General features: G+C 45.8%; 1 protein-coding gene across 2 annotated transcripts; it reads left to right on the forward strand.

The window, feature by feature from the left end:
- Positions 1-2,260: 2,260 nt before the first annotated feature.
- LOC141152884 (transmembrane protein 151B) lies at positions 2,261-95,937 on the forward strand. 2 transcript variants are annotated; one of them, XM_073637532.1, is made up of 2 exons: positions 2,261-2,368; positions 93,042-95,937. In XM_073637532.1, the coding sequence occupies exon 2, from the start codon at positions 93,075-93,077 to the stop codon at positions 94,473-94,475; it is 1,401 nt and encodes a 466-aa protein (XP_073493633.1). In that variant the 5' UTR covers positions 2,261-2,368; positions 93,042-93,074; the 3' UTR covers positions 94,476-95,937. The 2 variants fall into 2 exon arrangements, with proteins under 2 accessions (XP_073493633.1, XP_073493632.1); XM_073637531.1 differs by lacking the exon at positions 2,261-2,368 and adding an exon at positions 2,396-3,054.
- Positions 95,938-144,179: the final 48,242 nt, after the last annotated feature.

A 144,179-nucleotide genomic window follows, 5' to 3' on the forward strand; every position in this document is an offset into this window, starting at 1 on the left:
TTTATGAACGTTATACCAACTTCACAATGCCCATTTGTATATAAAGTTATTCAACTTTCACCATTGTCTCAGAATTGGTCCGATTGATCAATTAAGATGAATGTCCAGGATGACATTCAAAAAGGGGGGAAGAGTGTGACATGCAGAAGTAGTGCTGTTGCAGAGTGTGACATGCAGAAGTAGTGCTGTAGCTTTAAAAGCATTCAGCAGCTATTAGAAGTAACACAAGCACATGAGACAGGAAGTGTTGTGCTCCAGAAGAATCCAGCAACTAGAGGGGTTAACACAGTCACAGGAGAAGGGGAGTGTTTAAGCAGAGCCCCAGGGGGGATTGTGGGGAAGTTGTTTACTGTCTGGCTGGAGCCGAAGAGAAAGGTGGTGTGTGTGTTCTGTATCTCACAGAAACGCCCCTGCAAGTGAAAAAGATTCAAGTCAGGAGTGAAGCTAAGCACAAGTCAGGTAGTGTTCCTGAACTAGCAGTGCAGAGTATTGTCAGGCAGAAAGATAAGGACTGGAAGAAATGGTGTCACAGGGATTATCTCCCTCAGCAAACCCTCCCCCCTCCTCCATCTCACAGTGCTGTAAAGAATGCTGTGTTCATTAATGTGCCTTTGCATTAGAACTGTGCTGTCCTGTACTACTGGGAAAACTGTGAACTGCTGTGCTGCTAAGGAAACTGTACTGTTTGGTCATAAGACTTAACTTGCACTGGCTGTGCAGCTTCTTATTAAATGCTACTGTTCTACCGTTTATGATGACTCTTGTCAAGTGTGTCTGGTCAGCAAGTGAAACAACCTACATGTCTGTGCCTGAGGGTTAATACCCCTGTGTGCCTGAAAGGAGCTGCAGCACATGGTCTATGGTCGCCCTGAGTAATGGTTCCCCAAGGATTCCAAAGAATTCATGTAAACTGTCTCGCCCCTATCTGAACCTAGCGGTGTGCGTGTAACAACAGTCTTTTTGAAACATTTTAATAGTCTAATTAGCTTTATCACTGCTGCATGTTTTTTTTTCTTCTTCCATGTAGTGATAATATTCACCTGGTGTTTTCAAAGGACTTCATCTGAGAGCACCAGAGATCCTGATTCCAGAGATGTATCACTTAGTTTACTGGGTGCAGCAGTTGTGACACTATCAGAGTTCTTAGATGTGGCAGAGCTAAGAATACTGCCCCCACACCACAGTTCTTTATGTAAATTGTTTATTGACAGTGAGCTGCTTATCAGGGGAGGAGGCATGGTCAGACCAGAGCTCACAAACTGTAATCCAGGCAATGATAATCTCCTGGTGATAAAATATTTGTTGTTTTTAAACAACAGTATACAGCCTAATAAGTGATGCATCCCTGAAATCTATGTCTCAGCCCCTATATCATGCTGCCATCAGATTACACAACAAAAACCTGCTTACAGGTTCCCTTTTAATCATGTTTGTAATAAGACAAAACTGGATTACAGTATCATCAATAAACTTTAACATAAGCTATTTCCCAATACTGTAAATATTGTGGGCAACTGCAAAAATAAGATAATGTTATTTTTAAATAACTCTCTTCAGCAGTTATCCAATTGGAGAAAATTACTATTATATAGGGTACTTACTTACAATTTATTAAGTTATATGAACAATATTCGTGCAGGTGAACCTACACCTGTAAATGTATGCCAGGGTAACATATAACATTTATACAAGCGCAGAAGGGCCACTTATCGCCTGCATCTGTTTTTAATAAATCCCTATAGTGTAAACATTACAGATAGGTTTCGATAACCTTGTAAATGGACCAAATTCTAATATTCTCCCCTGTGGAGAGCATCTCCTGGAGTCTATAATTATATGCACTGACTTTGTATCCCCAATAGATCTGTACCAAGGTTTGTTCTTCATCTCACCTTCAAAGCCTGCCACCTCTCCTGATGTCACTTTATGATCTCTAATTATGCCCTTGCTTGATTTTTAACACTATAGAGAGGTTTTCCTATCCTCCCTCCTTCCCCATTATCTCCACTGATATTACATGAAACCTCTCTCCCAGGCTATGACCTGCTGCTAGGAAGCACAACCCATCAGCGCCAGCCCTTAATTCCCACCTGCAAATCCCAACAGGGTTTTCTCATTGCTGGTTTATTATGAGAGCCAGAAATAGAACTACTGTCTATATAATATAGGAATAATTGGTCAGGACTAATGCAGACTAGGAAAGTTTCAGCTTCCATCACCATAGAGAATGGAGAGGGGGGGTGGGGGAAGAACATCCTCTGAAAGAATAATAATGGGTGATTTGGAAGAACCAACAGAACTGGGCTCCTATTAATGTGCTTGGCAGGAGTCCATAGACCTCACAGTGCAGCAAAAAGGGGATGAGCAAGTAAGTGTATGAAGTCCCTGAGGGTGTAGGGTGTTTTTTTTCTTAAGCAGGTAAACACCAAATGCCTATGGCAGGCAGTGGATGGAGTGTGGCTCTGCATGTGTGCAGCTGATACCTCCTGCTCTTTGATTTATTGCTGGGAAGGAAAGGGGGGTGTGCACACAACTGAGACATCAGAGGCAGAAAAAGAAAGCTTGACTCTGTGCTGTCAGATCTCCACTGGTCTGCTGCATTTACTTTTTTTCCTGCAGTGCACAGCAGGGTGCCAGCTACTTTGTCCAAAGTGCCATTTCTGGTTTTGCAGATAAGGTTACCCTTTATGGAGGGGCTGCAATGTGGGGGTCTAGTATTTAGCCCTCCTCTTGTCTACATGGGTGAATAAAGGAGGGGAGAGAATGTATGAATCCTGCTTCATGCATGGGACTGAAGCACTGTGGTAGAGATGGTGGGGTGCAGTCTGCAGCATTGGCTGAGTGCTCACTACTACAAGTGATGCTGGCTGCTGCTTCTTCTTCTTCTTCTTCTCCTGGGCAACAGGATTTCCTTACACTGCATCAGGGTGACCTGGAGAAATAGAATGGCAAAGGATGTCTACTGAAGTAGAAAGTGAAGCAGCTGCTGAAACCCCAGCAGATACCCCAGGTGAAAATACTATAACTACACCAGAGGTGGATGTTAGAGAGGAGGTGAGCAATGAAGGTCATTTATACTATTTCTAGAACATAATGATTCACTGTCATACCTTACACTTGCGAAACATAAAAAAACAACAACACTTCATACTCTGATACTATGTATTTATGTGTTTACAAATACACAATGTATCATTATTATTGATCTATATGGTGCATTCATCTTAACTGTTGTCAGAATAGAATGTATTTTTAACTTGGATTTTAATTATTAACATTGTTACTAATTCAGTCATTTGGAAAACTGGGCAAAAAAAAATAAAATAAAAAATTGTCAATGACATTAATATTTCATCTCCAGCAGTGTATGGATTGCATTATTGGTAGTAAGGCACTCAGGCTGCAGTGCTAAGCATCCTTCTTGTTACTGCTGTGCACACACTGCCCCACTGATGAGAGATGAGAAGCACCAATGTGCTGCTGTGAGATAAGGCAGACATCCAGGGAATACTACAGACAGCACATAAAACACAGGGGCTACCAGCACACAATCTGAAGGACATGTTCAATGCAGAGCCTTGCAGGTCCTATTATTTTTCCTGCAGGCTTCCCGCCCCTATGTGCCAAACACAATACACTGGGGGGGGAAGCTTATGCTAAGTTCAATGACAGCAATACTTATCTTTTTGTCAATGCTGCATTGAACGCTTTGCAGGCATGAGGATAAAAGAAAAAAAAAACACCGCAGTTCTTCTTCCCTTCAGTTGTGTTTATCACCTATTGTCAGCGAGTTAAAATGCAAAAAAAAAATACAGAAAATTGCCTTAACCTTATAAATATTTGTAGGTAATACCGGTCTAGAATGCGTAACGTGAACATTTTAAGCACGGGAGACTTTGATTTGTAAAAAAAAACAAAAAACAAACCACACGTGAGCGAATATTTAACTGTCACAAAAAATTTATGTAAAGTAAAAAGTTAGTCTGGGTTATATGATGCGTAGGTTATTTTGGCTGCAAACTGTATACAGGTAATTATGATCATGATGATGCAAGCCTCATCTATTTGCATGATGCATACAGCAGATATACTAGGTTTAGAGGAAGCATCACTGCTCCAAGACTTCGTCATGTCACCTAGATTTTGTCATTAATAGTAGTTGATACATTGTTTCTTGCATTAATAAAAGGAATAAATATTGGAACTTATAAAACTAATGCATAGCATACCATGGAGTTAAATATCAGCAGTACATTACTAACAATATAAATCAGGAATTTACCTAATAATGGGTTCCACAATTAAAAAAGTATGCGCCAAAAAGGGTCATATGGAAATAGTTGACATAGAGCAACCCTTTAAATAAAAAAAATAATATTTTTAGTATTTCATGGTGGGGACTATGACAACCTTGATAGAGGATTTCCTATAAGACAAGTTTTGCATATGTACGTGACGTGTCACCAATGGAAATTCATCTACTGGATGGGGCTTCTCAATTGGGAACCCTTTTCTAGAGGACAAGTAGTCCCCCACATATGGTTTTTGGGTAAATGCTGAAACAGGCAAGCACTAAGAGTAATTGTGCCAACACCACTAAGAGTAACTGTGCCAACACCACTAAGAGTAACTGTGCCAACACCACTAAGAGTAACTGTGCCAACACCACTAATACAAGCTGTCAGAACCCCACTGTTTTTGGTAATTTATGGCATATAAAATTGATATATGTCAGAAATGTTTTTCACGGTGAACACAAAAGAATAATAAGCAGATAGGATCTAGAAGTAGAAAAGACGAAGCATAGTGATTACATTTAATTCAGCAATGAATCATATTTTCCGCTTAGTTTACCAAATAATTATTATGACATGTTAGGGCATCAACAACAGAGACTGAAAGGCGACTGGAATGTAAAAGTCAAAGCAACTCTTATATTTATATTTCATTGTCTCAACTGTCAAACAAAAGGAAGAATGTTTTTCAAACGAGCTGTAAACTTGAAGATCTGCAAACATCGTTCACACACGGGCATAGCTACAGGCGGGGGTAGAGAGCAGTGTCACTTGAACATGATGGTACATAGGACACCAATATTATAAATTATACATGGAAACTAGGGGATCTGTCACACATTTTGCAAGCTTACAACTTTTTCATTATTATGTTTTCAGAGATTCTGAGAACTAGAAACATGTAATACAAAATAGTGAACGTGGGCACAGATATTTTTCATTGAGGACTACTAAACTCTCTGCTACCAGTATAGTTATTCTTAGAGGGAATCTGTAAGCAGTCTTTTTGCTATGTAATCTGGGAGCAGCATGGAAGGGTACAGAGAGATCCTGATTCCAGCGATGTGTCACTTACTAGGCTGTGTGTTGCTGTTTCAATAAAATCAGTGTTTTATCAGCAGGAGATTATCACTACAGGATTAGGTGTCTCGTGTCTACTGGTCCAACCACGTTCCCATCACTGATTGGCAGTTTTCTGTCAATATACAGTGTACATAGCTGCCAATCAGTGGTGACAGCGGGGTTATACACAGCTCAGCATTCAGAGAACTGCTTGATCTGCAGCAGAGAAAGCTGTGATTGTATCAAAATAACATGTATACCAAAAAGTGGCACATCCCTGGAATCAGGGTCTCTGCCCCTACATCGTGCTGCACTCAGATTACATAGCAAAAAAACCTGCTGACTGATTGCCTTAAATTGCATGACTTAAATATAAAATTTAGGCAGGATGTTTTCTTTGGTTGAAGCAGAATATTATATTAAAATCATATCATATCATATTCAGATCTTATAAGTGTGTTGTCTCTAATCCTCATCTCTTAAAGGGATTGTCCCATAAATAATATTTAACACCCTGAATGATTCAGTGGTTCATGCGGTCTCTTAAAGGGAATCTGGTAGCAGTTTTTTGCTATTTAATATGAAAGCAACATAATCTAGATCAATAGCCTGATTTCAAGGATGTGTCACTTATTAGGCTGTGTGCTGTAGTTTCAATACAATCAGTGTTTTATAAGCAGGAGATTATCACTGCCTGACTAGGTCTCATATGAAGGTCAGGCAGGCTAATCTGTCTAACCCCGCCCCCACCACTGGTGGGCAGCTTTCTAACAATGTACACAGGAATCTACCAATCAGATGTGTGGGTGGGGTTATACCGGGCTCAGCATTCTGAGCACTGCTACATCTACAGCAAAGAAAATAGGGATTCTATCAAAACTGCACCAAACAGTCCAGTAAGTGACACTTTAGGAATGCATCAACAACAAAACGGTGCAATAATAAAAACATGAAGCTCACAGCATTTCCATGTATATCCTTTTATATCCAGCTGTCTATGCTACATGTAGGCTATGTTCATATGCGTTATAGCTTTCTTTAGGATCTTCAGCCGCAGAAGCGCTATTTAATTACCATAGGTAAAATGATGGATACACTGATGGAAATTCTACTGACCCATGTATGGGGACCATCTGGTGCCATTGGCTCTCCTATACTATTGTTGTTTTTATTATTCTGCTCCTATGACAGAGCAGAAATACCATCATGTCTGCAAGACTGAAGATCTGTCCTTGGTGCTGAACTGCTAATTGTTTTAGGCTCATTTTTCTACTTCTACACTGTCAGGATTAGGCAAAAATGTGAAGTATTACAATGATTCACTGTTTAGAAAATGTTAGAAATATTTCAGAAATGTTAATTTCCAAATGAGACCTGAGATGTATTCACAGATTTTATTATAACAATGGCCATATCCATTCACTGATAATACTATTAGCTTTTTGTTTTTTTCCTTTTAAGTGATAAATTAACGAGATTCTCAGAAGTGCTTATGTAATTCATACATTTAAAGGGAATCTGTTAGTAGAATCAACCCTCCTAAGCTGTGTATATGGGCATGCAGGTCATAGCAAGTTGAATAAAATGATACCCTGATATCTGCGATCTGATGTCTTATTCCAGAGAAATCCTTGTTTTTCTTAATATATAAATGAGCTGTTAAGATCTATGGGCTGGACATAGATCTCCCTGAGAATCTGCCTCCAGAGATCATTTTAAATTAAAGGAGGCGTTATTGGTGTGAGACATGTAGATCAGTAGACTGTCAGTCATTACATGTCTCACATTGGTAACACCCTCTTTTATTTAAAATAAGCTCTGGAAGCAGATTCTCAGGGAGATCTATGTCCGACCAATAGGTTTTAAGAGCTCATTTACATATTTCCGAGAAATCCACTGTTAGGCAGCGGAGTTTCCGCCAGTGAATTTAGTAAGACAGTGACCCAGGCAAGTAAAGTAAAACGTCCTTTATTGTCAAAATACTGCACACATGAAATTGGTCACCTCCAGATCACAGTCGGGAATACCTAAATAAAGTCCAGTGCCGCTGGCACTTCCACCCCCGTAAGGTTCTGGGGTGCTATCGTGGTTGCCCACATCACTGACTCTGGTCTGTGTTAGCTTCACATAGCCAGGCATACATCCACAGAGCCTTCAGCTCTGCTACATGTGAAATCCAACACAAAACTGACACACCCAAATCTTAACTGCAGGCACAAATGAAATCCGTGGCCATGGGCCACTTGTAAGACCCGGACTGGAGGGAGAGATCCATCCCACTACCATCCTACAGATCGCTTCAAAAATAAAAGCCAATACAGGTTTTCCTAAACTTGGTCACATAACTTGACCCAGTCTACACTTACTTTTATCCTGCAAGGTAACCACAGTCGTGGCTGTAATTACAATGCACTCCAGCAGTTCAGTATGCTTCTAAGCACATTCTGGTGGATACATAATGGCCCTCACATATGATTCCCCTCGCTGTCTCACAAATACCCCCCTTACCTCTGTTCAAACTTGTGAGGTTGAACACCTGTCACCGTACAGGGTACCCACGACAGGGCATCCGCATTCCCTTTTGACTTCTCAGCTTGATTTTCCACTGAGAAACGAAAATTTTGCAAGGACTGAAACCATTGGTGACCCGAGCATTCCTCTCCTTAGCACTTCTCATTCAGACCAGGGGTGAGTGGTCTGTCACCAGCCGGAATCGTCGCTCCGGTAAATAATAGAGTAAGGACTCCCAAGGTCCACTTAATGCCTGCGTACTGTGTGTGTGCACATGTCTGCATACCATATGTGTGTGCATCTCTGCGTACCGTCTGTGTGTGCATGGCTGCGCACTGTGTGTGTGTGCATGGCTGCGCACTGTGTGTGTGTGCATGGCTGCGCACCGTGTGTGTGTGTGCAGTTTGCGCACCGTGTGTGTGTGTGCAGTTTGCGCACCGTGTGTGTGTGTGCATGTTTGCGCACCGTGTGTGTGTGTGCATGGTTGCGCACCGTGTGTGTGTGCATGTCTGCGCACCGTGTGTGTTTGCATGTCTGCGCATCATGTGTGTGCGCATGTCTGCGTACCGTGTGTGTGTGCATGTCTGTGTAAAATTTTGTGATGCACCTGTGGGTTCAAGGTGCTCACCACAAATCTAAATAAATTCCTTGAGAGGTCTAGTTTCCAAAATTGGGTCACTTGTGGGGAAGTGTGGGTTTTCCACTGTTTAGGCACATCAGGGGCTCTCCAAACGCGATATGACACCTGCAGACCATTCCATCAAAGTCTACTTTCCAAAATGTCACTCCTTCTTTTCTGAGCCCTGCCGTGCACCCAAACAATAGTTTTCCCACACATATGGGGTATCTCCATGCTCAGGAGAAATTGCACAACCATTTTTGGGGTCCATTTTCTCTTGTTACCTCTTTGAAAATGAAAAAAATTGGGGCTAAAAAACATTTTTTGTGGAAAAAATTAGATTTTTTTATTTTCATAGCTTCTGTGAAGCACCTGGTGGTTCAAGGTGCTCACCTCACATCTAGATAACTTCCATGAGGGGTCTAGTTTACAAAATAATGTCACTTGTGGGGGGTTTCCACTGTTTAGACCCATCAGGGGCTCTCCAAACACGACATGGTGTCCGCTAATTATTCAAGCAAATTTTACATTCAAAAAGTCAAATGGCGCTCCTTCCCTTCCAAGCTCTGCAGTGGTTTTCCTCCACATATGGGGTATCGTCTTACTCAGGAGAAATTGCACAACAAATGGTATGGCGCAATTTCTCCTGTTACCCTTATGAAAATGCAAAATTTGGGGCTGAAAAACATTTTTGAGGGAAAAAATTGAAAATTTTATTTTTACGGCTCCAGGTTATAAACTTCTGTGAAGCACCTGGGAGTTCAAGGTGCTCACCACACATCTAGATAAGTTCCCTGAGGGGTCTAGTTTAAAAATGGAGTCACTTATGGGAGTTTCCACTGTTTAGGCACATCAGGGTCTCTCCGAACGCGCCATGGCATCTCCTATTTACTTTCAAAAAGTGAAATGACATGCCTTTCATTCCGAGTCATGCCGTGCGCCCAAACAGTGTTTTTCCCCCCATATGGGGTATCGGCATGCTCAGTAGAAATTGCACAACAAATTTTGCTCTATAACGCTTTTATGAGGGGTGAGCTCCAGTTCCCATGTCTCTTTGGCTATGTCCAGCAGTTCCTGGGATGTCTACCATATAATATTTTGAACGGAGAGAATCCCGTGGAAGACTGCGGCACCTTTCGGATGGTGAACATTAGATACAGCAACAATATGTCCTTGTCCTTCCTTCTTTAGCTACCACTTTTTTAACATAGATTTTAATTAAATCTTTCTACTAGACCATCGGTCTGTGGATGGTAGATTGACGTGCGCAACTGTTTGATCTTAAGCAGTTTATAAAATTCTTTAGTGACCTTGGACATAAAAGGAGTCCCTTGATGCCTAAGGATCTCCTTTCATAGCCCTAGGCAGCAGAACATGGCAAACAGTTCCCGGGGAATAAGTTTTGCCAAGGTATGACGAAGGGGAATCTCTTCCGGGTAATGAGTCGCATAATTCACTACGACCAATATGTGTTGGTGGCCCCGGGCTGATTTCACTATTGGCCCTACCAGATCCATAGCAATCTGCTCAAAAGGTACCTCTATAACAGGCAGAAGAACCAGTGGACTACGGATGTTTGCTATGGGCGCAGTCAGCTGACACTATGGACATGACTCACAAAACCTCTGAACCTCGGCATAAACCCCAGGCCAAAAGAACTGCTGCAGAATGCGCTCTTGAGTTTTTTAGCTCCCAGATGACCTCCCAGCACATGTTTATGGTCCATCTCAAGCACCTCCCGGCGGTACGATTGGGGCACTACCAGCTGATCTATTATTTTGTCGCGGATTTTGTCAACCCAGTATAACAATTCCTGGTTAACTGCCATACAAGAAAACCGCCTCTGCACTAGGTTGCTGTGCCAACCCATTTATCATGACCCGCTCCCGTGCCTGGGCTAGTGTGGTATCCTGGAGCTGAGCTGTCCCAAAAGAACCCCGGGATACTTCCAGCTGATGTGGTCTCCTCGACCTCTCCTGCCAAGACCTCTCGGGGAAACCTATAGGAATTACACTCTTTCCCTATGATTGTGACCCCTTTGGCAGGTATCCTTGACTCAGGATTTTCAGGTTTAGTGCCCTGATATACTGTACCTTTACCTTGGGATGCTTAGTTTTACTCTCCCATAGGGACCATAACAGGGGCATGTCTCTTCCCAAAACAGTCGAGTATGGAAGGGTCTTTACGACTCCCACTGTATGTTTAATCTCCCCACATAGGGTGGAAAAGGTAACCTCCGCTGTCGGATACTCCTGGAGGTCCCCATGTATACAAATGACTCCAATTTTCCAACCATTGGGGTTTTCCCTGGCAACCAATGACCCATTGGAAAGTGTCACTAGGCTTCCTGAATCCAAAAGAACCTCCATCTGGTACCCTTTGGCGTGCACCTGGCACAAATGGGGTTCACTTTGTGTGGCATCTGCATCCACGGTGCAGACAGTCTGGGCATACATAGATACCCATCGAGTAAATCTGCAGTCCATGGGCTCAGTAGTCAGAGGGCAGCCACATGTCCTGGCCCTTGGCACCACCATTACCTGTTAGTGGTGGCACCTCTGGTCCGCAAGATCTGTTTAGGGGATACTGGGCTCCTCCTCTCAGTTATGGCACGGTTCAGACTAACTCCAGCAGAGGGTAGTATTCCTTTCCCAGGCTCCTGGGTTTGTAGGGCCCGACATGATACTCGCAGTGGGGCAGCGTCCTGTACAAAGTCCTGCGGGGGCCACATAATGCGCGATCAGGCTAACCACCTGATCTAGGTTGCCCTGATCCCTTTGTTCCATCCAGTGCTGTATGGCTACTAGCAGAGTTCGCACCAACCAGTTGACTACTATGATATCTACCATCTGGCCTGGACTCAAGTTCTCAGGCTGGAGCCATTTTTTTCCTAACTGCAACAAGTCAAACATCTGAGACATAGCGGGGTAGGTCTCCACAAAGGACCACTGGTACACACGTTGTGCCTATACATGCGTATTAACCGCCAGTCGGGCAAGGAACTCACCTTTTGAGTTTCCATTAGTTCTGCACATCCTCCAGACTCAGGTCAAAGTATGACTTCTGGGATTATCCCATCAGGAACGGGGCCAACACTTCAGCCCACTGGGAAATTGCCAAGCTCTCCCGCTATGCTGTGCATTCAAACACGGTGAGGAAAGCTTCCATGTCGTCCTCGGGACTCATCTTCCTCTTGCTGACCTGACTTTGTCCCGGGCCTCAGGACAAACTGGGGTCGGCGGTGGGGGCATCTCTCGCAGGGCCGCAATCTGTTGCAGAAGCAGGTTGTTCGTCTGTTGCTGCAGGTATAGCTGTTGCTGCTGTTGGTGCTGCTCCTGCTGTTGCCGCTGAAACTGCAGCCGCTGCTGCTGGGTGAGGACCAACTGCTTTAGCAGTTCCTCCATATTGTCCACCTGTAATTTTGCAGGATTGATTACCAACATGCAGTTTTCTTCGGGGTATGTCTCAATTCACACTGCCCTCACTATTCATCTATGTTAGGCAGCAACGTTTCAGCCAGTGAATTTAGTGAGACAGTGACCCAGGCAAGTTAAGTAAAACGTCCTTTGTTGTTCAAATACTGCACACATGAAATTGCTCACCTCCGGATTGCAGCTGGGAATTCGTAAATAAAGTCCAGTGCCGCTGGCACTTTGCACCCCTATAAGGTTCTGGGGTGCTATTGAGGTTGCCCACGTCACTGGCTCTGGTCTGTGTTAGCTTCACCCAGCCAGGCATACGTCCACAATGCCTTCAGCTCTGCTACATGTAAAATCCAAACACCAAACTGACACACAAATGTTAACTGCAGGTTTAAATTAAAACTGTGGCTATGGGCCACTTGTAAGACTCAGACTGGAGGGAGAGATCTGTCCCACTACCATCCCACAGATCTCTCCAAAAATATAAGCCCAATACCGGTTTTCCTAAACTGAATTGGTCAATTAACTTGACCAAGTCCACACTTACTTTTATTCTGCATGGTAACCACAGCCGTGGCTGTAATCACAATGCACCCCAGTCAGAGGCGTAGCTAGGGTATTAGTTCAGGGGTGGGCGAAACTTCTGAGAGGGCCCTTAACCAGGTAACCCAGATTACAACTATAGCGGCGCACCCAGATAGTAGATGTAGGAGAACCTCAGCAGATGACCGCTCTGTTACTAAAAATAATCTCTATACAAAGACCAGCACTGCTATTACCCCCATATGGTGACCATATATTGATAGATACCAGTCCTGCAGAACATATAAGAGATCACAGCACAGTTATATATAGTGACTTACAGGTGACGTTCTTTCTGATTAAATTGTTCACTTTTCCCGTCATTTTCCATCTGGCCCAGACCGACACGACAACGTCTCCATCCAGGATTCAGAGTCTCAGGTCTGCAGACATCACAACAAAGACACATTTGACTCCTTACATTTCAGGCACCGTCCCCATCTATTCCCAACCTACACAAATCCCTCATCCTGCTGATACAGCAACAGCGGCTCAGTATTGGGGTATGTGTCCCTATTACTGCACCTGCTGTGTCGTACTGTGTGCCCTCTAGATGATAAAACATACCTCTAGAATATAATAATGCCGTACAAGTGTCCTAGAAAACAGTGCCCATATTTTGCCCCCTAGAAAGTAATAATGCCCTCTGTGTGCCCCTTTAACAGTCATAATAACCTGAGTTCCCCTATAACGATAAGTGCCCACTTAAAATTTAATAATGTCCTGAGTCTCCCCCTATGTACAGCTCACCTCTACACAGTATGATCCTCTCTTATACACAGTATAATGTCCCCTCACTGTATAGCAGGGTTCCCCAACTCCAGTCCTCAACAGCCACCAACAGGCCATGTTTTCAGGATTTCCTTAGTATTGCCCAGGTGATAATTCCATCACCTGCACAGGCAATAATTCCATCACCTGTGTAATAGTAAGGAAATCCTGAAAACATGACCTGTTGGTGGGTCTTGAGGATTGGAGTTGGGAAACCCTGCTGTATAGTACTCCCCACACAGTATACTGACCCCTTAGTAGCCTCCAAACTGATGTCTCCAACACTGTATGATGGCCCCCACACTATACAAAGACCCCACATTATCTCCCACACTGTATGACCCTAACTGTAATCCCCACACTTTATAAATAGCCTTCATATAGTATAATGCACTAGATAGGCCTCTATATAGTATAATGCACTCCCCATAGGCAGAGTCTGTAGTATAATGCATCCCCATAGGCAGAGTCTGTAGTATAATGCATCCCCATAGGCAGAGTCTGTAGTATAATGCACTCCCATTGGCAGAGTCTGTAGTATAATTGTAACGGGTCTGGGAGGCGGAACCTCTGAGCTACTATACAAGGGGGCGGTCCTTGTAAGGGAGCGGGTGGCAATCAGGGATGACGGGCAGGCAGTCACAGCAGGTGACCGGGACAGTCTCTAAGTGGACGGGCTGGAGGTCACGGCAAGTGACCGGGGCAGTCTCTGGAAGAACGGGCAGGAGGTCACGGCAAGTGACCGGGGCAGTCTCTGGAAGAACGGGCAGGGAGTTACGGCAAGTGACCGGGGCAGTCTCTGGATGAACGGGCAGGGAGTTACGGCAAGTGACCGGGGCAGTCTCTGGGTAAAGGGTAGGTACGACCTGTGATGGCAGAGCCTCCGGGTAGGCTAGCAGGCAGATGGTAGATGTGTGCTCCCAGGTGAGCAAGCGAGAGTCTCTGGAATGGTAGGTGGTCACAGCACGTGACGGCGAAGCCTCCAGGTAGGCTAGCAGGCAGGTAACAGGTGGGCGCTCCCAGGTGAGCGGGCAGGAGTCTCTGGAAAGGCAGATGGTCACAGCACGTGACGGCGGAGCCTCCAGGTAGGCTAGCAGGCAGGTAACAGGTGTGCGCTCCCAGGTGAGCGGGCAGGAGTCTCTGAAAAGACAGATGGTCACAGCACGTGACGGCGGAGCCTCCAGGTAGGCTAGCAGGCAGGTAACAGGTGTGCGCTCCCAGGTGAGCGGGCAAGCTGGTCCATAGACAGACTGACAGGAGTTGGAAGGCAGACCGTCGGACCTCAGGCTAGCAGGCAGGTGACTGGATATCAGGCATGACAAAGGCAGCAAGCTGGCAGGAATCTGGCAGGTAACTGGCAGGGGGACCTGAGGGCTGAAGCACAGGTGAGACACAGGTGCAAACAACATTGCTCGGGCACCTCCATTTTGGAGGAGGTGCCCTTTATATGGGAGGTCCTCCGGCAATTGGCCGGGGACTCCTTAGGACGGCGCGCGCGGTCCCTTTAAGAGAGGGGGAGCGCGCGCGCGCGCGCCCTAAGCACACTGCCGGGGAAGGAGCGCGCGCCGGAAGCAGCGGGGAGAGCAGCGCTGGAGGACGCCGCGCCAGGAGCGGGGAGGTGAGAGGGACGGCGTCTCTGCCTAGAACGGGGCAGAGACGCCGATGCTACAGTACCCCCCCCTTTAGGCCCCCTCTTTTTTAGGCCAGAAAGAAATTTTTCAAGGAGAAGCGGGGCGTTGATGTTCTCCCTGGGTTCCCAAGTTCTCTCCTCAGGACCAAACCCCTTCCAATCTACCAGAAAAAAGGTTTTTCCTCTTACCCTCTTGGAGGCCAGAATACTCTCTACCTCAAAGATGTCATCAGCGGAAACCGGAGCAGGAGGGGCACCTGGATTTTTGGAAAAAGAGTTAAAGACAACGGGTTTGAGGAGAGATACGTGGAAGGAGTTGGGGATCCGTAGGGTGGCCGGGAGTTTTAATTTGTAGGCCACAGGGTTAATTTGCCTGAGGACTTCGAAGGGGCCGATGAATCGAGGACCCAACTTGTAGGAGGGTATTTTGAGCCGCACATGTTTGGATGAGAGCCAAACCTTGTCTCCCGGACGGCATTGGGGCGGATCCAGACGTCTCTTATCAGCATATCTCTTCATCCGCTCAGAGGAGAGAAGAAGAGCGGACCTGGTGCTCTCCCAAATAGTAGAAAATTCGCTGACAAGAGACTCCACAGCAGGGTTGTCTACAGAAACGGAGACAGGAAGTGGAATCCGGGGATGTTGGCCACCAACTATAAAGAACGGGGTTTTGGAAGAGGACTCGCTCTCATGGTTGTTATAAGAGAACTCGGCCCACGGTAGAAGATCCACCCAGTCCGAGTGGTGAGCATCCACGAAGTGCCGGAGGTAGCTGGACAAGATCTGATTGATCCGCTCCACTTGACCATTGGACTGAGGGTGGTAAGCGGAGGAGAAATCCAGGGTAATGTCCAGCAGCTTACAAGTGGCTCTCCAGAAACGAGAGGTGAACTGAACCCCACGATCCGACACGATGTGGAGGGGCAGACCATGGAGACGGAAGATGTGGCGGATAAAGTCTTTAGCCAACTCGGGTGCAGACGGAAGACCAGGCAGGGGAATGAAGTGGGCCATCTTAGAAAAACGGTCAGCGACAACCCAAATGACGGTACAACCGGCAGAAACTGGAAGGTCGGTGATAAAGTCCATAGCGATGTGTTGCCAAGGAGCAGCAGGTACGGGAAGGGGCAGGAGATGGCCGGCAGGTAGATGTCGGGGAACTTTGTTACGAGCACAGGATGAACAGGCCGCGACGAAGTCTACCACGTCCTTACGTAGGGTAGGCCACCAGTAATGCCGGGCAATAAGTTGAAAGGTCTTTTTTTGGCCAGCATGGCCAGCTAGTTTAGAAGAATGTCCCCAGCGAAGAACCCTCTCCCGATCTGGCACAGCTATGAACGTCTTACCGGGTGGAAGACGAGTTAGATCCAAGGGAGCCACATTCATCACCTTGGAGGAGTCGATGATGTGCGTAGGTTCCTCCTCTTGATCGGAGGACAGGAAAGACCGAGACAAGGCATCAGCTTTGACGTTCTTGTCCGCCGGACGGAAATGAAGAGTGAAGTCGAAGCGGGCAAAAAACAACGACCACCGGGCCTGGCGAGGATTGAGCCTCTGGGCATTTTGGAGATATGCCAGGTTTTTGTGATCCGTGTAGATAATTACCGGGTAGAGAGCCCCTTCAAGCAGATAGCGCCACTCTCCTAGTGCCAATTTGATGGCTAGCAATTCCCGGTCTCCAATGGAGTAGTTGCGCTCCGACGAGGAGAAGATTTTGGAGAAGAAGCCGCACGTTACCATTCTCCCGGTAGAAGACTTCTGGGTGAGCACCGCTCCGGCTCCGGAGGAGGAAGCATCAACCTCCAGGTAGAATTGTTTATTACAGTCCGGACGGTGCAGGACGGGAGCAGAGGCGAAGGCTTTCTTTAGGGAAAGGAAGGCCTCCTCGGCTTCAGGCGACCATATCCTGGGGTTAGCCCCCTTACGGGTAAGTGCAGATTTGGGAGCAGTCCGAGACGAGAAGTGTGGGATGAAAAGACGATAATAATTAGCGAAGCCCAGGAATCGCTGTATCGCCTTCAAACCTTCAGGACGAGGCCATTTTAGAACGGAAGAGAGCTTCTCGGGATCCATTTGCAGACCTGTTTGGGAGATGACATAGCCCAAGAACGGAAGGGAGGTCTGATCGAAGAGGCACTTCTCGTATTTGGCGTAAAGGTGGTTCTGCCGAAGCCTAAGCAGGACCTGACGAACATCCCTCCGGTGTGTGGGGAGATCCGGAGAGAAGACCAAGATATCGTCCAGGTATACCACTACGCAGGAGTACAGGAGGTCACGGAAGATGTCATTGACTAGTTCCTGAAAGACCGCGGGAGCATTACAGAGACTGAAGGGCATCACAAGGTACTCGTAGTGACCGTCCCGGGTATTGAATGCCGTCTTCCACTCGTCTCCTTGACGGATACGGACCAGATTATACGCTCCTCGAAGATCCAGCTTGGAGAAGATCCTGGCGCCCTTGAGCCGGTCAAACAATTCGGAGATGAGTGGCAGGGGATATTTGTTTTTTACCGTAATGAGATTGAGTCCTCTGTAGTCAATACAGGGACGTAGCGAGCCGTCTTTCTTTTTGACAAAGAAGAATCCGGCTCCAGCCGGGGAGGTAGATTTTCGGATAAATCCCCTAGCCAGATTCTCTTCAATGTACTCAGACATGGCTCGGGTCTCGGCTGCAGATAACGGGTAGATACGCCCACGGGGAGGAGTGGTGCCAGGTACCAGGTCGATCGGGCAATCGTATGGCCTATGGGGCGGCAACGTCTCAGCTTCCTTCTTACCGAAGACGTCCGCATAGGGCCAGTAGGGAGCCGGGAGACCAGGTAAATTAGCTGGAGTAGGCTGAGGGCGAAGTGGACGGACCGGAACCAGGCAGGTCCTATGGCAGTCAGGACCCCATCGGAGTACTTCACCGGACCGCCAGTTCAATACGGGTTCATGTGTCTGGAGCCAAGGTAGACCTAGCAACAAGGAGTGAGAAAGTCCGGACAGCACATGGAATGAGATCTCCTCAGAGTGCAGCATTCCCACCTGTAGGGTTATAGGTTCGGTGACGAGCAGGATGGTCTCCGAGAGAAGTCTTCCATCCACGGAAGCAACTGACAATGGCTCCGCCAGGGACTTGGTGGGAATATGGTATCTCTCTACCAGAGACTGGGCGATGAGGTTTCCAGCAGCTCCAGAATCCAGATGGGCGAGTTCGAAGAGACGGTTTTCTCCCCAAGCAATAGAGACCGGTAAGGTCAGAGACGGAGAGGACTTACTTTTGTCTAGGACGACCTCTCCGAGTGGTCCTAGACACTGGCGTTTCCCGGCTTTTCCGGGCAGGAACGGATGAAGTGCTTCTTACTGCCACAATAGAAACAGCTTCCCTCGGCTCGGCGAGATTCTTGGCGAGAACCGACCATCTTGGTCTGGTCGACCTGCATAGGCTCAGGAGAGACGGAGGGAGTGACGGGTTGCTGAAAAGTAGGAGCTAGGCGTGGGAACCTCCTCTCACGGGTGACCTCTTTGGCACGCTCCTGGAACCGCAGGTCAATCCGGGTGGCAAGAGCTATCAGGTCATCGAGGGTGGTAGGAATGTCCCGACCGGCAAGTTCATCTTTAATACGGCCGGACAGACCCTCCCAGAAGACTGAAACCAGAGCGTCATTATCCCAGGCCAGCTCCGAGGCAAGGGTACGGAACCGTATGGCATATTGGCCCACGGTGAGGCTTCCCTGACGGAGGCGTAGCACTGACGATGCGGATGAGGTCTTCCGTCCGGGTTCGTCGAAGACTTTCCGGAAGGCCGTGAGAAAGGCAGGCAAGTTGGACACCAGGGGGTCTCCTCTCTCCCATAGAGGATTTAGCCAGGCCAGAGCCTCTCCGGTGAGATGGGACATGATGAAGGCAATTTTGGCCCGGTCGGAGTTAAACTGGTGGGACAGGAGTTCAAAGTGCAGGGTGCACTGATTTATGAAGCCCCGAGCCTGAGCGGAGTCGCCTCCGAAGCGAGGAGGTGCAGAAAGCCGGGGTCCGGGGTAGGATACCATAGTGTTGGTGGACAGCGGAGCTGTTGGATTGCGAATCATGGCGCTGGCGGAGGTTGCTGGCGGAGCAGTCAGAGTGTCCAGGCGAGAATTGACATTCCGCAGGTGACCCAGGATGGACTCCTGTTGGGACCTCTGGCGGGACAGTTCATGACACAGGTCCGAGAGCGAGGGAGCTTGGGTGCCACCGGGTTCCATGGCCCGAGCAAACTGTAACGGGTCTGGGAGGCGGAACCTTTGAGCTACTATACAAGGGGGCGGTCCTTGTAAGGGAGCGGGTGGCAATCAGGGATGACGGGCAGGCAGTCACAGCAGGTGACCGGGACAGTCTCTGAGTGGACGGGCTGGAGGTCACGGCAAGTGACCGGGGCAGTCTCTGGAAGAACGGGCAGGAGGTCACGGCAAGTGACCGGGGCAGTCTCTGGAAGAACGGGCAGGGAGTTACGGCAAGTGACCGGGGCAGTCTCTGGATGAACGGGCAGGGAGTTACGGCAAGTGACCGGGGCAGTCTCTGGGTAAAGGGTAGGTACGACCTGTGATGGCAGAGCCTCCGGGTAGGCTAGCAGGCAGATGGTAGATGTGTGCTCCCAGGTGAGCAAGCGAGAGTCTCTGGAATGGTAGGTGGTCACAGCACGTGACGGCGAAGCCTCCAGGTAGGCTAGCAGGCAGGTAACAGGTGGGCGCTCCCAGGTGAGCGGGCAGGAGTCTCTGGAAAGGCAGATGGTCACAGCACGTGACGGCGGAGCCTCCAGGTAGGCTAGCAGGCAGGTAACAGGTGTGCGCTCCCAGGTGAGCGGGCAAGCTGGTCCATAGACAGACTGACAGGAGTTGGAAGGCAGACCGTCGGACCTCAGGCTAGCAGGCAGGTGACTGGATATCAGGCAGGACAAAGGCAGCAAGCTGGCAGGAATCTGGCAGGTAACTGGCAGGGGGACCTGAGGGCTGAAGCACAGGTGAGACACAGGTGCAAACAACATTGCTCGGGCACCTCCATTTTGGAGGAGGTGCCCTTTATATGGGAGGTCCTCCGGCAATTGGCCGGGGACTCCTTAGGACGGCGCGCGCGGTCCCTTTAAGAGAGGGGGAGCGCGCGCGCGCGCGCCCTAAGCACACTGCCGGGGAAGGAGCGCGCGCCGGAAGCAGCGGGGAGAGCAGCGCTGGAGGACGCCGCGCCAGGAGCGGGGAGGTGAGAGGGACGGCGTCTCTGCCTAGAACGGGGCAGAGATGCCGATGCTACAATAATGCACTCCCATTGGCAGAGTCTGTAGTATAATGCACTCCCATAGGCAGAGTCTGTAGTATAATGCACTCCCATAGGCAGAGTCTGTAGTATAATGCACTCCCATAGGCAGAGTCTGTAGTATAATGCACTCCCATAGGCAGAGTCTGTAGTATAATGCACTCCCATAGGCAGAGTCTGTAGTATAATGCACTCCCATAGGCAGAGTCTGTAGTATAATGCACTCCCATAGGCAGAGTCTATAGTATAATGCCCCCCCATAGGCAGAGTCTGTAGTATAATGGAGACCAAACCTCATTGTTGCGCACACCGGAGGTCACTGGAGCGGAAGTCACAGTGACTCCCCGGCGCCTGCGCACTAGAGCAGAGCAGTAAAATAGCGCAGGGAGAAAAAAAAAGTGCCATAAGCTATAGGCGCATTGCGCATGCGCAGGCTGTGCAGCCCTAGACTGCACATCACAGGTCCCTGTGACGTGCAGGGGAAGGGGGGGGGGGGGTTAAATTAAGCAGATAGGCGGGCATTTCTTGGCGTCCCCTGGTCGCCAAGCCTAGGAAAAAGGATTTTATACAAAGAAATTTCTCTACAATCAGACCGCTAATATGGGACATACAGGTAAGTATAGATTTACATTTCTATCACCTGTATGCCCATATTAGAGGTCTGATAACTCCCAGGGGGTTATAGATTCCCTTTAATTGTTGACCCAGCTTGAAAAATCTGACAACTATCAAATTTTATATTTTTATACATATTTTTAATTAATACCAAATTAGCAGACATGTCATACCACCAGCTTCAAAAATGTTTAGAATTTTAGATCAGGTGGAGATTTTATACTAATATGAAGGCTCTAAAAGTCTTTTTAGAAATCATTGTATATTGGAAGGGTTCGCTTCCTGTTGTACTTTGTTTTGATTTATTTTTCTTTGCAGTCAGTGAATAGAAATTTTCATTGTATATTTTCACCAGCTGAACAATTTAACTCTAACTGTTTAATTACAATACCCTTTTTGTTTCTTTTTCTTTTTTTTCATAGTTTTCCACATTTTGGAAAGCAACAGTAATACATTGTGTAATTGTCTCCTACTCTGTCTATGACTAGTGATGTATCTGTAGAGGGTGCAGCTGATGCAGTAGTGCCCAGAACATTGTAGAGGGTGCAGCTGATGCAGTAATGCCCAGAACATTGTAGAGGGTGCAGCTGATGCAGTAGTGCCCAAAACCTTGTAGAGGGTGCAGCTGATGCAGTAGTGCCCAGAACCTTGTAGAGGGTGCAGCTGATGCAGTAGTGCCCAGAACCTTGTAGAGGGTGCAGCTGATGCAGTAGTGCCCAGAACCTTGTAGAGGGTGCAGCTGATGCAGTAGTGCCCAGAACCTTGTAGAGGGTGCAGCTGATGCAGTAGTGCCCAGAACCTTGTAGAGGGTGCAGCTGATGCAGTAGTGCCCAGAACCTTGTAGAGGGTGCAGCTGATGCAGTAGTGCCCAGAACCTTGTAGAGGGTGCAGCTGATGCAGTAGTGTCCAGAACCTTGTAGAGGGTGCAGCTGATGCAGTAGTGCCCAGAACCTTGTAGAGGGTGCAGCTGATGCAGTAGTGCCCAGAACCTTGTAGAGGGTGCTGCTGATGCAGTAGTGCCCAGAACCTTGTACTAAGAGGTACAAATGCTCTTCAATAAATGTGACAGTTTAAAGGTAAACTGTTACCTCCAGAATGCTATTTTCCTGCAGATATAGTGGCAATCTGCACGTAAATAGTGTTTAAATCACTAAGCATAACTAGAAGCATGGTTTCAGGGAGGAAATTACGTTTTATTCTCTCTGGAGCCACTCGCTCCCGGTCATTGGGACGGTGCAGGGAGCAGTTACAGTCCCCTCTCACTACACAGTAAGCATGGCTGTAATCACTCCGCATCCCATTGATTGACAGCTTGCTCTGCAGTGTGTATGACGCGCCCCTGGGCCTGTGTCGCGCTGCGTTGCGCACGCGGGAGCTTACCCGGAGCCGGATCTGTTTAGGGTTGTAGTCTCGTGGCGGTGACCCGGTCCGTGCCCAGGGAGTCAAACTGGACGGCAGTCTGTTAGCGGTAGAAAATGGTTGATGACTACGCCACCCGTTGAATGCAGCCAGGGGGCTGCTGCTGCAGGGCAGACCGCTGAGGCCGGTGGAAGGATGGTGCAGCGTGATAGTATAACCCCCAACGGGAGGGGTATGGCCTCAGGGCAGCCGACGTGGATGATGAGGGTAGCAGGAACCACTCAGAGACGGTATGGTAGCGTTCAGGGTCTTTACTGGTAACAACGATAGACCCTCCCGGAGTACTTGCTAGCGAACGGGGCCTGGTCAGTCCTTGAGCAGATGGGATCTCCCCTGGCCAGGCGTAGTTGTAGGCCTCCCAAGCTGACTGTACTCTTCTGGCTACCTTGCTAGAAGCTGATGTAAGTAGCCCACGTCCCTGAGTGTACCGTGTGGTGCTCACCCGTATGGCCGGTGACTCGGGGCCTTCGGGCTTCTGGGCCAGGGGACCTGAAATCCCCTGCCTGACGGATTCTGCTGCTGGGTAGAAGTTAGTCCCCACAGCCTCGGACTCCGGGTCCGGTAAAGAATCTTCTTAGTCAGGGCGAGCTCTTTAGCTGCCAGCCCCTGACTCCTTGTGACTCTGCTGCTTCCTATGCTGCTCTTGTCTCTACTCTTCCTGGACTCACTAACTCTGCCTCAGCCCCGGGTTTATACAGGGGAAGTTCTTCCCCTCCCAAGGCTGGGCAGGAGGTGTGGCATGCACAGGATCCCTGACCAAAGGACCTCCCACCTGCTCTCAGACGTAATATCTCTATCACTGTGACAACCAGACCCCTGGGGTGTCACACTCCCCCCTAGTGAAATTTAGTACTCCGGGACTAAACACTTTTTAGAAAAATATAACAAGGTATATCAAAGAACAATAAAATACAATAAGGAAACACAATAAGATGGTCACGGATGTCCGCAACCGGGTGCAGTCTTTGAAGAAAAGCAAAGGTGTCCATTTCACCAACACAGGGAGACGTAACCAGGTAGGGGTCTGTCCTACCCCGAGTCCTTAACAGTCTCTAGTCCATCCTGGGTTACGCTCCAACTATATACAAAGGATTCCCGGCAAATCCACCGAAGACTCCTAAAAACAACTAGAAACACAAAATTACACACAAGCAACAATAAACAGGTAAACATTGTAAAACAACTTAAACATTTAGATCCTCCAACGTGCGGGTGTCAAAGGTGTCCTTCAGCCGGGTTAGTATCCCTGCGACAGTCTTCCTCCCAGGTGGCCAGGATTTTACTTCCCTTTTGGCTGCCCCAGTTAGTTGGGCCACCAGGATGCTCACTTTTTGCTCTTCTGTGAGGGGGTACACCTGGAAGAGGCTATCCAGCTTTTCTCTAAAGTCATGCAGGGTATGTGACTCCCCTGAGTACTGGGGTAGCCAAGCTGCTCCCGGGATATAGGGCATGGTGAAGGGCATAACTGCAACAGCGGTAGCGCTGGCGGGGGTTGAGGCAGTGGAGCTCTCCTCCGTATCCGACATCTTCCTCCCCCCTAGTGGACCGTGGCCTACCTTGCGATGATCCTGTTCCGTAGGCCGCGGCTCCGCAGTGGATCGTCAGGGTTGAGGACCTTCCGTCGCGCTCCTGTGACGTCGGCGTCTGCTGGGCTCCTTCCAGGACCTTACGCAACGTCCGGACGTGAGGCGGGGCTTCAGTTCTCGCGCGCTTTCGGAGTCCACGCCCCTCTTCTTCCCGCGCGGCGTCCTCAAGATGGCGTCCAATGGCGGGAAAACTCCACGGATGGCGGGAAGAAGGCTGAAGATGGCGCCGGATGGCGGGAAACTTCACCGATGGCGGGAAGAAGGCTGAAGATGGCGCCGGATGGCGGGAATCTTCACCGATGGCGGGAATCTTCACCACTGGTAAGTTTGAACAGTCTTTGCTTTTCAGGCACGCAGTACCCGGTGGTTGCGGGCACGTGATCCTGCCGACTACGCCAAAGTTGACGCGCCCCTGGGCCTGTGTCGCGCTGCGTTGCGCACGCGGGAGCTTACCCGGAGCCGGATCTGTTTAGGGTTGTAGTCTCGTGGCGGTGACCCGGTCCGTGCCCAGGGAGTCAAACTGGACGGCAGTCTGTTAGCGGTAGAAAATGGTTGATGACTACGCCACCCGTTGAATGCAGCCAGGGGGCTGCTGCTGCAGGGCAGACCGCTGAGGCCGGTGGAAGGATGGTGCAGCGTGATAGTATAACCCCCAACGGGAGGGGTATGGCCTCAGGGCAGCCGACGTGGATGATGAGGGTAGCAGGAACCACTCAGAGACGGTATGGTAGCGTTCAGGGTCTTTACTGGTAACAACGATAGACCCTCCCGGAGTACTTGCTAGCGAACGGGGCCTGGTCAGTCCTTGAGCAGATGGGATCTCCCCTGGCCAGGCGTAGTTGTAGGCCTCCCAAGCTGACTGTACTCTTCTGGCTACCTTGCTAGAAGCTGATGTAAGTAGCCCACGTCCCTGAGTGTACCGTGTGGTGCTCACCCGTATGGCCGGTGACTCGGGGCCTTCGGGCTTCTGGGCCAGGGGACCTGAAATCCCCTGCCTGACGGATTCTGCTGCTGGGTAGAAGTTAGTCCCCACAGCCTCGGACTCCGGGTCCGGTAAAGAATCTTCTTAGTCAGGGCGAGCTCTTTAGCTGCCAGCCCCTGACTCCTTGTGACTCTGCTGCTTCCTATGCTGCTCTTGTCTCTACTCTTCCTGGACTCACTAACTCTGCCTCAGCCCCGGGTTTATACAGGGGAAGTTCTTCCCCTCCCAAGGCTGGGCAGGAGGTGTGGCATGCACAGGATCCCTGACCAAAGGACCTCCCACCTGCTCTCAGACGTAATATCTCTATCACTGTGACAACCAGACCCCTGGGGTGTCACATGTATATGCAGTGTGTGAAGCTGTCAATCAAACTGTAGAGGATTGATTACAGCTCTGTCAATGTGTATTGAGCGGTCACTGTAACTGTTCCCTGAACCACACTGATGACTTGAAGCAAGCAGCTGCACGGAGGATATAACTTCATTTTCTCTCTGTAGCTGCTGTTCCAGTAAACCAGCTAGCATGATTTTAATGTAATTTACGTATGGATTATCACTATTTCTGCAGGTAAATAGCGTTTTTGCAGATTACAGGTTCCCTTTAAATTTCTGTCACAGAAATTGCGTCAGGAATCGGACGTTTCAAGTTATTCCCCTGACGCGCCCCTGGGCCTGTGTCGCGCTGCGTTGCGCACGCGGGAGCTTACCCGGAGCCGGATCTTTTGAGGGTTGTAGTCTCGTGGCGGTGATCCGGTCCGTGCCCAGGGAGTCAGACTAAGTGGCGCTGTATCAGCGGTAGATGTTGGACGACTACGCCACCCGTTGAGTACAGCTAAGGAGCTGCTGCTGCAGGGCAGACCGCTGAGGCCGGTGGTAGGATTGTGCAGCGTGATAGTATAACCCCCAACGGGAGGGGTATGGCCTCAGGGCAGCCGACGTGGATGATGGGGGTAGCAGGAACCACTCAGAGACGGTACGGTGTAGTTCAGGGTCTTTACTGGTGACAACGATAGACCCTCCCGGAGTACTGGCTAGCGATTGGGGCCTGGTCAGTCCTTGAGCAGATGGGATCTCCCCTGGCCAGGCGGAGTTGTAGGCCTCCCAAACTAACTGTACTCTTCTGGCTACCTTGCTAGAGGCGGGTATAAGTAGCCCACGTCCCTGAGTGTACCGTGTGGTGCTCACCCGTATGGCCGGTGACTCGGGGCCTTCTAGTAGCTTCCGCTCCACGACGGCGGTGCTGGTCCCATGCGTGTGACCGTGCCTTCGGGTTTCTTGGCCAGAGGACCTGGAATCCCCTGCCTGACGGATTCTGCTGCTGGGTAGGAGTTAGTCCCCACAGCCTCGGACTCCGGGTCTGGTAAGAAATCTTCTCAGTCAGGGCGAGCTCTGCAGCTGCCAGCCCCTGACTCCTTGTAACACTGCTCCCACAGAGCTCCTGTTGTTTCTTCCCATAGCTGCTTCTCTTCTCTGTCTCTACTTCTGGCATGGCCCAGGAGCTGGGCCCAGCCGGAGCCACAGCTCCCTGTCAGCCCTCCTGGCTGAACTCTCCCTCTGAACTTCCTAACCCTGCCTCAGCCCCAGGTTTATATAGGGGAAGTTCTTCCCCTCCCAGGACTGGGCAGGAGGTGTGGCATGCATAGGATTCCTGACCAAGAGACCTCCCACCTGCTCTCAGACATAACATTGCTGTTACTGTGGAAACCAGACCCCTGGGGTGCCACATTCCCCCCTAGTGAAATTTAGTACTCCGGGACTAAACATATTTTTAGAAAAACATAACAAGGTATAAACAATAATAATACAATAAGAAAAACATATAAAGATGTTCACGGCGTGTCCGCAACCGGGTGCAGTTTTTGAAGAAAAGCAAGGTGTCCATTTCACCAAAACAGGGAGACGTAACCAGGTAGGGGTCTGTCCTGCCCCGAGTCCTTAACAGTCTTTAGTCCATTCCTGGGTTACGCTCCAACCATGTACAAAGGATTCCCGGTAAATCCACCAAAGACTCCCATAAATTACTAGAAACACATAATTATTTACAGGATATGGCCGCTCTCAGTCCTTGGCCAGTGGGGATAAGGAATGGCTGCTCACAGTCCTCAGCCTGGTTTAAGATAGGGGCACATGGGGAACAATTCACTAATCCCAACGGGGACCATATTTTAATTAGCAGCAGTCCTTGTACCCTTACGGGTAACTATTTACAGCTCTTTATTCAAGCTACTTCCCTTCAGTAGCTATGTCCTCTTTGTGCTCCCTCCTGAGGGTAGTCCTCAGACCCGTCCGGGTCCTCTTGGCTTTCCTCGTATTGGTAGTACTGCAGCTCCTCCTCGGTTAGCTGGGTTAGTATCTCTGCGACAGTCCTCCTCCCAGGTGGCCAGGACTTTACCCCCCTTTGGGCTGCCCCGGTTAATTGGGCCACCAGGATGCTCACTTTTTGCTCTTCTGTGAGGGGGTACACCTGGAAGAGGCTATCCAGCTTTTCACTAAAGTCATTCAGGGTATGTGACTCCCCTGAGTACTGGGGTAGCCAGGCTGCCCCCGGGATATAGGGCATGGTGAAAGGCATGACCGCAACAGCGGTGGCGCTGGCGGGGGTTGAAGCGGTGAAGCTCTCCTCCGTATCCGACATCCTTCTCCCCCCTAGTGGACCGTGGCCTACCTTGCGATGATCCTCTTCCGTAGGCCGCGGCTCCGCAGTGGATCGTCAGGGTCGAGGACCTTCCGTCGCGCTCCTGTGACGTCGGCGTCTGCTGGGCTCCTTCCAGGACCTTACGCAACGTCCGGACGTGAGGCGGGGCTTCAGTTCTCGCGCGCCTTCGGAGTCCACGCCCCTCTTCTTCCCGCACGGCGTCCTCAAGATGGCATCCAATGGCGGGAAAACTCCACGTATGGCGGGAAGAAGGCTGAAGATGGCGCCGGATAGCGGGAAAACTCCACCGATGGCGGGAAGGAAGCGGAAGATGGCGCCGGATGGCGGGAATCTTCACCACAGGTAAGTTTGAACAGTCTTTTTCAGGCACGCAGTACCCGGTGGTTGCGGGCACGAAATCCTGCCGACTACGCCAAAAGTTGACGCGCCCCTGGGCCTGTGTCGCGCTGCGTTGCGCACGCGGGAGCTTACCCGGAGCCGGATCTTTTGAGGGTTGTAGTCTCGTGGCGGTGATCCGGTCCGTGCCCAGGGAGTCAGACTAAGTGGCGCTGTATCAGCGGTAGATGTTGGACGACTACGCCACCCGTTGAGTACAGCTAAGGAGCTGCTGCTGCAGGGCAGACCGCTGAGGCCGGTGGTAGGATTGTGCAGCGTGATAGTATAACCCCCAACGGGAGGGGTATGGCCTCAGGGCAGCCGACGTGGATGATGGGGGTAGCAGGAACCACTCAGAGACGGTACGGTGTAGTTCAGGGTCTTTACTGGTGACAACGATAGACCCTCCCGGAGTACTGGCTAGCGATTGGGGCCTGGTCAGTCCTTGAGCAGATGGGATCTCCCCTGGCCAGGCGGAGTTGTAGGCCTCCCAAACTAACTGTACTCTTCTGGCTACCTTGCTAGAGGCGGGTATAAGTAGTGTGGGGGTCGTGATGACATTCCACTCGTCCTCCAGTCACTCCAAATTCAAACTATGAGCATGGGTCAACCATTCAAAGAATGAGTCAGACAACAAGCTGGTTCAAGCTCAGAGCATGCTCAGAAGGCTACTACAGACAACGTCCTCAGCAATGTTCTGAATTTATTTTTTACATGCACAAATCTAAATACACTACATAATGGGGAGGGGATAGGGGTTGTCCGGGGCGGGGTAAGCCATGAAAGTCCAGTGTCTGGCCACTCCTGATTGGTCCACATCTCCTTATCTCAGTCTCTGGGCAGATATTGCAGCCGTCAGCTTATAATCTTGTTTCGTTTCTCTGAAATAAGTCTTGGCAACGCTGGAAATATCTTAGTTTAAATTTCGATTTGAGCACTACGTAGCAAGGAAAGCTTATTGTTATATGACACAAAATGGTGGTTAGTACATTAGCAAAAAAACGTATAAAAATTACAAAAGTATAAAAGTTACAAATATATATATTCTCTTTTACCCCGACATTCCCCCCTAAACACTAAGCTTTCCTTTGCTTTGGGGCCTTTGAGACTGTCCATGTGTGGGGAGAGGGGAGGTGGATTTCTTCACCCAATCATCTTAGAAGCTGCCCCCTTATGGGACGCCCCCAGACAATCGAGCCCTATCCTGGATGACACATGGAGTTCTCCCAACTGATCCTAAACTGAATCTTTCAATTGAACTTTGTTATGGGGGGGGTCTGGTTAGACTTGTTCAAAGAAGTGTATTTCTCCATATTTTCTCTTGATTCAGAAAGGTCCCGGAGGTTGGGACAGCATTGGTTATAGCTTTCATGTATAAGGGGACTATGCAGCACAGGACTACCAGGCCCAATACTAGTAGACCTCCCATTACTAGACAAACTTGTTGGAAGAATCCCTTGAGCCCTCCCAACCAACTTGAGAAAAAGGAGGTATCTACCCCTGTGTGGTAGCTGTCCACTCTGGGACAGACAGTAAGCATATGGAAAGGATATAGAAGAAGGTAGTCATCTTTTATAGACTCGTTCTGTCTCTCTTGCAGTGGGAGGCGTGAATCCAGGTGCTCCTGCCCTCAAGCTTCAGAGCCGTCGGGGTAGTGAGAAGCACAGTGTACGGTCCCTCGAACCGCGGCTGGAGGCAGTCTTTCCGGACAAACTTCTTCACATACACTAGATCGCCTGGGATGAAATCATGTACTGCATCACCTGTAGATTCTGGGAGAGAAGCAGATACTGGAGAGCGGGTGTTAGTCAATTCTCTAGACAAGGCAATCACAAATTTTACCACTCTATCATGTGTTTCAGACAACTCTTGGGGCCTAATCTCTCCTATCTTGGGTGGGGTCCCAAACAAAATTCTATAGGGAGTCAGCCCATGTTTGGCCTGAAAAATGTGTATGATGTGATGCAATACTATGGGGAGTGGGTCGGGCCAGGGGAGGGGATGATCTTAGGTCATTTTCAAGAGCTGGGTCTTGAGTGTGGAATTCATCCTTTCCACTTTGCCTGAACTGGCAGGATGGTATGGAGTGTGGAGGCCCAAATCTGTTCCCAACATGTTCCAGAGTTCTTCGTAGATATTTGCTGTGAAAGCTGGTTCTTGATCCGATTCTATGACTTGGGGAACTCCAAATCTGCAGGCAATTTCGGTGATCAGTTTCTTGGCTGTGACTTTAGCAGTCATGTTGACAACCGGGTAGGCCTCGGGCCAGGCTGAGAACATATCCACGGCTACCAAAACGTACTCCTATTTTCTTGCTTTAGACATTTGGATATGGTCGACTTGTATTCTCTGCCAAGGGTAGTCTGGTTTAGCCAGGTGTTGGAGAGGGACCCGTGCCGTACACGTTGGGTTGCAGGTAGCGCAGACAGAGCAGGATTTTGAGTACGCAGTCACAGTGGAAGAGATTCCGGGTACAAAGTACAGTTTCTTGATCCATGCCAAGGCTTGACTCTTTCCTCTGTGTGTAGGCCCGTGAGCCCATGCTGCCACAGCTGAGTACATACGTCTAGGCAAGCAAGGCTTCCCATCCACTTGGTAAAAAGTCGAGTTGACCTTTGAATCTTTGCGACCTGCCAGCACGGCTCCTGCCGCTTTCCATTGCTTGACTTCTTCAGTGGGGGGTCTTCCTTTGTTCCTCACACAATTTTTCTTTAGGCATCCTGACCCCCCTGGATTCCACTCGTGTCTCCGCTGGACTTGTATGGTCTTCCGCCGGCTGTTTTTTTGGCTCTTGCTCTAGTGAGCGCCACAGCTACGGTTTGCAGGGTTTCTCCCATCTCTTCTTCCTTTTCCTGCCACTTTGATGACACATTCTCCACTGCTGCAGTCTTGGCTGCTTGGTCAGCTAGGTGGTTGCCCCTGGCTTCCCTGGAATCTAGTCTTCCATGAGCCTTGACCTTGATAACAGCAACCTGAATGGATAGTTCCAGGGCCTTCATTAGGGCCTTAATCCATGAGACATGTTTCACTGGTGTACCTGCAGCTGTGATGAATCCTCTAGACTTCCACAAGAGTCCAGAATCATTGCAAATTCCATATCCATACCTGGAATCGGTATATATATATATATTCGCCTTTGTTCCTGCTGCCAGGTGGCAGGCCTCTGTGAGAGCCATAAGTTCAGCTTCTTGTGCAGACATGTATGGTGGTAGAGCTTCAGCCTTCAGAACTGTTAGGTCTGTTGTGACAGCATATCCCGTGTGGAACTTTCCTTGAGGGTCTGCGAAACGGGATCCATCAGTCCATAGGTGCAAGGCAGGGTCTGCGAGCGGATGTGCCACCATATTCTCTGGAGCAGAAGTCTCTTCCTGCAAAATTTTTATACAATCATGAGGTTCCACCAATGGACCTTCACCCTCTTCACCTTCCCCCCTAGAAGGTGGAGGCAAAGTGGCAGGATTGATAGTCAGACATCTGGTCAGCTGACTTGTCAAGGAGGATGTGAGCAGCGTGGAACGCCTTAAGGCACGGGGGGGGCAGTTCGGGCGACAGGGTCCAGGCGGGCTGAGTAGTAGCCCAAAGGCCGATACTTATGATCATAGCGTTGTGCTAGAACTCCAGAGGCATGACCTTCTGATTCCGAGACAAAAAGGTGAAATGGCTGAGTATAGTCTGGTAAGCCCAAGGCCGGGGCAAAAACAACAGCCTGTTTAAGGCGGTCAAAATATAGTCTGTGTTGATGAGAAACACGTGGATCTTCAGCATGAAGCCAAACTGAGCCTTCATCCTTGAGACAGTCGTACAGAGGTTGCATGAGCTTTGAGGCATCAGGGATCCATTGCCTGCAGTAAGTGATGAGGCCCTGGAAAGTCTGCATAGTGGAATAGGTGGTTGGGAAGGTGGTATCCATGATGGCTTGTTTTCTTTCTTCAGTCAGATGTCTAGCACCTTGTGATATACAATGTCCGAGGAAAATGACCTTGGGCAGACACCATTGGACTTTGCCTTTCGAGACTTTACAGTTAGCTGAGTGAAGAAACCAGAGAAGGGATGCTGACATCTCTGGCAAATTTTCTTCAGTGCCACAGAGTAAAGGATCATTCACATACTGTAGAAAGGTGACCTGAGGGTTCTCTTGAACCCATGGCTCCAGAATAGACTTCATAGAATGAGTGAATTGGTTAGAAGAGTTCTGGGCTCCTTGTGGAGTCCTGGTTCATGTAAACTGTGCTCCTTGAAAGGTGAAGGCAAAAAGAAACCACGAATCTTCATGTAAGGGTATACTGAAGAAGGCGTTGGCCAGATCTAACACCGTAAACAAGGTGGCCGTTGGAGGCACCTGAGACAAGAGGGTGTTTGGGTTAGGTACCACTGGAGTTTCTAAAATGGTAGCTGCATTGACGGCTCTGAGATCCTGAACCAACTGGTATCTTGGAGACTCTCCCGGAACGGTTTTCTCTTTTACAGGAAAGAGGGGTGTATTGCATGGAGATACACATCTGACAAGGACTCCTGATTCCAGGAGGGAAGCGATTTGGGTACCCAAGCTTTGTTCTTGTGCAGCCTTGAGGGGGTATTGTGGCAACCGTGGATACTTGTGTCCAGGCTTGAGGTGTACTCGGACCGGGGGAACCTGCAGGAGGCCGACGTCCTCTGGCCCACTGGACCACAGAGAGTGAGGTTGTATGGTCATCATCATGAGAGGGAAGGCTTTAAGAACACAGCGGTCTTCAGTCCCTTGTTCGGAATGAGGGTCCCGCAAAAGAAGCTCCATACCATGGTTTCCGAAGGTAATTGTTGCCTTCATCCGCTCTAAGAGATCGGCTCCCAACAGATTGACAGGGCAAGTTTCAGAGACCAAGAATCTTGTGAGCACTCCGGTGAACGGTCCTGCAGACACAGGGACTGTGAGTGGAGAGGAAATATGTTGGCCTTCCACCCCAACACAGGTGAGGGTATCTGGTGATAGGGATACAGAAGGAGGGAGCTGTGCAGAGGAAATGACAGATGTGGCCGCCCCAGTGTCCACCTGTAACTCCAGTGGTTGATGGTCCACCTGTAAAGTGACAGTCTCTGAGGATGTGGTCAAGGCTACCACACTCCCAACATAACATTCGTCCTTCAGAATCACGAGGTTGTCTTCTGTTTCTAGATGATCCCTTGTCATCTCTTCTGTCTTGTTTTCTATATGTGGGAGGAGTATCATCACCTGTGCCTTTAACCATTACCCACTTGATTCCATGTTGGTTGCCAGGGGGTGGGTAGCTTTCTTGAGCTTGATATACCATGGCAGGAGCGGCTTTCTTCTTTGGCTTAGTATCCTTTTCCATTTTTAGCATGGCTTTTTGGAAAGCTTTGACAATGTTTACTGCGTCATTAAAAGAAGAAGAACGAATCTCGGGCCGTACTCTCAGGACTTCATCACTGAGAGCGTCTTGTAGGCCATCTACTAGGGCCTGAACCAACAGGGCGGCCTGCGTCTTGACGTGAGAACTGTATCCAAGATCCTCAAAATGCATGCTGAGTCTTGCAGCATATCTTTCCACTGATTCATCAGGGTCTTGTTGAACATTTTGTACAGACCCAGCTTGATCTGACAAGCGATTCTGAGCCCAGGCTTTTAACTGTTTCATGTATTCTAGGCCGGATTCATAAGTACTAAGGGATCCTGCTTTTGTGGAATCCATGGCCTTTTGAAAGCTCTCCGTTTTCGGCTAAGTGAGCCTGGCATTCTGCAGCCAGAGTAGAACCAGCAGCAAGGGAAATTTTGCGAGCCAATCCTCCAGCATGGCTCATACAGGTGTTTGCAGGGTTGACTATGGCCCCCACCCGATGTGTAAGGATATCACCATAGCCTATTGACAGAGTGACAGGGCGTCCTGATGGGTCTACTAGATTACGGGAGCGGCAGGGGTCCTAAACTTCTGAAAGACTGGGGGGTGGTGGTGCTCTTTCAGCAGTTGCTTGGAGCAAGGGCCGGAGTACGGGTAATGGATGTGGGGTGAAGGATGCCATAGGAGACGTATGGGGTAAAGGGTGGGGGCTGGAGTATCTTGAGCCCATCCCTCATCTGGCACCGTATCGTCTTGAGTAACAGTATGTTGGCGGAGGGAGAGCAGTCTGGCCTGAAATTCTGGGGAGTTGAGGAGGATATCCCCAGGGTTGTGGGTGACTCCCATAGGAAACAGGGGAAGCGTCTCAGCATCGTGGACTGGAGCAGAGGGTGTCACATTAGTTTCAGATGGGTGCTCTGGGACTGCGGGCTTTTCCACCTGTGCTGATGGCTGATAATATGCACCGGACGGATCTAGTAGTGGATATAGGCCGGATTGGGGCTTTCCGGGCCTCCCACAACAAGTAAGAGGTGTAGCAAGATGGCCGTGGGAGGGAGGAGTTGGAGTGGAAATGGGATAGTTCTTGGAGGCAGGAAAAGGTGTAGTAAGATGGCCGTTGGAGGGAGGAGGGGGGAGTGGGGGTGGGATTGTTCTTGGGGGCAGGCTGGGCATCGTGCCATGGGCGGCCCCCCCCCCACAGACACAGCAGAACTTCGGGTTCTGCTGTCAGCACATACGACACATCCATCCTTCCGATGATTTAGCGTCGGCGCCATTATAGGGTGGTGGCTGAGGGCTCGGTGTAGTGACAGGCATCAACGGGGTTACGGCCAATTTAGGGTCACATAACAAATCACATTCTGCAGCTTTCATGTATCCGAGCAAAGGCTCGGCATTCTCTGTTCCCCCCTGCACCATCTACTCTAAGATGTGCTTGCAGAAATCCTCACCCAACTTTCCCAACTTCTGTGTAACACATTCTTTCTAAACTGAAGACTAAAGCCTGCCTGTACTGGATAAGCTTATCATATTCTACAAATTCCTAACATTCTTCTTGCCTTCTTGCCTTCCCGTAACTCCACTAATTGGCTTAACTCCCACAGCAGCATTCCACAACTTACGAGATCTTTCAAATTTGAATATACTCAACATTTTCTTATAGAATGCAATGATCTGTCGCGACTCAGATCACTGGTGCAGTCCACAGGTCGCCATTCCTCAGTGTAGAGCACACCTCAATACACTGATGAGATAGAGAGACACCTCAATCTAACTCCTTTCCTAGCCTTGAATGGCGACTTTACAGTGCGACTCACCACGGCACCCTGACTACAGGTCACCACCCGTCAGTGTAGAGACACCTCGATACACTGATGAGATAGAGAGACACCTCAATCTATCTCCTTTCCTACCACGGTACCACCCGACAGTGTAGAGACACCTCGATACACTGTTTAGATAGAGAGACACCTCAATCTATCTGCTTTCCTACCACGGTACCACCCGACAGTGTAGAGACACCTCAATACACTGTTTCCTAACCTTGACTTTACAGCAGTCTCTGTGTTAGACGAAGAGCACACCTCAATTCGTCACAGATTCTTTCTCCCTTACACTACAATTCAGGAATGCTTTGTAACCTTGACTATCAGTTACGGGAGGCAGCTATCTAAGAAAAGTACAGTGACCGGGGGAGGAGGAGGTGGTGTGCACACGAGCACGCGCAGGCATGCGACGTCACTCGTTTTAACACTTGCTGGTTCAGGACGTGGTGCGGGACGCCCAAGGTCTCACCACTCGACCGGTCACCCACCCAGATCCAACCTGACAACCCAACAGGAACCGCTGCGGCTGACACACAGGCAAGTGAGACATATATATATATCTCAACTTACCGTGTTCGATGGAGGTTGATCAGGCCTCAAATTCAGCCACCGCGGTCACCACCAGGGAAATCAGCAATATGGGTCCGGGAGGGCGGCGTACCGCTAGCCACACCGCACGTTGAGCGCCATTTGTGGGGGTCGTGATGACATTCCACTCGTCCTCCAGTCACTCCAAATTCAAACTATGAGCATGGGTCAACCATTCAAAGAATGAGTCAGACAACAAGCTGGTTCAAGCTCAGAGCATGCTCAGAAGGCTACTACAGACAACGTCCTCAGCAATGTTCTGAATTTATTTTTTACATGCACAAATCTAAATACACTACATAATGGGGAGGGGATAGGGGTTGTCCGGGGCGGGGTAAGCCATGAAAGTCCAGTGTCTGGCCACTCCTGATTAGTCCACATCTCCTTATCTCAGTCTCTGGGCAGATATTGCAGCCGTCAGCTTATAATCTTGTTTCGTTTCTCTGAAATAAGTCTTGGCAACGCTGGAAATATCTTAGTTTAAATTTCGATTTGAGCACTACGTAGCAAGGAAAGCTTATTGTTATATGACACAAAATGGTGGTTAGTACATTAGCAAAAAAACGTATAAAAATTACAAAAGTATAAAAGTTACAAATATATATATTCTCTTTTACCCCGACAGTAGCCCACGTCCCTGAGTGTACCGTGTGGTGCTCACCCGTATGGCCGGTGACTCGGGGCCTTCTAGTAGCTTCCGCTCCACGACGGCGGTGCTGGTCCCATGCGTGTAACCGTGCCTTCGGGTTTCTTGGCCAGAGGACCTGGAATCCCCTGCCTGACGGATTCTGCTGCTGGGTAGGAGTTAGTCCCCACAGCTTCGGACTCCGGGTCCGGTAAGAAATCTTCTCAGTCAGGGCGAGCTCTGCAGCTGCCAGCCCCTGACTCCTTGTAACACTGCTCCCACAGAGCTCCTGTTGTTTCTTCCCATAGCTGCTTCTCTTCTCTGTCTCTACTTCTGGCATGGCCCAGGAGCTGGGTCCAGCCGGAGCCACAGCTCCCTGTCAGCCCTCCTGGCTGAACTCTCCCTCTGAACTTCCTAACCCTGCCTCAGCCCCAGGTTTATATAGGGGAAGTTCTTCCCCTCCCAGGACTGGGCAGGAGGTGTGGCATGCATAGGATTCCTGACCAAGAGACCTCCCACCTGCTCTCAGACATAACATTGCTGTTACTGTGGAAACCAGACCCCTGGGGTGCCACACCCCTACCCGGGGTAATCCTAAAACCGTATGTTCATTCATAAACACATACACACCTTTGCTATATTATAGTTTGACAGAATCAGCAAAAAAAAAAAATTAATTGCAAAAAATTTGTAAACCATAGAGGCAATTCCAAATCAATAAAATGTATTAGTTTAACTCTGCAGAGTAATACTTGGTATGGAACCAACCACTACATCTTACTATCAGATGAAAATCGATGATAGGGTTTTAGTGTAAGGAGAGACGGCTGACCTGTATCCTCTATTGTTGGAGGTTGTGGTGACGTGCAGGATTCTCCGTCTTGTAGAAGCAATTCTACAATCTACACAGTACTCCGCTCAGCAAAGTATGAGCTTGTAGATGAAGAGGTCAATGAACTTTTTTTCATTTCTTCATTACCAGAGGAGGCTGACCATCTCACTCACCTATCGATTGAGGCCAAGCGCTCATTTGCTATTGATTACCTTGCAGAATATTATTTATCACAATATACAGATGCTTCTCACAAAATTAGAATATCATCAAAAAGTTAATTTATTTCAGTTCTTCAATACAAAAAGTGAAACTCATATATTATATAGAGTCATTACAAACAGAATGATCTATTTCAAGTGTTTATTTCTGTTAATGTTGATGATTATGGCTTACAGCCAATGAAAACACAAAAGTCATTATCTCAGTAAATTAGAATACTTTATAACAACAGCTTGAAAAATGTTTTTAAAATCGGAAATGTTGGCCTACTGAAATCTACAATCATGGCCAAAAGTATTGAGAATGAGACAAATAGTAATTTTTCCAAAGTTTACTGCTTCATTTTTTGTAATGGCAATTTGCATATACTCCTGAATGTCAAAGAGTGATCAGCTTAACAGCAATTACTGTACTTTCAAAGTCAATATTTGCCCAGAAAATGAACTTTAACCCCCAAAACACAGTTCAACATCATTGCAGTCCTGCCTTAAAAGGAGCAGCTAACATCGTTTTAGTGATTGATCCATTAACACAGGTGTGGGTGTTGATGAGGACAGGGCTGGCGATCAATCAGTCATGATTAAGTAAGAATGACATCACTGGACACTTTAAAAGGAGGCTGGTTCTTGGTATCATTGTTTCTCTTCAGTTAACCATGGTTATCTCTAAAGAAACACGTGCAGCCATCATTGCACTGCACAAAAATGGCCTAACAGGGAAGAGTATCGCAGCTACAAAGATTGCACCTCAGTCAACAATCTGTCGCATCATCAAGAACTTCAAGGAGAGAGCTTCCATTGTTGTCAAAAAGGCTCCAGGGCGCCCAAGAAAGACCAGCAAGCGCCAGGACCGTATCTTAAAACTGTTTCAGCTGCGGGATCGGACTACCAGCAGTGCCGAGCTTGCTCAGGAATGGCAGCAGGCTGGTGTGAGTGCTTCTGCACGCACTGTGAGGCAGAGACTCTTTGAGCAAGGGCTGGTTTCAAGGAGGGCAGCAAAGAAGCCACTTCTCTCCAGAAAAAACATCAGGGACCGACTGATATTCTGCAAAAGGTACAGGGAGTGGACTGCTGAGGACTGGGGCAAAGTCATTTTCTCTGATGAATCCCCTTTTCGATTGTTTGGGACATCTGGAAAACAGCTTATTCGGAGAAGAAGAGGTGAGCGCTACCACCAGTCTTGTCTCATGCCAACTGTAAATCATCCTGAAAACATTCATGTGTGGGGTTGCTTCTCAGCCAAGGGAATCGGCTCACTCACAGTCTTGCCTAAAAACACAGCCATGAATAAAGAATGGTACCAGAATGTCCTCCAAGAGCAACTTCTCCCAACCGTCCAAGAGCAGTTTGGCGCCCAACAATGCCTTTTCCAGCATGATGGAGCACCTTGCCATAAAGCAAAGGTGATAACTAAATGGCTCATGGAACAAAACATAGAGATTTTGGGTCCATGGCCTGGAAACTCCGCAGATCTTAATCCCATTGAGAACTTGTGGTCAATCATCAAGAGACGGGAGGACAAACAAAAACCAACAAATTCTGGCAAAATGCAAGCATTGATTATGCAAGAATGGACTGCTATCAGTCAGGATTTGGTCCAAAAGTTGATTGAGAGCATGCCAGGGAGAATTACAGAGGTCTTGAAGAAGAAGGGGCAACACTGCAAATATTGACTTGCTGCATTAACTCATTCTAACTGTCAATATAACCTATTGGTACTCATAATATGATTGCAATTATATTTCTGTATGTGATATAAACATCAGACAAACACTAATAAAAACCAGAGGCCAGCAGATCATGTGAAAATATAATTTTGGTGTCATTCTCAAAACTTTTGGCCATGACTGTTTGTTCAGTAAATGCCCTCAATACTTGGTCGGGCTCCTTGTGCATCAATTACTGCATCAATGCGGCGTGGCATGGAGGTGATTAGCCTGTGGCACTGCTGAGGTGTTATGGAAGCCCAGGTTGCTTTGATAGCAGCCTTCAGCTTGTCTGCATTGTTGGGTCTGGTGTCTCTCGTCTTCATCTTGACAATACCCCATAGATTCTCTATAATAGATTCTCTATGGGGTTAAGGTCAGGCGAGTTTGCTGCCAATCAAGCACAGTGATAGTGTTGTTTGTAAACCAGGTATTGGTACTTTTGGCCGTGTGGACAGGGGCCAAGTCCTGCTGGAGAATGACATTTCCATCTCCAAAAAGCTTGTCGGCAGAGGGAAGCATGAAGCGCTCTAAAATTTCCTGGTAGACGGCTGCGCTGACTTTGGTCTTGATAAAACACAGTGGACCTACACCAGCAGATGACATGGCCCCCCAAACCATCACTGATTGTGGAAACTTCACACTAGACCTCCAGCAGCTTGGATTGTGGCCTCTCCACTCTTCCTCCAGACTCTGGGACCTTGATTTCCAAATGAAATGCCAAATTTACTTCCATCTGGCTCAGGTAAGACGCTTCTGGCGTTGTCTATAGGTCATGAGTGGTTTGAAACAAGGAATGTGACACTTGTAGCCCATGTCCTGGATACGTCTGTGTGTGGTGGCTCTTGAAGCAATGACTCCAGCAGCAGTCCACTCTGTGAATCTCAACCAAATGTTTGAATGGCCTTTTCTTAACAATCCTTTCATGGCTGCGGTTATCCCGGTTGCTTGTGCACCTTTTCCTACCACACTTTTTCCTTCCACTCAACTTTCCATTAATATGCTTGGATACAGCACTCTGAACAGCCAGCTTCTTTAGCAATGACCTTTTTTGGCTTACCTTGTGGAGTGTGTCAATGACTGCTTTCTGGACATCTGTCAAGTCAGCAGTCTTCCCCATGATTGTGGAGCCTACTGAAACAGACTAAGGGACCTTTTTAAACGCATCGGAAGCCTTTGCAGGTGTTTTTTGTTAATTATTCTAATTTACTGAGATAACGACTTTTGTGTTTTCATTGGCTGTAATCCATAATCATCAACATTAATAGAAATAAACACTGGAAATAGATCACTCTGTTTGTAATGACTCTATATAATATATGAGTTTCACTTTTTGTATAAATTTTGATGATATTCTAATTTTGTGAGAAGAACCGGTAGATATTACCAGGCATCACCGATTATACTCTGTGTATAGCAGCTTCTGTAATATCGTGCAATGCAAAAAGAAATATACTGTACGTCTTAAGCTTTCTTCACACACTTGCATGAGATGCCTTATTAATATATATAATGTATGGCTTGCACCCTCTATAGGTCAAGTCGCAGCTACAGTCAGTCTCAGGTGTATCTGAACTGATAACACAATTTTTTGACTTAATATAAAATGTATGATGCATTTTTTCAGCAGTTTGCTACTCTGCATGTTCTGTCTCTTATGATCAGTTGTCCCTGAGCTTGTGGGTGGAAATAGAGCTCTGACCTCTCCCATATGCTGCATATACAGATAAGAGGAGATTCTTCTCCCCTTTCTCTTTGTTGCTCAGCCTTAGAAGTAGCAAAAGCAAGGAGGATGTTGTAAAGGAGCACTGAGCAGTGTAGCTCTGACTCCAGCACTAGATGAAGTACAACACCTAGAAAAAAAAGCATCTTCTCTGTTTCGGTGTCTTTCCCCCTTTATGAGTAGCACGCCCTTGGAAATACCAAAAGCAAGGAGGGCATTATAAAGCAGCACTAAGCAGTCTAGCTGTGATTCCAGCACTAGGTGAAGTACAACTCTTATTGAAAAGCATCAGCTCTGTTTCGGTATCTCTCTACTTTTAGTCTCTCTTTGCTACTCCCTCATCCTTCCCCTTTCTGGGATACCAACACTAACATGATCTTTCACCCAGCTGAAAGTCTGTCTTAGGCTATTGACGCGCCCCCTGGGCCATGGGGTACTCGGCAGCCGGGCCTCTGGTTGCTGGGGGGATATCACGGTAGCTGGCCCGGTCCGTGACCCAGGGCGGTCAGTAAAAAGGGGGATAAATTTATAGGGGATTTGGAAAGTTCGTGACGCCACCTGTGGAATGCGGCTAAGGGGAGACACCGCTGCGGAGCAGTCCTCTGGAGTTGGTGATACGGCAGCAGGGATGGTGTGGCTCTCCACAGGTAGAGCTAGCTCCAGGGCAGCGTGGGGTGTAATGGATGGTGGTGCAGGGGAGAGACAGCAGGACAGTCCCAGAGGAAAGACGGACACTCACACGGGGGTAAACTTCAGTACCTTTACTGGTGATGTTGCAGGCACGGTCCAAGGTATTCCAGGCGAAGGGCGCACTTTTGGACTCTCCCCAGTGAGCGGGTATAGGGCCTCCTGATCCGTGGCTTTCCTCCCTGAGCTTCTGACCTGCCTGGAGCTAGGCCTAGCTTGGTGACTGTCTCTCTTTGCACCTGCTGACCTGGTGGTAGGGACTTCTCTTTGGAGATCAGTCTCCCTGGACGCTGGGGCCTCCGTGACTCCTAGCCCTGGTACTGCAATCAGCATTTGGTGAACCTGGGACCTGTAGTCCTCCAGGGGTTCCGGTGGTTCCTACTGGGTGTAAAGAGTCCCTGTAGGCGCGGACCCGGTGTCCGGTGTATATCTCGGGGTGAGCCTGGTATGCTCCTCTGCCCCCTCGCTACTTCTTCCTTCTCCTCTCGCCTTCGGCCACACTCAGGGCCCTCACTAGGCCTTCACACGTGCTGTAGGCCTTGGCTCGCCTAAGCACAGCAGCCAGCTTGCTGCCTCTTCGCTGCTCTCTGACCGTCAGCACGCTCTCTGCTCAACTCTGAGCTGTGTTCCTCTCAGTGTCTCAGTGGGAACTGCCTGCCTAACTCAACCCTCCAGTGTCTATATATGTCCCTAACAAGGCTCCCTCTGCTGGTCTGAAGTGGTAGGGTGGAGGTGTGTGAATGTGTGAGGGCCTCTTTTGGAGAAGTCCATCCATGCACCCTTCTGGGATCTGTGGCACCAGTGCGCAGCATGGCACCACACTATGTTCACACATGTTGGGTTTTTCAGCATTTTTTGCTGCAGATTTTTATGCAAATTTTCATCCGCATTTTGCAGTACCAGCAAAGTCTATGAGAAACCAGAATACTCTGTCCACTCATCATGGTTTTTTTTGTTGCGTATTTTGTGCCTTGGTTGGGTTTTTGGAAAATAGAGCATGTCACTTCTTTCACCTTTTTTTTCAGCCATAGGAAGTAATGGGTGATGAAAAAAACGCTGAAAAAAACGCATCAAAAAACGTATCAGCGTTTTTTCAGCATTATTGATGGCATAATAAAATGGGGTTCTATTTTTTTCACAGAACTTTATGTACATGCATAAATAGAGACAGAAGGACAGTTAAAAAAATGCTGAAAAAATGAACAAAAACCGCATAAAAAAACGCAGCAAAACCTGCTTTTTTTTACGCAGCTGATTTCCTGCCAGAGATAAGTTTTTCTGCATATTTGTGACGTAAAAAACCCCAACATGTGTGAACATAGCCTTGGGAGACACAGGGGAGGAGAAGTTGCTCCTAAATTGGGAAAGTGACAGTTTTTTCCAGGCAGATATTTTACAATGATTCTTTTATTCATTCTTGTATTCATTTGTAATATTGAATTATGTCAATTTTGTTGAAGGGACAGCAATGTCAATGCCAATTCTAAAGCTATTTTTTATCGCCTATAACATTGCCACTTATGGCTAACATTAATTCCTAGACAACCCCATCAAGTAATTGTTTAATGTGCCCTTTCCCCCTCCTGAACCATAAAACCTCTTTTGGTTCACATACCAATGTAATTTGTTCAGGACTGACTCTGATTCCCATACTCTGTAACTTGCCATCCACTTCTCCTTTTCAGTGGGTGTTTTCTTTTCTTCAGCATTCTGCCAGTACTTTAGATACTGGAACATCCTTTCCCTCACTTTACAGTCAACATTATGCATATAATTGTGCAACGGCTTGCCAGCTGTGAAGGAAAACTGACCTGTTATGCCGGTAGCAGTTTAATAGCTAGGAGAGCAGGAGCAAAGAGACAAAGCGAATGGGAAAACAGGTGACCCAGCGCTAATTGTTTGGAATTAAACTGACTTTTTTCTTTTTTACTATTCTTGTTAAAAACACATGGCAAGCAAAAAAGAGACTAATTATTTGGGAAGATGTTCCTCTCTCCTTCTTGTTTTCATTGGCACATGCTTGCGGGGCTCTGCCAATGAAAGCCGAGAAGGAGATAGTAAAATCTTCTACAGCATGCGCTCCACACTGGGCTGTAACGTGTGGTGGAGCACTGCCCACAGCCCCGTCAATCAGGGGGAATGGCTGTGTGAGACTGGGTCACGCCTCAATGATGCAACCTCAACTTCCAGAGTCCGGAAATTTGACGTGACATCACCGGATATCAGCGGCGGCTGCAGCCAGAGGTCACTTGATCGGCACTGAGCAAGCAGAGATAGCGCCACTCACAGGCAAATATGAAAAAAGAATGTATTTGAAAAAATACTTATTTCAGTGGTTTAAATCGATATGCACAATCAAGATTGTAGTGGCCCACCTCTTTAAGAACAAGCAATGGCAGCAAATTAAGACAGAAGGAAGATGTCCATTGACCGGGGATTTGGAGTGATTTCTTTTCTGAGGGGGTGGTGTGGAGTTTAAGACAACATACTTTTTAAATAAAGTGGTTTCCTTCTTTCCTATGAAATTAGATCATATTCTCTAAAAGTACAATAACCATTTAAAATATATGATGAAAACCATACGAATGGCAATTCCTTATTTAAATATTATCATAAACATTCCGGTAACTTGCGAAGGATTTTTTCTTAGAATCTTCAGGTCTGTCAGAAGACACAAACTACAGGCCATTATGAAACAATCAGTGTCTCCTCACAAATAATTGCACAGACAGAATTTGAAACTGCTAAATTCTGTACACCTACTGCTAAATGACTGATTTGGTGAAAACATTAAGGCAGATTACTGGGGTACCATACAAACAGTGCATCAGTCGCTCCTCCAGAGCAGTATGCCAAATTTATCAACACAGGCACAAGCCTGTTTTTTTTTTGCAAAAAAACTGTTGAAAATATATAGGGCAGATTTATCAATCATATCAAGTACTATACTATTATATTAAATTATTTTAATCAGACAACCCCTTTATCACCTTTACATTGGATAGGTTATTACTCACTGGTCTGTGATGGTCCCACTAATGGAAACCGCACTGATTGGCAGAACATAGCACTTTTATCCCTATTATACCATTGCTCCATTCATTCCCAATGGTTCTGCCGATTACTGTGCTCAACTTTTTCCGACAGCCCCATAGAGGATGAATAGCATGGCGGTCTGGTATCCTACCTGCCACTCCATTTTCTAACCAGGATAAAGGTTCCTAGTCGGGAATCAAAATTCCCTTATCTGCCAACTAGCAGGGGACCCAATGGTTGGACTCCCACCAATCTGTACGTCCTGGAGATAAGTGATAACTTGTTTTAACTGGCCAAGTCAGTTTAAGTAATTCCTAAACAGCTGAAAACATATTGCTTCAAGGGCTGGTGCAAGATCGGCCAAAATTGGTCTACCTTTTCATCACTACTGAGACCAGTAATTGACTGCAGAGGTTACATGTTACCTCTGCAGTAGCAGTGGTAAGGCTCCACTGGAGTAACAGAGGCTTCAACCTGTAACTACTGCTTTTTCTGTTGTCTTACAGTATTAGCCACCTTAGTCCAAATCTTGATGTCAAACAACCCTTTTAATAACATAAACCCTTATCCACAGGTAGCCCGGGGATAATCTGACCATTGCAGATCCCACGTCTGGAATCCCCAGTTACTATCACCGGAGGAAGCTCAAACTGGCTATTATGTTGATAGTGTAATGTTACACGCCAGCCTTCCAAATGAATGGACGGCCATGCCAGTATACGAAGGCAGGACCTACTCTTTCATGATTCCCCATTTTGGCTCATCTCACATAGAGGTTCCCTCTTGATCATGTCTACATGGAGTCTTTATGACACATCCCTTTCACTTTAAATCATATGTCCATATAGGATACATTGTTGCCTCTATTTATAGAGATTTTTTTTCCATCTGACAACATGGCTGCCCACGCTCTGATTTATAAATGTGCATATGAATTGAATACATCTATTTTACTGTCTATTTAGGGAAATAAGAGGATCCTTAAATTAGCTCTCTGTTACTCTTCAATGTGTGTCATTATGATGAGCAGGAACATTATTCTACAAGGTATTGCTTGCCTCTTATTATATATGATATTATAGCAGAATAAACTGGTGTAAACTGCGAGTAATTCTGCTCCTGGCTGATATAATTGCTGTGAGAATTACACGATATCATACCATTTAGTGCGCCATTCACACGGTCTTTAGTGATGTTTCACATAAATGAAGGGGAAAAAGGTCAGTGTGCAAATAATGGATTCTCCTGCTATTGTCAGCCACCTATAAATGACATCAGACTTTCCCAAGGTTTAGATTATAATACATTTATCAAGTAATAAGGATGACAATCTTATTGAAATGCAGAATTTTCTAAATTGTAGTGCAAGACCTTTTCTTCTTTTTTTGTGAACATGGACCTCGTAAAGGTGTTCTTCTTAAAGGGAATCTATTAGCAGTTGTTTTTTTTCTATGTAATCTGAAAGCAGCATGATGTAGGGGCAGAGACCCTGATTCCAGTGATGTATCACTTACTAGGCTATGTGCTGCTGTTTCAATCAAATCCAGTGTTTTTTTAGCAGGAGATTATCACTACATGACTAGGTGTCTCGTGCCTCCTGGTCCAACCACGCCCCCCCACCACCACTGATTGTCAGCTTTATGCCTATGCACTGTGTACATACAAAGCGGCCAATCAGTGGTGTGGTTATACACAGCTCAGCATTCAGAGAACTGCTAGATCTGCACAGAGAAATCAGGGACTGTATCAAAATAACAGCATGCAGACCAGCAAGTGACATATCCCTGGAATCAGGGTCTCTGCCCCTACATCACTCTCACATTACAAAAGCCTGCTGATAGATTCCCTTTAAAGGCTGTATTCCCCTTTGAAACAAAAATATACTCCCATCTCAGAGTGGCACCATGTGTCATATGAAGGCTGCGACCTATCAGTGGCCGCAGCTTTCCCACTTCCCTCAGATCAATTCCAGGAAGTGTGAATGCTGCAGTCAATCAGCAACCGCTGATAGGATGCAGCGCTCACATGACACAACAATATCATGACAGACACAGTGCCAACAATGCTGGAATGGTGCTGGTCCGGGAGGTGAGTATACATTTTCTTTTATTTTAGCACTTAAATTACCACTGTCATGCCTCGGGATTCGATCCGGTGGTCCTGAGGTCTTCTGTCGCTGAGCCACAGAAGGTTCTGTCACTGTCCAGGTGCTGATTACCTTTTGTTTTTGTGCATTCTTTTCGAGCATCAGATGCCTTTCATTTGTTATCTAGCTTGTCCTATCACACTGCAGGTGCTACTATTTAAAGCTACCCCCAGCTGGTCTTCTCTGCTGGTGATAGTCTTTAGTGGATTCTGTTCAGCGTTCTAGTCCTACTTCTGAGTATCTAGGCCAGTCAGATAAGTGTACTACTAGGGTTTCTTTCTTACACTGCACTCTCCGTCGATTCCTTAGGAGGTACTTGATACACTCGATGGCCTTTCAGGGAGCCAGGTCTGAGTTGTCTTCTGTAGTTTTACCTTTAGGATTTATCCAGGTCGTGCTGCCTGTAGCCACTTGGGCCTGCGTTGCTGGATACTATAGTCTGTACAGGAACCAGGTGGGGTTTGTGCAGTTTTTCTTAGATCCTTTATCCACTGTGCATAACCACCCCTCCAACGTTTTTTTTTTTAATAGTTTACCACTGGAGTGGCGTCACTAATCTAAGATCCCTGCCCCTAGTATTATATATACCAGCCGCTGTCTTGATGTGTTATCAGCACCGCTCCGGCCGGTCTTCTTTTGGTTGTGACCTACCGGATCGCTCCAGTGTTTGTTGGGTGATCCTTAAGTCACAACACAATGTAAGTCTATGAGAGCCAGAAGAGACCAGAACAAGGCTCTCATAGACTTACATTGGGAGTTTGTGACCGTTACCGTGACTTCCGGTCTATCACCTCTATGCTGATGACACACAGATCTACCTCTCTGGACCTGATATCACCTCCTTTCTAACCAGAATCCCACAATGTCTGTCCGCTATTTCATCTTTCTTCTCTTCTTGATTCTTAAAACTTAATATGGATAAAAGTGAATTCATCATCTTTACACCATCTCGCTCAACCCCCCCATCTGACCTATCTATCAAAGTCAATGGCTGCCCACTCTCCCCAGTCCCGCAAGCTCGCTCCCTCGGGGTAACCCTTGACTCTAAACTCTCCTTCATACCTCATATTCAAGCCCTTTCCACTTCCTGCTGACTCCAACTAAAAAAAATATCTCCCGGATGCACATTCCTCAACCACGAATCAGCAAAAACACTAGTGCATGCCCTCATCATCTCCCGCCTCGACTACTGCAACCTCCTACTCTGTGGCCTACCTTCTACCACTTTCGCACTCCTCCAATCTATCCTAAACTCTGCTGCCCGACTAATCCACCTGTCCCCCTGCTATTCCCCGGCCTCTCCTCTCTGCCAATCCCTTCACTGGCTCCCCATTGCCCAGAGACTCCAGTTCAAAACCCTAATCATGGCATACAAAGCCATCCACAACCTGTCTCCTCCATACATCTGTGACCTAATACTTACCTACACGCAACCTCCGATCCTCACAAGATCTCCTTCTCTACTCTCCTCTTATCTCCTCTTCCCACAATCGCATACAAGATTTCTCCCGTTCATCCCCCCCTACTCTGGAACTCTCTACCCCAACACATCAGACTCTCGCCTACCGTGGAATCCTTCAAAAGGAACCTAAAGACCCACCTCTTCCGACAAGCGTACAGCCTGCAGTAACCCTCACTCTACCATACCACCACACGACCAGCTCTACCCTGACCTACTGTATCCTCACCCATCCCTTGCAGATTGTGAGCCCTCGCAGGCAGGGTCCTCGCTCCTCCTGTACCAGTCGCTGACTTGTATTGTTCAAATTATTGTACTTGTTGTTTGCTATGTATACCCCTTTTAAACATGTAAAGCGCTATGGAAGTAATGGCGCTATAATAATAAAGAATAAGAATAATATTAAAAGTTGCAGTCACAAAATAGCGACGCTGGGAAGAGCTGAAGACAGCGTCTGTTAGTATAAGACTAGGGGCAGGGAACTTAAGATTAGTGGCATCACTCCTTAGGTGAAATAAAACCAACACTTTAAGAAAGGGCTGTCCAAGTAGGGGCAACAAAATATAGGTATCACAATGGCTTATTTAGAGATTGTCACCCATGTTTTCCAGACTTGTGAAGTGCAGTCCTGCCACATTCATTAGTATGTAATGCGACTGTGACCCACCGCTGTGGTGTAAATGTAGCGCGTGGCCAAGAGAAAAACTCACAGCCAATAGGACACTGAGCGCAACTACAATGGCTGAAGTAGTATTGTCAGGCAAGGCTGACCATGTGCTCCAACAAATTAAAAACCACTGGCACTGCCCAAAGTCACATATACAGTGGGTACGGAAAGTATTCAGACCCCTTTACATTTTTCACTCTTTGTTTCATTGCAGCCATTTGGTAAATTCTAAAAAGTTCATTTTTTTCTCATTAAAGTACACTCTGCACCCCATCTTCACTGGAAAAAAAACAGAAATAGAAATGTAGAATTTTTTGCAAATTTATTAAAAAAGAAAAACTGAAATATCACATGGTCATAAGTATTCAGACCCTTTGCTCAGTATTGAGTAGAAGCACCCTTTTGAGCTAGTACAGCCATGAGTCTTCTTGGGAATGATGCAACAAGTTTTTCACACCTGGATTTGGAGATCCTCTGCCATTCTTCCTTGCAGATCCTCTCCAGTTCTGTCAGGTTGGATGGTGAACGTTGGTGGACAGCCATTTTCAGGTCTCTCCAGAGATGCTCAATTGGGTTTAGGTCAGGGCTCTGGCTGGGCCAGTCAAGAATGGTCACAGAGTTGTTCTGAAGCCACTCCTTTGTTATTTTAGCTGTGTGCTTAGGGTCGTTCTCTTGTTGGAAGGTGAACCTTCGGCCAAGTCTGAGGTCCAGAGCACTCTGGAAGAGGTTTTCATCCAGGATATCTCTGTACTTGGCCGCATTCATGTTTCCTTCAATTGCAACCAGTCGTCCTGTCCCTGCAGCTGAAAAACACCCCCATAGCATGATGCTGCCACCCCCATGTTTCACTGTTGGGATTGTATTGGGCAGGTGATGAGCAGTGCCTGGTTTCCTCCACACATACCACTTAGAATTATCACCAAAGAGTTCTATCTTCGTCTCATCAGACCAGAGAATCTTATTTCTCATAGTCTGGGAGTCCTTCATGTGTTTTTGAACAAACTCTATGCGGGCTTTCATATGTGTTGCACTAAGGAGAGGCTTCCATCGGGCACCTCTACCATAAAGACCCGACTGGTGGAGGGCTGCAGTGATAGTTGACTTCGTGGAACTTTCTCCCATCTCCCTACTGCATCTCTGGAGCTCAGACACAGTGATCTTGGGGTTCTTCTTTACCTCTCTCACCAAGGCTCATCTCCCACGATTGCTCAGTTTGGCTGGACGGCCAGGTCTAGGAAGACTTCTGGTGGTCCCAAACTTCTTCCATTTAAGGATTATGGAGGCCACTGTGCTCTTAGGAACCTTGAGTAATGCAGAAATTCTTTTGTAACCTTGGCCAGATCTGTGCCTTGCCACAATTCTGTCTCTGAGCTCCTTGGGCAGTTCCTTTGAGCTCATGATTCTCATTTGGTCTGACATGTACTGTGAGCTGTGAGGTCTTATATAGACAGGTGTGTGCCTTTCCAAATCAAGTCCTATCAGTTTAATTAAACACAGCTGGCCTACATTGAAGGAGTAGAACCATCTCAAGGAGAATCACAAGGAAATGGACAGCATGTGACTTAAATATGAGTGTCTGAGCAAAGGGTCTGAATACTTACGACCATGTGATATTTCAGTTTTTCTTTTTTAATAAATTTGCAAAAATTTCTACATTTCTGTTTTTTTTCCAGTGAAGATGGGGTGCAGAGTGTACTTTAATGAGAAAAAAATGAACTTTTTAGAATTTACCAAATGGCTGCAATGAAACAAAGAGTGAAAAATGTAAAGGGGTCTGAATACTTTCCGTACCCACTGTATATCATGTGTTAACAGCCAACTGGAAGGTTCACATGGCAGCAAACATCCTCTGTGGTGTATAACCTTATGAGGTTATTATCATATAATATTACCCTCTTCTATATAATAATACATTGAGCAGTATTGATGAAGGACGAGAAGCTGCTTTTTTCTGCATATAGAGAATCAAATCTGTTTGGACAACCATTGCTCATGTTGGGGGTAAATGGTGAAGGCCCACCTGGGGATTTACCTAATCCCCCGTGGGCCAGTCAGAGTCCGTTTCTAATGATTTCTTATATTATAGATAAGTATTTATGTTGCTTTTGCAAAACTGAATTGTAATCTCGGGACGCCTGTACCCGGTCTAATCTGGAAGCGCCGTCACTCTTCCCAGCACTTTGCTTGTACCACAGCGGTGTGACTGATATTCCAATGTGTGCAGGAAGGAGGAGAATAAGTTGTCCCTCTTCTTCTCCCTGCACAAGCTGGTTTGTCAATCACACTGACGCCACTCCTGGATTAGACTGGGTACAGGTGGAACAAAATTTAATATCAGTTTTGCTGTAACTACATATATAATTATGAAGAATAATGAAATGATTACAAACATTATTAGGAGGCTGATACAGTGCTCCTGACACAATATGGGGGTAAATCCCGCTGTTAGGTTCCTTTTAAAGCCTTTAGTTGGAACAGTACGATGTAGATCAAGCATGTCAAACTCAAAGGGCCAAACTGAAAACTTGAACAAAGTCACAGGCCAACTAGTATACAGTAAAATGGGTCCCACACAGCCCTCCATACAGAATAATGGGCCCCACATAGTGCTCCATACAGTATAATGGCCCCACATAGTCCTCCATACAGAATAATGGGCCCCACATAGTGCTCCATACAGTATAATGGCCCCACTTAGTCCTCCATACAGAATAATGGGCCCCACATAGTGCTCCATACAGTATAATGGCCCCACATAGTCCCCCATACAGAATAATGGGCCCCACATAGTCCTCCATACAGTATAAAGGGCCCCACATAGTCCTCCATACAGTATAATGGGCCCCACATAGTCCTCCATACAGAATAATGGCCCCACATAGTCCTCCATACAGTATAATGGGCCCCACATAGTGCTCCATACAGTATAATGGCCCCACATAGTCCTCCATACAGAATAATGGGCCCCACATAGTCCCCCATACAGAATAATGGCCCCACATAGCCCTCCATACAGAATAATGGGCCCCACATAGTGCTCCATACAGTATAATGGCCCCACATAGCCCTCCATACAGTATAATGGGCCCCACATAGTGCTCCTTACAGTATAATGGCCCCACATAATCCTCCATATAGAATAATGGGCTCTACATAGTCCTCCAAACAGTATAATGGCCCCACATAGCTTTCCAAACAGTATTATGGGCCCCACAAAGTCCTCCATACAGAATAATGGCCCCACATAGGGGTGGTGGTTCTGGTGTCGCGGGCCAAATATAATCACCCTGCGTGCCAGATTTGACCCACGGGTCAGAGTTTGACATGTATGATGTAGGTGAACTCTGAAGTGGTGACTTAAACCATCACAATTTTCAGGCTGTTACACTCCAAAGCACCAGAATTGTAGTTATGGCTTATGCGGACGTCCGTGAAATTTGGTGTGAGCACAGAATGCAGTTTGTCCGTGGATCTCCCTACCTGAACTCGACAGAGGTATAGGCATATGCGAGAACTGTCTGTGCATTGCTGTCCATGCTCGGCCCAAGTTTCATGGACGTCTGCATGAGCCCTTATGTATACAGTACAGACCAAAAGTTTGGACACACCTTCTCATTTAAAGATTTTTCTGTATTTTCATGACTATGAAAATTGTACATTCACACTGAAGGCATCAAAACTATGAATTAACACATGTGGAATTATATACTTAACAAAAAAATGTGAAACAACTGAAAATATGTCTTATATTCTAGGTTCTTCAAAGTAGCCACCTTTTGCTTTGATGACTGTTTTGCACACTCTTGGCATTCTCTTGATGAGCTTCAAGAGGTAGTCACCGGAAATGGTCTTCCAACAATCTTGAAGGAGTTCCCAGAGATGCTTAGCACTTGTTGGCCCTTTTGCCTTCACTCTGCGGTCCAGCTCACCCCAAACCATCTCGATTGGTTTCAGGTCTGGTGACTGTGGAGGCCAGGTCATCTGGTGTAGCACCCCATCACTCTTTTTCTTGATCAAATAGCCCTTACACAGCCTGGAGGTGTGTTTGGGGTCATTGTCCTGTTGAAAAATAAATGATGGTCCAACTAAACGCAAACCGGATGGAATAGCATGCCGCTAAAAGAGGCTGTGGTAGCCATGCTGGTTCAGTATGCCTTCAATTTTGAATAAATCCCCAACAGTGTCACCAGCAAAGCACCCCCCACACCGTCACACCTCCTCCTGCATGCTTCACGGTGGGAACCAGGCATGTAGCGTCCATCCGTTCACCGTTTCTGCGTCGCACAAAGACACAGTGGTAGGAACCAAAGATCTCAAATTTGGACTCATCAGACGAAAGCACAGATTTCCACTGGTCTAATGTCCATTCCTTGTGTTCTTTAGCCCAAACAAGTCTCTTCTGCTTGTTGCCTGTCCTTAGCAGTGGTTTCCTAGCAGCTATTTTACCATGAAGGCCTGCTGCACAAAGTCTCCTCTTAACAGTTGTTGAAGAGATGTGTCTGCTGCTAGAACTCTGTGTGGCATTGACCTGGTCTCTAATCTGAGCTGCTGTTAACCTGCGATTTCTGAGGCTGGTGACTCGGATAAACTTATCCTCAGAAGCAGAGGTGACTCTTGGTCTTCCTTTCCTGGGGCGGTACTCATGTGAGCCAGTTTCTTTGTAGCGCTTGATGGTTTTTGCAACTGCACTTGGGGACACTTTCAAAGTTTTCCCAATTTTTCACACTGACTGACCTTCATTTCTTAAAGTAATGATGGCCACTCGTTTTTCTTTACTTAGCTGCTTTTTTCTTGCCATAATACAAATTCTAACAGTCTATTCAGTAGGACTATCAGCTGTATATCCACCAGACTTCTGCACAACACAACTGATGGTCCTAACCCCATTTATAAGGCAAGAAATCCCACTTATTAAACCTGACAGGGGGCACCTGTGAAGTGAAAACCATTTCCAGTGACTACCTCTTGAAGCTGATCAAGAGAATGCCAAGAGTGTGCAAAGCAGTCATCAAAGCAAAAGGTGGCTACTTTGAAGAACCTAGAATATAAGACATATTTTCAGTTGTTTCCCACTTTTTTGTTAAGTATATAATTCCACATGTGTTAATTCATAGTTTTGATGCCTTCAGTGTGAATGTACAATTTTCATAGTCAAGAAAATACAGAAAAATCTTTAAATGAGAAGGTGTGTCCAAACTTTTGGTCTGTACTGTATGTCTCTCAGATATCATTCTCTACGATGCAGGGAGACCCCCTTTACATTCCACCAGCCCTATGATCACTGTGTAGAGACACCTACTCTCAGTGTTGGATTGGGGTGCCAAGGGCCCACCAGTAACCAACTCCAGGGCCCCACTTTTCAGGCACATGCAAACGTGACTTTATCCTCAATCACAAATTAATTTAATAATGAACTGGGTAGATTTTTAAATCAATAAGATGCTGCCTTTGTCTGAGATTCAAGTATATAGTGCCAAGTACTGCTCATATAAGAGAGTGGTGATCTACTCTTGCACAAGGGCCCACCGGAGGATTCTCCTGTTGTCCTGTTGGCCAGTACAAGCCTGCCTACTCTCCACCTACCCAGTTCTGCCAGTGCAGAGAGCCTCTGCCACCACTCTAGTCGGGCTGATCACGTTCCGATGGAAGCTTTGGTGATGTCTCTGCCTCACATCAGCAAGAGGGGGTGACATTACAATTTACAGGCTCACACCCAACTCCGTAAGCATGCCAAAATATTCACCCCTTATATACAACCCCTGGCAAAAATTATGGAATCACCGGGCTCGGAAGATGTTCATTCAGTTGTTTAATGTTGTTGAAAAAAAGCAGATCACAGACATGGCACAAAACTAAAGTCATTTCAAATGGCAACTTTAGGGCTTTAAGAAACACTAAAAGAAATCAATATTCAAAATGTCATACTCAGTAAGGGTAATTTTTTTCAGACCAAGCAGAGGGAAAAAAATTATGGAATCACTCAATTCTGAGGAAAAAATTATGGAATCACCCTGTAAATTATCATTTCCAAAACTAGCACCTGCATCAAATTAGATATGCTCGTTAGTCTGCATCTAAAAAGGAGTGATCACACCTTGGAGAGCTGTTGCACTAAGTGGACTGACATGAATCATGGCTCCAACACGAGAGATGTCAGTTGAAACAAAGGAGAGGATTATCAAACCCTTAAAAGAAGGTAAATCATCACGCAATGTTGCAAAAGATGTTGGTTGTTCACAGTCAACTGTGTCTAAAATCTGGACCAAATACAAACAACATGGGAAGCTTGTTAAAGGCAAACATACTGGTAGACCAAGGAAGACATCAAAGCATCAAGACCGGAAACTTAAAGCAATATGCCTCCAAAACAGGAAATGCACAACAAAACAAATGAGGAACAAATGGGAGGAAACTGGAGTCAATGTCTGTGACCGAACTGTAAGAAACCGCCTAAAGAAAATGGGATTTACATACAGAAAAGTTAAACATAAGCCATCATTAACACAGAAAAAAACAAGTTTACAATGGGCTAAGGAAAAGCAATCATGGACTGTGGATGACTGGATGAAAGTCATATTCAGTGATGAATCGCGAATCTGTATTGGGCAAGGTGATGATGCTGGGACTTTTGTTTGGTGCCGTTCCAATGAGATTTATAAAGATGACTGCATGAAGAGAACATGCAAATTTACACAGTCATTGTTGATATGGGGTTGCATGTCAGGTAAAGGCACTGGGGAGATGGCTGTCATTACATCTTCAATAAATGCCCAAGTTTACATTGATATTTTGGACAGTTTTCTTATCCCATCAAGTGAAAGGATGTTTGGGGACGATGACATCATTTTTCAAGATGATACTGCATCCTGCCATAGAACAAAAACTGTGAAAACATTCTTTGAAAGAAGACACATAAGGTCAATGTCATGGCCTGCAAATAGTCCGGATCTCAATCCAATTGAAAATCTTTGGTGGAAGTTGAAGAAAATGGTCCATGACAAGGCTCCAACCTGCAAAGCTGATCTGGCAACAGCAATCAGAGAAAGTTGGAGCCAGATTGATGAAGAGTACTGTTTGTCTCTCATTAAGTCCATGCCTCAGAGACTGCAAGCTGTTATTAAAGCCAGAGGTGGTGCAACAAAATACTAGTGATGTATTGGAGTGTTCTTTTGTGTGTTTGTTTTCCATGATTCCATAATTTTTTGCTCAGAATTGAGTGATTCCATAATTTTTTCCCTCTGCTTGGTCTGAAAAAAATTACCCTTACTGAGTACCACATTTTTAATCTTGATTTCTTTTAGTGTTTCTTAAAGCCCTAAAGTTGCCATTTGAAATGACTTTAGTTTTGTGCCATGTCTGTGATCTGCTTTTTTTCAACAACATTAAACAACTGAATGAACATCCTCCGAGCTCGGTGATTCCGTAATTTTTGCCAGGGGTTGTAGATACAAAAATCATCCCCTATGTAGTAACCATCAGCTTTTGTATCACGGTATCCTTTCACTCGATGGGTCCTACCAAGTAGAGGACCCATGGAGGATCACCCATGGAAGAGCACCTATGACCTCCAGCAACATGGCTTCAGTGAGGCGCCATGTCACATTTACACAAATATATATGTTATATTGCATTATATAATGCAATATAAGCTTTTGAAAGTTCAAAAATAAAATAACTTAAAGTATTTTTCAACCCGTTATGTATACCCCAAAATGGTTCAATTAAAAACATAACTTGTCGAGCAAAAAAAAAGTTTTCGTATAGTAACGTCGACAGAAAAATAGAACATGGAAATACTAAAAAAAAATAATAAATCGCTGTCCTCAAGACTTAAAATAGCTGCAGATTAAAAAGCGGCTGTAAAAAAAGAAAAAAAGATATGTTAACTCTTTAAACCCACATTTCAGCAGATTAACACTGTGTTGGGTGGAGAGGACCAGTGTGATATTGTCATTTACGTAACATAGTGTACATGGAGACGCCAAGTATTATGTAAGTGGTATAGTGAATTCCGGATTTTTCCCATGGAGATTGATAAGTCAGCAATAGCCAGTGCGCCAGCTGCTCAACACCTGCAAGCACTGTCCGCTGTGCGTGTTCTGTCAGCAATAGCTGCAGCACTGTCAGCATTAGCTATGCCACTGTGACAAAATTAATGCTGTTAGATGTACGCTCTGTCACTTTAGTTTATGAACATATCTCATAAAATCATATTGTGGTGTCCAATAATTTCACATATAAAGCTTCTAAAAGGAGTATCAGTTCTTCTGCAACTTTTGCATTATAGATAAAGAGGAAGTCAGGTGAATTCCTACCTGTAGCCGTGATTCCGAAATATCAGAATTAGGCTACGTTCCCACGATGAGTTTTTGGTGAGTTTTATACGCGTACTTTCGAAAAAATGCAAGTAACCTATTTTATTTAATGGTTCAGAAAATCTACAACATCAAAAACTTACCATACGCTTATCATGGGAATGTAGCCTTAGGGTATGACGTTATTTTCAGGCTGGTCCGCTCCGAAATCCGTCTGAAAAAGTGTCCAGAAGACGCGAAAAGAATGAACATGTGCATTTCTATGTCAAAGCGACTCACTGTTCATATGTTCAAGTGTTTAATCCCTTCAGTTTTCCAAAGACGCCAAGCAGTTAGAAGAACCGACCCGACCATTCTTCAGGTGGCTTCCGCTCAGAAGATACTCTCTACATTCATGGCCAAAAGTATTGAGAATGAGACAAATAGTAATTTTTCCAAAGTTTACTGCTTCATTTTTTGTAATGGCAATTTGCATATACTCCTGAATGTCAAAGAGTGATCAGCTTAACAGCAATTACTGTACTTGCAAAGTCAATATTTGCCCAGAAAATGAACTTTAACCCCCAAAACACAGTTCAACATCATTGCAGTCCTGCCTTAAAAGGAGCAGCTAACATCGTTTTAGTGATTGATCCATTAACACAGGTGTGGGTGTTGATGAGGACAGGGCTGGCGATCAATCAGTCATGATTAAGTAAGAATGACATCACTGGACACTTTAAAAGGAGGCTGGTTCTTGGTATCATTGTTTCTCTTCAGTTAACCATGGTTATCTCTAAAGAAACACGTGCAGCTATCATTGCACTGCACAAAAATGGCCTAACAGGGAAGAGTATCGCAGCTACAAAGATTGAACCTCAGTCAACAATCTATCGCATCATCAAGAACTTCAAGGAGAGAGCTTCCATTGTTGTCAAAAAGGCTCCAGGGCGCCCAAGAAAGACCAGCAAGCGCCAGGACCGTATCTTAAAACTGTTTCAGCTGCGGGATCGGACTGCTGGAAAGCAGCTTATTCGGAGAAGAAGAGGTGAGCGCTACCACCAGTCTTGTCTCATGCCAACTGTAAAGCATCCTGAAACCATTCATGTGTGGGGTTGCTTCTCAGCCAAGGGAATCGGCTCACTCACAGTCTTGCCTAAAAACACAGCCATGAATAAAGAATGGTACCAGAATGTCCTCCAAGAGCAACTTCTCCCAACCGTCCAAGAGCAGTTTGGCGCCCAAAAATGGCTATGATGGAGCACCTTGCCATAAAGCAAAGGTGATAACAAAATGGCTCATGGAACAAAACATAGAGATTTTGGGTCCATGGCCTGGAAACTCCCCAGATCTTAATCCCATTGAGAACTTGTGGTCAATCATCAAGAGATGGGTGGACAAACAAAAAACAACAAATTCTGGCAAAATGCAAGCATTGATTATGCAAGAATGGACTGCTATCAGTCAGGATTTGGTCCAAAAGTTGATTGAGAGCATGCCAGGGAGAATTACAGAGGTCTTGAAGAAGAAGGGGCAACACTGCAAATATTGACTTGCTGCATTAACTCATTCTAACTGTCAATATAACCTATTGGTACTCATAATATGATTGCAATTATATTTCTGTATGTGATATAAACATCAGACAAACACTAATAAAAACCAGAGGCCAGCAGATCATGTGAAAATATAATTTTGGTGTCCTTCTCAAAACTTTTGGCCATGACTGTACAAGTTAATGGGAAGGCTCAAAATATGCCCTAGTAACTTTTTGAGGGTTTTGCTAGTGTTTTTTGCTTTTCCTAGAAAATTCACTGGCAATTTATTCATTGATGACTGGAGTCTGGAAAACAACAGTAAAAAAGACATGTTAAAAAAATGGAAAAATGCTCACAAAAAAACACTGAAAAGCCACTGAAAAAGCATTCCGAAAATGACCCAAAAATAATAAAACAAGATACTTTAAGGAAAAAAATGGAAGTATCTTCCTCTTGAAAAACCCAGTGGGTTTACCCACCTGGAAAAAAACATTGTGTGCACATACCCTTAGGCAGAAATCTTCTTGGGCTGTTGCATAACAACCACCCTGGACTTTACATGGTGATAACTACAAATCTGCAAAATCTTCTATTTTCTGTATTCTGCAGTTGTCACTGAATGCCTTCCATGCTTCTTGCTGTATCTTGTGGGTAATGTAAGATTCTTACCAACTAAACATCTCAACCTTTGCCAAGCTTGGAGAAATTTTTGGAAAGTCCATAAAAACAAGGACCTATTTTTCAATATCTGGCATTTACTTCCTTTCTTTGGAAGGTGCAGGAGCTCATACGTACAGTTGGTAATTGTGATTTTACAGTAAATGATACTAATATCTTTATCAGTTATCTGGACTGTAAACATATATCTTGAATAGAAACCCATTGAAGTTCGGGTTCTGGTACCCGACCCAAACTTTATTTGAAAGTTTGGTTAGGGTACCAGAACTGTACTCGAAAAAAACCTCTCTCTGAACTTCCAGGGAAAGTTCATGTTCGGAATTTACCACCAGACATTCACTATCCGGTATGAACCCCAAACTTTTAAGTTCTGGTTCGCTCATCTTTAATCATGAATAATGATTCATTATGGGTTTCCAATGTGGCCATATGGCCATAGACCACTTTTTTAATCACTGATTTTTTTTCTTGTAAGTTGTCCAGAAAAAAAAAAAAAAGTTGGCAAAACAAGGTAGAGTTGTGATGCTAACATTGACACGAGTGCTGCTGCGCAAGTCCCAGTCATCAGCCTCCGCTGTGCTCATTTCGGACCCTTGTATCTGTGACTCTTCTGCATTCTTCTCACTATTTGGAATTATCTATCACGTTATCCTTGTGTGTCCAGCGCTGAGGGATACAAACGTTCCTTAGCTTATCAGACCACATTAGGAGAAATCAAAGGAACATCAAGAGGCAAAATACCACGTAGGAACTGTAATATCTAGATACTAGAACATTTTTTTAAATTATTCCATGTCTTGTGTGACCCAACAAAGAAATATTTCATTTAGTTAAATATTTAACAGGTTTGACCACTTTTTCTTGCTTTCTTCACAAACTGACCAGCACTTCTATCTACAGTGTTGGAGGAGCAGGTGACCAGATCTGTCCATCAGCATCCTCCAATAGAGAAGCGGCTTTCTCATGTGATATTTTACAATTGGAGGAGGTTGATGGACAGGTCTGATCTTATGATCCTCCCATGGTTGTATCTGCCATGAGGCAGCTGTCTGAACTCCTGGCTGCAATGCACATTGACCTTCTGCTCCAAACACACTTCAGTAACAGACTTACTCCCCAAAGCCCTTCTGCTACGAGGTCAGGTCGATCAATAAATAATCTCTGAAGGAGCAGCACCTCACACTCTTATTCCTTAGTGCAGTTTTCCTCCTGACCGCTTTCTCAGTGAACTGCCGAATTACTCATAAAACGTTTTGCCAGATCATTGAGAGAGCTGATACATAGCTCACGGTGTAATCCCTTCCCGACACTGATCTGTCTGATCAGTGCAGGGCAGGAGATGATGCACATTATTCAGCTTCTTCCTTCCAAATATTCCTGTTCTACACCTGCCAATGACACAGAGGTTTCTCTGCTCCATCCCTGTGCTCCTAAATATGACGCGCCCCCTGGGCCTGTGCTGTGCAGGGGATACCCGGAGCCGGATCGCTGGGGGTTGTAGTCCTCCGTGGCTGTGACCCGGTCCGTGCCCAGGGCGGTCAAACCAGTGGCAGTCTGAGTGTGATAACAAGTGTCCGACTACGCCACCCGTGGATTGCTGTCAGTGGGGACCGCCGCTGCGCTGCAGACCGCTGAGGCTGATGTTGTATGCGCAGCCAAGTATGGGATAACTCCCCACGGGAGAAGTATTGCCTCAGGGCAGCTAGTGTGGATGATGGGAGTGATGGTGTGAGCGTCCCAGTAGTAATGGTGCTGGTGCGGCGATGAAACACAGAGACGTGTGGTGCAGTTCAGGGTCTTTACTGATGGTATAACGCAGACCCTCCCGGGAGTACTGGCTAGCAGTAGAGGCCTGGTCAGTCTGAGAGCTAGCAGGATCTCCCCCTGGCCAGGTGGAGTTGTAGGCCTCCCCGTCTTTCTGCACTCTTTCCTGGCTACCTTGCTGTGTGCGGGTAGAAATAGCCCATGTCCCTGAGTATACCGTGTGGTGCTTACCCGTATGGCCGGTGACTTGGGGCCTTCCGTTAGCCTCCGCTTCACGATGGCGGTGCTAGTCCCTTGCTTGTGACCGTGCCTCCGGGCTTCTATGGCCAGAGGACATGGAATCCCCTGCCGGTTGGATTCTGCTGCTGGACCTGGATGTCCCCACAGCCTCGGACTCCGTGTCCGGGTTTAGTGTCTTCGGCCAAGGCGAGCTATCTAGCTTCCAGCCTCTGGCACTCGCTCCTGCTCCTACAGAGCTCCTAGTTCTTGCTTTCCCTGTGTCTGCTGTCCTCCAGACCTGACTGCATCTCTGTCTGGGACTTCACTCTGACTCTCACTCTGACTCTGACCTAATCCTGCCCCAGACCCAGTTTATAAGGGCAGATTCCTCCCCTCCCAGGTCTAGGCGGGCAGTGTTGCATGCTTAGGGCTCCTGACCAGAGAAACCTCCCACTTGCTCTCAGACATAATATTTCTATTACTGTGGCAACCAGACCCCTGGGGTGCCACATTCCCCCCTAGTAAATTTTAGTACTCCGGGACTAAACACATTTTTAAAGAAACATAAATGCAGGGTATAACAATAATACAATAACATATTTACAAGAAGCTTTAGTTCTTTAAAGGTCACGGCGTGTCCGCAACCGGGTGTCCATGTCACCCAAGGTGAAGCTTTAAGCGAAGTAGGGGACCTGTCCAAAGCAAACCCCTTGCGTTGGCCCTGGGTTTTCTCTTCCGCGGCCGTCTTCGCAAGAGGCACCAAGGTGCAACTATCTACAAGAATTGTTCCGGTTATCCAGTGTCCATAGCCTGTTAGTCCAAAGAAATCTGCAGGGTAACTGAGAAACATAATTAATAACAGACAACAAACATAAACCATAAACCATAAACAGTTAAACAGATAAATTCACAGTGCATTAGTTTAGATTTTCCAGCGAGCGGGCATCTGACCTCTAGTGACTCTAGTGGACCTACGGAGCTCACTAACTGGTCCGGCACTACAGGGTGTAGGAGGTGTTATGGGCAAGCTGGGCAGCTGTCTGCGCACTCTTTGGCTCACTAGGGGCACGGCAGGCTCACTACTAGCAGAGGGTTGATTCTCCTGGGCTGCTGGTATGGATTCTTCTGCCTCTTGGGCCGGCTGCTCTTCCAGCTCTGCCTGGTCTTCTGTAGGCACTTGAGGGGCTGGCTGGAGAAAGGTGAGGATGGGCACCACGATAGCATTGTTTACTTATGTCCAGGACCCGGGAAAGTCTCGGAGTACGGTGCTGATCATTTCCTCCTTTTCCTCTACGGGTTGAGGGTCTTCCCGATCTTCATCCGTGCTTTGCAACTTCTCGGGGCACTTTTTCAGGTGGTCTCTGGAGACAGTGGCTGTGGTCTCTCCTCCATCCTTGCTGATGACGTACACCTTTGGATTATTGTGGCTTGAGGGCAGTACGGTGTACGGGTCCTTTTCCCACTGGTCGTCCAACTTATGGAGCCGCCTTTTTCTTTTCAAGACCTGCTCTCCAGGTACCAGGGGAACAGCGGGAGCATGTTGGTTATAAGTCCTCTCCTGCCTTTCTCTTGATTGACAGAGACTTCGCTCGACGCTCTCCTGTACTTTCCGGTACTGCTGCTGCCGTTCTGTATCCCAGTCTGTCTCTGGCGAGGTGTCCTCGGGTATCAGGACTCCCATATCCAGGTCAACAGGCAGCTTACCAGGTCTTGCTCGCATTAGGTAAGCCGGGGTACAGTTGGTGGAACCTACCGAGATGTGGTTATACAGGTCCACCAGATCGGGCAGTTTCTCAGGCCACAGACTGCGTTCTTCCAGGGGCAATGTTTTTAGCAGATCTATCACCACCTGGTTCATCTTCTCGCAGAGTCCATTGGTTTGGGGGTGATAGGGCGTTGTTCTTATCTTCTTGCAGCCATACAGGTTGCAGAACTCCTGGAAGACCTCCGCTTCGAAGGCTGGTCCTTGGTCCGTCAGCACTTGGTCCGGGTACTCGTGTGGGCGGCAGAAGTGCAGCTGGAAGGCTCTGGCTGCTGTCTGAGCCGTCAGGTCTTTGACAGGGACCACCACCAGGAACCGGGAGTAGTGATCCACGATGGTTAGGGCGTAGACATACCCGCTTCTGCTTGGAGCCAGTTTAACATGGTCCAGAGCGACCAGTTCCAGCGGCTGCCTGGTGATGATGGGCTGCAGGGGAGTCCTCTGGCTGGCACGGTCCCTTCTTCTTAGATTGCACGGGCCACAGTCTCTACACCACCTCTCAATGGCTCCTCTAATGCCTATCCAGTAGAACCGTTCACGCAGCAGGAACTCCAGCTTCTTCCATCCGAAGTGCCCTGCCCCATTGTGGTAGGCCTCCAGCACCATAGCTGCGTCCCGTCTCGGTACCACAACCTGCCAGATCAGTTCATGTGTCCGGGAATTGACCATTCTGCGGCACAACTTCTCCTTGTAGAGAAACAGTCTGCTCTTTTCCATCCACAGTTGCTTGGTCTCTTCCGGAGCGTCTGGGTCCAGGCGGGCGTCAGCCTGGGTCAGCATCTCCTTCACCAGACGGACTGCGGGGTCACTGTCTTGCGTCTCCGCCCAGTTGTAGTGGGGTAAGGGGTTGAACGTAGCGGATCGCTGGCCCCTCACACGGTGGGAATACTGGGTAATCCCATGACTGTGGAACGCAGGGAGTTCGACCTCTTCCAGTTCTTCTGGATCTTCCCTTCCGTCCGGTAGGTTTGGCATCCTGGACAGGGCGTCCGCTTTGGTATTGGAGCGCCCTGCCCGGTATTTGATCGTGAACTCATAATTGGACAGGCGGGCCATCCATCTCTGCTCCAGGGCACCCAGTCTTGCAGTGTCCAGGTGTGTCAACGGGTTGTTGTCCGTGTACACGGTGAACCTGGAAGAGGCAAGGTAATGCTTGAAACGTTCGGTTACTGCCCACACCACTGCCAGGAACTCTAGCTTGAACGAGCTGTAATTCTCAGGGTTTCTTTCCGTGGGTCGCAGTGTCAGGCAAAAGGTATTTCTGCCCGAGTTTTTAAAAATGAGAGATGTTTTAAAAAAAGGAAAAAAAAACCCCACCCCCTATCTGTTTGTAAGTGAAGACATAGAATTCACTTTTGCTTTCCCCCAAACCAGGAATTTTTATGACCCGCCATAAAACCTCAGTCCAGGGCAAGCGCTGGTACAAACCAGAATATCCCTCCAAAAATCCCATTGTTTAATTGTACAAACGTTTTATGCCAATTTTAATCACGCACAGGTCTGACAGAAACATCGGAACCACGTTTTTTGAATGCTCACCTTTTTCCCATTACAATAGTATAACTTGCATAACTGAGGAAGGACCGGGAACTGAGATAATGGATTCTGAGATTCTGAGCGTCATAGAGGTTTCATATTTAATATCTATCTTCATGAATATTGCTGACGGTCAAGATGATGTCTCCCTCTTGGATGTGGGACCCCCCCACACCAAGATATGGAATCTGAAGGATTTTTGGTCTTCTGCAGCTGGGTGGGCTCGCAAAGCCGAGCCCCCCTTGTAAGGTAAATAAGGGGTGTTCCCCAGAGTTTTGGCTGCTTACTAAAAAGCAAATCGGCCATTTTCAGGTCATTCCAACCAGGGACGCCGACGCATGCACTACACGCTGCGTGAAGGAATCAAGTCTAATTTCTGGGGAGCCGTCCCCCCCACAGAATCTGAGACCATCACCTTGTGAAGCAGGTTTTGCTATTACTTATCCCTTTTATTTTAATAACTGTTTATGCATACATGTAAATTGTCTCCTTTATAATATCTTGTATATATTCTGTAAACACTGCCCACCTTTTGGGAGTAAATCATTAATTATTTACCAGTTTCTTTCTTCTTGTCCTATGTCGAGCAAACACGTTCCTCACCCGCTAATTCACGTTACCTACCAGGTACCCGATCCACCTGTTAAGCGATCGGTGGTGGCAGTATACCAGTATTTATGTGATATTGTGGTTTGAGGGTGGCTGGTCGGAGGTATATATACGTTCCTGGAAGGAACTGGTGGTATATATACGTCCTGTCACATCACGTGCCACAATAGTCGACATAAAATAGAGCAGCTGCACCCGTGCTTATCCTCTGTCAATACCGTGTTTGACCAGCAGGATAAGGGGGCGCCAGAGAGCTGCAAGGTCTGACCCAAGAGTGGGTGTTGTTTTCATGACAAATTGGTGGCAAGCGGTGGGATCATAGGACATTAGTGATCTGGTTTGAGCAATCATTCCTCTCACTAAAAACTTGCACAAAAGTTTTGAAGATCGAACTCAGTGTTTATTAAATCTGAGACAATACTGTATGTGTAGCAGTTACCCCTACCCTTCTTCGGTTTTTCTTTTCTATTTTTATTTTGGTGATCATGGTCATCGTTGGGGAGCTCTGGTACAGCCAGCAGAAAAAGGACACTCTTACTGGAATATGTATAACCAAAGGCATTGACCCCCACGGCAAAAGCAAAGAACAAATGATTGCTGAACTGTTACAAGATGCTGCAGAGCCCGTCCGACAGCAGAGCCCTGATGAGGGGGCGGCCAGCCAAGGCCCGGATGGCGCTGCTCCCGGGGTCCAACCGGTGATTGCCAACCATACCCGCAACCAGGGTAGTGTGGACCCCCACCTGCAGATGGCGTTGGAGGAGCTCGCCACAGACAATCATGATGGACGACTGGAGCTGATCCTGAAATTCCAGGAGCGGGCTGAGCGACAAGCCCAAGCTGACCGAGAGGCTGCTGAGCGACAAGCCCAAGCTGACCGAGAGGCTGCTGAGCGACAGGCCCAAGCTGACCGACAACACCAGCTGGAGCTAGCCCGGATTCAGAAGGAGTCGCCCTCTACGCAGACCCGTGAGTCCAACAGTGCCAGCTGCTTTAAACCTCGTCCTGAGCACTTCCCTGTGATGGAAAAGGATGGGGACTTGGACACATTTCTGCGAGGCTTTGAAAAGGCCTGCAGGCAGTATCAGCTGCCCATCGACCAATGGGCAAGATATTTGACTCCAGGGCTCAGAGGAAAAGCTTTGGAGGTGTTTGCTTCCCTCCCTCGAGAGCAGGATGGAGACTATGAGGCCGTCAAGCAGGCCCTGATAAAAAAGTACCAGCTGACTCCGGAGGTTTACCGGAAAAAATTCAGAACCCTCCAACGTGGACCACAGGACACCTACCGTGATGTGGTAGACGGGCTCAGAACCAACTTTGAGCAGTGGATCAAAGGACTGTCAGCGACCACCTTTGAGCAGCTAAAGGACCTGATGGTGAAAGACCAGTTCCTGCATCTGTGTCCGACTGAGGTACGGCAGTTCGTGATGGATCGGGAGCCACCTGATGCCAATAAAGCAGCGCAGATCGCAGACACCTACGAGGCCAACCGGAGACCAGAGGTGCGGAAGCCGGTCGTCGCCAGCTGGAAAGGGGGTAAGCCATCAACCACCATCCCTGCCCCTGCCAGCCGACCTTCCGGAGGCCTTTTTCCCGTTGCCAAGGCCCTGCCTGCATCCGATGCCCGCAGGTGTTATTCCTGCAACCAGACTGGTCATCTCAGCGCCACTTGCCCAGAGAAGCAGAGGAAGAACCCCCCATCCAAGGCCCCAGGGCCTAATGCCTCAGTTCTTTTGGTGGGTGGGCCGGTTGGGAGGGCCTGTGAAAACTTTCAGTCTGTCAGGGTGGGGGACACTCTCACTGTAGGCCTCAAGGACACTGGGGCCGAACGAACCCTCATCCGACCCGAACTGGTGTCCCCTGAAGCGCTTATTCCAGGAAAGACCCTGACTGTCACTGGGATTGGGGGCGTCCGATGCCCCTTGCCCATGGCCCGGGTTTTTATTGATTGGGGTGCGGGGAGTGGGGTGAAGGAAGTGGGAGTATCCAAAAACCTACCTGCAAATGTTTTGTTGGGAACTGATTTGGGGAGGATGTTTGCTTATTATGTCCCTGACACCCCTCCCCGATCTGATATGGTTGGTAAGGTTAATGCTGATAATGTGAATGTCAATGCTTTACATGATGATGATGATGATGATGATGATGATGATGATGATGATGATGATGATGATGATGATGATGATGATGATGTTGTAGTATTGGAAGGTGCAGGAGAACTCAGCCATGTCACTCTGCGGGGTGATGTTGCTGAGGATCCCCTAGCAGGAGCAAATGTCAGTGCCAAGGGTAATGGGGAGAGGCACGAGGACCATGAAGCAGGTGGTGCTGTGCCAGTGACCAGTGTCACAACAGAAGGTGACCTGGCTGATGGTAGCTGCCGCATACGTAGCACTGTGCCTGAGGTAATGGAGGATGATGGAGAAGTAGTTCTCATGGCCTCTCAGGCTAATGAGACGGTGTTATTCCCCGGGGAGACGGCCTATATAGCCGCTGTTACCCGCAGTCAGAGTGCCCAGAATGCAAGTAACGCCCTGCCTTCTGGACCCTCCTCGGACAGAGGAATAACAGGATCAGGTATGGACCCAGAGCCGGTCCCAGAGGGTCCTAGTGAGGACGTGGCCTTAACCTCACTTCTGGCTTCCTCTAGCCAGAAGATTCAGGCAGCTCTGCACTCAGATGCTAGCCTGGAGACGTTAAGGAGCCTCGCTGAGAAGCCCACCTCCGAGTCTGATAAGGAGAGGGTATTCTGGGACCAAGGGAGGTTGTACCGGGAGACAGTTCCCTGTACACCCCAACAGGAGTGGCTGAGGGAAAGACAGCTGGTCGTCCCCTACCAATTCAGGGACGAGTTGTTGCGGATCGCCCATGAAATTCCACTCGCTGGACACTTGGGGGTTAGCAAAACCAAGGCCCGGCTGTCTCATCACTTTTATTGGCCCAAAATGAGGACAGATGTGGTGAACTACTGTCGCTCCTGTACCACGTGTCAAAGAGTGGGAAAGTCAGGGCCGGCCCCCAAAGCCCCCCTGATCTCTTTGCCAGTGATAGAGGAGCCTTTCCAGAGGATTGCTGTGGACATTGTGGGACCACTGGCCACACCCAGCAGCTCTGGAAAACGTTTCATCCTTACCGTGGTAGACTATGCTACCCGGTATCCGGAGGCAGTAGCCCTGTCCTCAATTAGGGCGGATAAGGTGGCGGACGCCCTCTTGGCCATCTTTTCGCGAGTAGGATTTCCCAGGGAGATGCTTACCGACCAGGGGACTCAGTTCATGTCACGCTTAATGGAGGCCCTATGTAAGAAAATGCAGGTGCAGCATTTGGTATCGAGTGCGTATCACCCACAGACCAATGGTTTGTGTGAGCGATTCAACGGTACCCTCAAACAGATGTTAAAAATGCTGGTTGAGACCCAGGGTCGCGACTGGGAGCGTTACCTCCCCCACCTGCTATTTGCTTACAGAGAGGTTCCACAGGCCTCGACGGGGTTCTCCCCCTTTGAGCTCCTGTATGGCAGGCGTGTCCGAGGACCCCTTGGGTTGATAAGGGAATTCTGGGAAGAAGAGCCGAGCTCCCCAGGAGTGTCCATCGTGGAGTATGTCATGCGCTTCCGTGACAAGATGCAGACCTTGACGCAGTTGGTGCATGACAACATGGCGCAAGCCCAGGCTGACCAGAAGCATTGGTACGACCAGAACGCCCGAGAACGGACCTACCAGGTGGGTCAGAAGGTGTGGGTGCTGGTCCCCGTACCAAAAGACAAGCTTCAGGCGGCCTGGGAAGGCCCGTACGTCATTCACCAACAGCTCAACCCGGTCACCTACGTGATCACACTTGACCACGAGCGGGGTAGGCGGAAGGCGTTTCACGTTAATATGATGAAGGCTCATCAAGAACGTGGAACCTGCGTCCTACCGGTCTGCAACCTGCCCGAGGATGGGGAGGATGACCCTCTCTTGGACATGCTCGCCCAAGCGAAGGCCAGCGGGTCCCTAGAGGATGTAGAGCTAAGCGACTTGCTATCCGCAGACCAGAGGTCTCAGATGCAAGCAGTGCTGAAACCCTTCCAAGCAGTGTTCACCAACCTGCCTGGCAGGACTGAAGTGGCGGTCCATGAAGTGGACACCGGGAATCATGCCCCACTCCGGCGGACAGCCTATCGAATCTCCGACGAGGTGCAGCATGTCATGCGCCAGGAGGTCGAGGAGATGCTGCAGTTGGGGGTGATTAAGCGGTCCAAGAGCGCGTGGGCCTCACCTGTAGTCCTGGTGCCTAAGAAGGACCGGACCACCCGGTTCTGTGTGGACTACAGGGGGCTCAACGCTATCACCGCCTCTGACGCACAACCCATGCCACGCATTGAGGAGCTGCTGGAGCGGTTAGCCAGCGCAAGCTATCTCTCCATTATGGATTTGAGTCGGGGATATTGGCAGATTCCCTTGAGCCCCGGGGCCCAGGAGAAGTCCGCCTTTATCACCCCCTTCGGATTGTATGAATCCACGGTCATGCCCTTCGGCATGAAAAATGCCCCTGCCACGTTCCAGCGAATGGTCAACCACCTGCTCCAGGGACTGGAGAGGTACGCAGTAGCGTACCTGGATGACATTGCCATCTTCAGTCCCACCTGGGAGGATCACCTCGAGCATCTGCAGCAGGTGCTCGGGCGCATTCACCAGGCGGGCTTGACCATCAAGCCGGGAAAGTGCCAGATGGGCATGAACGAGGTCCACTACCTGGGGCACCGGGTAGGTGGGGGTACTCTGAAGCCAGAGCCTGGGAAGGTGGACGCTATCGTGTCCTGGCCCACCCCCAGGACCAAGAAGCAGGTGCAGTCCTTCTTTGGCACCGCAGGGTACTATAGACGCTTTGTGCAGGACTATAGTAGCCTTGCGAAGCCCTTGACAGACCTCACCAGGAAGAGCCTACCCCATTCCGTCAAATGGACGGATGAATGCGAGGTGGCCTTTACGGCTTTGAAGACTGCCCTGAGCAGCTCTCCTGTACTAAAGGCGGTCGACGGCACACGGCCACTCTTAGTACAGACCGACGCCAGTGAGTTTGGCCTCGGTGCTGTACTCAGCCAGGTCGACTCGGGGAACCAAGAACACCCCGTGTTGTACCTAAGCCGGAAACTGCTGCCGAGGGAAGTGGCCTATTCCACCATAGAGAAGGAGTGCCTGGCCATTGTATGGGCCCTCAACCGCTTACAGCCTTACTTGTACGGGCGCCCCTTCACTGTCGTGACTGACCACAACCCCCTGAGTTGGCTGCACACCATGTCAGGTGCCAACGGAAGGTTGTTACGCTGGAGCCTCACACTCCAGCAGTACGACTTTACCGTTCAACACCGCAAGGGCAGCGAGCATGGCAATGCCGATGGGTTGTCCCGGCGAGGGGAGCCTCCCGACATACGCTTGGAGGAGTACCAGAAGGTCCTACCTCCATAGCGCAGTCAAAAAGGGGGAGGTGTCAGGCAAAAGGTATTTCTGCCCGAGTTTTTAAAAATGAGAGATGTTTTAAAAAAAGGAAAAAAAAACCCCACCCCCTATCTGTTTGTAAGTGAAGACATAGAATTCACTTTTGCTTTCCCCCAAACCAGGAATTTTTATGACCCGCCATAAAACCTCAGTCCAGGGCAAGCGCTGGTACAAACCAGAATATCCCTCCAAAAATCCCATTGTTTAATTGTACAAACGTTTTATGCCAATTTTAATCACGCACAGGTCTGACAGAAACATCGGAACCACGTTTTTTGAATGCTCACCTTTTTCCCATTACAATAGTATAACTTGCATAACTGAGGAAGGACCGGGAACTGAGATAATGGATTCTGAGATTCTGAGCGTCATAGAGGTTTCATATTTAATATCTATCTTCATGAATATTGCTGACGGTCAAGATGATGTCTCCCTCTTGGATGTGGGACCCCCCCACACCAAGATATGGAATCTGAAGGATTTTTGGTCTTCTGCAGCTGGGTGGGCTCGCAAAGCCGAGCCCCCCTTGTAAGGTAAATAAGGGGTGTTCCCCAGAGTTTTGGCTGCTTACTAAAAAGCAAATCGGCCATTTTCAGGTCATTCCAACCAGGGACGCCGACGCATGCACTACACGCTGCGTGAAGGAATCAAGTCTAATTTCTGGGGAGCCGTCCCCCCCACAGAATCTGAGACCATCACCTTGTGAAGCAGGTTTTGCTATTACTTATCCCTTTTATTTTAATAACTGTTTATGCATACATGTAAATTGTCTCCTTTATAATATCTTGTATATATTCTGTAAACACTGCCCACCTTTTGGGAGTAAATCATTAATTATTTACCAGTTTCTTTCTTCTTGTCCTATGTCGAGCAAACACGTTCCTCACCCGCTAATTCACGTTACCTACCAGGTACCCGATCCACCTGTTAAGCGATCGGTGGTGGCAGTATACCAGTATTTATGTGATATTGTGGTTTGAGGGTGGCTGGTCGGAGGTATATATACGTTCCTGGAAGGAACTGGTGGTATATATACGTCCTGTCACATCACGTGCCACAATAGTCGACATAAAATAGAGCAGCTGCACCCGTGCTTATCCTCTGTCAATACCGTGTTTGACCAGCAGGATAAGGGGGCGCCAGAGAGCTGCAAGGTCTGACCCAAGAGTGGGTGTTGTTTTCATGACAAATCAGTTTTCGGCTGGCGTAAGCAATTACCCGTTCTCTCCCCTGCTGGATCTGGGATAGTACGGCTCCTAGCCCGATGTTGCTTGCGTCCGTGTGGAGGATAAATGGCTGGCTGTAATCAGGGTACGCCAGGATTTCATCCCCCGTGAGGGCCATCTTCAGCTGGCGGAAGGACTCCTCTTCCAGCATTTCCCATTTGAAGGGTGGCTTCTGGTTTTTGGCCTTCCTGGACTGGCCTATCAGGAGGTCCTGCATAGGAGCTGCCTTCTTGGTAAAACCGGGAATGAATCTTCGGTAGTAGCCTACCAACCCGAGGAACTGCCGCACTTCCTTTATGCTGGATGGTCTTGGCCAGTCCTTAATCACGGTGATCTTGTCAGGGTCGGGGGCCACTCCGTCAGCACTCACCACGTGTCCCAGGTACTGTACCTTTGGCTTCAGTAAATGACACTTTGAGGGTTTTACCTTTTAGGCCGTAGTTTGCCAGAGCTTCAAACACTTCTGCCAGGTGTTCCAGATGGTCCTCATAGGTCTTGGAATAGACGATGACGTCGTCCAGGTATAATAGGACCGTCTCGAAGTTCCGGTGTCCCAGACAGCATTCCATCAACCGTTGGAAGGTTCCTGGTGCGTTGCAGAGCCCGAACGGCATACAGTTAAATTCGCTGAGTCCCATCGGGGTGGTGAATGCGGTTTTCACCCGGTCTTCCTCTGCTACAGGAACCTGCCAGTACCCACTAGTGAGATCCAAAGTAGAGAAGAAGTTAGCAGATTTTAATGCAGCTAAGGACTCTTCTATCCTTGATAACGGGTACGCATCTTTGTGTGTGATACGGTTGACCTTCCTGTAGCCTACACACATTCTCATGGTGTTGTCTTTCTTTTTCACTAAGACTAGTGGAGCTGCCCAGGGGCTACAGCTGTCCCCAATTACCCCAGCCTCCTTCATGTCTTTTAGCATCCCCTTGGCGTGTTAATAGTGTGCAGGGGGTACGGGTCGGTATCTCTCCTTTATGGGAGGATGGTCTCCCGTTGGGATGTGATGTTCTACCCCCTTTACTCGCCCGAAGTCTAGCGGGTGTTTACTAAACACTCTCTCGTACTCTTGAACCACCCGATAGACTCCCTGTTTTTGGTGTGAGGGAGTGGAGTCAGTACCCAAATGCAGTTTCTGACACCAGTCCTCCATTGGTTTCTTAGAGCCGTTACCTTCCTCTGGTTGAGATGGAGGCAAGGGTTCCACGGCCTGTACAGAGTTCTGGTTGATGGTGAACAATTTGGCTAGCGTGGCATACCGGGGCAGGTATACTTCTCTCTCCCCGATATTTATGATGCGGACGGGCACCCTCCCATGGCGTACATCGACCACCCCCCGTGCTGTCAAAATGGTGGGCCTACTGTCTGAGTAGACGGGTTCTACCATTGCTTGGTAGTCTCTACCTCTCAGACCAATAGCTGCCCGGCACCAAATCATCATCTCACTTTTCGGGGGCATGGCAATAAGGAACGGGTCACACATTCTCACGCTACCTATCTCACCACCAGATAGTTCCACTTGTTGCCGCTTCATCAGTGCCCGGATCTCTTTTTGGAGGACACGCTGCTGGCTGGAACTGGCATTCTTGGCAACCTGTTGCAAAATAAGAATCACCTCTGCAAGACAGTTTTCGATTATGTTAGTACCTAGGGTTATTTTTGGGTGACTCTCGCGGCGGTCAATGTCCACAATGATCAGTCCTTGTGCCGGCAGTTCAACTTTACCGACCTTGATGGTCACTTCTTTAAATCCTATCTGTGGCACGGGCTGACTATTGCTGGCGATAATGCTCAGATCGTCATCTGGGTAGCGGGTTATGTCCGAGTCATTCCAGTACCGCTTGAAGAGCACGTACGGGATGGTAGTCACCTGTGACCCAGTGTCTAGTAGGGCACTCATAGGAATGCCATCCAGTGCCACAGGCAAGACCGGACGTCCCCCTACGTATTTATCACGCCAGTTCGATGGGCCTGATGATCTTATGCCTGGGGGTTGGCCCTCTACCCCAGGTTGTGCCCGTTTAAATGACAGTACCTTGCCATATGTCCGGGTTGATTGCAGCAGCGGCAGATGGGTCGTCCGTCCTCGTTGTATCTGTCGCTGGGTCTTCCTCTGGCCGGTGGGGTCCTCCTCAGTCGGCACCACGGGACGTCCTCCGGTCCGGATGCCAGCTGAATCTTTCCTGGAGAAGAGACCTGTAAAGACTGCACAGTTCTGGTTAGTGCGGCAACGCTCTTAGTCAGCTCTTGGACCTGATGGTGCAGGTCTGTAGCCGGGTCATTGTTCAAAGCCTGCGCATCAGCTCCCACAGGCCCTGCAGACAAGGGCGCCGCGTCCTGGTGATAAGTGATAGCAGGGCGCCTGTGGGTCACAGCGCCACCTGGTGCCGGTTCTCGGAGCACCCGGATGGCTCTGTCCTTGATCTGTGCAAAGTCCAGGTCAGGGTCCTGTAAGGCCATTGCCCACAACTGGGTTCGGTGGGCATTGCACAGTAGACCCTCAATAAATTGTTCGGTCAACAGCTTGTCTTCATTTCCCACGCTGTCAGGGTCTGCCTGCTTAATGGCTCTCAGGGCCTCTTGTAGGTTTAGAGCATAGTCTCTTATACTTTCGTGTGCCCGTTGTTTGCACCCGTAAAATCTTAGTTTTATCTCGGCTGAGGTTCGGGTATCAAATGTGTCTTTCAGCCGGGCTAGTATTTCTCTGACAGTCCTCTTCTTCCCAGGTGACCATGACTTTACCTCCCTTTGGGCTGCCCCGATTAACTGGGCCACCAGGATGCTTACTTTTTGCTCTTCCGTGAGGGGGTATACCTGGAAGAGGCTATCCAGTCTTTCCCTAAAGTCACTTAGAGTATGTGACTCCCCTGAGTACTGGGGTAGCCAGGTTGCCCCCGGGATATAGGGCATGGTGAATGGCATGACCGCAGCAGCAGTTGCGCTGGCGGCCGGTGTGGCGGTGGAGCTCCCCTCGGTGTCCGACATCCTTCTACCCCCCTAGTGGACCGTGGCCTACCTTGCGATGCTCTTCTTCCGTAGGCCGCGGCTCCGCAGTCGATCGTCGGGGTTGAGGACCTTGCGTCGCACTCCTGTGACGTCAGCGTCGCTCTTCCTCCCTTCCAGGACCTTACGCAGCGTCGGAGCGTGGGGCGGAGCTTCGGATCTCGCGCGCTTTCGGCATCCACGCCCCTGTTCTTCCGGTGCGGCGTCCTGAAGATGGCGTCCGTTGGCGGGAAGCAGCTGCGGATGGCGGGAAGACTGCAGAAGACGGAGGGAAACGACCCAAGATGGCGTCCGATGGTGGGAAACGGCTCCGGACGGCGGGAAACTTCACCACAGGTAAGTATAAAAGTCTTTTTCAGGCACGCAGTACCCGGTGGTTGCAGGCACGAAATCCTGCCGACTACGCCAAAGTTGACGCGCCCCCTGGTCCTGTGCTGTGCAGGGGATACCCGGAGCCGGATCGCTGGGGGTTGTAGTCCTCCGTGGCTGTGACCCGGTCCATGCCCAGGGCGGTCAAACCAGTGGCAGTCTGAGTGTGATAACAAATGTCCGACTACGCCACCCGTGGATTGCGGTCAGTGGGGACCGCCGCTGCGCTGCAGACCGCTGAGGCTGATGTTGTATGCGCAGCCAATTATGGGATAACTCCCCACGGGAGAAGTATTGCCTCAGGGCAGCTAGTGTGGATGATGGGAGTGATGTTGTGAGCGTCCCAGTACTGATGGTGCTGGTGCGGCGATGAAACACAGAGACGTGTTCGGCAGTTCAGGGTCTTTACTGATGGTATAATGCAGACCCTCCCGGGAGTACTGGCTAGCAGTAGAGGCCTGGTCAGTCTGAGAGCTAGCCGGATCTCCGACTGGCCAGGTGGAGTTGTAGGCCTCCCCGTCTTTCTGCACTCTTTCCTGGCTACCTTGCTGTTTGCGGGTAGAAGTAGCCCACGTCCCTGAATATACCGTGTGGTGCTCACCCGTATGGCCGGTGACTTGGGGCCTTCCGTTAGCCTCCGCTTCACGATGGCGGTGCTGGTCTCTTGCTTGTGACCGTGCCTCCGGGCTTCTATGGCCAGAGGACATGAACTCCCCTGCCGGTTGGATTCTGCTGCTGGACCTGGATGTCCCCACAGCCTCGGACTCCGTGTCCGGGTTTAGTGTCTTCGGCCAAGGCGAGCTATCTAGCTTCCAGCCTCTGGCACTCGCTCCTGCTCCTACAGAGCTCCTAGTTCTTGCTTTCCCTGTGTCTGCTGTCCTCCAGACCTGACTGCGTCTCTGTCTGGGACTTCACTCTGACTCTCACTCTGACTCTTACCTAATCCCGCCCCAGACCCAGTTTATAAGGGCAGATTCCTCCCCTCCCAGGTCTAGGCGGGCAGTGTTGCATGCTTAGGGCTCCTGACCAGAGAAACCTCCCACTTGCTCTCAGACATAATATTTCTATTACTGTGGCAACCAGACCCCTGGGGTGCCACAAATACATAGTGCCCGATTCATTATCGCATTGCACCTGGCTTTCATTGAGTTTTTGGTGTTTCGAGCCTTTTTTATTTGATCCAAAATTCATCTTTCTATTTGTGCCTTTTTTGAAGTCTATTAAAAAAAAGGGGTTTGCTTCTTTTTAGTTTGCCAAACTGGGCGCGGTTCAGGGTTCCCAGATATTTTCGCCTGATTCATCATTTGCAACTTTTCAAAAAGTTGTAAAATTTGTTGCAAATGTTTTCCAGTCTCCTCCCCGGCCATGAATGTATGTATACCAGAATTAGTTGTTTTTAACCAATTTGTGCGACATTTTGTGAAATGTGACATTTTGCTATTAAAAGTCTCAAAAATGGTTAAAGACAGGAAAAAAGACCTTTTTTGACTTTGTGCAAAATTAATGAACCACGTGTGCTATTTTGATGAATTTGGCATAAGACACGTCAGTGGATACCACAAGATAAAAAAAAAAAAGTGACTTAAAAAAAAAAACTAACACTAATGTTAATTTGACCCATGTCTCCACCCAGCTGATCCTCCTTTATCCTCTCCTCCCATGTTAGTGAAGCTCCGATGTTTGTGGTATATTCACTGCTGGCATACATATACAGTATGTGTGCAATATATTCACTGCTGGTATAAATTTATGTATGCGGTATATTCACTATTGGGATATATTTATGTGTGATGTATAGTCACTGCTGGTATACAATTGTTCATGCGGTATAGTCACTGCTGGTATATATTTATTAGTGCAGTATAGTCACTACTGTTATACATTTATGGTCAGGGTTGGACTGGGGTGTCTAGGGCCCATAGGGGGAATTGACTCTAGGGGCCCATCCTACAGCTATATGCAAATATTTGTAAGCCATTATCCCCATTATACTGCAGTGTCGACTGTAAAGCACAGGCGGCTCCTGCACATCTACTGTGTGCCACTATACAATTATGGTAGTTTGCATTAAAGAGTTATTTTATGAAAACAAGTTATCACCTATCCACAGGTTAGATAGGTGATAACTTATTGATCGTGGAATTCAACCAGTGGATACCGCACTAATCGAAAGAATGGGGAACTTTTACCCCTGACAGGGCACTTTTAGCCCCATTTTAAAATGAAGCGGCAAGTGAGATGTCTGACCGCAGCTCCATTCATTCTCTTTGGGGCTTCCAGAAAAAGCCAAGTGCACCACCTTAGGGCATGAATGAATCAGTGGTCAAGTCGCACATAAGCTTCAGTCTTAAAGGGATAAAACTCCACATTCTGCTGATCAGCTGGGTCCCAGCAGTCAGATCTTCACTAGTGTTGAGCGAGCACTAAAATGTTCGGGTGCTCGAAGCTCGGGCCGAGCTCGCCGTGATACTCGGGTGCTCGACCCGAGCAACGAACCCAATGTTAGTCTATGGGAGACTCGAGCATTTTTGCGGTGGCACCCCCGGCAGTCTTTTAAAAGCCTAACAAGTGCCCAAAACGATAGTGACAGTGCTCAAATGACATGGGGACAGCATGGGGATCGCCCCAGGAAGCATTTCTGACCCCCAGGTCACTGCTGTCAACAACGTGGTCAGAGGTATTAAGCCACTTTTACAGGCTCACAATAAAACGAAAGTGAAACTTTTTTCCTGTGAAATATGTTAAGGAACATCCTTTCCAGGGAAAAGACTTGTGTATAAGTTAAAATAAATGACCAAAAACAAAAATACTCCTCCACACCTTCAGCTATGTTCACAAGTAACATTTTTTATGCATTTTTGCACTTTTGTATTGCTTTCAACTATGACAAATGCATTCACCGTGAAATGTCATTTTAACATTTTACAACCTTATCTGGCCATGTGCTGTGTGACACATGCATAAAGTGCTGAAAAGACATGGGAACAGCATGGGGAAGACCCCTGGAAGCATCTCTGACTCCCAGGTCACTGTCTAAAAGTGTGCCCATCATAAGTGATCCTTGCCGCATCAGAAGATGCAGACTTGCAACTATCCCCATGCAAATTCTAGTCCCAGGGCAGTGTTCAATTGTACCTCCCCCATTCCTTGCAATACAAGCGCAAGTATGCAGCCTGCCACCCACCCACCCCCGGGCTGCAATACCATACTGCTTGCTTGCTTGAACTTGGGCCTTTTAGGCATGTGGAGGCGGAATCTGGCCACCACGTCATGGCTGTGTTGGCGGCCTGGAATCCATACTCAGTCCCCAGCCGCCCGGGTGTCCATACTCAGTCCCCAGCCGCCCCGCGGCCGAGTGTCCACACGGTCCCCAGCCGCCTGGGGGCAGTCGGGTGTCCATAAACGATCCCCAGCCGCCCCCATTTCTCCTTGGAACATCCCCCCACACACTTTTCTTAGCCCGGCCTGCTTTAGGCAGCATTGGACGAGCCCACCAGAGAACCAGACTCCTCCGGTGGACCCTGACTTCTCCATCGGTGGAGTTGAGAGTGCCAAGGTGAGGAGCATGATGATGATGACAGAAGTTAGCATCTGCTATCTTTTCTTTTAATGCAAGTGTAAGTGTGCAGCCTGCCACCCACCCACCCCCAGATTGCAATTCATACTGCTAGCTTGCACTTGAAATGGGGCCTTTTAGTTTAGAGGAGGCCGAAGCTGGCCACTACCTCATGGCTGCTTCGGCAGCGAGGTATCCATACTCAGTCCCCAGCCTCCCCTATTTGTCCTGATGTGCCTTATACATAAGATTAAGCGCGTATACCAAAACATTACCTGTGCCCTCCCCAGTGCATTTAGTGGGAAGGAGAGCCTATTCCGCTGTAGTGTGTGCATGTCAAACCCCTGTTCATGGTATATGCGAAGATGCCTCCCACCTTGCACCTGTCGTTGCAGACTTGCAACTATCCCCATTCAAGTCCTTGTCCCAGGGCAGTGTTCAATTGTACCTCTCCCATTCCTTGCAATGCAAGCGCAAGTATGCAGCCTGCCACCCACCCACCCCCAGGCTGCAATACCATACTGCTTGCTTGCTTGCACTTTAAATTGGGCCTTTTAGGCATGTGGAGGCGGAATCTGGCCACCACGCCATGGCTGTGTCGGCGGCCTGGTATCCATACTCAGTCCCCAGCCGCCTGGTGGCCGGGTGTCCCCGCTTGCTCCCCAGCCTCCAGGGGGTGGCCGGGTGTCCATACTCGGTCCCCAGCCACCCCTATTTGTACCGGTAACCTTTCCCACACTTTTCTTAGCCTGGCCTGCTTTAGGGCAGCATTGGCCGAGCCCACTGGACTATCAGACTCCTCCGGTGGGCCCTGGCTTCTCCATCAGGGGAGTTGAGAGTGCCAAGGTGAGGAGCATGATGAGGATGATAGAAGTTAGCATCTGCTTTGTTTTGTTGTAATGCAAGCGCATGTATGTAGTAGCGGCTAGGCCTGAGGAGGTCAGCGTTTTGGCGTATATCCTACCTCCTCCGAGGATTTCTGGATGTTTTCCTGCTACTATCCAAGTTCTATGACTCCCGTTAAAACAAAGCTTCAGGTGATAAATGATGGATGAGGTAGTGGCAAAGGAGAAAGAGCAGGAGGAACAGGGACCATTCACATCAATATCAGGCCAGTCAACCAGATATGTCTTGTAGGATATGTTTCTGTAACAAAAGGAGCGGTTCGGCTACACAGTTATAGGGCATACAGTGAGTGCAATGCCTACCAAAAATTTCGAGGCACTCCAATGCCCCTTGGAAATGACATGGAGGTCAGAGGGCGTTAACTAAACCTTTTTTTCCATTTATAGCAACTGGGTCTCCTGTGCACTGTTGGCCTAAGCAGTGAATGGAATGCTTTCCAAAAATTATGAGGTACTGCAATGCCCCTTACAAGAGCCATGTGTGGCACCCCAGGGGTCTGGTCACCACAGTAATAGAGATTATGTCGGAGAGCAAGTGGGAGGTTTCCTGGTCAGGATCCCTTAAACATGCAACATCCTCCTGCCCCAGTCCTGGGAGGGGAGAATTCTGCCCTTATAAACTGGATCTGGGGTGGGGTTGAGTGAGTCAGAGAACAGAGAACAGTCAGAGTCAGAGTGAGAGCAAGGGAAAGTAACAGCAAGGAGCTCTGTAGGAGCTAGGAGCTAAAGACGAGGGGCTAGAAGCTGAGCAGAGCTCGCCCTGGCAGAAGACAATAGGAACCGGACACAGGAGTCCGAGGCTGTGAGGACTTATATATCTAGCAGCAGAAACCAGCCGGCAGGGGATTTCAGGTCCTCTGGCCATAGAAGCCCGGAGGCTCAGTCACAAGCAAGGGACCAGCACTGCCGTCGTGGAGCGGAGGCTAACCGAAGGCCCCAAGTCACCAGCCATACGGGTGAGCACTACACGGTACACTCAGGGACGTGGGCTACTTCTACCCGCTTACAGCAAGGTAGCCAGGAAAGAGTGCAGACAGACGGGGAGGCCTACAACTCCACCTGGCCAGGGGAACTCCTGCTTGCTCACAGACTGACCAGGCCTCTTATGCTAGCCAGTACTCCCGGGAGGGTCTACCTTATAATCATCAGTAAAGACCCTGAACTGCACTGCAAAGACTCTGAGTCATTCCTGCTGCGCTCGTGCATCATCACCCCCATCATCCACACTCACTGCCCTGAGGCTATACTCCTCCCGAGGGGAGTTATCCCATTTTATGCTGCGCACACAACACCAGCCTCAGCGGTCTGCCTCGCAGCGGTGGTACTCCCTGACCGCAATCCACGGGTGGCGCAGTCGGACAATTAACCTCAAAACCTAAGAAAGATTGCCACTGGTTTGACCAGCCTGAGCCACGGGACCGGGTCACCGCCACGGAGACTACAGACCCCAGAGACCCGGCACCGGGTATCCCACACACGTGTACACACGGCCCAGGGGGCGCGTCACATGCAGTACAGCATATTACAAACATAAGTCCCATTATTGGGGAGTGGGTTTCCCATAGTATTTGCTTATGCTTTCCCAGCAAAAGCTGCCAAAAATTAGGACGGAGCAACTTGCTATGCCCCTTACAAGAGCCATGCAGTACAGCATATTACAAACATAAGTCCCATTATTGGGGAGTGGGTGTCCCATGGTATTTGCTTATGCTTTCCCAGCAAAAGCTGCCAAAAATTAGGACGGAGGAACTTGCAATGCTGGCACCCTGGTGGTATAGTGGTGGTGGAGGCTGAGGATAAGGAGAAGAAGATTAAACAGCCGAAACGAGGAAGCGTATACCCATGTGTGGGTGTGAAGCGGTGCATGTGAATACACCTCCCGAAATAACACAGTGGATTTGACTTTATGTTACTCTGCTGTCATTTGGTGGTGATGAGAAGTCTGGCCCAATCCAGCCCTTGTTCATTTTGATAAGGGTCAGCTTGTCAGCATTGTCAGTTGACAGGCGAGTGCGCTTATCAGTTATAATCCCCCCAGCGGCACTAAAAACACGCTCCGATAACACGCTAGCGGCAGGGCAGGCCAGGACCTCCAAGGCGTACAGAGCGAGTTCATTCCAAGTGTCCAGCTTGGATACCCAATAATTAAAAGGCACAAAGGAATCACGGAGGACGCTGGTACGATCGGCAAGGTACTCCCTCACCATCTCTTTCCACTCCTTGTGAGAGTACCCCGCGCCTCAGGGCCTGTAAGCTGGGCGGGTGTCAGAAAACTGTCCCAGAACGTTGACAGTGTTCCCCTGCCTCTGCTGGATTGGAGTTGCATCTCTCTCGCCTGTACGCCTTGGTTGGGCAACGAACTGTGACCTCTGCCGCTAGCGTGTTCAGATGGGAATTTTTTTAAGAGTTCTGCAGCAAGGGCCTTCTGGTATTGCCCCATTTTTGTAGACCTCTCCACCTCAGGAATAAGAGAGTGAAAGTTCTCCTTGTAGCGGGGGTCTACAAGTGTCACCAACCAGTAATGACTGTCACCCAACATTTTGACAACGCGAGGGTCACGGTTAAGGCAGCGTAACATAAAGTCAGCCATGCGTGCCAGACTGGTAACGGGCAAGATTTCCGTGTCCTCACCAAGATGACGACTGACCATGCTCTCCTCCTCCTCCTTTTCCTCCTCCCCCCTGTCCTCAGGCCACCCACGCTGAACCGACGGTATGACACTTGTACAGGTACTCCCGTCTACAACGCATGATAGCAGCTCCTGTTCTTCCTCTTCCTCCTCCTCCTCTCCCTCATTGTCCCCCAATGCACGTTGGGATGAGATGAGGCTGGGCTGTGTGTAATCGCCCGCTACGGCTTCTTGATCCATCTCATCATACTCTGGCTGCAATGCCTCCTCTTTAATTCTCTGCAGAGAGCGTTGCAAAAGACAGACAAGTGGGATGCTGACACTAATGATGGCGTCATCGCCACTCACCATCTTGGTGGCCTCCTCAAAGTTTGTCAGGATGGTACATATGTCAGACATCCAGGTCCACTCCTGAGGTCTTATGTGTGGAGTCTGACCTTAATATCGACGGCCTTGTTGCAGCTGGTACTCCACAACTGCTCGCTTCTGCTCACAAATCCTTTGCAACATGTGGAGGGTAGAGTTCCAACGTGTGGGGACATCACACACCAGTCGGTGTGCCGGAAGCTGCAAACGCTGCTGCAACACAGCAAGGGCGGCGGAAGCTGTAGCCGACTTGCGAAAATGAGCTGACAGGCGGCGTACTTTCACGAGCAGATCTGGCAACTTGGGGTACGATTTAAGAAACCGCTGAACCACGAGGTTAAGCACATGAGCCAGGCATGGTACGTGTGTGATCTCACCTCGCCTCAGAGCCGCCACCAGGTTACGGCCATTGTCACACACGACCATGCCAGGATGTAGGTTCAGCGGTCTCAGCCACAGATCTGCCTGCTCTTTCACAGCTGTCCACAACTCACAAGCAGTGTGAGGTTTATCACCTAAGCTTATGAGTTTCAGCACAGCCTGTTGCCGCTTGGCGGAGGCAGTACTGCAATGCTTCCAGCTTGTAACTGATGTGGTGATATCTGAGATGGAGGCTGAACATGAGGAGGAGGAGGAGGAGGATGCGCAGGAGCTGTACACTGTGGGGGCAACTCTGACTGACATAGGGCCCGCAATCCTCGGTGTGGGGAGGATGTGTTCCGTCCCGAGGTCCGACTGGGTCCCGGCTTCCACTATGTTTACCCAGTGTGCCGTCAGATGTACCGTCCCTGGCCACAAGCACTTGTCCACGTGTCCGTTTTCAGGTGGACTCTCCCAGTAACTGCGCTGTTGAGGGCACGGCAGATGCTTTGGGACACGTGCTTGTGTAGTGCGGGGATGGCACACCAGGCAAAATAGTGTCGGCTGGGGACCGAGTACCGAGGGACGGCCACCGCCATAAGATTGCGGAAGGATTCCGTCTCCACCAGCCTAAAAGGCAGCATTTCCCATGCAAGCAGTCGTGAAATGTGCGAATTTAGGACTGTGGCCTGTGGGGCGTTAGCTGCGAATTTCCGCTTTCGTTCAAAGGTCTGGGATATGGACAATTGAACGCTGCGGTGGGACGTGGACGTGGACGTTGATGCTGTTTCTTGAGAAACTGCCATAACAAGTGAAGACTGAGAGGAGGGGGCATCTTTACATGCAGTATGGACAGGGGATTGCCTTGCACACACAACAGGGGGTTCTATTGCACGCACAACAGTGGAAGAAGCAGTGGTGACACCCGCTGACACTGGTCGTGGACCCTGGGTTTCGCCCCACAAAGTCGGGTGCTTTGCTGCCATGTGCCTGATCATGCTGGTGGTGGTCAGGCTGGTAGTTTTGTCACCTCTGCTGATGCTGGCATGGCAGGTGGAACATACTAGAGAAGAGAGAGAGAGGATTCAAAAAGACCTAAATAAACTGGAGCAGTGGGCAGCAACCAACAGAATGGTTTTTAACAGGGAAAAATGCAAAGTACTACATCTGGGCAATAAAAATGAAAAAAGCATATACAGAATGGGAGGAATAGAGCTAAGCAACAGTACATGTGAAAAAGACTTAGGTATACTAATAGATCATAGACTGAACATGAGTCAACAGTGTGATGCAGCAGCAAAAAAGGCAAATACAATTCTGGGATGTATTAACAGAAGCATACAGTCTAGATCACGTGAAGTCATTATCGGTCTTTACTCCTCTTTGGTCAGACCTCATCTGGAATACTGTGTACAGTTTTGGGCACCACATTTTAAAAAAGACATAGACAAACTGGAGCAAGTTCAGAGAAGAGCGACCAGAATGGTGACTGGTCTGCAAACCATGTCCTATGAGGAACGGTTGCAGGATTTGGGAATGTTTAGCTTGCAAAAAAGACTGAGAGGAGACTTAATAGCTGTCTACAAATATGTCAAGGGCTGTCACATTGTAGAAGGATCATCTTTATTCTCATTTGCACAAGGAAAGACTAGAAGCAATGGGATGAAACTAAATGGGAGGAGACACAGATTAGATATTAGAAAAAACTTTTTGACAGTTAGGGTGATTAATGAGTGGAACAGGCTGCCACGAGAGGTGGTGAGTTCCCCTTCAATGGACGTCTTCAAACAGAGGCTGGACAGACATCTGTCTGAGATGATCTAGTGAATCCTGCTTTGAGCAGGGGGTTGGACCAGATGACCCAGGAGGTCCCTTCCAACTCTACCATTCTATGAATCTATGATATGGCCTTTTTGGGGTTATCAGCAGAGTCTTTAAAAAAATTCCAGACTCTGGAAGACCTACCGCTTGTACTAGCAACGTCCCTCGTGTTGGTGTTACGGGGAACGGTTGCCTGCCTTCTGTCTGCGGCCACCACACTGCTTCTTCCTGCCTGTTGGGGTACTCTGCCTCCCTCCCCCTGTGTGCTGCTGGCCTCACTCTGCATGTCCTCCTTCCACGTTGGGTCAGTTACTAGATCATCCACCACCTCCTCCTCTTCCACTTGCGCACCACGATCCTCCTCCTCACTTCCTGGCAATTGTGTCTCGTCATCGTCCACCTCTTGTGACAGATTGCCAACGTCGACTTCCTGTGGCCGTGGCTGTTCAAATATTTGGGCATCGCAACATGGGATCTCCTCTTCCACCACTTCAAGCGTATCAGGCGAGGGGCCCAAATATGGAAATGGACCAGTGAACAGCTCTTCAGAGTGTCCAAGTGTGGGATCACTTGCTGTCTGATGACACTCGGCATGGTGGGAGGAAGGAGCATCAGGGTGAGGAGGAGTATGCGGTCGAGACTCACGGCTACTAAGAGTTGACCGTGTGGAAGACAGACAGGAGGTGGTGGTGCCCAGGTAACTGGAAGTATTGTCTGCTATCCAATTAATAACCTGTTTACACTGATCAGTTCGCAATACTGGTGTTGTTCTGTGCTTCCCTAGTAATTCGGTCAAGAAGTGGGAGCGAGAAGATGTGGCTGTTGGTTGTGGCACATTTTCACCTTGGCCACGGCCCCGTCCTCTGCACGAACCATCACCAGAACGTCCACTTCCACGTCCCTTGCCACGCGCCTTGCCCATTGTAAATGAAGTAAAATAGCTTACACTTGCACTATCAATGGAAAAAGGGTAATAAAGAGTAGATTAGAACCGTGGAAGAGGAAAACCACAGTTATTGTTTACTGGGGTATACCACACTTTTTTAAATAGAGATATTTGTGGCTGAACAGTGAGCGACACACTCAAACTGCTTTTTTTTTAGATACCAAAGGCCCAAAACTGGATAGTACAGCGATTTGACCCGTGGAACTGCGAAACCACACTGGGATGTCGGGCCTACACAAGACTATTTTCAACAGATATATTTTTGTGTCACAACAGTCAGACACTACTGTTTTTCTTTACGGAAAAACTACCAAAACCTGAATAATAGAGATTTTTTACCATGGAACAGCAAAACCACAGTTATAATTTACTGGTGTATACCAGGCTTTTTAAAATATATATATATTTGCGGCTGAACAGTGAGCGACACACTCAAACTGTTTTTTTTAGATACAAATGGCCCAAAAGTGGATAATACAGAGGTTTGTACCGTGGAACTGCAAAACCACACTTGTACTTCTCGGGCCTACACCAGACTATTTTCAACAGATATATTTGCGTCTGAAAAATCAGGGAGACACTATTTTTTTTTTTTTTTACAGCAAAAAATACAAAAAGCAGGATAATAGAGATTTTTTACAGTGGAACAGCAAAAGCACACTTCTGTCTCTCTGGCCTACACCAGACTATTTTCAACAGATATATTTGTGTCTGAAAAATCAGGGAGACACTATTATTATTTTTATACAGCAAAAAATGCCAAAAACAGGATAATAGAGATGTTTTACCGTGGAACATCAAAACCACAGTAATAATTTACTGGTGTATACCAGGCTTTTTAAAATATATATATATTTGCGGCTGAACAGTGAGCGACACACTCAAACTGTTTTTTTTTAGATACAAATGGCCCAAAAGTGGATAATACAGAGGTTTGTACCGTGGAACTGCAAAACCACACATGTATTTCTCGGGTCTACACCAGACTATTTTCAACAGATATATTTGTGTCTGAAAAATCAGGGAGACACTATATATTTTTTTTTTTACAGCAAAAAATGCAAAAAGCAGGATAATAGAGATTTTTTACCGTGGAACAGCAAAAGCACACTTCTGTCTCTCTGGCCTACACCAGACTATTTTCAACAGATATATTTGTGTCTGAAAAATCAGGGAGACACTATTTTTATACAGCAAAAAATGCCAAAAACAGGATAATAGAGATGTTTTACCGTGGAACATCAAAACCACAGTAATAATTTACTGGTTTATACAAGGCTTTTTAAAATATATATATATTTGCGGCTGAACAGTGAGCGACACACTCAAGCTGTTTTTTTTAGATACAAATGGCCCAAAAGTGGATAATACAGAGGTTTGTACCGTCGAACTGCAAAACCACACTTGTATTTCTCGGGCCTACACCAGACTATTTTCAACAGATATATTTGTGTCTGAAAAATCAGGGAGACACTATTTTTATTTTTTTTTACAGCAAAAAATGCAAAAAGCAGGATAATAGAGATTTTTTACCGTGGAACAGCAAAAGCACACTTCTGTCTCTCTGGCCTACACCAGACTATTTTCAATAGATATATTTGTGTCTGAAAAATCAGGGAGACACTTATTATTTTTATACAGCAAAAAATGCCAAAAACAGGATAATAGAGATGTTTAACGTGGAACATCAAAACCACAGTAATAATTTACTGGTGTATACCAGGCTTTTTAAAATATATATATATTTGCGGCTGAACAGTGAGCGACACACTCAAACTGTTTTTTTTAGATACAAATGGCCCATAGAACTGCAAAACCACACTTCTATTTCTCTGGCCTACACCAGACTATTTTCAACAGATATATTTGTGTCTGAAAAATCAGAGGCACACTTTTTTTTTTTTGGGGGGGGGGGCACCAAAAGGTTAATAAGATGGGTATTTGTACATTGTGAAGGAGAGAAAAAAAAGAGGATTTAGATAAAAAAAAGGATTTTTCCTGGCCCCCGGGACCTGGAGCTAAGTCCAGCAATTTCAGCAACAGGAGCAGCACACAGGACTGTAATGCAGCGTTTGCTGGTATAACCACTGCGTCTCCTATACAGCCTGCCTGCCTGATATACCTGGGATGGATATTAGTCCTGAGAAGGACTGTTTGTTTGATCTGGCAGCCTTTACAGACCCTACACTAACTATTTTGCAGGATATATCTCTCCCTAAATCAGCAGCGCTGTCCCTACACTGTCTGATCCGGAGCGACTGTGTCCAAGATGGCGGCGCCCGGTTTTAAATACTCGAGGTGACGCTGTGCGGCCAGCCAATCACTGTAATGCCCACAAACAACATGGCTGCGGCATTACAGTGACTGGCTGGCAATCCCTGCATGTTCATTGGCTCTGTAAAGAGCGCCAAACATGCAGGGCGGAGACCCGAGCTCCCGCCCGAGTAACCCGGAAATGCTCGGTGCTCGCCGAACATCCCGAGTAGCGTGATGCTCAGGCGAGTACCGAGCAGTGGCGAGCATGTTCGCTCAACACTAATCTTCACCAATCAATAACTTATCACTTATCCTTTGGTCATGTTCACACGTTCAGTACTTTACCTCAGTATTTGTAAGCTAAAACCAGGAATGAAACAATCAGAGGAAAAGTATAATAGAAACACGTCACCACTTCTGCATTTATCACCCACTCCTGGTTTTGGCTTACAAATACTGAGGTAAAATACTGAACAAATACTGATAGTGTGAACGTGGCCTTAGGATAGGTGATTACTTGTTTTCATCGCAGAACCTCTCTAAGTGCATATTTACCGCCGTGTAATAGTCACAGGACAGGGAGGGGTTAAACGTCCAAGTAATAAATCTCTACTGGAAATAAAGAATTTTCTCCTTATTGATATCAGAGAGAACAAATGATTGCCATAGACCACACAATCCAATATACCAAGACCAATAATAACACATACAAGGGAGAAATACCGACACATCATGACCAGACCACATATTACGACCACATAGTGACCAAATAATACCGCATACAAGGGACAAATGCCATCACACATGACCTGATCACATATTACCACCACATAGTGACCAAATAATACTGCATACAAGGGACAAATACCATCACACATGACCTGATCACATATTACCACCACATAGTGACCAAATAATACCACATACTGGGAATAAATACTGTCACACCGTGACCAGATCACATATTACAACCACGTAGTGACCTAATACTACAATACTGATCATTAGTAAAAGCCACAATACTAATAACACTAATATTATCACCAGTGGCATTATACACAGAAGCTCTGTATATAGTGTATAGTGTACAGGTAATACAGTGATCACCGGTGACATTACACACAGGAGCTCTGTATATTGTGTCAGTTTACAGGTAATACAGACATCACTAGTGGCATTATACACAGAAGCTCTGTATATAGTGTATAGTGACAGGTAACACGGTGATCACCATTGACATTACACACAGGACCTCTGTATATAATATACAGTATATAGTGTAAGTGTACAGGTAATACAGTGATCACCAGTGACATTATACACAAGAGCTCTGTACATAGTATACCGTGTATCGTGTAAGTGTACAGGTAATACAGTGATCACCAGTGACATTATACACAGGAGCTCTGTATATAGTGTATAGTGTATAGGTAATACAGGGATCACCAGTGACATTATACACAGGAGCTCTGTATATAGTGTATAGTGTATAGGTAATACAGTGGTCACCAGTGACATTATACACAGGAGCTCTGTATATAGTGTATAGGTAATACAGTGGTCACCAGTGACATTATACACAGGAGCTCTGTATATAATATACAGTGTATAGTGACAGTGTACATGTAACACACTGACTCACCAGTGATGTCTCTCGTTGAAGTCCTTCATCTTCACTTTTCTTCTTCATCTAGCACAAACCGCCATCACTTCATCCAGCCAGGACTCGTCTCTGCAGAAAATAACACACACCTATCTATAACTGATTGTTTCTAGTGCACATTTCACACTTTCCCCCGACTTCTACACTACGTTAGATGAAAAAAACGACATAGTGCCGCCCTGCACAGTAACAGGACCACCTTTTGTTCCCCCCCATGGAAAACAGTATTCTCAAAAGTAAATTAAATTACAACAGTAATAATGTCCCCTGAGTGGCCCCTACAGTAATTATGTCCCCAACTTGCCACCATAAACCAATAATGTATATTTCTCATCCTGACCCCCATACAGTAATTATGTCACCCCTTTATTTAATAAGGTCTCAGATCCTGGGCCCCTTTATTTAATGGTGCTCCCATCCTGGACCCTTATGTTCACTTTAATAAGGTCCTCATCCTGAGCCCCTTTATTTAATAATGTCCCGATAACTGGGCCCCTTAATTTAATAATGTCCCAGATCCTGGGCCCCTTTATTTAATAATGTCCCAGATCCTGGGCACCTTTATTTAATAATGTCCCAGATACTGGGCCCTTTTATTTAATAATGTCCCCATCCTGGGCCCCTTTATTTAATAATGTCACAGATCCTGGGCCCCTTTATTTAATAATGTCCCAGATACTGGGCCCCTTTATTTAATAATTTCCCCATCTTGGGCCCCTTTATTTAATAATGTCCCCATAACTGGGCCCCTTTATTTAATAATGTCCCAGATCCTGGGCTCCTTTATTTAATAATGTCCCAGATCCTGGGCCCCTTTATTTAATAATGTCCCAGATCCTGGGCCCCTTTATTTAATAATGTCCCCACAACTAGATCCCTTTACTTAATAATGTCCCAGATCCTGGGCCCCTTTATTTAATAATGTCCCAGATACTGGGCCCCTTTATTTAATAATTTCCCCATCTTGGGCCCCTTTATTTAATAATGTCCCCATAACTGGGCCCCTTTATTTAATAATGTCCCGATAACTGGGCCCCTTTATTTAATAATGTCCCAGATCCTGGGCCCCTTTATTTAATAATGTCCCAGATCCTGGGCCCCTTTATTTAATAATGTCCCAGATCCTGGGCCCCTTTATTTAATAAAGTCCTAGATCCTGGGCCTCTTTATTTAATAATGTTCCAGATCCTGGGCCCTTTTATTTAATAATGTTCCAGATCCTGGGCCCCTTTATTTAATAATTTCTCCATCCAGGGCCCCTTATTTTAAAAATGTCCCCATCTTGGGCCCCTTATTTTAAAAATGTCCCCATCTTGGGCCCCTTTATTAAACTCACCGCGCAAAAAATAAGGTCTCACTCAGCTCCTTCAACGTAAAAATAAAAAATATGGGTCTCAGAAAATGGCAACAAAATTTTTTTTTTTTTTTATCAAGTTTTGATTTTTTTTTAACAATTAAAATAATAAAACATTGATACAAGTTTGGTATTGCCATATACATACTGACCTAAAGAATCATATCACTTGCTCATGTTTACCACACAATGGTGCCATGAAAGCAAAACTCTAAAAAACAATGGCGGCATTGCATTTTTTTCACCATTACATCCCACTTGAGTGGTTTCATTCCAAACTACAACTCGGCCACCAAACAAACAAACCCATAATAAAATAAAAAAAGATATAGCTCTTAGGAGAAAGGGATAAAACTAACGAAAGCGCAAAAATGAAAAATTGCCCCAGAATGAAGGGGTCAGCAGAACTAATTAATGTCTTCAAAACTTACTTTTTAGGCCACGTTCACACGTTCAGTATTTGGTCAGTATTTTACATCAGTATTTGTAAGACAAAACCAGGAGAGGAACAATCAGAGGAAAAGTATAATAGAAACAAGTCACCACGTCTGTATTTATCACCCACTCCTGGTTTTGGCTTACAAATACTGATGTAAAATACTGACCAAATACTGAACATGTGAACGTGGCCTAAGACAGTTAATAATCTATTCTGGCCATATAGCGTTCTTTCCCTTACATATTGCCATACTAATTGACTTTCCAATCAGTGCAGAAGGGTCTTGCTTTGCAGAATTTAGGCTGTGTTCACACTTCCCTTTTGACATTACGTTTGTCTATTTTCCTAAAGTAATGTAAGAAACAAATCCATGGCATAACAGATACAAATGAAAGCAGGGTGACCCCACTGACTGTTATAGGGTCAGCCTGGGTTCCATTATGTGTCAGAATTGAGAATGGAAGAAAAAGTGCATCATAAAAATGGACACATAATGGGACCAAGATGGACAAAATCTTAATCAATGGGGGCCCACTGCTTCTATTGCCATAACTTATGCAATAAATCAGTTTTTTTACATTAAATTCATTTGTTCCTAAAAATGGAGCAGACAAACAGGATGACAAAATGTATGTGTGAACATAGCTTTAATTGTAATTACTTAAAGGGAATCCATCAGTAGGATCAAGCCTCCTAAGACGTCTATATGAGTATGTAGGTAATAGAAAGCTGAATAACATGATACCCTGATATCTTATTCCAGAGAAATCCACATTTTTCTTATATGTAAATGAGCTGTTAAGATCTATGGGAGGGACATAGATCTCCATGAGAATCTGCCTCCAGAGATTATTTTACATGAAAATAAACTTTACCAGTGTGAGACATGTAATGACTGACAGGTCTACTCTCCTGATCTACATGCCTCACATGCCTCCTTTTATAATAATCTCTGGAGGCAGATTCTCAGGGAGATCTATGTCCGGCCCATAGATCTGAACAGCTCATTTACATATAAGAAAAATGTGGATTTCTCTGGAATAAAACATCAGATCACTGATATCAAGGTATCATTTTATTTAGCTTTCTGTGACCTACATGCCCATATAGACAGATTGCAAGGATTGATCCTACCAACACATTTCCTTTTAAGGGATGGACATCATGTCCTTTCTGCTAGAATGGCATATTGATAGATATTGTAAGCCAACAGGTAGTAACAGGTGATAAGGAAAAGGACTTGGGGCACTTCCACAGGTCGGCAAGTCATGATCATCGGCAGTACTGACACCCGCATACAGGATACATGAAACCAATGAAAAATGATAATATCTAGTTTATAGAGGTTGTCCACTACTTTTTCATTGAACAGCTGATCAGCGGGAGTGCTGGGTTTCGGACCCCGACTGATCAGACATTAATGATCTATCCTAAGGACAGGTCATCAATGAAAAAATAGCGGATAACCTCTTTAAGTAACGGGTGTAGCAACCATTTCTCTGAGAACTTTTAGACTATTGTTTACTTTTATATATATATTTTATACCTGTATACTATTGTATTGATGCTTCAATGATCTGTTCTCATTTGTCTCTCTCCTCTCTTTTTCTTTCTTTTTACCACTTGTAGCAACGTCCTGAGAAGCAGTCACTGAGCGCCTCTATGTGTCGGGACTCCCACTGGAAATGTCTTCTTCTGTCCATGCTAATGCTTGTTTGCCTTTGTGCTGTCACCTGGTGCCAGGTCACAAGTGTTACTAAGCTCAGTTTCGACAGCTCACTAAAGGGAAGGTCCATGATCTACCATGGTAGTCCTTGCTCAGATGGCTATGTTTATATTCCCTTGGCCTTCCTAGCAATGCTCTACGTGGTCTACCTGGTGGAATGCTGGCACTGTCATGCCAGAAGTGAACTTCAACATAAAGCTAATGTTAGTAGTGTGCACGATCAGATACAGCGTATGCGCCAAGCCACACCATGCATCTGGTGGAAGGCCATTAGCTACCACTTTGTTAGACGCACCAGACAAGTCACTCGCTACCGCCATGGTGATGCCTATACAACTACTCAGGTCTACCACGAGCGGGTTAACACTCATGTGGCCGAAGCGGAGTTTGAATACACACACTGTGGGATAAAAGACATTTCCAAAGAGTTGTTAGATCTGGATCGCCATCCAGCCACCAAATTAAAGTTCACCAAGTGCTTCAGCTTTGCCAACCTGGAGTCAGAAAACTCATATCTCACGCAACGTGCCAGGTTCTTCACGGAGATTGAAGGCCTAGATGACTATATGGAAGCAAGGGAAGGAATGCAATTAAAAAATGTGGATTTTAAAGAGTTGGTAATTGCCTACGTCAACCTAGAACGACTACCATGGTACATATCGCACTATGCTTTCTGGGCAGCTGCCTTGCTCATGTTGTCATGGCCCTTAAGGGTTTTTATTGAATATAGGACTGCTCATGTTCATTACCATATTGAGAAACTCTTAGGGATGGAGTACACAGGACAAGCCGTGCCAGAGGAGCCTATATACAGATTCAGAATGCCACGGGTGAGCACCTTGGACAGTACAGAACTGGAATGGCACATTTGCACCAACCGTCAACTGATTCCAAGCTACTCCGAGGCGGTACTGATGGACCTCACAGATGCGTCACTATGCAATGGCTATTCTGCTTGCGGTTACAGTGGTGTTTTGCGTGGGTGTGAAGACTGCAATAGGGCATCCAGCAGTTCATCAATCTTCTCCCGCCATGCTATGCACAGCTGCAGTGGAGGGCGATCTCACCTTTCTCTCAGCACCAGCCGATTCTCTCTGTGCCAGCTACACGGATCTCACAGGACGGGACTTTGGAGGAGCCGTAGCAGTAGTTTAGCAGAGCGTGTCTGTCAAGATGATCGTTGCTACTCTTATTCTAGCCAACTGGCAGTTAATGAAAATCCACCCACTTACCACGATGCCCGGTTTTTCCCTGTGCTCATTGTACATCGCCAGGAAGGATGCAGAACCAGAAACTTCTGTATACATCGCTCTTCCTGCATGGAAACCTCCTTGTGAAAGTATCTGCAAGGGTCTTAGAGTAACCATACACATTAGACTGTCAGACAAACCTGATGATTTACCCTAAATAAGGGGTCCCCAACCTGTGGCTCGGGAGCCACATATGGCTCGCGGCTGTCTACCGGCTTGGTGCATTAGCACCAGGTCTACCAATCAGCTATGAAGACAAGGTCTCCAGATGGTCACTTTTCTGAGTGGCCCTGCACAGAAGAGAAGATCTGGATGCACATTTTCTGGGCATGGGGGTAATAAGCTAACATTTTAAGCTGTAGAAAGGATATTGCCAGTTAGAGGGTTGCTCGAAGCTAGATGTGATGGTATTCTTGCATCAAGCACTTCCTCCACACTGTGCGGGGCGAGGTGCGAACCCCTAGATATAAGAATATTGCCTGTAAGGGAGAAGGGGTCATTGTCTCTGAGTGATTTCTACAGGGAAGCTTTGTCATTATACTAGTAATGGCGGTCACTTGGTATCACTACTGTGGGTGAAAGCCTGGTAGGATGTCACTACTTAGAGGGCTCTAGATGTGCCTCGCAACCATCTCTCAGAGCTGAATGTGGCATTTTAAGTTAGAAAGGTTGGGGACCACAGCTCTAGATCATCAGACGATTCATCATTTCATGTTTGATTGACATTTGTTCAGCCTATGCAGGGAAAAAAATGGATTGGGCATGTTGAAATTTAACATGCCCTATCCTTTTTTCTCCAGGTAGATAAGCGGCCACCTAAGGTATCCCACAGTTACTTACTCCCTTCTTCCCGTTCAGAAATTATGCCTGCTTGGCCAAATCAAGCGTTAATGTGTATAGTGAGGTGTGAAAGAAAGCTTTTTCGGCTGACAGCTACTGAATGTGTATGTGCACTTTTAAGGGTGCCCAAGACATGAGATTGTTGGCTATTTAACATGTATAGGTGGTGGTGGGGGAGTCCTGACCCTGACGGGAGAGGTTTCTGGCATCTGCTTATTTTCCTCTGCCTATTCAGAATACATGCACACTCAGAATGTGTAAGGGGGGGTTCTGAAAAAAATAATGGATCGCTTTTTCAGCCAATATCTATGGTCACACACAACAGATGGCCCTTAGATAGCTGACTGCCGAAAGATCGTTCAGCTGACAGCCATCTTCCCCAAACAGATAAGCGCTCATTCGGCCGAGCGCTCCTGTGTTCTCTATGAGAAAGCCGTCAACTGACACGTCAGCCGGTCACTTATCTCAGGGAGAACAATGCGATCGGCAGTCCGAAATCGGACATGTCTGATCGATATCTCTCCCAACCATCAGTCGTCCGGATCCCTCATCCAACATACACATTAGACCATCAGCAGAGCCTGTCGATAGTAGCGCGTTCGGCCAACATAAGTTTAATGTGTATGGCCGGCTTAACTGTACTGTATAGTGGGCGTACATTTTTTTAAATTTTGTTTATTTAAATGCATGTATTTGGCACTAAAAATAATTTTTGTAATTCATTTTCATGATAAATTTTGAACTTTTACCAACTCTTTCTTGTCCCGCACAGTTAGGTTCAATGTAGTTTGTGGTCATAGATCAGCTGGGAGGAGCTCATAAAAGACAGATAAGAGCATTATAAACTCTCCCATTGAATCATTAGAATGAGCTCACTGATGGATTCTCCATTAACCCATTCTGCAGCCAGCAATAGACAATGCAATACAGAGGCTATATGAGACAAACAGTGCAACATTTTTATTGAAACTCAATTGCAAAAATGAGTTTTAACCAAAAATACATGCATTTAAAGGGGTTGTCCAGTACTTTATATTACCCCCCCCCCCAATGTATCCCCCCGGGGCCCCTAAGGATTTTTGTAATTACCTTACGTTGCAGATACTGCCTGTGAGCAACGTTATCACTGGCCGATCACAGGCATCACGTGACCCCCGGCTGCAGCCGGCTCTGACATCCGCTGACGTCATGACAAGTGCTGGCAGCAGCCGGGGGTCTCTGTCTTCTGTGTTCCACGGTGGATGCCAGGCTGTGGGTGGGGTTACCCCCCGCGTCACACCCGACATCCACTGCGTGCTCTGCCTCTCCCCATTCATTGGGAAAGCACGCGGTGGATGCCGGGTGTGACGCGGGGGGGTAACCCCACCCACAGCCTGGCATCCACCGTGGAACACAGAAGACAGAGACCCCCAGCTGCTGCCAGCACTTGTCCACAACCAAGCAGCCACCGCGGGACCCCAGCGCTGAGTCACGCCTCACTTGTCGTGACGTCAGTGCTTGGTCACGTGATGCCTGTGAGCGGCCAAGGATAGCGCCACTCACAGGCAGAAACAGCAACGTAAGGTTTTTACAAAAATCCTTAGGGGCCCCAGGGGGATACATTGAGGGGGGTAATATAAAGTACTGGACACCTTCTTTAAGTAAGAAAAAAAAGGTCCCCCAAGTCATCTGAAGATCCTTTTAAAGGGCCCCATACAGATTAGATAACGTTGGTTGAACCAGTTGACATCAATATGTTTGGCCATGTGTATGGGGGCGCTGGACAACCGATGGTCAGGAGAGATATTGATCTCACATGTCTGATTTCGGACTAGCAATCCAATTGTTCTCCCTGAGATAAGCCGCCAGCCGATGTGCCAGTCGGTGGCTTATGTCCGGGAGTGCCCAGCAAAACAAGTGCTTCTGTGTATGGGTATGAAGCATCATTCAGCCAACATCCATCTAAAGTGTATGACCGCCTTAAATGTGGTTATATCATTTGATAATCTGATGTCCGTAGTGGCCTAACACAATGGCAGATGGTATGAAAATAAGCCGCGTCTGCCAGTCGTCTGCAGGTAAATATCTCATGGCTGTGGCCAACTATTAATGGTTAAATTCCACTCCAATAAATGGACCATTAAATGTATGGAAAAAAATGTTCACAATTATTTATAGAATGAGCAACATTATACAAAACATACATGGAAAGCATTAAGTAAAGGATGACCTAGGATATGCACTTCACCAAAGTTCTTGAACGTGGACAGACGATTGTCTTGGATGTTATTACATATCTATAGGAAGAACATACTACATTGTATACCTTTATTTTGATACTTGTTTAGCCTCTAAAATAAACAAAATGCAATAATTATGAGTTGATGTTAGAGAATTAGCAAACTACAAATATGTCAAGAAATATCTGAGAAGTAGAGAGATCTGGGATATCCATTCATATGTCATTTCGAAAGTTCCAAAAGAATCCAGATAGAAGAAAACAAGATGTGTCTTAATAAACATTTTGGCTATTAATTTTACTGGGTTAGACGATTCAAAATTATGAATTGTATAAAATAGGATTTCCCTAATTTATGATAAATAACAGGACCTATATACCCGAGTAGACAATGAACTAACGTGTAAAGATTTCTGAAGGATGAGAAAAATACAAAGAAGAGAAGTGAATGTCGATTACTTGATTATTGGCTACTAATATAGCTTTAAAGTTTTTTGCCTTAAAAAATTTCAGAGAAAGTATACTTTTAAAGATCTCGCCGGCTATTCCCAGCATCACTCCAGGTGATTGACAGGTCTCTATGTATACACCTGGAAGAGACCTGTCAATCAACCAGAGTGGGAACATGCCGGCGAGGGATAGCGCTGGTCTAGTCTCATCTCTGTCTGAATATTTAAACTCTGAAATTACGAAATGTTTGAGAGAAAAACATACCTGGTTGCAATCATGCTGCCAGGTTCTATTCATGCAGACCTTGGTTTCATGATTAGGTTCCTATTTAGATTTAAAAAAAATATATTGGCTTTTCATTATATATTTACTTTTGTTCCAAAAATAATTGGTTTCCATTATGTATGGAATGACAAAATATAACTATACTACTATATATATATTGGCTCCAATTCATCAAGATTGATATTTTGCATGCCCATCTTGTGAAAGGGTGTGGTGGAGTATGATGTGCCAAATTCATTAAAGAGGATCTTTCACAAAATTTTTCATGTTGAACTGGACACAGGATATAATAGTGGCTGCAGAGCGGAATAAAATGTTTTTCTTTTCTTTTTACTTTTGCTTTTCTGTTGCAGAGATATTAGCAATCAAAGTGTTTAGCACCTAATGCATTAACTATTTTTAAGTACAAATGGGTATTAGATAATTTACACTGTGGGCGGGTACTTTTTCTCCCTGTATGATGCTGACCTAACATGAGCATGGAATAACATCCAACAGAAAGAAGAACACGCCCCCATCATAGCTTAGAGCAGGTTTCTCAGTGTGTGAGATGTAAGGATACAGCTTTGACCTCCTGGTCTATTCTCCTGCATGAGAAGTGCAGCTGAGTTTAGTTGTGTCACATTACAAACCTGTTTATCAACTCTCCTTCTCTCACTGTTGCCTTTGATGTACTCATCCTCCCCCAAACAGCCTGTCTGGAGATGAGAGCTCCAAGTGTCAGTATCACACTTCTGTCTGTTGTGCTTAATTTGTAATCATTCCCTAGTGAGATCAACACTGTTATTACATCTCACACAGGAGTAATCCAGAACAGGCAAGCTTCTCCTGTGTGAGTTGTAATCACAGCCCTGATCTCACTGAAGAGCAATTATAAGTTTTTGAGCACAGCAGACATAAGTATAATGACTGACATACTCAGTAATCAGAAGAACTGATGAAGGTCATGTGGACCGAAACATTTGTGCCTGTTTTTGGACTGCAATTAAATATATAAAAATCATATCCCTCTGAGTGCCAAGTTTTGTTTGCTGTTGAATGGTTTTGGATCCTACTTGCACACCATTTCCCAGTTGTGCTATGGTTTTCCACACCAGGTTTTGAAATGTGACACAACTAAACTCTGCTGTGCTTTCCCCTTCCTCCATACTGACTTATCCAGGAGGTTAGACCAGGAGATCAGGGCTGTATAATTACATCTCACACACTGAAAAATCTCCTCAAAGCTAAGGTGGGAGCGTGTTCTTCTTTCCTTTGCATGTTGCTGCCTGCTTATGATTGGTCAGCACCATACAGGGTGAAGAAGTACACCCCCCCAATGTAAACTATCTCATAACACCCACTTGAACTTAAAAAAATATAACTCATTAGGTGCCATATAGTTTGATAACAATTAAGGATACTGCTCACATTGTGAGGTTGTGTAACCCACAACAAAGAATGAGGGTTTTAAAATCAATAATTTCAGCTGCTGCAAGACCAACAGGTTGGAGGCTCCAACGTGTTTATCAAGTGATAGAAGGAAGCTGGTGATCTGTGCTGGGGCTGTAATTCCAATAAAAATCCAGAAGATGGTGTACAGCAAGGATGTCAAACTCAAATACACAGAGGGCCAAAATTAAAAACTTGGACAAAGTATGGAGACCCCAACACAATATTATTCCACAACTGTGATCCCCATACAGCCCTCCATACAGTATTATGGGCCCCACATAGTCCTCCATTCAGAATAATTCCCCACATACAGTAGTCCTCCATATGGCGTCGCGGGCCAAATACAATCACCCTGAGGGCCAAATTTGGCCCACGGCCAGAGTGTGACATGTGTGGTGTAGAGGATGGTCAGTGCAGTTTTTAATCTCAATGCGTTTTGAAGTTCGCAAACTGCTTCCTCAGGAGAACCACAGTCACTGAGGAAGAAGTTTGCTTACTTGGAAATGCATTGAGTTACAAACTGCACTGACCATCCTCTACCCAGTCTTTTGGATTTTTATTGGAATTACAGCACCAGCTCCGCAGATCAGCAGTTTCCTTCTACCACTTTACTCCACTTTTGCGATTTCAATTATGATGAATTAGTCAGACTGTGCCCATCACGGCTAAGCTTTACCCACATCCCAAAAAATTTGTGGAGATGGTGGAGACTCAGATAATAATGAAAGCCTTCTCAACTATGAATTGTGCTAAAAGTTTGCAAATTTCAAACATTTTTACTCCAGAATTCTGGTGAATCGAGGCCATTATATGTAGACCAGAGATTTTAGGAGAGCTTCAGATGAATCATCTTGAAGACAGATATAGCAGACGTACATACGAGACCTCTAACATAATGTGTCTTAAAAGAAATTGCCTCAATGCAAGTTGTTCCAGCTTTGGTCAAAGCTTTGTAGGGACAATATCATGCCTCTGTTATGTTATATGAATAGTAACTAATGCGAATGAATAGGTGCTAAGTTAGAACATTATTAATTCGTTTATGTAAATTTCACATCAACACCATTTTACAACTATAATAACCTCATTTTCATATATAATTTGCCATATAGTGTAGTAAAGGTTACAAGCGTTGATGGTTCGTTTTTCTACTCATTACAGACCTCTGAATTTGTAGTCAATAGAGAAGCAAATATATCAAAATATATATTCAAACTTCTGGTACGTGATATCTCTCCGCACTTATGTAAGTGGTTTGATGATATTCTAGTTCCGTGCATATTTTTTGCTTAGAGTACGGCTATGACTGTATTGTCTATACAATGCTTATCTTTATATAATATAGTAAAGGATATAAATCATGAAATCCAAGTTCCCAGATATAAAAGAGCTGTAAAGACAAGACAACATATCTAAACAAATAGATCTGGTGTCATAAAGGCTCAAGGGGGTTATCCTCTACTGAACAAACACTTATTAATGAGCCCAAGGAGGTGAAAAACAGTAAAAAAAAAATTGATATTCACCTCTTGGATCAGTGTTGCTCCTCAGTACTTAGTGATGTGGCCGCCTCCTGTTTTCTGGGAATATCCGGTGGGGCATCACGTGAGAACTGCAATTTACAACTGTTTCTTCCGCTTAGACAAAATGTGAACGCTGCAGCCGATCACCTAAAGCCCCACTGGATTTTGATCTATAAAACAAGAGGGGGACCTGCACTGAATACAGAGGAGCCGCGCTGATCCAGGAGGTGGGATCAGTGCTCAGTATGGAAGGTGAGCATTCATTTTTATTATTTCACCCCTTTGCGTAGTATCAGTTTTTTTTGGTTTGGTTTTTTACCTCACTGGGCTCATTAACAAGAGGTTGTCAATTAGTGAACAAACTTTTTAAAGGGATATTCCCAACTTAGACATTCATGGCATATCTATGTTTGGTAGGTGTCAGGCTGACCACTAGGACCTGCAGTATTGAGCTAAGCTGGGGTCTCCACTCCATAATCCATGAACTATTTGAAAGGAGGTAGCCCTTTGTGTGCACTTGTCTCCATTCACAGGTAAATATATGGAGTTATGGAAACAGCCCAACAAACCAGGCATTGTCCCCAGAAGCATTTGTCCCAAAGTTGGGACCTGAATCTATGCTATAAATGTCTAAGTTGAAAATACCACTGTACTCAACAGTCTCTAGCATTGGTGTTTCCATTTATTTATAATTCAATGCTTTAGGTTAAGTTTCCAGAATGAGCTTTGGACTCTGCGTATTTTTGCTGCACAAAAAAACGCAGCATCTTACAGTTCTCGTAAAGTGGATGGGATTCATAAAATTGCATTCGATGAGGAAAATCCGCAGGTAAAAAACACTTTATTTAAAACATAACATACCAAAAAGTGGCACTACCGCAGCAGCAAAAGCACGATAAAACCGCATATAAAAAAAAGCACTAAAAAATACAAGTAACCTAATTTACCTAAGGCTACATTCCCACGATAAGTTTTTGACGTTGCAGATTTTTTGCAGCATTTCTATACCTATTGGGCTAAGTTACTTGCATTTGAGTGCTTTTTTTTGCTTTTTTTAAATGCCTTTTTATTGTGGTTTTGACGCTGAGGTTTTTTGTCTCTTTTTTTTGTACGTCATGTTTTAAATTAAACTGCTTTATTTTTTATACTCCCTCGCATTTCTCTTTGAGAAAACTTTATTGATACAGTGATGTGCGGATTACATGTATTTTTTATCTGCCGATTTTCTGTATCTAATTAAATTCTACGGGGAAATTATGCACATAAATCTCAGTCTACCAGCAACAGAAATTAAAAAAATCGCAACATGTCAAACACGTAGGTCAGTTTACGCTGCACACACACAAAAAAACACAGCATGAAATTTCCATAAATCCCATCCACTTTGCTGGAACTGTAAGACGCTGCGTTTTTTGACGCAGTGAAAATATACAGCGTCAAAAACTCATTGTGAAAACTTAGTCTTGGGGCAGGGGCAGGTGGCCGTAGATTCTCTCATCCTAGATTATCGGGTCGATTATGCATATCACACTCTGATAAGACTTGGCAGCTCCTCTAGGGAGGGATTTAAATTTACAGATTGCTTTACATACCCAAATCAGTGACCAATAATTGTGAACATCTGCAGAGATTTGTTTCTATACAATATATAATATTCCGAGTATGCACACTCAATAAATACGGATCAGTTAACACATAGAAGTATGCAGGACTGCAAGAAAGTAAACTATAATATGATGGTGAAGACTTGTATATAACATACACTATAGCTATGCAGAAGACGGCCACGGCACGGACTCGTATGCCGGAAATATTTTGTCATCTGGTCCAGTGGTAGCTCCTTGTGACTGTATCCAGATAGATTGTGAACAATCAGACTTTATTTTTCTATAGCAATGTTAGAGTATATGGTGCTGTTGTTATATGTTAGAATATACTGATTTATTGCTATTACCGGCAAGACAATGCCACTGAATTGCATGCTGTTGCCTATGGATTTGGGGGCTTTGAAGAAAGGAAGAGAAATCTGCTGAATGCCATAATGAATGATGGTCTTGAGTAATAGAAGCATGGAATAATACCCTCAGCTGGACAGTCAGGAAATATGGACTATATCTGTATCCATCAGTAAGGGAAGTGTGACGGGCAAACAGAACTGGATTTACTTAGGCACAAACATTGTGGTCAGCGCCTATCAGTAAATCCGGTCCTGTGTCTATTCCATGTGGAGTTAGCATGTCTGTGATTGTATGTTATGTCGTATGTTACAGAATAGATTCTTATGGCTTTGACTGTTGCACCATAAAGAACCATAAAGAACATTTTTTAATTATTTCTCTTGTGAGTGTCTTTTTTTTTTTAATTCAAAATCTTGTATACAAACGTTCCAATTCTTAAAGCAATATCACGGTGGTTCCACTCAGTTCCAGGAGCTGGATGGAAGCAAACGGACCTATAAGTGGTAAAAAGAGGAACCCATACTGTGCGAAATTGACACAACCCATAGGAAAAGGGTTATGGCTAGTTAACCCCTTTACAACCCAAGGTGGTTTGCACGTTAATGACCAGGCCAATTTTTACAATTCTGACCACTGTCTCTTTATGAGGTAATTACTCCGGAACGCTTCAACGGATTCCCCTGATTCTGAGATTGTTTTTTCGTGACATATTGTACTTCATGATAGTAGTAAAATTTATTCAATATCACTTGCGTTTATTTGTGAAAAAGATGGAAATTTGGCGAAAATTTTGAAAATTTTGCAATTTTCAAAATTTTAATTTTTATGCCCTTAAATCAGAGAGATATGTCACACAAAATAGTTAATAAATAACATTTCCCACATGTCTACTTTACATCAGCACAATTTTGGAACCAAAAATTTTTTTTATTGGGGAGCTATAAGGGTTAAAAGTTGACCAGCGATTTCTCATTTTTCCAACAAAATTTATAAAACCATTTTTTTAGGGACCACATCATATTTAAAGTCACTTTGAGGGGTCTTTATGACAGAAAATACCCAAAAGTGACACCATTCTAAAAACTGCACCCCTCAAGGTGCTCAAAACCACATTCAATAACTTTATTAACCCTTCAGGTGCTTCACAGGAATTTTTGGAATGTGGAAGAAAAAAAATTAACATTTAACTTTTTTCAGAAAAATGTTACTTTAGACCCAATTTTTTTTATTTTCGCAGGGGTAACAGTAACAAATGGACCAAAAAATTGGTTGTGCAATTTCTCCTGAGTAAGCAGATAACCCATATGTGGGGAAAAATCACTGTTTGGGCGCACGGCATGGTTCGGAAGGGAAGGAGCGCCATTTGACTTTTTGAATGTAAAATTTGCTTGAATAATTAGCGGACGCCATGTTGCATTTGGGGAGCCCCTGATGTGCCTAAACAGTGGAAACCCCCCACAAGTGACACCATTTTGGAAACTAGACCCCTCAGGGAACTTATCTAGATGTGTGGTGAGCACCTTGAACCCCCAGGTGCTTCACAGAAGTTTATAACATTGAGCCGTAAAAATAAAATTTTCACATTTTTCCCACAAAAATGTTTTTCAGCCCCCACTTTTGCATTTTCATAAAGATAACAGGAGATATTGCACCATGCAGTTTGTTGTGCAATTTCTCCTGAGTAAGCAGATACCCCATATGTGGAGGAAAACCACTGTTTGGGCGCACTGCAGGGTTCGGAAGGGAAGGAGCGCCATTTGACTTTTTGAATGTAAAATTTGCTTGAATAATTAGCGGACGCCATGTTGCATTTGGAGAGCCCCTGATGTGCCTAAACAGTGGAAACCCCCCACAAATGACCCCATTTTGGAAACAACACCCCTGAAGGATTTTATCAAGGGGTATAGTGAACATTTTGAACCCAGAGGTACGACACAGAATTTGATGACATTAGGTCATCATATTGAATAAGTTGTCATTACTCTTGAGCGCAAGTGCTCGCTACTTGAGTTTGCATCGGGTACTCAGGTATGCACCATGTATCACAGGTGCTCAAGTTAAATGCTCGAGTCCCCGCCCGCATATTTCACGGTTATTAGACACCCCAAAAAAACATGCGGGGATCGCTCGTGCATGGCAGGCAATCCCCGCAAGTTTTTTTTGGCCGCGAAGCATATGGGGCGGAGACTTGAGCACCCGCGATACTCAATGCATACCCGAGCACCCGATGCAAACTCAAGTAGCGAGCACTTGCGTTCAACACTAGTTGCCATATCGTCATCTTTTTTTTTTTTTTACTTTTGAAAAAAAAAACAACCCCAACCCTAACCCTACCCTAGCCCAACCCTGACCCCAACCCTAACATTAGCACAACCCTAACCCCAACCCCAGCCCTAGCGTTTATTTTTTACGCCGTTCCTAGTGCAGTATAAGTGATTAGACGACTTTATTCTTCGGGTCGGTGAGACTACAGAGATACCAGAATCATATCGGGTTTTTATGACTGACAGCTGTCACACACTAAAAGACACATATTTTGTAAAATCTAGTTTTTGCTTCGCCATATTTTGAGAGCTATAATTTTTCCATATTTTGGCTGACAGAGTCATGTGACGGCTCGTTTTTTGCAGGATGAGTTGACATTTTTATTGGTGCCATCTTCAGGCACATGACATTTTTTGATCGCTTTCTATTACAGCTTTTGGGAGGCAGAATAAACAAAAACCAACAATTCAGGAATTGTTTTTTTTTATTATTTTTTTATTCTACTCCGCGTGTGGTAAAATTGATGAGGTAGCTTTATTCTTCGGGTCAGTACGTTTACAGCGGTACCACATTTATATAGTTTTTCTATGTTTTGGCGCTTTTACACAATAAAAGCTATTTTATAGAAAAAAATATTTTTTTGCATCGCTTTATTCTGAGAGCTATAACTTTTTGATTTTTCGGCTGATGGAGCTGTATGTTGGCTTGTTTTTTGCGGGACGAGATGACGTTTTCAGCGGTACCATTTTTATTTATATTTGTCTTTTTGATCGCGTGTTATTCCATTTTTTGTTTGGCAGTATGATGATAAAGCATTGTATTTTGCTTCGTTTTTTATTTTTATTTTTTACCGTGTTCACTGAAGGGGTTAACTAGTGGGACAGTTTTATAGGTCAGGTCATTACGGACACGGCGATACCAAATATGTGTACTTTTATTGTTTGTTTGTCTTTTTTCATAATAATATTTATTAATGGGTACATTATATTTTTATTTTTGGTGGATTATTTTTTTTATTTTTTTTTTATATTTTTACAATTTTTTATTTTTTATTTTTTTTCATTTTCTGAAAGTTTTTTTACTTTTTTACTTTGTCCCACTCTGGGACTTTCACTTTTTTTATTCTGATCGCCTGCATAGCATAGGGATGGAGCACCATCCCTGTGCCATGCAGGCAGTCAGCGCTGCACAGTGAGAAGATTGTTTGGTCATGCACTGCGCATGACCAAACAATCTTCCTGCTGTCTGGTGACCCGGATGTTGTCATGACGACATCGGGTTGTCATGGCAACACCCGGGAAGCCGCGGCAGACAGCGCTGGAGGCCGGAAGAGGAGGTGAGTATTGCGATCACCTCCCCCCCTTGCCACCGCAATGCTGAGATCGACTTCGATCGCAGCATTGCGGGGGTTAATGTGCCAGGAGCGGTGCGGGACCGCTCCCTGCACATAGTACCGGGTGTCAGCTGTGACAATCAGCTGACACCCGGCGGCGATCGCGCCCGCACAGCCTGTGTGCGCGCGCGATCGTCATGACGTACTAATACGGGTCGGGCTCTTAAGTCCTAGGGCACTGATGCGTATTAATACGTCATGGGCTGTAAAGGGGTTAAAGGAATTGTCAACTTTTTTTTTTTTTTTTAATTGAATGCATGTATTTGGGCTAAAAATGACTTTTGCAATTGGGTTTCCTTAAATGGTTTATCCATGACAATTTTTAGGCCCATAGTAAAAAATAAAAAATAAACAGGCAGGTAGTTGCTAACAGAGGTAACTACCTGCCTGTTGTTCCCGGACTGACCGCTCCTGCCGGCAGTTCAGCTGCTCCACATCAACAGAGCAGAGGCTTCTCTTGCGGACAGAGCGTGCCTGTCGACGTCATGCTGATTGACTGCTGGGGGTTCATTTTCAATGTCACAGAAGTAAATCCAGATCACCACCTGCAGTTCCACACTTCTGGAGCACTGAAGGCACCAGGGCATGGTGCAATATCCAATAGAGAAAGCACAGAAAAATCCAGATCACAGATGAAGCCCAAAAAAGTGCATTTTATTTTCCAACGTACATGAAGCAAAGATTAAAATTGTCTGTTCACAAAAAAGAGCATACAGGCATCTTTTGATGAGTTTCGAGCGGCAAAGATACCGTCCAAGTGAACTTACAAGATTTAAAAACAATCTGAACATGTGCACACACCAATTTCCTGATTGCCAAACAAATCAATTAAATCACAGGTGGGAAACCTCTGCAGCTAAACATATATTAGAATGTCCCATGCGTTGCTACAAAAGATTTAAACCTATTCATTTCTGTGTTACAGAATATCATTATACACAGAGACATTATGATAATAGTTTACATTGCCTCTATATTTTACTCTGCAATGCTAGGAATCAGTATTAAATACATTTCATGAAAAAATACATATTTTTTTCAGATAACATAATATTTCTTTCTGACTCTTGTTTGTCTTTATTGGTGTGATGGTTCATTTTCCAGATGTATTAGATTACTTTCCTTTCACAAGATATTTATCCCAATTATATATATCAAAGTCAGTGAGATCTCAAAGTGTTTTCCACTAGATTTCATAGAAAAGAGAAAAAGAAAGGGTTAACACTAGTGTTGAGCCACCCCCGTAGTGTTCGAGTTCGGTTCGGTTCGTCGAACACCCGTGTGTTCGCCGAACTGTTCGTCGAACACCTTCGAACACCGTTAAAACCAATGGCAGGCAAACAAAAACACATAGAAACACATAGAAAACACCTTCAAAGGTGTCCAAAAGCTGACAAACTGCTCAGAAGACATAACTAACACATGGAAAAGTGACAAGTACATATAGTCATGCGAAAATAAAAGAGGTGGAGGAGTAAAAGGAGGGGGAGACACAGATATAGGCATGTCATGCCCTTCTAAAATCCAAAAAGTGAGAAGCCGAGACGGCCAGTCCGCTCCTGCCCGTGCCACCTCCGTGTCGCCGGGTTTGTGCCAGAGCCGCGGTGAACCCTGACGGCCAGCCCCCCTCTCCCAATACTGGTGCCTGTCCGCTGGTGGGTCGAGCGAGCCCCCCTGTGGTGGAGGCAGCTCTAAGCTTTTTAATTTAAATTGTCTCTCTAATTTGAATGAATACACTTTAAATCCATTTACAAGGATCTATTGGAGGGCAAGTCTCATGCCAGCAGCCGCGTAATTCCAGCTCCAGTAGCGTCCACTAAAGCTGCTGCAGTTAAAAAGCTTTTATAAGGATCGAGCTCGGCTGTCCACCGCAAGGCATCCTACTGCCAGTCCCAGCCCCTATGCCTTGGGGTGCCTCCTGATGCTCTTCACTAAGTATCCCATGGTCCCGAATCATTTCCTTTGAAAAAATTAAGTGTCTAAACTACAGGTGGTGTAGCTTGCTTAACAGCCGGGATAATCCGCTGACTAGCAGACACTGCTACTAGGCACAAAGTATTTCCTGGGCTAGATGCAGTTAAAAATTTGTAATTAGATACTCTCGTTGGATGCTGAGAAAGCATTCCATAGAGTCTCCTGGCACGCCATATATGATTCTCTTAAAAAGCTTGGGGTAGGGGTCTAGGGGACCCTTTTATAGCCAAAATCACGGCCCTGTATCGCAATACGTTACCTAGGCTGAAGATAAATGGAACTGTAGCACCCTGAGGGCTCGGTTGCTACAGACGTATTGCACCTCACCCAGAGGTGTGATATCTCACTCTCAGGTAAGGATGGAGTGTGGATCAGGACCCGACACCTGCATGCATTACACCACATTGCCGTGGGGCAGGGCGACCAATATGCCCCTGAGATGGGCACGACAGTCCCTGTCCCTGGCTGGAGTGGGGGGAGGGAACACTGAGGAAGGGGAACCCTGTAGTGCAGGAGCAGGGAGGAAGCAGTTCCTGGGTGCATTGAGAAGGGAGTATAAAAGGTGGGCACCATCTTAGTTCAGTGCAGAGAAGTCTGAGCAGAAGTGGCAGGGAGCAGGGGCTCTGCATGAGCTCTGCTCCGGAGGCGGGCCTAGTAACAGAGGACCAGGCCTGGAAGAGGGAGAAGGAAGGAAGAGGAGCGGAGAAGGCTCCAGGAACGAGGAATGAAGGGATCCCAGGGGTGCGGACGGGCGAGTCGCCACCCCACGCCCGAATCCACCTGCGTGGAGGGGTCAGGCCAAAGGGGGAGACCGGTCCCCGAACTAGTGGAGGCAGGAAACGACCCTCAGCTAGAAACCGGAGGCTCTGACATTTTATGTGGCGCAGCCCCTCGCTACACCCGCTAGGAAGGCACCACATAGGGTCAGGGAAACTGGCGCCAAGTTTACCAAGAGGAGGCCCGAGGCAGCCGGACAGAAGTGTTGGTAAGAAAGGCCAGACAAAGGACACACAAAGGCGGTCCTGTGAAGTGCTCCAAAGTTATCTGGGAGTTGTCTGAGCCCCTCACCTGGTGAGCACAGTACGACGTGGGCAGCCGTTACCTGCAGACGTGGTCTGGATAATAAGAACTGTGAGTAAAGGCCCTGGACTGCATTACTGACTCCGTGTCGTTACTGCTGCTGCCCTGCACCATCACCCCCATCCTCCGCATACACTGCCCTGAGGCTATACTCCTCCCGTGAGGAGTTATGCTACGCTCTGCTGCACCCACAACACCAGCCTCAGCGGTCTGCCCTGTAGCGGCGGTTCACTCTGACCGCAATCCACGGGTGGCGTAGTCGGACATTTAAACATCAAAACCACATAAATAGTTCCGCCACTGGTTTGACCGCCCTGAGCCACGGAACCGGGTCGCCGCCACGAAGACTACAACCACCAGCATCCACCAAAAAGGGTCCGGCTCCGGGTGTCCCAAGGCCCAGGGGGTGCGTCAGAACATTTTCATCACCTTTCACAATCACCAATGGGACAAGGCAGGGATGTCCTCTGTCCCCTCTCTTATACATCCTAGTGACGGAGCACCTGCTCTCATCAATTCGCCATAACCCCAATATTAGGTGGATTGAGGTGGGAGGCACCGAGTACAAGTGCTCTCTATTTGCTGATGATGTCCTAGTATATATCACTCAATCACATATATCCATCCCTGCTGTTATGGCTGAAATAGATCACTTTGTTACATGGTCAAATTTTAAAATCAATGCAGCGAAGTCTGAGGCCCTCGATGTCTCCCTCCCCAAATCCATATAGGATTCCATCCAGTCCAACTTTCCCTTTGCCTGTCCCTCACAGGGTATCAAATACTTAGGAATTCCTATTCATAGAGACCTCTCCCATCTATGTTATCTTAATTTTGGGCCCTTTATTGAACAACTCCATACAGACCACGGTTGGCAAGTTAGAACTGTAAGATTCACTACGTGAACCACTGGTGTTTTGTGGAAAAGCACATGTACACTGCGTTCCAAATTATTATGCAAAAAGTGTTTAGGAGTGATAAGGGAAGAATTTGTTTGTTTGTCAGTTAAACTCATTGATGGTGATGTGTGTCAGGGCTCTTTATATCACTGTAAGCAATTGCAGACACCTGTGCTAATTAGTTTGGCAGGTGTGTCCAATGAAAGGCAAGACTACTTAAGAAGGCTCTCTCACATTATTAAGCAGCCTACATTTTCTGCCAAAATGGGAAAGAAAAAGGATGTGTCGGCTGCTGAGAAGCAACAAATTGTGGAGTGTTTAGGTCAAGGCATTACTACAATCAACATTGTGCGATGATCAGGATGAAGTGTCTTGGCAATCAAGAAGTATGTAGCTGATTCACAGTACACACGTGTGCGTGCTGATAAGGGCAAATTGAGGACTCTTTCCTACAGGCAATTACGTCAGGTTGAAAGAGCAGCGGCAAAAAAGCCTTGTCATAGCAGCAGACAAGTTTTTGAAGCTGCTTGTGCCTCCAACGTCCCCCGAACAACAAGATGCAGGGTCCTTCAGAGGTTTGCAGCTGTGCATACGCCATCCTGTCGACCTCCTCTATCCACTTCACACAAGCAGAAACGGCTCCAGTGGGCCAAACATTACATGAAGACTGATTTCAAAACAGTTTTGTTCACGGATGAGTGCCGTGCAGCGCTCGATGGTCCAGATGGATGGAGTGGAGGATGGCTGGTTGATGGACACCCCACGCAAACACGGCTACAGCGCCAACAAGGAGGAGGTGGAGTAATGTTTTGGGCTGGAATCATGGGGAGAGAGATTGTCGGCCCCTTTAGGATCCCTGAAGGCGCTAAAGATGAACTCCATAATGTATGTGGATTTTCTCAAACAGCACTTCCTGCCATGGTTCAAGAAGAAGAACCGTGTATTTCACAGCAAGATCATTTTTCTGCATGATAATGCACCATCTCATGCTGCACATAAAACATCTGCATCTCTGGCTGATATGGGCATAAAAGGGGACAAACTTATGGTGTGACCCCCATGCTCCCCTGACCTCTACCCCATTCAGAACCTTTGGAGCATCATTAAAAGGAGTGTCTATGATGGCGGGAGGCAGTTCACATCTAAGCAACAGCTCTGGGAGGGTATTCTGTCCTCATGCAAAACAATTGAAGCAGAAACCATCCAAAACCTGACAAATTCAATGGACGAGAGAGTTCAGAAGCTCCTTTCGAACAAAGGGTCCTATGTGAAAATGTAACATCACCTAGAATAAAGTTTTGAGTTGAAAACTGTTTGATTTCAGTTTCTAACAACCTGCTAATGCTTATAATTTCAAAAATTACCATTTTTTTGGTCTTTATTAAAATGAAAAGGTTGATCGAAAAGTTTGGGGGATCTAAGAGTGTGGCAACCCAGTAGTCATGATTACTTCGAATTCTGACAATATGAGGGTCATGCTGCAGGTAGTGCAGCAAGAAGGCACTTATGTGTCTTGCGCATCTCGGAGCCCCAAAATTATTTTCCGGGCTAGATGCAGCTAAAAATTATTTTTAATTTTAAATCTGGTGGAGCTTATTATAGATGGCCTAATAGGATCAGTGCTGCACACTGCTACAAAGCCCAAATTATTTTCCAGTCAAGATACAGATAAACATGATTAGTAATTTGAAAGCTTAAAACGTTTGGTAGGGTGATTTTAACCAATCATCAAGCTTTTACTCTCCCCAGGATGACACAGGGGTAGAAAAGTCGTTTCGGATCCATGATTTGTTCATCTTTATGAACGTGAGTCTGTCTACATTATCAGTGGAGAGCCGCGTGCGCTTATCTGTCAGCACACCACCAGCAGCGCTGAACACACGTTCAGACAGAACGCTGGCTGCGGGGCATGACAAGATCTCCAAGGCGTAAGTGGCTAGCTCCGGCCATTTATCCAGATTGGAAGCCCAAAAAGAGCAAGGGTCCAGTGACACAGTCGTGGCTTCAATGTTTACTTGGAGATACTCCTGTACCATCGTCTCTAGGCGTTGACTATGTGTCAGACTTCTTGTCTCCTGTGGCCTTACAAAGGATGGGCTAAAAAAGTGGTGAAATGATTCCGCAAAATTGATGTTACCACCAGATACTGTGGTTCTGTTACGGTTTGAGTGCTGAACACTTGACGGTCCCACGGTTGGCAAGTTGGAACTGTGAGATTCACTACGTGCACCACTGGTATTTTGTGGAAAAGCACATGCAAGATTCTGCAACAGTCTCTGCTGATACTCCTGCATGCGTGCATCCCTTTCTATGGCAGGAATAATTTCTGCAAATTTACTTTTGTACCGGGGATCTAACAGTGTGGCAACCCAGTAGTCAGGATTATTTCTAATTCTCACAATTCGAGGGTCATGTTGCAGGTAGTGCAGCAAGAAGGCACTCATGTGTGTTGCGCATCCAGGAGCACCAAGTCCCTGTTGTGTTGGTGGCGAGGTAACAATCATGCTTCCTTCCTCTCTCCTCTCCCCCCAACCTCGCACAACAGAAATGTGATCAAGGTCTCCCTCATCTGATGAGTCTTCCATCAGTTCGTCCTCCACTTCTTCCTGGGCTCCTGCACCTTCCTCACTAGTTTGGCTGCTACCATGCGCCCTGGTAAAACCATCTCCCCCACCCTCACATGCCTGCCGCCTTGGTGCTGCCGACCGTCTGGACCTTGCAGATGTTAGCCCTTCCGCATACAACTCCTCCTCCTCTACTTCCTCCACCTCCTCTTGTGCCACCACCTGACTCCGAATTCTGTTTAACATGTGCTCCAGCATGTAAATCACCGGAATAGTCATGCTGATAATGGCATCGTCAGCACTAAACATCTTCGTCGCCATTTCAAAACTGTGCAGAAGGGTGCATAGGTCCCTGATCTGAGACCACTCCTCCAGCGTGATTTGCCCCACCTCTGAATCTCGTTGGCCCAGGCTATACGTCAGAACGTATTGCACCAGGGCTTGTCGGTGCTGCCACAGTCGCTGCAACATGTGCAGAGTTGAATTCCACCGGGTAGGCACATCGCATTTTAGCCGGTGAAGTGGCAGGCCCAACGACTTCTGTAGAGATGTAAGTCGCTGAGCTGCGGGATGCGAACGGCGGAAGTGAGCACACAGCGACCGTGCCCTCTGCAGAAGGCCATCTAGTCTGGGATAGTGGGCTAAAAATTGCTGGACAACCAGGTTCAACACGTGAGCCATACAAGGCACGTGTGTGACATTGCCCCGGCGAAGGGCCGCACCCAGGTTTGCAGCATTGTCGCACACGGCCTTCCCTGGTTTCAGGTCCAGTGGAGACAACCATTCATGAAATTGGTTCTCCAGAGCTGACCACAACTCCTCAGCTGTGTGACTCACATTTCCCAGACATTTCAATGTAAAAACCGCCTGATGACGTTGAGCCCTACTGCCAGCATAGTAAGGAGGTGTGCAGGATCCCTTCTGCGCAGTTAGAAAGCTTGTGGCATGACCAGACAGGCTTTGGGTGCAGGTGGAAGACCGAGAGGAGGTTGAGGAGGCAGAAGCAGTGGAGGAACTTTGACATAAAGAGGATTGACGCACAACTCGTGGGGACGGCAAGACTTGGACAGCAGCCCCTTGTCCTGCTGTCACCATAGTTACCCAGTGCCCAGTCAGCGACATGTAACGCCCCTGTCCATGCCTACTCGTCCAAGTGTCTGTGGTGAAATGCACCCTGTCACACACAGAGTTTCTCAAAGAAGCGGTGATGTTGTGTGCGACATGCTGGTGGAGCGCAGGCACACCTTTCTTTGAGAAGTAGTGCCGACTGGGCATCTGGTACTGGGGCACTGCGACGGACATAAGGTCTCGAAAATCCTCTGTGTCCACCAGGCGGAAAGGCAGCATTTCTGTAGCCAAGAGCTTGCAGATGGTGAAATTCAACCTCTTAGCTTTCTCATGGCTAGGAGGAAATGGTCTTTTACTTGTCCACATCTGAGGGACCGAGGGCTGGCTATTGTGCTTAGACGGGGTTGATAAGGGTGTCCCCGGCAAACTGCCGGTCTGTGAGGAAGATGCAGGCAGACATGTTAGGTTGCCTTGATCCAAAGGTGGTGCTATCGATGTCGGACAGCGCTCAACACCAGCTGGTGTTCCCACCTCCAAAGAAAATGATGACCTGCCAATCACGCTGGCTGTTGCGGGTAAAGAGGTGGCAGGTCTGCGCCCCAAAACAGGTGTGACTGCTGTCCCCCCAGTCACAGAGGATGAAGAGGCCGCGGATGCACAAGATATGGCAGACGGTGGTTGGCCCGGCCGGCTAGGCCGCATTGTAGCACACTGAGCTTCCCACTGCAACTTATGCTTCATGTCCATGTGCCGGTTCATGCATGAAGTACTCAAACTATGTATTTTTTGGCCTCTACTTAGCTTTTGCTGACAAATGTTACAGATAACACGAGTTGGGTCATCTTTATCGATCTGAAAAAATGCCCAGGCTATGCAAGGCTTAGCACCCATGCGACCTGAAGAGCCACCACGACTTGTGGTGAGAGGCAGAGTTGTGTTTGAGGATGCAGTTGTTGACGTGCTTCCAGTACTACGTCTCTGTCCAGGAAGGCGCAACCTGACCTCGTCGTCACTAGCATCTTCCTCCACCTCCTCTGCTGACCTCATCTCTTGGCTGACTGTGGGTTGACAGTAAGTGGGATCTCCAACCTCAACATCATCACCCTGTGTGTTATCACACCCGTCGTCCTCAGAGCCAACCTGTTCCTGCCCTGACAAAAAACTAAAGTTGTCGCTCCAATCAGGTATTTGAGTCTTATCATCGTCTTCCTCATTGTCTCCACCAACAGGAGTTACAGTTTGGGAATGAGGGTCTACATTATGGTCAGAACCTTCTGCGTCTGGTCCTGGATCCGACTCATAAAGATTCTGGGCATCAGTGCAGATCATTTCCTCGTCTGGATTCACAGAAGCGCTGGAGTCGACCTCTGATTCCCAGGCTATAGTATGAGTAAACAGCTCTGCAGACTCAACCATCTGTTCTACCTCATACTCAGACGGGCAGCTGGAGATTTGGGAGCTGTGAGGAAGCAAGTGCGATTTGGGTGACACCTTTGAGGACTGGAGTATTTGTGATGTTGAAGTTGATGTGGAGGAGAGCCCACTTAAAGGAGCACTTGATATCCGTTGAAGCACCTGCTGTTTTTGTGCCTCATCTGGAATTTGTAGCGATTGGCGTGGCCGTAAGAAAGGGATCTTATCACATTGTCCGCTAAAAGAAGTAGACATTTTAGTTTGGCTGGAAGATGGTCTTTCTTCTGCAGATGTTACTGTTGCTTTAACACCTACCCCACGGACACAACCTTTTTTCCCCTTCCCAACACGCCTATTCCCCTTTCCACCAGCAGCAGGCCTTTTTCCACTCATTTTGGTGGTTAACTAATTCACAACTCTGGAGTTGTTTGCACAAAAAAACAATGGATGGTAACCGAGCAGAGCTGAGTGGCCAAACTGTGGTATTAGGCCAAAACTATTGGCTGGGTTAGATGCAGAAAAAAATTATATTCAATTTGCAACCTGATGGAGGTCAGTATAGATGGACTAATACAACAAGTCCCACACACAGCTAGAAGCCCAATATTTTTTCAGAGGTAGATGCAGAAAAAAATATATTCAGTTTGCAACCTGATGGAGGTCAGTATAGATGGACTAATACAACAAGTCCCACACACAGCTAGAAGCCCAAATATTTTTTCAGAGGTACTGTAGATGCAGATAAAAATTATTTTTAATTTGCAACCTGATGGAGGTCAGTATAGATGGACTAATAGAGAAAGTCCGACACACTACTAGAAGGCCAAATATTTTTTCAGAGCTAGATGCAGAAAAAAATTATATTCAGTTTGCAACCTGATGGAGGTCTGTATAGATGGATTAATAGAACAAGACCCACACACAGCTAGAAGCCCAATATTTTTTCAGAGGTAGATGCAGAAAAAAATATATTCAGTTTGCAACCTGATGGAGGTCAGTATAGGTGGACTAATAGAACAAGTCCCACACACTGCTAGAAGGCCAAATATTTTTTCAGAGCTAGATGCAGAAAAAAATTATATTCAGTTTGCAACCTGATGGAGGTCAGTATAAATGGATTAATAGAACAAGACCCACACACAGCTAGAAGCCCAATATTTTTTCAGAGCTAGATGCAGAAAAAAATTATATTCAGTTTGCAACCTGATGGAGGTCAGTATAGATGGATTAATAGAACAAGACCCACACACAGCTAGAAGCCCAATATTTTTTCAGAGGTAGATGCAGAAAAAAATATATTCAGTTTGCAACCTGATGGAGGTCAGTATAGATGGACTAATACAACAAGTCCCACACACAGCTAGAAGCCCAATATTTTTTCAGAGGTAGATGCAGAAAAAAATATATTCAGTTTGCAACCTGATGGAGGTCAGTATAGATGGACTAATACAACAAGTCCCACACACAGCTAGAAGCCCAATATTTTTTCAGAGGTAGATGCAGAAAAAAATATATTCAGTTTGCAACCTGATGGAGGTCAGTATAGATGGACTAATACAACAAGTCCCACACACAGCTAGAAGCCCAAATATTTTTTCAGAGGTACTGTAGATGCAGATAAAAATTAGTTTTAATTTGCAACCTGATGGAGGTCAGTATAGATGGACTAATAGAGAAAGTCCGACACACTACTAGAAGGCCAAATATTTTTTCAGAGCTAGATGCAGAAGAAAATTATATTCAGTTTGCAACCTGATGGAGGTCAGTATAGATGGATTAATAGAACAAGACCCACACACAGCTAGAAGCCCAATATTTTTTCAGAGCTAGATGCAGAAAAAAATTATATTCAGTTTGCAACCTGATGGAGGTCAGTATAGATGGATTAATAGAACAAGACCCACACACAGCTAGAAGCCCAATATTTTTTTAGAGGTAGATGCAGAAAAAAATATATTCAGTTTGCAACCTGATGGAGGTCAGTATAGATGGACTAATACAACAAGTCCCACACACAGCTAGAAGCCCAATATTTTTTCAGAGGTAGATGCAGAAAAAAATATATTCAGTTTGCAACCTGATGGAGGTCAGTATAGATGGACTAATACAACAAGTCCCACACACAGCTAGAAGCCCAAATATTTTTTCAGAGGTACTGTAGATGCAGATAAAAATTATTTTTAATTTGCAACCTGATGGAGGTCAGTATAGATGGACTAATAGAGAAAGTCCGACACACTACTAGAAGGCAAATATTTTTTCAGAGCTAGATGCAGAAAAAAATTATATTCAGTTTGCAACCTGATAGAGGTCTGTATAGATGGATTAATAGAACAAGACCCACACACAGCTAGAAGCCCAATATTTTTTCAGAGCTAGATGCAGAAAAAAATTATATTCAGTTTGCAACCTGATGGAGGTCAGTATAGATGGATTAATAGAACAAGACCCACACACAGCTAGAAGCCCAATATTTTTTCAGAGGTAGATGCAGAAAAAAATATATTCAGTTTGCAACCTGATGGAGGTCAGTATAGATGGACTAATACAACAAGTCCCACACACAGCTAGAAGCCCAATATTTTTTCAGAGGTAGATGCAGAAAAAAATATATTCAGTTTGCAACCTGATGGAGGTCAGTATAGATGGACTAATACAACAAGTCCCACACACAGCTAGAAGCCCAAATATTTTTTCAGAGGTACTGTAGATGCAGATAAAAATAATTTTTAATTTGCAACCTGATGGAGGTCAGTATAGATGGACTAATAGAGAAAGTCCGACACACTACTAGAAGGCCAAATATTTTTTCAGAGCTAGATGCAGAAAAAAATTATATTCAGTTTGCAACCTGATGGAGGTCAGTATAGATGGATTAATAGAACAAGACCCACACACAGCTAGAAGCCCAATATTTTTTCAGAGGTAGATGCAGAAAAAAATATATTCAGTTTGCAACCTGATGGAGGTCAGTATAGATGGACTAATACAACAAGTCCCACACACAGCTAGAAGCCCAATATTTTTTCAGAGGTAGATGCAGAAAAAAATATATTCAGTTTGCAACCTGATGGAGGTCAGTATAGGTGGACTAATAGAACAAGTCCCACACACTGCTAGAAGGCCAAATATTTTTTCAGAGCTAGATGCAGAAAAAAATTATATTCAGTTTGCAACCTGATGGAGGTCAGTATAGATGGATTAATAGAACAAGACCCACACACAGCTAGAAGCCCAATATTTTTTCAGAGGTAGATGCAGAAAAAAATATATTCAGTTTGCAACCTGATGGAGGTCAGTATAGATGGACTAATACAACAAGTCCCACACACAGCTAGAAGCCCAATATTTTTTCAGAGGTAGATGCAGAAAAAAATATATTCAGTTTGCAACCTGATGGAGGTCAGTATAGGTGGACTAATAGAACAAGTCCCACACACAGCTAGAAGCCCAATATTTTTTCAGAGGTAGATGCAGAAAAAAATATATTCAGTTTGCAACCTGATGGAGGTCAGTATAGGTGGACTAATAGAACAAGTCCCACACACTGCTAGAAGGCCAAATATTTTTTCAGAGCTAGATGCAGAAAAAAATTATATTCAGTTTGCAACCTGATGGAGGTCAGTATAGATGGATTAATAGAACAAGACCCACACACAGCTAGAAGCCCAATATTTTTTCAGAGGTAGATGCAGAAAAAAATTATATTCAGTTTGCAACCTGATGGAGGTCAGTATAGATGGATTAATAGAACAAGACCCACACACAGCTAGAAGCCCAATATTTTTTCAGAGCTAGATGCAGAAAAAAATTATATTCAGTTTGCAACCTGATGGAGGTCAGTATAGATGGATTAATAGAACAAGACCCACACACAGCTAGAAGCCCAATATTTTTTCAGCGCTAGATGCAGAAAAAAATTATATTCAGTTTGCAACCTGATGGAGGTCAGTATAGATGGACTAATAGAATGATGCTATGCCCAAAAGATTTTACTTCACTAGGTGCAGTAAAAAAATTGGTATTCTATACACAGGTGGTATATCTTGCAACACAGATAGGCTACTCCACTGACTAACACACTCTGCAATAGGCCAAAAAGGATTAGCTTTGCTAGATTCAGCCAAATGCTGTGAAAAAAACTTGCACAGCACTGGCACAGACCTGCCTGGCAAAAACTGATAGGAACTGATGTAACCTAGTCCTGAAAAGGACTCCAATTACAATTAGTCTTTACTCCCACAACCTATCTATTTAAGAGCACAGACCTGCCTGATAAAAGTCGTAGGAAATGCTGTAACCTAGTCCTTAAAAGGACTGCAATCACAACTATTCCCTACTCCCAAGCTATCTGTATATTTGTGCGAAAATTGGCTTGAAATTAACAAGGTATAGCGCACACAGCAACAGCGGTGCCGTCTAACACACAGCTGCAGCAGTGAGAAAATGGTGGCGACGGGGAAAATGGCTTGGTCTTATAGGGCAAGGACATGTGACATACACTGCCAATGACACATGCCCTTGCTTGTGTGAAAAAAAGCACTTCGCTCCGTGTGTGCGCTGCTGATAGGCTGACAGATTGCACCTCCCCACTGTAAATGCGGGAAAGAGAAAAAAAAATGGAGATCTTCATTGTTCCTGCAGAGATCCATCCCCTGCCCCTCCCCCCGCCCCGCTGTACACTCAAACTGCGTATTAACATTAATTTTCATCATTACTGAGAAAAAATCCAGTTATGATTTTGGTGCACGAACAGTTATCGAACATAACCTCGAACAGCCGAATTTTTCTCAAATTGTTCGTGTTCGCCGAACGGCTCGAACACCGCCCAAAACAGCTCGAATTTGAGATTGGCGAACAGTTCGAGTAGAACAACGCTCATCTCTAGTTAACACATGCTGGATTTACACATACTTCCAAATCAGCACCTGCTTATAGTTCAACACCTTCGATTAAATTATCACATTGCACCATCAACTCTTTAGGGAAGGAAGGACCTCTCCCTGTAGTGCTTTATTCACACTACAATATCCAAAACTGGTTGTTTAGATTGGGATTGGAGAAGGAGAACCTCCACCTGTAGTGCTTTGTTCACACTGTGCTATCCCCAGCTAGTCCGTTTGGATTGGGACATAACAAAAAAAAAATAATAGTAATGAGTGCTCTGTTCACACTATGATATTCTTCACTATTTATTTGCACCAAGAATATCATAGGAGAGCAATATTCATACCACATTTAAGCTAGAATAGCATAAAAGGGCAATGTTCACACTATAGTTTTAGATGTATTAAATTGATTCCCTTTTACAAGATATTTGTCCAGATTATATTCATACAACCCAGTACGCTCCAACAGTTTCCCTCCTGGATTTTGTAGAAGAAACAAAAAAAAAAGGGAACAGGTTAATAGCTGCAAAATTTTCACATGTTTGTAAACAGCAAACGCAGATTTTTCACGAACTAGTGGATCAACCCTTTCAGTTTAAATATCACATTGTACCATTGCCTCTATAGAAAAGGAAAAACCTCTACCTGTAGTGCTTTATTCACACTGCAGGATCACCAACCAGTCATTTGGACTGGGACATCACAAAAGAGCAATAAGTGCTATGTTCACACTACGATGTTCCTCGCTATTTATTTGCACTGGTATATCATGAGAAAACAGTGACCACACAGCATTTAAGCTGGGATACCATGAAAGGGCGGTGTTCACACTACGATATGACCCACTGATCGTTTAAGCTGAGATGTCACAGGAAGACAATATTCAGACCACAATACTCCTTACTAGTCATTTGACCATGGACGTCACGAGAGGGCAATATTAACACTATGATATTCTGTAACACAGAAATGAATAGATTTAAATCTTTTGTAGCAACGCATGGGACATTCTAATATATGTTTAGCTGCAGAGGTTTCCCACCTGTGATTTAATTGATTTGTTTGGCAATCAGGAAATTGGTGTGTGCACATGTTCAGATTGTTATTAAATCTTGCAAGTTCACTTGGATGATATCTTGACAAAGAGCGCTTGCCGCTCGAAACGCGTCAAAAGATGCCTGTATTCTCTTTTTTGTGAACACACAATTTTAATTTTTGCTTCATGTACCTTGGAAAATAAAATGCACTTTTTTGGACTTCATCTGTGAGCTGGATTTTTCTGCTTTCTCTGTTCATTTTCAATGCTCACTCCCCCCCAAAAAAATAGTTACGAAAGAAAAAGTTTTGTCCATCCATCAGATCGTAGTGCGGGAAGCGCTGATAGACATGAACACACTTTACCTTTGATGATCCTGGCAGCTCATAGAAGAGACCCAATTACAACAATGATTTCTAATGCCGAATACATGTATTAAAGTAAAACAGAAAATGTCCCCCAAAGTTATGCAACTCCCTTTCAGCCTGCCCCTCATTTAATGGGTCCAATAGCAGCTGCATGTGCCACCTTTCTAATATATACACCCTTGGATTTCAGCTTGTACCATGAGGTCTCTTCTATGAGCTGCCAGGATCATCAAAGGTAAAGTGTGATCACTTCTATCAGAGCTTCCTGCACTATGATCTGATGGATGAACCTTTTTTTTTTTTTTAACTATTTTTTTTTGGGGGGAGGGGGGAGTGAGCATTAAAAATGAACCCCATATACCGACTGATTACATTTTCAATCAATGTTCTTCATTTAAGAGCCCCTGTGATATTAATCTCAATCAATTGACTTTTTTTTTCTTACTTTCACACAGTCCTGGAAGTCTAAATCAAGGTATTGCTTACATAGACAATTTCTTACTTTGCAGTGAACAGAGGCTAATCACAAGAATGCCAGTGTGGTAATTGCAACGATTTGCTCTATACCAAGTGATCAATATGTCTTATTCTTTAAAATTGCTTTTAAAGCAAACAAACATATCTGAATTATTTTAACCCCTTAACCCCCGAGGGTGGTTTGCACGTTAATGACCGGGCCAATTTTTACAATTCTGACCACTGTCGTTTTATGAGGTAATTACTCTGGAACGCTTCAACGGATCCCCCTGATTCTGAGATTGTTTTTTCGTGACATATTGTACTTCATGATTGTGGTAAAATTTCTTCGATATCACTTGCGTTTATTTGTGAAAAAAACAGAAATTTGGTGAAAATTTTGAACATTTTGCAATTTTCAAACTTTGAATTTTTATGCCCTTAAATCAGAGAGATATGTCACACAAAATAGTTAATAAATAACATTTCCCACATGTCTATTTTACATCAGCACAATTTTGGAACCAAATTTTTTTTTTGTTAGGGAGTTAAAAGGGTTAAAAGTTGACCAACGATTTCTTATTTTTCCAACAAAATTTACAAAACCATTTTTTTAGGGACCACATCACATTTGAAGTCACTTTGAGAGGTCTTTATGACAGAAAATACCCAAAAGTGACACCATTCTAAAAACTGCACCCCTCAAGGTGCTCAAAACCACATTCAAGAACTTTATTAACCCTTCAGGTGCTTCACAGGAATTTTTGGAATGTGGAAGAAAAAAATGAACATTTAACTTTTTTCACAAAAATGTTACTTTAGACCCAATTTTTTTTATTTTCACAGGGGTAGCAAGAAAAAATGGACCCCAAAATTTGTTGTGCAATTTCCCCTGGGCACGCAGATACCCCATATGTGGGGAAAAAACACTGTTTGGGCGCACGGCAGGGCTCGGAAGGGAAGGAGCGCCATTTGACTTTTTAAATGTAAAATTTGCTTGAATAATTAGCGGACGCCATGTTGCGTTTGGAGAGCCCCTGATGTGCCTAAACATTGGAGCTCCCCCACAAGTGACTCCATTTTGGAAACTAGACCCCCCAAGGCACCTATCTAGATGCATAGTGAGCACTTGGAACCCCCAGGTGCTTCACAAATTGATTCGTAAAAATGAAAAAGGTTTTTTTTTTCACTTTTTCATTTTTACGAATCAATTTGTGAAGCACCTAGGGGTTCCAAGTGCTCACTATGCATCTAGATAGGTGCCTTGGGGGGTCTAGTTTCCAAAATGGGGTTACTTTTGGGGGAGCTCCAATGTTTGGGTACACAGGGACTCTCCAAATGCAACATGGTGTCCGCTAACAAATTGAATGGAAAATAGGCTCAAATTGTTAGCGGACACCATGTTGCGTTTGGAGAGCCCCTGTGTGCCCAAACATTGGAGCTCCCCCACAAATTACCCCATTTTGGAAACTAGACCCCCAAGGCACCTATCTAGATGCATAGTGAGCACTTGGAACCCCCAGGTGCTTCACAAATTGATTCGTAAAAATGAAAAAGTGAAAAAAAAAAAAACACTTTTTCATTTTTACGAATCAATTTGTGAAGCACCTTGGGGTTCCAAGTGCTCACTATGCATCTAGATAGGTGCCTTGGGGGGTCTAGTTTCCAAAATGGGGTCACTTGTGGGGGAGCTCCAATGTTTGAGCACACAGGGGCTCTCCAAACGCAACATGGTGTCCGCTAACAATTTGAGACGATTTTCCATTCAAATTGTTAGCGCACACCATGTTGCATTTGGAGAGTCCCTGTGTGCCCAAACATTGGAGCTCCCCCACAAGTGACCCCATTTTGGAAACTGGACCCCCCAAGGCACCTATCTAGATGCATAGTGAGCAGTTGGTACCCCCAGGTGCTTCACAAATTGATTCATAAAAATGAAAAAGTGGAGAAAAAAAATACTTTTCCATTTTTACGAATCAATTTGTGAAGCACCTAAGGGTTCCAAGTGCTCACTATGCATCTAGATAGGTGCCTTGAGGGGTCTAGTTTCAAAAATGGGGTCACTTGTGGGGGAGCTCCAATGTTTAGGCACGCAGGGGCTCTCCAAACGCAACATGGCGTCCGCTAACAATTTGAGCTGATTTTCCATTCAATTTGTTAGCGGACACCATGTCGCGTTTGGAGAGCCGCTGATGTGCCTAAACAGTGGAGCTCCCCCACAAGTGACCCCATTTTGGAAACTATACCCCTCAAGGATTTTATTAAGGTGTATAGTGAACATTTTGAACCCAGAGGTACGACACAGAATTTGATAACATTAGGTCATCATATTGAATAAGTTGTCATTAGTCTTGAGCGCAAGTGCTCGCTACTTGAGTTTGCATCGGGTACTCAGGTATGCACCATGTACTGCGTGTGCTCGAGTGACATGCTCGAGTCCCTGCCCCGCATGTTTCACGGTTATTAGACACCCAAAAAAAAACATGCGGGGATCGCTCGTGCATGGCAGGCAATCCCCGCAAAGTTTTTTTGGCCGCGAAGCATATGGGGCGGAGACTCGAGCATGTCACTCAAATACCCATGATACTCAATGCATACCCGAGCACCCGATGCAAACTCAAGTAGCGAGCACTTGCGCTCAACACTAGTCGCCATATCATCATCTTTTTTTCTTACTTTTGAAAAAAATCCCAACCCCATCACAACCATAACCCCAAACTCAGCCCTAACCCTAGCCCTAACCCTAGCCCAACCCTAACCCGAGAGTTTATTTTTTACGCCGTTCCTCGTGTGGTATAAGTGATGAGATTACTTTATTCTTAGGGTCGGTGCGATTACAGTGATACCAGAATCATATGGGGTTTTTATGACTGACAGCTGTCACACACTAAAAGACACATTTTTTGTAAAATCTAGATTTTGCATCGCCATATTTTGAGAGCTATAATTTTTCCAGATTTTGGCAGACAGTCATGTGATTGCTTTCTTTTTGCGGGATGAGTTGACGTTGTTATTGGTGCCATTTTCAGGCACGTGACATTTTTTGATCGCTTTCTATTCCGATTTTTGGGAGGCAGAATAAACAAAAACCAACAATTCAGGAATTGTTTTGTTTTTTTTTTTTTATTCTGTTCCGCGTGTGGTAAAATTGATGAGGTAGCTTTATTCTTCGGGTCAGTACGTTTACAGCGGTACCACATTTATATTGTTTTTCTATGTTGTGCACTTTTACATAATAAAAGCAATTTTATAGAAAAAATTATTTTTTAGCATAGCTTTATTCTGAGAGCTATAACTTTTTTATTTTTCAGCTGATGGAGCTGTATGGTGGCTTGTTTTTTGCGGGACGAGATGACATTTTCAGCGGTACCATTTTTATTTATATTCGTCTTTTTGATCGCGTGTTATTCCATTTTTTGTTTGGCGGTATGATGATAAAGCATTGTTTTTTGCGTCGTTTTTTTTTTTTTTTTTTTACCGTGTTCACTGAAGGGGTTAACTAGTGGGACAGTTTTATAGGTCAGGTTGTTCCGGACGCGGCAATCCCAAATATGTGTACTTTTATTGTTTGTTTTTTTTTATAATAATATTTATTGATGGGTACATTATATTTTTATTTTTGGTGGATTATTTTTTTTATTTTTTTTAATATTTTTACAATTTTTTTTTTATTTTTTTTTTTTACTTTCTGACAGTTTTTACACTTTTTTACTCTGTCCCACTCTGAGACTTTCACTTTTTTTATTCTGATCGCCTGCATGGCACAGGAATGCAGCACCATCCCTGTGCCATGCAGGCTGTCAGCGCTGGACAGGGAGAAGATAGTTTGGAGATGCACTGCGCATGTCAAACAATCTTCCTGTTGTCTGGTGACCCGGATGTTGTCATGACGACATCGGGTCGTCATGGCAACATCCTGGAAGCCACGGCAGACAGCGCGGGAGGCCGGAAGAGGAGGTGAGTATCTGCGATCACTTCCCCTTGCCACCGCAATGCTGCGATCGACTTCGATCGCAGCATTGCGGGGGTTAATGTGCTGGGAGAGGTGCGGGATCGCTCCCTGCACATAGTACCGGGTGTCAGCTGTGACAATCAGCTGACACCCGGCGGCGATCGCGCCCGCACAGCCTGTGTGCGCGCGCGATCGCGATGACGTACTAATACGGGTCTGTCTCTTAAGTCCCAGGGCACAGACGCGTATTAGTACGTCTAATGTTGTTAAGGGGTTAAGTAATATGTAAAAGCATATATATACATATATATATATATATATATATATATATATATATATACATACATACACACACCGGGTGAAATAAGTATTGAACACGTCACAAATTTTTTAAGTAAATATATTTCTAAAGGTGCTATTGACATGAAATTCTCACCAGATGTGTGTAACAACCCATCCAATCCACAAAATCAAAGAAATCAACCATAGATGTCCGTAAATTAAGTTATATGTAATAATGAGAAATGACACAGGGAAAAAGTATTGAACACAGGAAGAAAGAAAAGTGCAAAAATCCATGGAAAGTCATGAAACCAGCTGAAATCTAACAGTAATTAGAAAGCAGTCCTGCCACTTAATGAAAAATAATAATCAGATGGGTGCACTGTTGGCGTATAAAAAGGTGTCTCATTACCAAGGTGCCACACAAGAAACATCTCATGATGGGTAAAAGCAGTGAGCTGTCTCAAGACCTTCACAACTTTATTGTTACAAAACATACTGATGGCATTGGTCACAGAAGAATTTCTAAATTACTGAAGGTTCCAGTGAGCACTGCTGGGCCCATAATCCGAAAGTGGAAACAACATCATTTAACCATAAACCGGCCACGACCAGGTGCTCCTCACAAGATTTCAGACAGAGGAGTGAAAAGAATTATCAGAAAAGTTGCCCAAGAGCCAAGTACCACCTGTGGAGAGCTACAGAAAGACCTTTAATCAGCAGGTACAATTGTTTAAAAGAAAAACTAAAAGTAATGCACTCAACCTCCATGGCCTGTATGCACGCTCACCAAGTAACCTCCATGGCCTGTATGCACGCTCACCATGCAATACTCCATTGCTGAACAAAAAGCATGGTCAAGAGCGTTAAAGTTTGCGAAACAACATTTAGACAAGCCTGTGAAATACTGGGAGAATATAGTCTGATTACAGCAGACCAAAATTGAACTCTTTGGATACCATAATACAAACCATGTTTGGAGGACAAAGGGCACTGCATGTCACCCCAAAAACATCATACCAACAGTGAAGTGTGGAGGTGGGAGCATCATGGTGTGGGGCTGTTTTTCAGTGTATGGCACTGGTAAACTTCATATAATTGAAGGAAGGATGAATGGACAAATGTACCGAGAAATTATTGACAAAAATTTGCTGCCATCTACCAGGATGATGAAGATGAAATGAGGGCGGATATTTCAGCAAGACAAAGATCTCAAACACACAGTCAAGGAATCTCTCAATTAGTTTCAGAGAAAGAAAATAAAGCTGATAGAATGGCCGAGCCAATCACCGGACCTGAATCCAATAGAAAAAAAAGAGTTCATAGAAGGAGGTCACGGGACCTTCAGGATGTGAAGAGTGTTTGTGTGGAAGAATGGGCCAAACTCACACCTGAGCAATGCCTGCGACTAGTTACCCGAATGCAGTGTGATTCCCGCAGACGCCTGCAATAGAGGAGATTGAGAAATTAATTTCTCCGTCTCCTCCATAGTTGTGCTGCGATTCTCTCATGCGAGAGGATAGGAGCACAGCGCACTGACACTCGGCTCAGGATCGCAGCAGAGCTGGAGCAGAATGTCATTAGCATATCGCATCTGATGCTATATGCTAGTGTCAAAGGGAAAGAAAAGGCAATGCATATAAGATGCACATTCCTAATTAATCAATAAAAATATGCTTCATTAACACCGATGGACAAACAAGAGACTATAAAACCTTTTAAAGGCACACACAAAGTGCAATACACCTCGGAGTATACATATGATAAATACACCACAGTAGTAAAACACAATGTATCATGCGATAAACAGTAAACTAATGTTATTTAGGCGATGCCAATAAATAATTATCTCTACATGCCTGTATAGGATCCCTTCAAGAAAACTGGGATAAATGTCATATAAGGGAAATATGACTAACAAATACACCTACAATGAGACACAATATGTCTTACGATAAACAGTAAATAAATGTTATTTAGTTTAGGCAATGCCAATAAATAATAGTCTCAAAATGTGTATGTGGGATCCCTTCAGAAAAACTGGAATAAATGTCATATAAGGGAAGTATGACTAATGGGTAAACAGACAAACATATGACGTAGAGATGAATAATATGCTCAATTCGTATGAGACTTATGTCCACAATGCCACTCTTTTCTGTCTCTGGTAACATGAGAGCTGCTCTTTAAATGATTGCTATGTGCCAAAAAGTTTTTCTAAACTTATTTTGATAAATCTGCTAGATCTGCAGCAGATTTTATCAAGACCTCCAGTAAGTGACCCATCGCTGGAATCAGGGTCTCTGCCCCTACATTATGCTGCTCTCAGATGAAGGAGCAAAAACCTGGTGAAAGATTCCCTTTAAACAAAAATGTCACCTTATTTTACATAGTACTGCTTATAGCCGTTATTGATTAGTAGAAACTTGCATGAAGCGATCACATGTTAGGCTATGGGTTGAACTAGATGGACTTAGTCTTCCTTCAACCTTAAAAACTATGTTACTATGTTACATGAAACACAAGTATTTGCATATTTTTTTATAATGCTGCCACCACCTTTTATACTATATAACCGCTGACCTGCAGTCTACTGCCACCTGCTGGAAGCCAGCCAAACTACCAGAGATGTGATGGGCTGAGAACGTGGCATTCGTTTCTGTGACAATTAAAGAGTTTATACACACGTGATTGCTGGTACCAAGAGAAATGAAGGATTTTTTATTGCTTCCATAGGCTGACACCAGCAACAGGAGCCTCTATGCCATTTTTAATACTATGGAAAATACTGCAGATTCCCAGATGCCTTGTGAATACAGCTATCCCATAACTAATAATGCAGAGAACAGAACTCGTCCCCTGGTGCCATCAATCTCGGCACAGCAACCTAGCTTAGTGACTGGCAGCCATAACACCAGGACTGGCACAGGATCTGGGAGCCGCAGCTGGACCCAAGGAGGGTTAGTCTGCTGCGTTTGTTATTTTTGGTATTTTACTCAGTTTGAAGCCCAATTTTCATGAAAGTTTAAAACCCCTTTAAGGGTATATCATTTATGTGAATTTTGGAGCAGCTTCTGCTGTAAAATCCACATAAAAATGCTTCGAAGATACTTTAAACAATCTTGCTATGTGGGAAAACACACCGACACTGTACATGGAAGAAGAAGCAACTTGTCAATATTTCTGCTTGAAAAATTGCTCCAGATTTGACCACTAAGGCCATGTTCACACATAGTGCTGCGTTTTTTCTGCTGCTTTTTATCTGAATGTTTTCTGCAGGTGTCCATTAAAAAATACTCGATAACAATTGTCTCTGATTATTGCTTTTTCCCCTTTATGTGATGCAGATTTGAAGCAGAATTTTTTAATCATTTTTTTTGGTACAGAAAAGTTTGATTCTGCACTTAATACAACTGCATTTTTTACATATGTTTTTTCAGGCTTCTCATAGAAGCGTGTAGGGAGAAAATGCATAAAAAACCCACAGTTCATCAGCGTCTTGAAACGCACAGGGGGTAAGAGTTTTCATGAAATCACATCCACTCTGTCTGGACAGATAATCACAGCATAACATAAAAACCGCAGCAGGAGAAATGCAATATCTACACATTTAAAGCTCAAGAGCATATTCACACTTAGGTTTTTTAACACTTTTTTGCAACAATTTTTCCATTGATTTAAATAAGAAAGTGTGGCAATAGTCCACATGTTGCGATTTATTCCGTGCTTTTTTTCATGAGTAGTAAAGAAAAAACATTAGGTCAATTCTTTGATGTGTTTTCAAGACACAAATTAAGGCAAAAATAGCAATTTTGTATGCTTTTTATCACAGTTTTAAAAGTGGGTTTTTTTGTGGAAACAAGCCAAAAAGCACACCCTTTTGCTTCATAATGTATTAATTAAAAATGTAAAATAAACTACATCAAAAATAGCATCAAAACAGTGTAGAAAACTCGAGTTCTTGATGTATGTGCATGTCACGTCTTTTTCAGGAAGGTTCGCTCCATAACCTGCCAGAAACAGCGCTCAAAAAAACTCTAAAAAGAATGAACATATGCATTTATATTAAAAAAAAACTATTTGCTGTGTGTTTGTTCAGTCTTTTAAGTTTCTTTTAAAAAAGTGACCTGACCTTTTGCTGGTATGTTCCAAAGCTTCCTCCAAAAAACTCAGCAGGTTCTTGTATGTCAAAATGTCTTTTCAGGCAGATCCCCTCTGAAATACGCCTGAAAAAAAATGCTTAAAAGATGATAAAAAGAATGAACTTATGCATCTCAATGTAAAAATTACTTGCTGATGATATGTTCAGTTTTTTTTTAGCTTTTTTTAACCGCTTCAGGCTTTGAAAGTCACGACCTGACCATTCCGGCGATTTCAGCTTGGAAGCTGCTCACTATATTATATATAAAAGTAAAAAAGTGAAAATATCAGTGGAAAATCTTCGGCAAAACCCGACAGATCGGCTGCCAAAAAAGACGCTCCAGGAAAAAGACAGCCAGCATTTTTATGAAGTGTCCTCAACTTGAAAAACTCAACAGGTACGGCAACATTTTTTTTTTAAACTTGTACCATAAGCTAGTATGCGGTTTCCAAGCGGAAGTCAATTGAAGGCTTTGTGGACACATCTTTTTCAGGCAGATTCTGGGGGGCAAAATCGCCGCATAAAAAAAATGGCCATAATGAACAGCCGTGTCAAAACGACATTGCTGTGAACATCTTCCAGGACATGTCATTTCTTTTAAACACTTCAGAGTTTGGAAAATCTGGAGCTGTTAAAAGTGGTAACATGTTCATTCTGCCAAATGAAGCCGCCTGCTCTCTATAAAAGAAAATATGGGGAAAAGACGCCAGTAGCGGAGCTGCCACAAAATTGAGAACAAAAAAAGTGAATCAGGCGAAAACATCTGGAATCGCTAAACTCTGTCCAAAAAGTGGAGAACAAAAAAAAACAAAACAGACGAGCACATATAAAATAGACTTAAAAAAAAGCAGAAATATAATAATGAATTGGAAGCAAACAAAAACAAATGCACAAAACCCAAAAAGCTAGACAAAAAACAAATGCAAAGGCAATGATAAATCGGTCCATAGTCCTCCAAAACCACCCCAAAAAACACAGTTTTAAGAAGCATACACATTAGATGAAATTGTGAAGGCGAACTATCGTTTGTCACCCGCACAAAATGAATCTCATTTTGCATTAATCAACATTGCATTCCTCTAGTCGATGATGCAGCCAGTGCTTAAAATTTTCCAAAAAACAACAAGTATTTAGCTTTTGAACATTCGTAGTTATTGGTTGAAACAAATGATAATTTCCCCAAAATAGTCAACAACCATTCAAAATCGATATTGGCCATTTCTGGCTGACTTTTATCTAACGTGTTTGGACACCAATAAAGTTACACTAGTTTTTAGTGGCACAATGAGGTAGGTCAAATGTCAGTGCACGAAATGGGAATTGGGGAAAAGAGGACACAATTTATTGGATCCTGTTCTAGGAGGATGTGACGCCTTTTTTTTCCAACCAACATAGAGTACTATTTTTGTGTGCCTGCAAGAAAAGAAGATAATTGCTTTACTTCCATTACTTTCTCTATCTCATGATACACTAATTGTTTCCAGTTCTTCCCTCGGACATCGATCCCTTCCTGGATTCTTGTATTTATACTTCAAGTAACTGAATGTAAGTATTTATATAAACTCCATCTCTCTCTACCGCCGCTGCACTTTTGCTGGGAGTCGGTGAGTTTATACAATGTATCACCCAATGCTCTCATAACATTGCTAATGATTCAGTTAAAATATATATAAAATACAGAAGATATTTAAAGATAACCTGTAACAATGTGTAAGCATCCCATCCACAAGCAGAAGGAGGAGATTAATATATGAGAGTCGGAATCAAAATTATTCAACCCCCTTTGCAAACTAGGTTTCTTAGAAAAATTTACAAACTTTACATGGGTTTTTCCTGCCAGGGACAAGCGGATGTGAAGCGTTCTTCACATGCATTTTCGCATGCGGGTTGTCAAGCGCTTTCCAAGCGATTCACTTGGAAAGTGCTTGACAACTTGTTCACACTATATAAATCCATGCAAACAGCATGGATTTCTATAGTGTGACCGTAAAATAATGGTAAAAAATAAAAAATAAATATTATACTTACCTTCTGATGGCCCCCAGTGTCCTTGTCTCGGCTTGCCGGCAGCTCACGGTGGACTAAAGGACCTGCCGATGTCAGCGGTCGCGTGACCAGTCACATGACTAAATGACGTCATGGCAGGTCCTTAAGTCCACCACGAGCTGCCGGCAAGCCGAGACAAGGGCGCTGGGGGCCATCAGAAGGTAAGTATAATATTTATTTTTTATTTGATTCTTTTTTAAACAGGTACTATGGTACCCGGGTCTGGAGGAGAGTCTCCTCTTCTTCAAACCCAGGTACCATCCGCACATTGAAACGCATGTAATCCGCATGTACAGATGCAGTGATGTGGATGACATGTGGTCCAATGCAAGTCAATGGCGGCGAAAACGCCGCGTTTACGCAAAATAATTGGTTGTGCTGCGGATTTTTCCGCAATGATAATCCGCAGCGGAGATTTCCGCAGCATGTGCACAGCACATGCGGATTATCATTGGGGAACATGGCAGGCCTTCTACCAAGCGTTTTTTAGGCTATGTGCCCACGATGCAGAAATGAAGCAGAAAATTTCTGCAGCATTTCTGCATCTCCCTGGCAGAAAAAAACGCATGCAGATTGTGCATGCGTTTTTCCTGCAGAATACATGCGGATTCACATGCGGGTTCACATGCGTTTCCGCATGCAGATTGACAAGCGCTTTCCAGGCGATAGCATCACTTGGAAAGTGCTTGACAACTAGGTCACACTGTATAAATCCATGCAAACAGCATGGATTTATACAGTGTGAACCGTAAAAATTAAAACAAATAAAGCTATACTCACCCCCGAGGCCCCGGTGTGTGCTGCAGCGCTCGTTCCCGTCTGGTTCCCGGCTGCCGGCATATCGCGAGACAGAGCGGTGAAGGGCCTGCGGTCACATGACTGTGACGTCACCGAAGGTCCTTCAGCGCTGCTGGCATTCAGAGAGAAGACGCCGGACAGGTGAGTATAAACTTTATTTGTTATTTTATTCTTTTTTTACAGGTACAATGGTACCCAGGTCTGGATGAGAGTCTCCTCTCCTCCAGAACTGGGTACCATCCGCACATAGAGACGCATAGAAGCCGCTTGTAAAAATGTACAGTCGCGGTTTCTGTGCGTCTCAATGCAAGTCAATGGCGGGAGTTCCGCTGCACTTCCGCAAAATTAAATGACATGCTGCGGATTTTTGTACGCAGCATAAACGCTGCGGAAAAATCCACAGCATGTGCATAGAACATGCGGAATCCCCTTGGGGACCATGGGGTGCGGATTACCTAGCGTTTTACAAGCGTTTCCGCTGCGGAAATTCCGCAGCATAAACGCTTGAAAAACGCTACGTGGGCACACAGCCTTAGCGTTTCTGCAGTGGAATTGCCGCTGCGGAAACGCTTAAAAAACGCATAGTGGGCACACAGCCTAAGTCAACACAGTGGTCCGACAAGTTAAGAGAAGAGATCATTGCCCTGCACAAACAAGAATAAGGAAACAAAAAGATACAAAGGTATCTAGTGTTCTGAGAGACACAGCGCTATGAAAACAAGCAGTGCACACTGCAGGGAAGATTGGCGCTGACCTTCACTTCAGTGTGCACCGCCTGTTTCCAAAGCGCTGTTTCTCTTTTAATCCTTACTCTAATGCAATCTGTAATATTGATGAAGGTCAGATGAGACCAAAATGTTTATAAAGCTACAGTGGATTGCCTGCACAAATAAAATATAAACTGCATGATTTGCTTCAGTGCTAAGTTTTTCATTGCCTATTATGGGACAGGATCCTACTTGGACACCTACCGCATTTTTCGGACTATAAGACGCACTTTTTTCCTCCAAAATGTTGGAGAAAAGTGGGGGTGCATCTTATAGTCCAGATGTATGGTCCAACTGTGAATGGTGGAGGGAGCGGGTCACAGGAGGCAGCAGCCCCCTGCTGCGACTAACACGCTGCTAAAGAAAATGAATATTCACTGCTCCCCACGCCCATGGGTGTGGAGCACTGAATATTCATTTTCCTTAATAGCGGGCCCATCATGGGAGTAGCGCCCATTTAATAGCGGGCACACGTGATCACCCAGCCGCTGCTGGAGCTGGCGGCTATGGCTGACACTGTGCCCGCTAATAAAGAGAATGAATATTCACTGCTCCCCACTCCCATAGTCCGGACGTGGGGAGCAGTGAATATTCCGACAGCTGACCTCAGCATGTGAGAGCGCATGGCAGTGACGTGATGCGTTACTTACACGGTGAGATCAGCTGCTGGCAGCAGAACAGGATGCAGTGCTGGAGCAGAGGGGAGGTGAGTAGAATTGTTTATTTTTTTTATGTGTGCAACATGATGGGGGTGTCATGCATACCAGGATGGGGGTGCCATGCATACCAGGAGGGGGGTAGGGGTGCCATGCATACCAGGATGGGGGTCAGGCTCCGGCTGCTAATCTGCCTTATCGGGCAGATGCCCGCTGGGCTGGTCTGTTAGGCCATAAAATAGGCTGCCTGGCTACTGTTGTCAGTGCACCATTGTGTATCAGTGAGACCTGCATTCTGTGTGGAGTCTGAGATTATCTGCTTATCTAATTATCTTTATGGTAGGTAAATAACAAATGACTGGACAACTCAGAGCTCTAAAGCCCCCGTCTCACATAGCGATATCGCTAGCGATATCGCTGCTGAGTCACGGTTTTGGTGACTCACCAGCGACCTCACCAGCGATGTCGCTGTGTGTGACACTTTGCAACGATCAGGCCCCTGCTGTGAGGTCGCTGATCGTTGCAAAGTGTCCTGGACCATTTTTTGGTCGTTGGCCTCCCGCTGGCCAGCACACATCGCTGTGTGTGACCAGCGGGACCAACGATCTGGCTGGTAACTATGGTAAACATCGGGTTACTAGGGGCACGCGCGCACTTAGTAACCCGCTGTTTACCATGGATACCACTCTGCTACGGTGCACGGAGGCTCCCGCGCACCGTAGCAGAGTGGTATCCATGGTAAACAGCGGGTTACTAGGGGCACACGCGCACTTAGTAACCCGATGTTTACCATAGTTACCAGCCTGCTCCTGCTTGCAGCAGGCTGGTAACGGGAGCAGGACATCGTGGAACGATTCTTTCCACGATATCGCTGCTCCCCTGATCGCTGGTGAGCCTGCCTGTTTGACAGCTCACCAGCGATGTATTAGCGATGCAGCAACGATCCCTGACAGGTCGTATCGTTGTCGGGATCGCTGCTGCATCGCTTAGTGTGACGGGGCCTTAAGAGTTTAGGATGAGTAATCCAGACACACATTTGACTTTGAAAAGCTGGTCTTCTATATTGTGCACTAATTAATAGCTTCTAATGCCTCTAACTGCAGAGATTGCTCTGAAGAGTTTGTCACTGCACAGTACCACTTCTCTTTCTCTGTATATATACACTGCACAGTACCCCTTCTCTTGTCCTGTATATATATACTGCACAGTACCACGTCTCCTGTCCTGTATATATACACTGCACAGTACCACTCCCCCTGTCCTGTATATATACACTGCACAGTACCACTCCCCCTGTCCTGTATATATACACAGCACAGTACCACTCCCCCTGTCCTGTATATATACACTGCACAGTACCACTTCTCCTGTCCTGTATATATACACTGCACAGTACCACTTCTCCTGTCCTGTATATATACACTGCACAGTACCACTCCCCCTGTCCTGTATATATACACAGCACAGTACCACTCCCCCTGTCCTGTATATATACACTGCACATTACCACTTCTCCTGTCCTGTATATATACACTGCACAGTACCACTTCTCCTGTCCTGTATATATACACTGCACAGTACCACGTCTCCTGTCCTGTATATATACACTGCACAGTACCACTTCTCCTGTCTTGTATATATACACTGCACAGTACCACTTCTCCTGTCCTGTATATATACACTGCACAGTACCACGTCTCCTGTCATATATATATATATACACTTCACAGTACCACGCCTCCTGTCCTATAAACAGTATATACACTGCACAGTACCACTTCTCCAGTATATACACTGCACAGTACCAATTCTCCAGTTTATATACACTGCACAGTACCACTCCTCCTGTCCTGTATATATACACCACACAGTACCACTCCTCCTGTCCTGTATATATATATATACACTGCACAGTACCACTCCTCCAGTCCTATATATATATATATACACTGCACAGTACCACTTCTCCAGTCCTGTATATATACACTACACAGTACCACTTCTCCTTCCTGTATATATACACTGCACAGTACCACGTCTTCTGTCCTGTATATATACACTGCACAGTACCACTCCTCCTGTCCTGTATATACACTGCACAGTACCACTCCTCCTGTCCTGTATTTACACTGCACAGTACCACTTCTCTTATACTGTATATATATACCACTCTCGACCTGACGAAGGGCTACTGGCAGATCCCCATGTCCCAGATGGCTAAGGAGAAGACGGCTTTCTCAACACCTGATGGGTGTTTTCAATACACGCGGATGCCGTTCGGACTACAGGGGGCCCCAGCCACTTTCCAGAGGGCTATGGATCGGATCCTAGCCCCACATAAGAAGTATGCCGCAGCCTACCTCGACGACATTGTGGTCTTTAGCCCAGACTGGGCTAGTCACCTACCTAAACTACAGGCCGTTCTGGACGCGCTAAGGAAGGCAGGATTTACCGTAAATCCGAAAAAGTGTGCCATCGGGAAGGAGGAGACCAAGTACCTGGGCTATGTTGTTGGGAGAGGCGAAATAAAGCTGCAAATCAAGAAAGTGGAGGCAATTCAAACTTGGCCACAACCACTCTCGAAGAAGCAGGTGAGAGCATTCCTAGGAATGGTGGGATACTACCGGCGGTTTATTCCGAATTTCGCCATGATTGCCGCGCCACTAATGGATCTTCTAAAAGGCACCAAATCAACCATGATGAAATGGACGGAAGAAACGGAGACCGCGTTTCAACAGTTGGAGCTAACACTGTGCAAGCAGCCGGTCCTGGTCGCGCCAGACTTCAAGAAAGAATTTGTGGTCCAGACGGACGCTTCAGAGGTTGGTCTAGGGGCTGTACTCTCCCAAGAGATAAATGGGGAAGAACATCCCATTCTCTATCTAAGCCGAAAGCTGTCCTCCTGCGAGAAGAACTATGCCATAGTAGAGAAAGAGTGTTTAGCCATAAAATGGGCAGTGGATACACTGAAATATTACCTACTAGGCCGGAAGTTTAGATTAGTATCAGACCATGGCCCGTTGAGATGGTTGAGGGAGAAGGGGGGTAAAAATGCCAGGGTAACTAGATGGTTCCTAGGACTTCAAGAGTTTAACTTTCACGTGGAGCATAGGCCCGGGAAGTTACATGGGAATGCAGATGCCCTCTCTAGGATTCCTTGCCTGGTGTCAGAAGGTGCCCAAACCCCCGGCTTTGGGCAGAGGGGGGGGATATGTGACAGTGTCACTGGTTTTATATGTGAGGGGAGGTATGTGTCACTCAGGATGCTCTCCTATGTGAACTAAGACCTACTTTATTTTTCTGCCAGCTTGTTATATGCTGGTAGATTTACTCTGTTCAAGGGTGTGCTGTTTTATGGGAATGGCAAAGAGGGCGGGACGCCATTCCCCCTACCTCCCCTCAGGGTGTGGCTGAGCAATGTGTAAAAGCTCAGTCCTGTTTTTTTTTCCTGTGGAGTGTGTTCTGGAGAGGGAAGTCTCCAGACAGTATTGTGGAAGCTGCAGAGCTTTTCACAAGGACTTTAACAGTGCAGTTTATGCTACCGAGAGCGGGCGGAACCCGCTCATCTATGGACCGAGTTATACTTTGTTTTGTCTTTTTTCCGTTTAACCCAGAGGGGTCATGTATGTTTTTCCTGCGAAACCTGTATGAGTTTATGGCTGATAATAAACCAGCAGAAAGGAAACCTGGGAACGTGTGTCCTGAGTCTGCCTCCAGGAGAGCCGAGCGAGTCGTCTTGCCACAATATATATACACTGCACAGGACCACTCCTCCTGTCCTGTATATATATATATATATATATATATATATATATATATATATATATATATATACATACACTGCACAGTACCACTCCTCCTGTCCTGTATATATACACTGCACAGTACCACGTCTCCTGTCCTGTATATATACACTGCACAGTACTACTCCTCCTGTCCTGTATATATACACTGCACAGTACCACTCCTCCTGTCCTGTATATATGCACTGCACAGCACCAATCCTCCTGTCCTCTACATACACACACTGCACAGTAAAACTTCTCCTGTCCTGTATATATACACTGCACAGTACCACGTCTCCTGTCCTATATATATACACTGCACAGTACCACTCCTCCAGTATATATACAGTACAGACCAAAAGTTTAGACACACCTTCTCATTTAAAGATTTTTCTGTATTTTCATGACTATGAAAATTGTACATTCAAACTGAAGGCATCAAAACTATGAATTAACACATGTGGAATTATATACTTAACAAAAAAGTGTGAAACAACTGAAAATATGTCTTATATTCTAGGTTCTTCAAAATAGCCACCTTTTGCTTTGATGACTGCTTTGCACACTCTTGGCATTCTCTTGATGAGCTTCAAGACATAGTCACCGGAAATGGTCTTCCAACAATCTTGAAGGAGTTCCCAGAGATGCTTAGCACTTGTTGGCCCTTTTGCCTTCACTTTGCTGTCCAGACCACCCCAAACCATCTCGATTGGGTTCAGGTCTGGTGACTGTGGAAGCCAGGTCATCTAGCGTAGCACCCCATCACTCTCCTTCTTGGTCAAATAGCCCCTACACAGCCTGGAGGTGTGTTTGGGGTCGTTGTCCTGTTGAAAAATAAATGATGGTCCAACTAAACGCAAACCGGATGGAATAGCATGCCGCTGAAAGATGCTATGGTAGCCATGCTGGCTCAGTATGCCTTCAATTTTGAATAAATCCCCAACAGTGTCACCATCAAAGCACCCCCACACCATCACACCTCCTCCTCCTTGCTTCACGGTGGGAACCAGGCATGTAGAGTCCATCCGTTCACCTTTTCTGTGTCGCACAAAGACTCGGTGGTTGGAACCAAAGATCTCAAATTTGGACTCCTCAGACCAAAGCACAGATTTCCACTGATCTAATGTCCATTCATTGTGTTCTTTAGCCCAAACAAGTCTCTTCTGCTTGTTGCCTGTCCTTAGCAGTGGTTTACTAGCAGCTATTTTACCATGAAGGCCTGCTGCACAAAGTCTCCTCTTAACAGTTGTTGAAGAGATGTGTCTGCTGCTAGAACTCTGTGTGGCATTGACCTGGTCTCTAATCTGAGCTGCTGTTAACCTGCGATTTCTGAGGCTGGTGACTTGGATAAACTTATCCTCAGAAGTAGAGGTGACCCTTGGTCTTCCTTTCCTGGGACGGTCCTCATGTGAGCCAGTTTCTTTGTAGCGCTTGATGGTTTTTGCAACTGCACTTGGGGACACTTTCAAAGTTTTACCAATTTTTCGCACTGACTGACCTTCATTTCTTAAAGTAATGATGGCCACTCATTTTTCTTTACTTAGCTGCTTTTTTCTTGCCATAATACAAATTCTAACAGTCTATTCAGTAGGACTATCAGCTGTGTATCCACCTGACTTCTGCACAACACAACTGATGGTCCCAACCCCATTTATAAGGCAAGAAATCCAACTTATTAAACCTGACAGGGCACACCTGTGAAGGGAAAACCATTTCTGGTGACTACCTCTTGAAGCTCATCAAGAGAATGCCAAGAGTGTGCAAAGCAGTCATCAAAGCAAAAGGTGGCTACTTTAAAGAACCTAGAATATAAGACATATCTTCAGTTGTTTCCCACTTTTTTGTTAAGTATATAATTCCACATGTGTTAATTCATAGTTTTGATGCCTTCAGTGTGAATGTACAATTTTCATAGTCATGGAAATACAGAAAAATCTTTAAATGAGAAGGTGTGTCCAAACTTTTGGTCTGTACTGTACACTGCACAGTACCACTCCTCCTGTCCTGTATATATACACCACACAGTACCACTCCTCCTGTCCTGTATATATACACTGCACAGTACCACTTCTCCTGTCCTGTATATATACACTGCACAGTACCACTTCTCCTGTCTTGTATATATACACTGCACAGTACCACTTCTCCTGTCTTGTATATATACACTGCACAGTACCACTCCTCTTGTCCTGTATATATACTGTAAGGCAGCGCTAGCCATCATGCTGGGAGACACTCGCTTCACCGGGTCAATTAAAGCACACATGCAACGTTTTCCAGTACCATGAAATCCAGCTGTTTATTACACTTCATAACTGCTAATAACATAGTCCATCTCAGTGGCTCACCGGCATGTTTACACACGTAACATCCAAGAGCCTTTCAAGTGGCAGACAGGCCCACTTGGCTCCAGTTACAGCCTTCAGCAAAGTAACTATATCAATGTCCATATAACGCACCGCTTTTACGTTTTGCCGGGTCTAGCGGTTTCCATCAGATTTGTTCTGCCACAGCTGTGGCTTTACGGCTTCCCAGATGGGGGTCTCGACCCTCGTACCTTCCAAGGCTACTGGCATCTCTTACACACACAGGGATCCAGCTTCTGCCTTTCAGGACTCTTGTCTTCCAAGCCTCTTGCCCTCCAAGGCTACTGGCATCTCTTACACACAAGGATCCAGCCTCTGCCTTTCAGGCTTCACCAGGCTTCACCAGGCCTCTCTAGGCCTCACTAAGCCTCTCCAGGCTAACAGTGTCCCACACACAGGGAACAGGCCTCACGCCTTTCACACCCTGTTTCAAAAGCACCAGGATTTATATATCCTTCAGTGCACACAGGACCTGTAATGATGTCACAGTCATGTGATCAGTCCTTCTGAGGGAGAGGTACTGTTAGAACCCTCCTGTTTGTTTTTTCTATCTTGTGGTTGCAGTCACGTGACCATCTGCCTTTTTATTCCAGCTCCGCCCTTCTGGCTGTGCTGAACTTCAGTGTTCTACTGTCTCTCTAGCCCGGTGCCTCTGTGCCTCTCTCTGTCAAGTTCGCTTGGTCCTCTGGGACCTCTAGTACTTTTTGTCAGTTTGTCTTTTTGTGTTCTGCAACAACTTCTGTTTAGGAGGTGTCCCTTTTTGTCCCAGTCCTTAGTTCTTTTAGGGATCCCTCCCTTAATTCTATAGGTCTTCGTTCAGACTAGCCGAGGACTAAGGCGGGTCTGTTCACTAGGAACAGGCAGCCCACTACATCGTAGGGATTCAGCTTAGTCTTACAATATGTGTGTGTGTGTATATATATATATATATATATATATATATATATAAATTTTTTTTTTTATTTTATTTATTTACATTTCCCCACATCCTAGTTGAGTGATATGGATTTTTATGTGACCAATCGGGAATCACATAGGGAATTCCTAATATGCGAAGCTTTGGATGATCCTGGTTGTGTACCCAAGTCCTCACACAAATTAATTGATCTTCACCATTTAAGCGAAGTGGATAAGAAACACCTGATGGAATTGTTCCATGAATATGAGAATAAGTGCAAAGTAGAGATAACGAATCACCTTGATGCAATATTTTTGAAACGTTATTTATCCGAAGGCATAGCACCTAAGGGTTTGCGCTTATCTCAGAAGTCCTCTTTCCCGCAGGACCCTGTCTTTACTAAACTCTGGGATGAATTTTCCTTAAAATGCTCATTAGGGATGATACAATTATTAATTCAGTAGAGGGTTTCCTTAGCAGAAAAAGCCTTGAGTGATATGGTCTCTTTAAGAACTAGTATTGACTATTATTCCTTTTCTTTGGAGTACAAGGATTTGGATTCCAAATTGAGAATAAGACTAAGTAAATTAGAGGACGATATAATTAGAATAAAGGTGGCAAAACTTTTACGAGATAGGGGCTTCACTGATTTAGATGAATTTATGGAGGTCTCCCCACAGCCGATACTGGAAGGCCCACAGGTCCCAATCCAAATCTCACAGATGTCAGTGGGGGTTGAATCGCATATAGATCAATTGCCCAGTAGTAATTCCTTAAGTGTACTAAAAACGGACAAACAGAGGAATTTCTACGAATTACATAAAAAAACTTTGAAGAAGGGTTCCTTGTTTCGTAAGCAAACGGTGGATGATACCATGCTAGGGACTCAAAAGGCATTATCACTTGTAACGAACAGATCACATGACACTATAATTAATTTGGACACCTCTGCACCCCATACACGGCTACTGGCTCCGGTAATATTGCCTGATCCACCAGTCCCCATTGAGACAGAATCTACTGTGCCATGTATTCCCCCCACTTTTGATTTTGGTTTAGACCTTTCACAACCACTAGTCTCCACACAAGGTAATACGGATTCCCTTAATTTATCCCTATTAACTACACACGAAGTTACTTATTCCCAAAAAACCCAAACACAGTCCCTTTCTCCACTTGATGAAACGATGTACCAAATTCTACCTGAACCTTTGCCAGAACCTCCTGCTATACCAGTACCTTCAGCTGTGCCACCTATAACAGATTATATATTCCCAATAACTAGTATAATAGATAATATAGCCCCAAAAACTGCATTGTGTTTGAATCCTCAACAGGACTCCATGCCTTTACACCCATCTGAAATAATTATTGAGGATTCAGCTAATAAAATAAACATTGAGATAGTAAGCAGTGAATCAAGGGGTAATGAGATTGACCTAATCCTCAATAAACCTCCTCCTAGGTTGAGCTTTTCCTCCTCACTGGATCTTATTGTACCTTTACAAGAAGTAGTGGCTAATGATTCTTTGTTGCCATCTGTTGAATTAGTAAGGAAATCTCCTTCTGCTAAGACTCTCAAGAACACAAAAATTACACAGTTTTTTCGGGTGGCTCCAGGGCGCCACCCGAAAAGAAAAAGAAAAAGAGGAGGCGTGGATGCAGAGGCAGTGGACGAAGCTTCCGCCGAGCTGTTGATGGCGACAGACCTCACATTGAAAAGGACGAAAATCAATTAAAATCCCTTTCTGACTGTTCCTCTGAGTGCACGGGGATTTTTAATATCTCCGATATTACTCTCACGGAGGAACAAGTGTCACTACTTAAAAGGGGCCTTTCATTTTGCCCAAACTCACCGGCTAATCCCTTTACCTTGTATCTTGATTTTAATGAGTACATGAGGAAACTAACTGTTCAACGCCATTTTATTTTAGAAAGGCCGCGCAAAAAATCTGGTCCAATTGATATGATGAGTGCCCCTAATGAA

The sequence above is a fragment of the Phyllobates terribilis genome, unplaced genomic scaffold, assembly GCF_046119375.1.
Source record: "Phyllobates terribilis strain yellow unplaced genomic scaffold, ASM4611937v1 Scaffold_7__3_contigs__length_470593459, whole genome shotgun sequence".
NCBI lineage: Eukaryota > Metazoa > Chordata > Amphibia > Anura > Dendrobatidae > Phyllobates > Phyllobates terribilis.

Coding starts and splice junctions, on each gene's coding strand:
- LOC141152884 (XM_073637531.1), top strand. CDS start 2,956: ATGTCTACTGAAGTAGAAAGTGAAGCAGCTGCTGAAACCCCAGCAGAT. Junction 3,055..93,041: donor AGGTGGATGTTAGAGAGGAG/GTGAGCAATGAA, acceptor TACCACTTGTAG/CAACGTCCTGAGAAGCAGTC.